The sequence below is a fragment of the Callithrix jacchus genome, chromosome 1 (assembly GCF_049354715.1).
Source record: "Callithrix jacchus isolate 240 chromosome 1, calJac240_pri, whole genome shotgun sequence".
NCBI lineage: Eukaryota > Metazoa > Chordata > Mammalia > Primates > Cebidae > Callithrix > Callithrix jacchus.
In genome coordinates this window covers 210,184,491-210,302,152 of record NC_133502.1, presented here as the reverse complement: position 1 = coordinate 210,302,152, position 117,662 = coordinate 210,184,491, and the positions used below count along the sequence as shown (strand labels likewise).

At 52.3% G+C, this 117,662-nt stretch overlaps 3 protein-coding genes and 1 long non-coding RNA gene across 8 annotated transcripts in view; 1 reads left to right on the top strand and 3 right to left on the bottom strand.

Annotated features, from left to right (window-relative positions):
* LOC103790438 (uncharacterized) overlaps nucleotides 1–5,260 on the bottom strand; it is a 5,432-nt gene extending 172 nt beyond the window's left edge. The window contains exons 1-2 of the long non-coding RNA XR_001909365.4: nucleotides 2,873–5,260; nucleotides 1–1,643 (exon numbers count right to left, since the gene is read on the bottom strand). The exon at nucleotides 1–1,643 is cut by the window's left edge and continues 172 nt beyond it. This is a non-coding gene — a long non-coding RNA (uncharacterized LOC103790438). The remainder of the gene's footprint in view (nucleotides 1,644–2,872) is intronic.
* An 11,815-nt stretch (nucleotides 5,261–17,075) lies between these two features.
* MGAT3 (beta-1,4-mannosyl-glycoprotein 4-beta-N-acetylglucosaminyltransferase) lies at nucleotides 17,076–56,166 on the bottom strand. Of its 5 annotated transcripts, XM_035268988.3 has the most exons (3): nucleotides 53,132–53,405; nucleotides 31,218–31,478; nucleotides 17,076–21,899 (listed from the first exon to the last, which is right to left on the bottom strand). In XM_035268988.3, the coding sequence occupies exon 3, from the start codon at nucleotides 21,896–21,898 to the stop codon at nucleotides 20,297–20,299; it is 1,602 nt and encodes a 533-aa protein (XP_035124879.2). In that variant the 5' UTR covers nucleotide 21,899; nucleotides 31,218–31,478; nucleotides 53,132–53,405; the 3' UTR covers nucleotides 17,076–20,296. The 5 variants fall into 5 exon arrangements, with proteins under 5 accessions (XP_035124879.2, XP_035124747.3, XP_035124820.2 ...); XM_035268856.3 differs by lacking the exons at nucleotides 31,218–31,478; nucleotides 53,132–53,405 and adding an exon at nucleotides 54,232–56,166; XM_035268929.3 differs by lacking the exon at nucleotides 31,218–31,478.
* LOC103790437 (uncharacterized) lies at nucleotides 35,408–40,949 on the top strand. Its single transcript, XM_078341223.1, has 4 exons — nucleotides 35,408–35,433; nucleotides 36,342–36,392; nucleotides 39,352–39,531; nucleotides 39,640–40,949. The coding sequence occupies exons 3-4, from the start codon at nucleotides 39,431–39,433 to the stop codon at nucleotides 40,382–40,384; spliced, it is 846 nt and encodes a 281-aa protein (XP_078197349.1). The 5' UTR covers nucleotides 35,408–35,433; nucleotides 36,342–36,392; nucleotides 39,352–39,430; the 3' UTR covers nucleotides 40,385–40,949.
* Nucleotides 56,167–72,533: 16,367 nt separating the features above from the next.
* Nucleotides 72,534–102,997, bottom strand: TAB1 (TGF-beta activated kinase 1 (MAP3K7) binding protein 1). The gene is made up of 11 exons (XM_002763495.6): nucleotides 102,951–102,997; nucleotides 88,070–88,206; nucleotides 87,535–87,688; nucleotides 86,314–86,400; nucleotides 85,638–85,776; nucleotides 84,577–84,690; nucleotides 83,777–83,888; nucleotides 81,565–81,709; nucleotides 78,032–78,254; nucleotides 76,463–76,625; nucleotides 72,534–74,359 (listed from the first exon to the last, which is right to left on the bottom strand). Exons 1-11 carry the CDS (start codon nucleotides 102,981–102,983, stop codon nucleotides 74,152–74,154), a joined length of 1,515 nt encoding a protein of 504 aa, XP_002763541.1. The 5' UTR covers nucleotides 102,984–102,997; the 3' UTR covers nucleotides 72,534–74,151.
* Nucleotides 102,998–117,662: the final 14,665 nt, after the last annotated feature.

Here is a 117,662-nt window from a genome sequence, read left to right as displayed (position 1 = left end):
CGATTCCCCTCACCACCAGCTTCTCACCAGGGGATGCTTCTGTAGATTGTGAGGTCTGGGAAGCTTTTGAAGATGTTATTTGAGTTGAGATATGAATGGTGAAGTATCTGTGTGCATTCCAGGTGGAAAAGCGTTGGCTTTGGGGTGGAAATGAGTTTAGTGTATTTGAGACAGTCAGTATGAAATGCTGGAATGTATCCAGAGAAGAAATAGTGGTAGATGAGGTTGGAGAGGTGGAAAGGGCCTTGATATTTTAGGGCAGAATAAGGAGTTAGGATGTCACTTTAATGATGGCAGCAAGTCTGTAGAGTGTTCTAGGTCTGGGGATTGAGGGCCTCATGACTGTGGCTACTGTGTAGTGATGACTGGTAGAGGCAGAAGAGGAAATGAGGACCTTTCAGAGCTGTTGTCTGGGCAAGAAGCCATAGGAGCTGTGTAGATGGAGCCTGGGCCAGCTTTGGCAATCTACTTTGCAGACAGAGCTAAGAACTTAAGTGTGGGTTCTATGTGGAAGGCAGGAGACGAGCAGTCAAGAGTTGATTTCTAGGTTTTAGTTGAGCAACTGAATGTGTGATGGTTCAATTACTAAGATGGGGAAAATTCGAGAAGTTGGTGGTGAGGGGAATCAGAAGATACCTTTGGCCACGATTGGTTTTAGATACTTATTAGATAGTCAAGAGAGGTGGTTTAGTGGGCCGTGGAATAAATGTCTGTGGTTCAGTGGGGAGGTCAAGATTAAAATGACAAAGGCAGGTGTCAGCAACACAGAGCTGACTTCAAAGCCGTGAGACTGAATAACTCCCTACAAGGGGAGGGGCTGAGTTCACTTCCTCAAATTGAGAAAGTTGGACAGGATGGTGTTGAAGGTCCCATCTTTTCCAAAAAGTTAAATGTTGATTGAATTTCAGAGAGTCTGTAAGAAACTTGAAGTGATGGAATTTTTTTTTGTAAAATGCTTTAGCTTCTTTTAAATAATGAAAAGGATGAGTGGGAAGAAATACAGATATTTAAGTATTTGAAATCTGTATTTATTCTGAAATTGCTTGTCCACAAGCATGGTATGTAACTGCGATCAGATATCCTTCTGAAAGTGAAAATAATCTCCTTCATTTTGTAAGGCTTCAGTTAAACCTGAATGGTGGTCAATGTGAACTTATATTTATCAAAAAAATTTTAACAGCTTTATTGAGGAGTCAAGTGACACCCAAGCTGCACATATTACAAGTGTAAAGTTAGATGTTTTCACATGGGTATTCAGCCATAGAGCTGGCACCACTAGAGATAATAGATGCACTTGTCATCCCAACAGTTTCCTTGTTCCCTTCAGTACTGTCTCCCTCCTGCCTCTGATCCACAGGGAACCACTGATAAGCTTTTTGTAACTGTAGATTAGTTTTCGTTTTCTAACTTATATAAATAGGATCATACAGTAGGTATTCTTTTTTTCTGGCTTTTTTCATTCAACGTGATTATTTTGAGATTCATCCATGGTGTTTTTTGTGTCAGTAGTTCTTTTCCTTTTACTTGCGTAGTAATATTCTATTGTATGGATATACCAGATGCATTTTTCAGTCATAATGAAGTTAGACTACCTTCTATTTCCCTTCAGCGGGTCTCCGGATTTGCTGGTATTATTTGTAACCCTGAAAATTTGAGACAAGTCTCAGTTAATTTAGAAAGTTTATTTTGCCAAGTTTGAGGATGCATGCTCCTGAGACAGCCTCAGGAAGTCCTGATGACATGCCCAGGGTGGTCGGGACACAGCTTAGTTTTATACATTTTAGGGAGACGTGAGACATCAGCCAATGTATGTAAGAAGTACAATGGTTGGCCGGGCGCGGTGACTCAAGCCTGTAATCCCAGCACTTTGGGAGGCCGAGACGGGTGGATCACGAGGTCAAGAGATCGAGACCATCCTGGTCAACATGGTGAAACCCCGTCTCTACTAAAAATACAAAAAATTAGCTGGGCATGGTGGCGTGTGCCTGTAATCCCAGCTACCCAGGAGGCTGAGGCAGGAGAATTGCCTGAACCCAGGAGGCGGAGGTTGCGGTGAGCCGAGATCGTGCCATTGCACTCCAGCCTGGGTAACAAGAGCGAAACTCTGTCTCAAAAAAAAAAAAAAAAAAGTACAATGGTTGTGTCCGGAAAGGCAGGACACCTTGAAGCAAAGACAAGAAGGAGGCTTGAAACTGGAAGGAGCTTCTGGGTCACAGGTAGGTGAGAGAGAGGAGTGCTTGCATTCTTTGAGTTTTTGATTAGCCTTTCCAAAGGAGGCCATTGGCTATGCATCTATCTCAGTGACAGGCAGGTTGTCCCTAAGCAGTTCCCAGCTTGGCTTTTCCCTTTAGGTTAGTGATTTAGGGGACCCAAGGTTTATTTTCCTTTCACACACCAAAGAGACTAAAAATGTGAGTACATATACACATAGAGACACACTCCAAACTCTCTTTATAGAAGGGCTTCCTTGTTCTTGTATCCATCCCCTTCCTCCTGTTCAGGGATGAGCTTCCTGGCTTTCATTTACCAGAGCAAGCTTGACAGTGCTGTGGATAGGAAGCAGACCCACCCTTTCTGTGTGTCTGTGTTCTGTGTGATCTTCTGGGGATGTGTGTATGTTGTTGAGCTTTTTTTTTTTATATCTAGATTGTGTTTATGTCAGGGGGTTGCCTGAGATAAAACTGAAGCTTCATAGTTTAGCCTTTAGTTGTGTTTCATAGTTTAGCAGTTATGGATTCCGTTAACCTAGTACCTCAGATTTCACAAGGGAGTATAGTAAATCTTTTCTCAGTTCATAGGAATTTTGCATAGTTGGTTAAGACAGAGATGAAAATGAGACAACCACTCATTCACGTGGTAAGTAGATGCTTACCTTTAATCTCTGTGGTGTCTTGATTAAATCACTTGCTTTCTGCTTCTGTTTCTGTGCATTTGGAAAAGTTCACTGCTTTCTGGTTCCTGTGGATGATCTGAGAACACACTTGGGGATTCATGAGTTAGTCACCCTCTGGCTGTTTTTAGCATCATGAGCTCACATGCAGTGTAAGGATGTCTGGGCTCTCTGTGCTGTTATCTGGGGTTGTCTGAGGAGGAAGAGAAGCAGATATGGTAGGATGATGAGACAGGTTAGCATGCAAGTGCAGTAAAGAATTCCATTTTGGATGCTCTTAGTTAGAGTTTTCTGCAGGATGTTCTGTTTTCTAGGTAATTTGTAGATTTTTACACTGCTTTATAAAAAGCTCTTTCCCCAATTGGTAGCTTTGAATTCTTCTTCAGTATTTATGGGAAGTCATATTCTTTTTTTTTTTGAGACCGAGTTTCGCTCTTGTTACCCAGGCTGGAGTGCAATGGTGCAATCTCGGCTCACCGCAACCTCTGCCTCCTGGGTTCAGGCAATTCTCCTCCCTCAGCCTCCTGAGTAGCTGGGACTATAGGTACACACCACCGTGCCCAGCTAATTTTTTGTATTTTGAGTAGAGATGGGGTTTCACCATGTTGACCAGGATGGTCTCGATCTCTTGACCTCGTGATCTACCCGCCTCGGCCTCCCAAAGTGCTGGGATTACAGGCTTGAGCCACCGCGCCCAGCCGGGAAGTCATATTCTTGAATTAGATGTTCTGCATTACCTTACCAAAGATGACTCTACCAGTAGTGAAGCCAACAAGCAAACAGATCTGCTGCTCTGGGTATGTAAAAGATCACTTCATCTTGGTCCTTACGGGACTGCCTCATTCTCTGTGATGGCTGCAGAGCATTCACTCCATCGACTAAATGTAACATGCTTTAGTTGTCCCCACCACTTTTCCTGTTACATCTGTGCTGAAGTACATAATACTTACATGTAAATACATCGTCTCCCACATTTCCAAATTGTTCTCCATTAACATTTTATTGGTATATACTTCCACCAACAAGGTTTTAGTGTGTCTGTTTCCTTATACACTCAACAGTACAGAGTGCTACTAGAGTTTATCCGATTGGTGAAAATGTTATTTTCTTCTTATTTTTAACTTACATATCTCTTATTACAGAGTTTGGGCATCTTTTCATGTGAATAAGTCATTTGTAATTCTTTTTCTGGGAGTTCACTCTTCATATATGCAACCTATTTCTCTATTATATGGTTACCGTCTTATTGAAATGTAGGAGCGTTAGATATATTAAGCAGATTAGCTCTTGGCGATATGACTTACACTGTTGCTTTTAAGTTTGTTGTTTGTCCTTTGATGTTGCTTACCGTGTTTGCCATGAGGGGATTTTTTTATACTGATGTAATGGAATTACATCTAATTTTAAAAATTGCTTTCAAATTTTGTGTTACACTCAAAACATTTCAGATATTACCTTTATCATATTCTGAATACCTGCCTTAGCCTCTCAAAGTGCTAGGATTACAGATCCAACAGTGGCTGGAGCCACTGCACCCAGCTACCCAAGGCAAATATTGAGCCAATGTACTTGGCCATCCAAGGTTCCACCCTGGGTAGGGGAGCTCTGGCGTCGGAGGGAGCGCAGCTTCTCGGCTGAACTCTGGGATAGACACATTTCCTGATGGGCAGAGCATTCCAAGGCTCCTCACTCACATCTTCTACAGCTCCAAGTCTTGGGATGCCTCAAACCCATACTCTACATGGGCCAGCCGTCATCGAGCAGCTAGTGTGGGACAGACAGGCCAGAGTGGGCATGCAAGAGGAAGGAGACCCAGACTTTGCCTCAAGGAGATCACATTCAAGCAGGGACAGAATTACTTCAGAGTATGGCAGATTAATGGACCAAAGCCTCTGATTTTCTTCCTTCCTTTATTTCTTTTCTTTCTCTCTCTCTCTCTCCCCCTCCCTCCCTCCCTCTCTTTCTTCTCTCTCATTCTCTCTCCCTTCCTCTCTTCGTCTTTCTTTCTTTCTTTCAAGATAGAGTTTCACTCTTGTTGTCCACACTGGTGTGCAGTGGCCTCAGGTGATCCACCCACCTAGGCCTCCCAAATGCTGGGATTATATGTGTGAGCCAGTGGATCTTGCCACCTCCAATTTTCACAGAAGCAGGCACAGAGAAGTTTGGCACCCAACAGAAATGAGTTCAAATATCAGTTTCCCTAGTTCTTGGCTCAAGCTTTTCTGGTTCTCAGTGACTTCCTATGAAAGGGAATGAGAGGGATCTGTGGTGACAAAATCATGGCAGGCAAGGTGACACTCACCTGTAATCTTAGCAACTCAGGAGGTTGAGGTGGGAGGATCGCTTGAGAGCCTACCTGGGAAACATAGGAAGACCCAAACTCAAAAAAAAAAAAAAAAAAAAAAATGCTGGGCATGGTGGCTCATGCCTGTAGTCCTAGCACTTTGGGAGCCCAAGGCAGGTGGATCACTGGAGGTCAGGAGTTCGAGACCATCCTGGCCAACATGGCGAAACCCCATCCCTACTAAAAATACAAAAATTAGCCAGGCGTGGTGGTGCATGCCTGTAGTCCCAGCTACTTGGGAGGTTGAGGCAGAAGAATCGCTTAAACCCAGGAGGTGGAGGTTGCAGGGAGCTGAGATCACACCACAGCCCTCCAGCCTGGGAGGCTCCACAGAGTGAGACTCCATCTCCAAAAAAAAAAAAGAGAGAGGAAGAGACATCAACAAACATTTGGTGATGAATGGGGTAGCAGTGCCACTGCCCAGCTAAAATATATATGTATGTATGTATGTACATGTATATATCTATATATATGCATATATTTGTATTTTTAGTAGAAACTAGGTTTCTTCATGTTGACTAGGCTGGTCTCAAACTCCTGACCTCAGGGGATCCACCCACTTAGGCCTTCCAAAGTACTGAGATTACAGGTGTGAGTCACCACACATGGCCCTCCTCCTTTTTTTTTTTGAGAGGGAGTTTCACTGTGTCTCCCAGGCTGGAGTGTAGTGGCAAAATCTCAGCTCACTTCAACCTCCCCCTCCCAGGTTCAGGCATTTCTCCAGCTCAGCCTTTCGAGTAGCTGGAATTACAGGAGTGTGCCACCACACCAGGCTAGGTTTGTATTTTTAGTAGAAACTAGGTTTCTTCATGTTGACTAGGCTGATCTCAGACCCCTGACCTCAGGTAATCCACCGGCGTTGGCCTTCCAAAGTGCTGGAATTACACACAGGAGCCCACCCCACCCCCATCCCAGTAAATTTCTTGATTGCACAGAATGTATGGTGATATTGGTGGACTTACGGACATCCTCTCCAGCACTGAGTGTTGTGTCTTGGGTGTGCTATGCTTTTTGTTTGTTTGTTTTTTTGAGACAGAACCTCACTCTGTTGCCAGGCTGGAGTGCAGTGGCATGATCTTGTCTCTCTGCAACCTTCACCTCCCAGGTTCAAGTGATTCTTCTGCCTCAACCTCCTGTGTAGCTGGGACTACAGGCGCATGCCACCATGCCCAGCTAATTTTTTTAAAAAGTATTTTTAGTAGAGACAGGGTTTCACCATGTTGGCCAGGATACTGTCAATATTTTGACCTCGTGATCCAACTGCCTCGGCCTCCCAAAGTGCTGGGATTACAGGCATGAGCCACTGTGCCTGGCATGTGCTCTGCTTTTAAACTCTTTTCTTTCTAATGTGGGGCAGATTGGAAAGCATGCCTTGTTTTCATGGCCCTCATGCAGCTTGTTTGGAACTGTTTTATGTTCACAGTTTGGGAATTTGAGGCAGTATTGCTGAGCTGTCCTGTCAACCTGAATTTGAGCTCTTTATCTGCCACTAACCTTGCCATGTGATTATGAGCAAGGTACCTAGCGTCTCTGTTCTTCAATTTCTTTAACTGTAAAATGCAGATTATGCCCAGCTCATAGCACTAGTGTGAGGAATAAATGAAGATATGTGTAGATCACTTTTACATGGTATGTGACACTTGGTAGGCACCAAATCATTATTGCTGGGAGCATCAGTACATTCTTGCTTGTCTACACACACACACACACACACACACACACAGAGAGAGAGATTGCAGAGATCATACAAAGAGTTCCCATGTACCTGTACCCAGCTTCCCCTATTATTAACATCTTACATTAGTATGGTGCATTTGTTAAAGTTAATGAACAAATACTGAGATGCTTTTAATAACCCGTCTCTACTTCATTCAGATTTCTTGGGGTTATTCCTAATGTCCTTTCCTGTTCCAGTGTCCTATCCCAGACACCACATTCCATCTCATCATCATTTCTCCTTAGGCACTCTCCCTGGCTGGGTCACTCGTTGAGTTTCTTTTGATTACATTGAAATTAAATTTTGGTGTGGACAATGAGATCTCTGTTACAGAATTCTTAGGTTAAAATTTAGTCACAATAGCTGGGTGCAGTGGCTCATGTCTGTAATTCCAACACTTTGGGAGGTCGAGGCGGACTGATCACTGAAGGCCAGGAGTTTGAGACCAGCTTGGGCAACATAGAGAGACCCTATCTCTACTAAAAATAAAAAAATGTTTGCCAGGCATGGTAACACACATCTGTAATCTCAGCTACTCTGGAGGCTGAGGCATGATAATTTCTTCTTTTTTTTTTTTTGAGACGGAGTTTCGCTCTTGTTACCCAGGCTGGAGTGCAATGGCAGGATCTCAGCTCACCACAGCCTCTGCCTCCTGGGTTCAGGCAATTTTCCTGCCTCAGCCTCCTGAGTAGCTGGGATTACAGGCACGCGCCACCATGCCCAGCTAATTTTTTGTATTTTTAGTAGAGACGGGGTTTCACCATGTTGACCAGGATGGTCTCGATCTCTTGACCTCGTGATCCACCCGCCTCGGCCTCCCAAAGTGCTGGGATTACCGGCATGAGCCACCACGCCCGGCCTCGAGAATTTCTTGAACTCAGGAGGCGGAGGTTTCAGTGAGCTGAGATTGTGCGACTGTACCCCAGCCTGGAAGTGAAGCCAGATTCTGTCTCAAAAAAAAAAAAATAATAATAATAATAAAAGGCAAACCTTACTCACAAAATTATTATAGGGCACCTGGTAGTAGTAGAGCTGGGTGTGTAGTAGACTCCCGAGATCTTAACCTAAAGTCTGCCCTCCTGTGGCGAAACCTGCTTGTGTGCCGGAAAGCAGACCCGAGCTGCCGAAAACCACCTGTACCATATCCTGCCCCATTTGTCCTCCCCCAACTTCTGGTAAATAATGTCCATTGAAAAATGCTGGTTGAGCCTACGTGGTGGCCTGAGTGATAACACATCTCAGGGATGTGTGGGGTCGTGGGGTAGGAAAAGGAGGCCACTGTGTTTTTTCTGACAGTCCGCTCAAAACTGCTGGTGGCCGGTAGCTGAGCTGTGTGGTTTCTCTGAATGTTAATAACTTTCACTGCTTTGGCTTGTGTTTCCTCCTTGATATCACCAACTGAAAACAGAAGTCAGAAGTTTTTGGTTTCTGGTGCCAAATCCAAGCTGGTTTATCGGCAAACACCCCTGCCAGACAATGGAGTCTGTGTGCTGGGGCAGAGCCGCTTTCCCTTTGACACTGGCTCTTTTCTAAGAACTGAAAATAAGCTGCAGAGGCTGTGACTTCACTTTTCTTGGAACTCCTTTACCTTACCCCCCAAAATGCAGAAAACCCTCATTTAGCAGCTTTTGGATTTCTGAGTTCTCTAATTCTTTCTGTTGCATATTCTTGTAATGCTCAAGTTTGACGGACAAATTCTTCTGCATCAGGCGAAGTGAGAGGGGGAAGGAATGACCGTGTGAAGGAACTGAGTGCTTTGTCACTTGGCCTGTTTTATCGTTGGTTTAATCGTTGATGAAAAAAAGCACCTACAAGAGACACTGTGTAGAATGGCTTCCAATTCCAAGGGTCACAACCCTGTGATCTGTTGGCCAGCAGTTGGCTAGGGCTGGGGCAGATGAACATCAGGCTACAGCCCAAACTTACAGAGCAGCTGCAAGGCCAAGTGGAAAATGCATTTTCAGCCATAATGACCTACATTTAGTAGATACTTTGGAGCTTGTGCAAAAGGACATCTTCAAGGGGCCTCTGCCTCCTTGTGAAAAGGGAGATAGTGATGTCAGCCAAACCTGGGGTCCGGTCTTGGTCCTGTTGGTTCCTTTTTGACTTTGGCCTTGAAAGTCAGTCTGTGAAGTGGAGACCTCTCTTCCTTTGAAGGGTGGTACCTGGTAGGTTCTTGGGAACTGAATTAATGTTCCCCTCCTAAGAGTGGGTCTCATAGACAGGCACATACGCTGTTCTGAAATCACCTGTTGCTATCTCTGTCTCTGTTGGAGGTGCTTCCAGTGATGTGTGATTGTGTCTTACTTATCTCAGTATCCCTGCCCAGCATGGGGTCTTACATAACATACATGGGCAGTCAGTCAGTGTTAGGACTGGCTGGGTTTTAGGCTGGAAGACAGTGGAAATATACAAGCAAGGGCAGTGTCTTGAATTTACACGTGGCCTGCAGCAGTTTTCAAATGAAAGGAGCCCCCTGCTTAGAAGGGCCTTTTGAATTGGGCCTCCTGTATAGTTTATAGTGAACCTGAGGGTGATGGCTAGACTGTTGGGGAGTGCTCTTTAAGTGCAGAGTGAAGACTTGGTAAAGCCATAAAAGCATGGAGGAAAAGGAGATAGCCAGCTGAGTCCAAAAAATTGATTCATGTGGTTTGAGCACAATCTGAAGTGAGAGGCCTTCGAGCTTGACTCTTGATAAAGAATGCAAATTCAGCTGGGTTCAGTGGCTCATGCCTGTAACCCCAGCACTTTGGGAAGCTGAGGCGGGCAGATCACCTGGGGTCAGGAGTTCAAGACCAGCCTGGCCAACATGGCAATACCACATCTCTATTAAAAATGCAAAAATTAGCCAGACATGGTGTGTGTGGGTGTGTGTGTGCCAGTAATCCCAGCTGCTCAGGAGGCTGATGCAGAAGAATCGCTTGAACCCAGGAGGCGGAGGTTGCAATGAGCTGAGACTGCGCCGCTGCACTCCAGCCTGTGCGACAGAGCAAAGCTCTGTCTCAAACAAAACAAAAAGAATGGAAGTTCAACAAAGAATGAAGTGCCAGGGACTGTGCGAGAAGCCGTCTCATAAGTTGCTTCATTTTACTGTCCCAGTACCCCTAGGAGGTGCATTTCCCCTGTCGCCTTTCACAGCTGTGAAAACTGCAGCCATGGAGATGAAGTCCTTTGTCCAGGGGCTCTCTCCAGCCACAGAGCCAGGTTATGAACCAGTTGGTGCCCCTCATGATTAAGGACACTTGTTGTGGGTGGTCAGGAGCAGGCCCTTCCCTATAGCAGCTCTTCCCCAGGGCAGCTCTGGGAGCTGAAGATCTCTGCACGGGCACTGGCACCCTCTGCTGGTCTGTGCTCGGGAAATGGGATGACAACCAGTCACCAGAAAGCAAAGGCACAGAATGAAGCAAGGAAACAAAATGGGGCCATGAGAAGCTTCACTCCTGTTTACCCAGGAGTTCTGCCCATTTTGGCCAGGCCGAGGTGGGGGTGGGGAGCTGCCAGATTTGTCAACCAAAAGGGTTCTGAAGGGCCTGCAGTGGGGCCAGCCCCACTGTTCATTCATTGGATAACACTGGGTGGGTTATTTCACTGCCCTTACTTCTGGTATCCATAGAAACGGGATGACAGCGGGTCAGAGACGTTAAATAATTCATGGCTGCTAGCTGGAATCCAGTGCTCAAATGTTCACTTTAGTGGCTAACGCCTGTAATCCCAGCACTTTGGGAGGCTGAGGCGGGCGGATCAGCTGAGGTCAGGAGTTCGAGACCAGCCTGGCTAACACGGTGAAACCCCATTTCTACGAAAAATACAAAACATTATCTGAGCGTGGTGGCGCATGCTACTCGGGAGGCTGAGACAGGAGAATCGCCTGAACCCGGGAGGCAGAGGTTGCAGTGAGCCGAGACTGCACCATTGCACTGCCGCTTGGGCAACAAGAGCAAAACTCCATCTCAAAAACAAAAAGAAACCCCAAAAGTTCACTTTATTGGCCTTTCTGTGGCCAAACGCCTGCTGGGTTCCAGGCTCTGTGGATACACGAGGTGAACGAGACTCATGGTTGCTCCCCGTGCGGCAATGGTGACTTCTCAGACCTCCCATTCCTCCTTATCATTCCTGTTTAAGCCTGAGAAAGTCCTGTGCTTTTAAGAGTGTGTGTGGTTAGATCGGGCTCACCTGGGTTTTCAGGCCAATCTCCCTGTCTCAAACTCCTTACTAATCCCACCTGCAAAGTCCCTTTTGCTACATAAGGTGACATATTCAGAGGTTCTCGGGATTAGGACATGGATATCATTGTGTGGGGAGGGACAGTCTGCCTGTCTAGTCAGCTCTCTAGACCCTGAAGATGTGTGTTCATCCCAAATACAAAATACATCCACCCTGCCCCAAGGCCTCATCCCATTATAACATCAGCTCAGGAGTCCAAAATCTGCTCTAAATCTCATCACTTAAATCACCTCCATCTGGCATGGGGGAGGCTCCTGGAACTCAGTAAACCAGTTACCTGGCCCTAAAGTGTAGTGAGCGGCCACCCAGAGGGGTGCAATCTAGTTCTGTCCCTGATCCAAGGGACCTGATATGTGATATGGACAAGAAAAGGAAGAAACAAAGAGGCTGTACACCCAGAAATACCAGACCACTAAGCCTCCTTTCCTCCTGGTCACAGAGGACAGGGAAAGAATTTCTCCAAAGGGTCTGTCAGCACCTCATTCCATGTCCTGTGAGCTTGGGAGAAGGCTGAGCTAGACACTTTCCTTCAAGGCACTGCTCATTTTAGAAAGTGAGTCAAGCCGGGTGCGGTGGCTCACATCTGTCATCCCAACACTTTGGGTGGCCAAGGCGGGCAGATATACTGAAGCCAGGAGTTCATGACCAGCCTGCCCAACATGGCAAAACCCTGTCACTACTAAAAATACAAAAATGAGCGAGGCACGGTGGTACACGCCTGTGGTCCCAGCTACTGTGGAGACTGAAGCAGGAGAATCACTTGAACCCAGGAGTGGGAGGTTCCAGTGAGCCAAGATCATGACCCTGCACTCCAGCTTGGGCCACAGAGTGAGACTCTCTCTCAGGAAAAAAAGAGAGAGTTTGAGTCAGCGCCTGCCCTGGGCTCTTCCATCGGACAGCTGTGCATTACTTGCAGGTGAAAATGTTCCCAGAGCACAGCTAAGCCTGGCTGTCCTGCTTGTAGGACTCCAGCATGTAGCTAATTATCAGCTCCCCCTGGGCTGTTTTTACCTGGTCCCTACTCATATCTTCAATTAGAATCCACGTGCTTTGGGCTCAAGAAAGTCTAAGCTTTAGAAAGCTCTCTGGCGACTCTCATCATCAACCAGGTTTGGCAGACACAGATCTACAGCTTTCTGGCCCAGAGACACCTGGGGCACAGGAGGGGTCAGAGCTGCCCGTGACGCTGGTTGTGAACTGGTGAAGGCTCCCTCGAGTGGGGCCCCTGGAGCCCAGGGGACCAGGACCAAGGGGTCCCTGCCTGCCCCAGGCTTCTGAGGAGGAGAAGAAAGGAGGGCTGGAAAAGCCCATGTTTAGGAATAGAGCTGCTCTACCTCCTGGAAGTCCAGGGCCATCCTTGATGCAGGGCCGTTGCAAGGTAGTGATATCAAGTTCCCTTTTTAAAAAGCCCTGTGACTGGGTGCAGTGGCTCACAACTGTAATCTCAGCACTTAGGAGGCCAAAGTGGGTGGATCACCTTAGGTCAGGTGTTCGAGACCAGCCTGGCCAACATGGCGAAACCCTGTCTCTACTAAAAATATAAAAATTAACCAGACGTGGTGTATGCCTGTATTCCCAGCTACTAGGGAGGCTGAGGCAGGAGAGTCGCTTGAACCCAGAAGGCATAGGTTGTAGTGAGCTGAGATCACTTCATGGCACTCCAGCCTGGGTGTCAGAGTGAGATTTCATCTCAAAAAAAAAAAAAAAAAAAAAAAAAGTGAGCCCTTTTACAGAAAACGATTAAGTAAACAATAGTACAGTGGTACCTGAGAGACTGATGAGTGGTTACTTGCTTTTCCGTGATGTTCTAGAGTAGAGCTGCGCTGTCTATGATTCTCAGCAGCCTCATGGATCTATGGAGTACTTGAAATGTGCTGGCATGACAGGCAGGGTTGCCAAGCTCAGTAAATAAAAGTTGAGGATGCCTCCTCCATCAGTGTGGGCTGTGCACAGTGACTTTCTTCCAGAGTGGAAAGGGGGATAAAAGAGTAACTTTACAGTGGCAAAACCTGACAGACTGCCCCAGCCAGCCAGCCGGGGTTAACGTCAAGTGATACACCACGTTAACAGCACACCTGGGGAAGACACCTGAGGCCCTAGGGGGCCAGGACTTAGAAGCTTCAAATTCCACAGCCACTCATGTGGCTCCTGCAGAGAGTAGTGACAGTGCCCTAAGGGGCCTCTAGGAGCCTGATGGGACCACAGGAGGTCTCTTGGAGGCCTGGAAAGGCATGTGAGGACAGGTGTGACAGCCGGGGCTGGTGCTTGAGATCTCCGGTCAGAGCTGGTAATGCTGTGTAATGAATTGCCACAAACTTAGGAGCTTAAAAAAACAAATGTATTGGCCGGATGCAGTGGCTCACACCTGTAATCCCAGCAGTTTGGGAGGCCAAGGCAGGCGGATCACCTGAGGTTGGGAGTTCCAGACCAGCCTGACCAACATGGAGAAATCCTGTCTTTACTAAAAATACAAAAAATTAGCCGGGTGCAGTGGTGCATGCCTATAATCCCAGCTGCTTAGGAGGCTGAGGAAGGAGAATCACTTGAACCTAGGAGGCAGAGGTTGCAGTGAGCCAATATCACACCACTGCCCTTCAGCCTGGGTGACAAAGCAAGACTCCATTGCAAAAAAGGAACAGCCTTGTTAAATTCCTCCCATGTGTTGACGCACTTGCTGTAATATTTATTCCTGCTATTATAAGTCACCTGCTCCCAGGGCTGCCCTGTCCATTGCGAGACCTCTTCTGTCTTCCCAAGTGTGAGACAGTGTTTTCCCTGCCTTTACCACATTGTCCACCTCTGGCTGGTGTCACACTCCTATAAGGAGAGTGAGCACATTGGCTGTGGGATCTTGGTCTCCCCAGTTTGGCAGCAGCAGGTCCCCGACTTGGCTTGAGAAATAAATGTCAGTGGGAAAATCTTTCCTTTTTTTGAGATGGAGTCTTGCTCTGTTGCCAGGCTGGAGTGCAATGACACAATCCCGGCTCACTGCAACTTCTGCCTTCCAGGTTGAAGCGATTCTCCTGCCTCAGCTTCCTGAGTAGCTGGGACTACAGGCATGTGCCACCATACCCAGCTAATTTTTGTATTTTTGAGTAGAGATGGGGTTTCACCATGTTGGCCAGGATGGCATTGCTCTATTGACCTTGTGACCTGCCCGACTCAGCCTCTTAAAGTGCTGGGATTACAGGCATTTTACTATATATGTGCATCTTTAAAAAGACATTTCCCTGGGCAGGAAAAGTCTTTTTAAAGATGTACGCATATAGTAAGATGCATGTCCTACACAAACGTCGTTGCCCCTGTTGATGTGTGTCTTAAGCCTGAGGTAGGGAAGTTTGGTAGGTGGAAGTTACTTTCCATCTCCTTTCTCATAGCATGGCACATGGAAGAGAAGATTTTGGCTTTAGGGCATTTCACTGTGAGCATCCTGTTTATTCCATGGTCATGGGCCTTACTACCAAATTTACTTGAAAACGTTGTGAAATTATTTATGCAGAAAGAATGAGGAATCTCGAGTAATGGGAAAGCAACTGGCCAGTTTTGGAAAACCTCCAACATGGGTGGTTTACAACTAATTGGAAAAACATGTCTCATTTCAGTTGAGTTAATGCTTTCTGCAGTGCTGGGCACCTTAAGTGTTCCCAGAAGGTTTAAGGAGCAGAATCAGCTCCCAAGGTGGCCAGCACAGTGACAAAAAAGGACAAAGGGCTCCGCCTGCACCTGAGGGTCCTTCAGTCATGGTCAGCTTTGTCTAGGGGAGCAAAGACCCTGTCTGTCCTCAGCCTTCCTGGCTATGGCAGGGGCATGGGGTTGGGAGAGCAGAGCATGGGCACTTGTTCTGGCTGGAAACTTAGCCTTCGAAACAAGGCTCCAGAGGCAGAGTTTGAGACCCAAACAGGAGAAGCAGATGGCCAATGTTGAGGCTCTCAGAGCTGAGGGTCCCAAACTGTCTGATTATAAGCGCAGTGTTGGGTCCTTATGTACTTCTACAAGGGTATTTTCAGAGACATGGAAGTCAGCAGTGCCCCACACCTACCTGGACCACCAGGGGAGGGCAGGCGCACCTGGCCCTGCAGACTCAGCATGTCAGCTTCCTGGGCACTGAAAACTTTGCATCCACCCTCACCCTTCCGTTCCAAGCTTGTGTTTCCTGTCTGTGCTCCCCAGGGACCCCAGTCCTCCTGAGAGCAGGGACTGTCCTCTCCCAGCGTCCCCTGACCCGGCACTGTGCCTGGCTGGGGTAGGGGCTTGAATGTTAGCACCACCACCACCCTCCTCTCCGCCTCCCCCCACTCCCTCACCTCTGCTCCCAGCTTCCTCCTCCTCCAGTGCACAATGATGGCTGGTGTGCAGTTTGGCAGATGAGAACTCGGCTTCCAGTGTGAGGAAAACTCTGAATCTGCATCCACCGCCTTATTTAAGGTGTCTAAGCCTCATTTTCCACTTTCCATGTCTGTAAAATGGGTATAAAAGGGTGGGAAATCTTTTTTGTTTTTTGAGACTCACTCCATTGCCCAGGTTGTAGCACAGTGGCGCGATCTTGGCTCACTGCAACCTCCACATCCCAGGTTTAAGCGATTCTCTTATTTCCCGAGTAGCTGGGATTACAGGCGCCCTCCACCACGCCCAGCTAATTTTTGTATTTTTAGTAGAGACGGGGCTTCACCATGTTGGCCAGACTGGTCCTGAATTCCTGATCTCAAATGATCCTCCTGCCTTGGCCTCCCAAAGTGCTGGGATTACAGGCGTGAGCCACCGTGCCCAGCCAGGGGAGAAATCTTTTAGCCCAGAGTTTGGCACAAAATAGGCACTTAATCAATAATGTCTGTAAATACTGATGATGATGATTCACCCTACGACAGGATTTAAGGGTTGTGAACTTGATTTTAAACGGGTCACTATCGCCCTCTTCTGGCTAGTTGGGATGTCTACATCTCCACTTCTCAATCCTGTGGAATTCAACCCCCACCCAATCCCCATTCCAAGTACGTGCAGCAGGTACCTTTTGGGCTTTGTGAGTGTAGCCGGAAGTCCAGGCAGTCGCAGCCCCCAGGTGTCAGACTGACGCAGGCGTGACACTTTGTGAGTGTTCAGGAAACACAGGCCCCTGCTCTGGCCACCAGGACTTCAGTCATGCCTCCTCCTAACTCTGGGCCTCTGTCTCCCTGTCTGACATGGAAGCTGCACATCTGACCCACAGGGGACCATGGAAGAGCTAAAAAAGTATCTGTTCCCACCACCTGAGACTGTCCTTAGGACACACACAGGGGACCCCCCAGGACAACTCCAGTGTCCACCTGACCCAGAGGAAGCTCCTCAGAAGCCCCCACATTCCAAGGCTCCAGGCACTGTCCAAAGCCAAGTCCAAGGTCAGCTCCTTGGGAGGGAGATGCCTGCTCCTGGGAGTCCAGAGGACCCGGTGCTGGGAGTCCAGGTCCAGAATCTGCATGGCTCTGATCTTGGAGGAGGCATTTAGAACCCGACGGGAAAAGCTATTGAGGCAGCAACTTGTTTTGATGCCCCAGAGTGGAATTATGGGAGAACCACTGCCTCTTTGCAGAGGCACCAAAATTTTCATTCAGATCCCCGAAAGGGTCCCTGCCAACTGCAGGGGGATGGGCACTCCTGGTCTCAGGAGCCACTGCTTCCTTCTGCCAGACCTCCGCCTGGCATCTTCCATTCCCCAGCTGCTTCCACTTGCCACTGGGGGACACTTCGTACCTAAGTGAAGGTGCTCCCTGCAGCCCCGTCTCCCCACTGGCCATCCAGTCCTCGGGAAGGTCTTGCACCCCACTGATCCAGTAGCAAGGGCGTCTTTAGCAAGACCAGAGCCACCTGCTCCCAGCCCTCCCTGCCCCAGGGCAACTATAAACCCACCACACAACGCACACAATTCAGACTTTGTAGCTGTTTTTATTATTAATATTATCTTCTCCTTTAAGCATCCCTTTAAGGGTGAAATGAAATCCAACCATTTACAGAGAAAATGATTTCAGAATGTACATATTGATTTTCCCTTACAAAAAAAATAATACTATTATTGATGTCCTTAAATTATACATTTCCCAGGGTCCTGCCATCTGCTTGGGCAAGTCTTTTCTCCCCACCTGGACTCTCCCTGTTGCCTCCAAAGCTCTCCCATGCTGCCCCTGGAAACCGACATGACCCATGGGTGGACAGGGCCAGCCATGCTTCCTGGATGCTTGGCACAGACAGGCCTCCTTGGGTCTCGGTCTTGGGGCCGGTTATTCCCGGGGGGATATGTAGACATGAGATGTGGCAGCAGTGTGCCAGTGGTCACATTCAGCTTGGTTTCCTTTCATATTGAGGGAGTGGCCCTGGGTTCCTCTGCCCCCCCCCCAAATTCCCAGTGTATGCTGTGATATATGTGAAACTCTTCTATCCCATGCCCTGGCCCCCCACCCCTCTGACAGCTGTCCTCGCCACCAATGGTGAGGCCTTCACTTCTACTGCTGCGAACAGGCCCTGCCCCACCAGGTCTGTGAGGAAGGTAGGGCCTGGCAGCTCTTCCTTCCCTTAGCCCTGAGCTGGTGCCCTGGAGGGACATCCCCACAGCAACTGAGGGTGTCAGGGGCATGGGGTAAGGAAGTTGCCAAGGAGGGAGGCCCCAGGCCAGGGCCCAGGCATGATCAGGAGCCCTGAGATTCCCTGTCCATGGGGTGCAGCCTTGCCTGGATTGACCCAGGGCCACAGAGATCCCCTGGCTTCTTGAGCTACCCCTCCGCCCCAAGAGGAAACAGAAAGGAAGGCTGCTGTGACTTCAAAGGAGGCGTTCCATGGGGGACAGTCCATAGATGGGAGCGAGAGTAGGTCGGAGCCCCTCAGCCCACTTCACACTGGCCTACCAACAGCTGCTCTGAGGCCAGGTCCCCACACCATGCCCTCACTGGGCACTTCACCCAGACAGAGCTGTGGCAAGGAGATACCCTCCTCTCCTGGCCCATCAGAAAACTCCCATCAATAAGACACAAGAGAAAGCCCGCTGGGGCAGGGGGAGGGGATGGGTGGGATGCTGTGGCTGGGGTCGAGAGGGGCTGGGGAGGTAGTGGGCTCTCAGCTGCACAGCCCTCAGGTCAGAATTGTCATTCCTCAGACTGAAAGACAGACAGACGGACAGACCCTGCATCCCCTTTAGCTTTGCTTTCTAGGCTCCCCAAGGGTTTTCTGCCTCAGTCATATTGGGGAGCTGCAGGAGGTGTGGCCACAGGCCTGAGGAAGAGGACACCTGGGCCTGGGCTCCCCCATCCACACACAAGCATGTATTTACAGGGACACAGCAATACAGACATGTACAAATACACACCAAGCATGCACCCATGCCCATAAATACACACACACACACACACACACACACACACACACGCATACGCACAAACATGAGCCATTCCACAGGCCAACTCTGCACACTGGCATCAGTGGGTAGTGTTTGAGGGGCCGAGGGGATGTTTCCCCTTCCCACAGAGTGCAGACTCCTCACTGCCCCTGGTCCTGGGCTACACAGTGAGGGGAACAGGAGCAAGCTGTTCCAGAAGCTCTAACAATGAGACCTGGATCCGATGACTGAGTTATTGCTGCCCCCTCCCCCTCTCCCAGAGATGCTACTGGTTCCCCATATCCATTCTCTTCTCCTCCATCAATAAGAGAACTACCAAGATGAGGCCAGGCACATGGTGGCCCCGCTGAAGACTACACTTCCCAGATTCCCTTGCAGCTGCTTGTGGCCATGTGACTGAGTCCCAGCCAATGAGAAGCCGGCAGAGGTGAGCCTGCCAATTCTGGCTCAGGCCTTTAGCAGGAAGCGGGTATGCCCCTCTTGCCTATTTCTGCTTCCCCCAGGCTTGGATACACACAGGAGTGGGCGCTGGAGCAGCCACTCTGTACCCAGAATTGGAAGGTGCGTATGAAGAAACGCACAGCTGCCCTACCAGCTCTGAGCCATCTCACTCTAGACTAATCAGAAACCAGCGTCAGTCTTGCTTAAACCATCTATTTCAGGGTCTCTTAATCACAGCAGCTTGGAGTCTACACCAACAAAGACACCTCCACCAAGGCCAGCTAGGAGGAACAGGAAGTGTATAACTGGCCTTATTGTCCCTTCTTGGGCCCAGGACAGCCTCATGGCCCCTTCCTGGCTCCCAGCCCTAAGGAGGGGCACAACAGTGATTGCACCTGGGACAGTGAACAGCTGGGACTGGGTATCAGAAGGAAGGCGTGATGGAGAGGGAGAGACAGATCCGTGCGGAGGCCTCATGTCAGTCTTCTCCCCACTTTCCCTGCAAGGCCCCACCTGCAACTGGACTGCTGGCCTTGCAAGGACTGGGTGCACAGTCCACAAGACAGCAATGTAAAAACGGGAGAAGGAGTGTCAAGGCCAGTTTGGAACTAAAAGGAAAGTTCCTCAGGGTTCTTCAGGCTCCTGTGTTGGCTCACGACAGCCCGAGGGGACAGAGACAGACTCAGGCACCAGCCCCCGAGGGCAGCCACGTCTTGTTCTTTGGGGCAGGGGATGGAGTTGTCTTCTGGCCCAGCACTTCTGACAACCCTGCAAAGCATCCCTCAGCACCTCCTCTTGGTGGGATGTGGTTTTTCATCCCCTCCCTCCCAGGTGCCCATGCTTCCTCCTGGACCCAAATGTATCTACTTACAGAGCCCTGGGTCCTCCTGGCAGGCCAGTCTCCCACTTCGAGCCCAAGACCCTGGGATGCCAAATGGTGGGCTTTTTCCCGGCCTGGCCACGCCCCAAAGGCTGCCCCATGAGATCCTGCAGACTCTCTTCCCCCACTCTGCTTGCCCTCCCCTGCTACCCAGGGACCACCAGCACACTCCAGTGGCACCTCCTGGCCACAGCAGTCTTGGCAGTCAGAAGGGCTACCCAGATGTCATGGTCTGCACCCTCTCCCAGCAGGAGAGATGTTTTCTGAGCTCAAAGGCCTGACCCTTGATTCACAAGGGCTTCAGTAGGGAAACCCTACCCCCATCTGTACTCCTTACCTATACCTGGTCCCCTCAAGAACCACGGAGCCGGCAGGAGGCAGGGAGATAGCGCTAGGGGGCCGCCACCCTTGCCCTGCCACGCGCCCTATCAGATCATGCAGCCCTAGCCTTCTGTCTCGTCCAGTTTGCCCCGGGCGGGCAGCCTTCCCTCGGGACCCCTGTGGCGCCGCCCACCTGCCGCCGTGCTCCTGGGCTCCTGGTAGGGGTTGTCCAGCAGGTAGCGGAACTGGTTGTAATTCTTGAGCAGGTACTTGGGCGCGTACATGTGCTCACTGGGGTCTGCGGGCGGGTACTCCTGCTGTGTGCCGTCGAACCAGCCCCCCGTGCGGATCAGGCCACGGATGTAGTTCAGGTCCCGCTTGTCCTCGTAGTCACCCCAGCGCGGGAAGTCGCCGTTCTGGGCGGACACAAGCTTGAAGTAGATGCCCTCAGGCGTGAAGCACCAAGAGCAGTGCCAGCCGGCGAAGTGCAGGGGGCTGCCCAGTGACCACTGCACCAGGATGTGGCCGGTGCGGTTCTCGTACTGCCTGAAGTTGGGCATGGTGTAGTACTGGCGGCGGCGCAGGCGGATGCCGTCCAGGCCGTACACGGCCTGCAGCATGTCCACTGTGCAGCCCGACACCACCTCCAGGGTGCCCGGCTGCTTCCAGAAGAAGCCGTAGAGCGACTTGCGCATGTGGAAGGCGAAGGGCTCGGTCCAGCCGTCGTAGAGCTTGAGGAAGAGGACGCCGTCGCGGGCCGGGATCTCGTCGGCGTCGTCGATGATGAAGACGTCGTCGGGCCGTAGGTTGCGCAGCCGCGAGACGCCGTCCTGGGTGAGGAAGGTGCGCAGGTAGTCATCGGCGATCCAGCCATCCTGCCGGCCTCCGGGTGGGAAGTGGTCCAGGAAGACGTACAGCACCTTGTGGCGGATGTACTCGAAGGTGCCGTTGGTCAGCATCTCCCGGAACTTCAGCGGCCGCGGCTCCCCGTAGGCGGTGAAGTTGGACTCGCACACCACGAAGGCGTCCACCACGTCGCCCAGCTCGTGGAAACGCACGTCCAGCAGGTCAAACTCGTGGTTGACATTGATGGCGTTGATGACGCGGCGCGGCACCTCCCTGGGCACCAGCCGCTCCTTGGTGGGCAGGTTGGAGTACTGCACCACGGTGGGCACGCCGCAGCTGGGTCCGTGCCAGCCGGGCAGGCACACGCACTCCACCCACTTGCGCCGCGCGCCCCGGCCCCCAGTGCGCTCCCGGGCGCTCAGCAGGTACCGGGGTGGACGCCGGGCAGAGGAGCCATTGGCCCGCTCTGGCTTCTCCTCTGGCCGTCCCGGGGGCGGCCTCTCCAGCATCTTGGTACCGGGTTTGAAGCAGACGCCGCCGGCCTTGGTGCGCACGAAATACTCCGTGGTGTCCTCGGGTAGCACGAAGGCCACCCGGTGGAGCTCCTCGGCTGCCTTGCTGGGCGGCAGCGGCTGCAGCAGAGGCGAGTGGGAGTAGAGCGGGGTGCGCAGCAGATCCGGGCCTCCTGGCTCGGGGCTGGCCTGGGGCGTGACCGGCGCATTGTTCCAGAAGAAGCTGGACACCAGGTTAGGGCTGAGGGAGGCCAGTTCTCGGGGGAAGGTGACATAGGACAGGGTCTTGAAGAAGTGCAGGAAGGAGATGAGGCACAGGCCAGCCATACAGAACATGAGAAAGAGCTTGTAGCGTCTCATTTTCATCCTGCGGGAGAGAGAGATGGCAGACCCGTCAGGGCAGGCCAGGCTCCTTTCCCAGGAAGGGGACCTAGGAGGCCTTTGCTGCTACCTTGCTGGGGAATGTCGTAGTCAGCAGCGCCTTGCCCCTGCATGGAGTGACCTCCTGCCCCCAAGAGTCAACTCGTGGTACTAAGGCCCCTGGAAGCCCCAGCATTGAGGACACCCGCATGCTCCGGCAGCCCTACCTCAAGACCCCCAGGCCGCCACCATGCTCCCTCTGCAGCCTGCTCCTTTGCCTGGCCCACCCCACCCTGACTGTAGGGGCTGCACTGCCAGGCTTGGCTGCAGGAGCAAAATACACCCTGGGAAAGGCTGAACCCGAAATGCAGGCCTTGACCCAGGACAGGAGTGGGAGAGCAGGCTGCAAGCTGCAGGCTGCCCTCATGGGTCCTGTTCCTCCCCTCCTATCTTCTTTCTTATGGACGTGCTTACAAACCTTTTGAATACTTTTTCACTGAAGAAAACTCACAGGTCTCAAGGGAAAACACTTAATTCTAACATATTTAAAGAATAAAATCAGGCCAGGTGCAGTGGCTCATGCCTGTAATCCCAACTTTCAGAGGCTGAGGTAGGAGGGTCGATTGAGCCCAGGAGTTTGACAGCTTGGGCAATGTAGTGAGACCCTGTCTCTACAGAAAATTTAAAAATTAGCCAGGTGTAGTGCCATGTGCCTGTGGCCCCAGCTACTCAGGAGGCTGGGGTGGGAGAATCACCTGAGCCCTCAAGGTTAAGGCAGCAGTGAGCCATGACTGCACCACTGCACTCAGCCTGGACCACAGACTGAGACCCCATCTCAAAAATAAAATTTCCCTTCATTATCCCATGCCCTTTAATCTCCAGGCATAAAAATTTGAGGTCGGCTGGGCGCGCTAGCTCACGCCTGTAATACCAGCACTTTGGGAGGCCAAGGTGGGCAGATCACTAGGTCAGGAGTTCAAGACCAGCCTGGCCAACATGGTAAAACCCTGTCCCTACTAAAAATATAAAAAAATTAGCCAGACATGGTGGCGCACATCTGTAATCCTAGTTACTTGAGGCAGGAGAATTACTTGAACCCAGGAGGTGGAGGTTGCATTGAGCTGATATGGCGCCATAGCACTTCAGCCTAGGCGACAAGAGCAAGATTCCATTAAAAAAAAAAAAAATGAAGTTTGTCTCTGGCTTTATATGCAATTTTTCTGTTCTTGGTTTAATATTTTTCATAAATATTACCATATCGGATGCGAAGTCTAACCAAGTTGTTTTCCTCAATCAATGATATATTTAAAAGATTTTGGGCCAGGCACAGTGGCTCACATGTGTAATCCCAGCACTTTGGAAGGCCAAGGCAGGCGAATCACAAGGTCAAGAGATCAAGACCATCCTGGCCAACATGATGAAACTATGTCTCTACTAAAAATACAAAAATCAGCTGGGCATGGTGGCGTGCGCCTGTAGTCCCAGCTACTCGGAGGGCTGAGGCAGGAGAATCGCTTGAACCAGGGAGGTGGAGGTTGCAGTGAGCTGAGATTATGCCACTGCACTCCAACCTGGTGACAGAGCAAGACTCTCCATCTCAAAAAAAAAAAAAAAAAAAAAAGATTTTGGTATCAGTAGAAATAAATGTACCAGTTCCTTTTAAATTCCACATATTACATGGTTATTGTGAATGAATCACTGTATTAATGAGTGACTCACAATGTAACCATTTATACAGTTTATCAGTTGGTTTATGGCTGTGGATTGGAGATGCTTGTATATTCTTATTCTCCAATTTAAATAAACTTTTTTTTTTTTTAAAGGCAGAGTCTTGCTCTGTCACCCAGGCTGAAGTGCAGTGGCACAATCTTAGCTCGCTGCAGCCTCTGCCTCCCAGGTTCAAGCAATTCTCCCCCGTCAGCCTCCGAAGTAGCTGGGATTATAGGCATACACCACCACACCCAGCTAGTTTTTATATTTTCAGTAGAGATGGGATTTTGCCATGTTGGCCAGGCTAGTCTTGAACTCCTGATCTCAGGTGATCCGCCCACCTTGGCCTCCCAAAGTGCTGAGATTACAGGCGTGAGCCACCATGCCTGGCCTAAATAAACTTTTAATTTTAGAATATTTGTAGATTCTCAGAAAAATTGCAAAGACAGCACAGAGCTCACACACTTTACCCCATTGCTCCCATTTTACACCACTAGGTACATTTGTCACAACTAGGAAACGGACATCAGCATGTCACCTGTAGCCAAACCCCACACTGGATTTGGTGCCTCATTTTATGAATGAGCTGTAGAGCCACAGGGCACCTCCGACTGCAGCCATCCAGCTCATTTCACTCTTGAGCCTAGGCAGGCAGGCAGGCCAGGAGTTTATATCCATTTGACCAATGAAAATGCTGGGTGGGGCCGAGTGGGACCAGTGTCCTGTCAGGGGGAACGAGTCACAGAAGAAGCTGAGACAAAAACCTTGCCTTTGGCATCTGGCACTGTGCTTCTACTTAGACGTTCTTTCCCTTAAAATGTTTTCATCTGTGGTTTCTCTTTATTTCTGGTTCTTTCTCTGGGTCATACTCTTCCCCCTCACTTTTTTGAGACAGAGTTTCACTCTGTTGCCCAGGCTGGAGTGCAGTGGCACCATCTCTGCTCACTGCAACCTCCATCTCTTGGGTTCAAGTGATTCTCCTGCCTCAGCCTCCCAAGCAGCTGGGATTACAGGCACCTGTCATCATGACCGGCTAATTTTTGTATTTTTAGTAGAGATGTGGTTTTACCACATCACAGCACTTTGGGAAGCTGAGGTGGGTGGATCACCTGAGGTCAGGAGTTTGAGACCAGCCTGCCTACCACGGTGAAACCCCGTCTCTAGTAGTGGCGGGCACCTATAATCCCAGCTACTCGGGAGGCTGAGACAGGAGAATCGATTGAACCTGGGAGGTGGAGGTTGCAGTGAGCTGAGATCACACCACTGTACTCTAACAAGGCTCCATCTCAACAAAAGAAAAGAGAAGAAAAGAAAGATAGGCACTTGGCTTCCAACAAGTCTCCTCATCATGCAGAACCTTAGTTTCTCCATCTGTGAAATGGTCACAGAGTTCCTGGCATGTAGCATGTGCTCAATAAGCTCTTGTTCCTTTCAATGCTCAAGACTAGATGCCCCCAATTTAATTTTCTCTAAGCCACATAGTCATAAGGCACAGAATCATTACATGATTGATCTAGAAATTTTAAGGACCATCTCCTCCAACTCTTTCATTTTATAGAGGCGGAAGCCAGAACCTAGGGGGCTCAGAGACCTGCCCAAAGTCACAACAGAGCTGGAGTGTGAAGTGGGCAGCTGTGTCCCTGCACCAGGTGCCCCTCGTGGCCTCACCTTGGCAGAGTCCTGAGTAGGCTGGTAAGGAGCTGCCAAGCTGCTGATCCCAACAGTCAGGGCAGCACTTGCCCTGTTCAAGCTCAGATATTCATCCTCCAGTAAACACCACTGCGCCTGGCCTGAGTGGGGTATTTTTCTCTACTTGGGACCTGCTTCTGTGGACCACACTCCAAGTTACACAACTGGTGTAAGGTATGTGGCGGGCATGGCCCGGGACTGCCGTTCAGACTCTAAATCCCCTCGCAGCACAAACAAAGGTTTTAGCAAAGCAAGGCAAGGGGAACCCAGAGAGGCAAGGAAACAGCCTGCTTGGCATAAAGGGCCTCCGTGGACCTGCTGAGGTCAGACTGACCCAGCTGCTCCTTGGCTGCCTTTCAGGATCTAGTTACTCGCAGCCAGCTGTGCCCTTCTGAACACGGACTCACCAGTGCTTGGGAGCTCCCCTCTGAGTCACTGGAGCCTTTAGGACAGGGCTGCTTGAAAAGGCCTCAGTCTGGCTTGCTGCTGAGAATCATGGATCTGAGCATGTTTCCCTCATCACTCAGGTTGCTAGGAGGCTCAGAAGCACACAGTGGTAGCCCAGAGCATGTCAACAGTGCCTCACAGACCATATTTTCTTAGACTCCTTCACCTGCAGCTGCCTGCATAGTTTCAATCCTTTTCAGCTCAATTCCCTTGTATCTTTTCATTTTTTGATTGAGACAGCATATAAATAAAATGAAATAAATAAGCACTGGCACTCAGGTCTCATTTAAGTCTCTTAACCACGCTGGTGGGTCATTTAAACTACACTGTTTTAACAGACGGAGAAAACGAGACTCAGAAAGATGGCAAGACTTTTCCTAAAGGACATTAAGGAGGTGGCTGAGTTAGGACTTGAATGTAAGTTCTGGTTCTCAAGCCAGCGCCTCTCTCCCTCACCACAGCTGAGACCACCAGATGCCTCCGTAGTGCAGGTGTCCCAGCTGTGGGCTAAAGCCACGGGCCCAAACTGGGCCCCAGTTGGTGGCATTTCTGCTTCCATTACAAAGCTTCATCAAAGCTGGGCACAGTGGCGCATGCCTGTGATCCCTGCACTTTGGGAGGACAAGGCAGGCAGATTGCTTGAGCCCAGGAGTTTGAGACCAGCCTGGGCAACATGGCTAAACCCTGTGTCTCTAAAAAAAAAAAAAAAAAATGAGCAGGGTGTGCTGGCCCGTGCCTGTGGTTCCATCTACTGGGGAAGCTGAGGTGGGAAGACTGCTTGAGCCCTGCACATCAAGGCTGCAGTGAGCTAAGATCGCAGTACTGCACTCCAGCCTGGGTGTGGGGTTGAGACCCTTATCTCAAAAGCAAAAACAACAGAGCATCGAAAAACCATCAGGTGTAGCAATAAAACCATCACTGAGGCTGACAGGGCCCCAGGACTGTAACATGTCCTAAGCATGTTACGCGTGTGACTACACGGAATCCTCCCAACACGAAGCAGATGCCCTTGTACAAGGAAACTGAGGTCAGGGAGGTGATGTTGCTCGAACAGCATTGCACAATAGAAGGATGACACTGGATCCTGTAGGGTCACTCATGGGCTTGTGTCCAGTGGTAAAGCTGTCCTGAGCCCCTTCCAGCTGCCAAATTCAACCCAAGTGGGGTGACAGGGCCCCTGAGGAGTCCACCTGTGACCAGTGAAGACAACCCAGTGGATGGTGCAGCCTCTGTGGCATCTGATCCACACAGCATGCCAGAGGGTGCCCACCCAACCCACGTCACTCATTCAGCACGAATCCTGCCGGAGCCCCCTGTGCGCCAGGCACCTCAGTGGGCACTGGGAATATGGGGGAGACAGGATGAACCAAAATCCCTGTCCTCAGGGAGCCTGCTGGGCACCCAGCAGGTAGGAGCCTGCGTATACTACAAACACAAGTCAGGTCGGAAAACTGCGCACCCAAAGTGGCCGTGCTCCGGAGAAAGACAAAGCAGGTAACGGGCAGGAGGGAGTGCGTCATGCATCCAGTGATGAATGGGGCGGGCAGGGCAGGCTCACTGGGGAGGCGACATGAGCAGAGACTCCACGCAGGAGAGGGTGCCAGGGAAGAATGTTCCAGGCAGAAGGCACAACCGGTGACCCGGCAGGAATGCGTGCGCACAAGTGAAGAACAGCAAGGCGGGTGGGATGGAGCAAGCGAAGGGATGAACCCAGGGAATGAACCCAGATTACACAGGGCCTGGAGCCATGGTTAGAAATGTGGCTTTCACTGGGGGATTCGAAGAAAAGAAGGCCATGGCCTGACCTTGGTGTGAACGGCTCACTTTGGCTGCTCTGCTGAGAATGGACGCACACTTCAAGGACAGGGCAGGGGAAGCCAGAAGGCCAAACTGAACTGCCCAAGCAAGTCAGGGCGGCTTCCCCCAGGGTGTAGGGAGTAAACTGTGCTCAGATTCTGCTGGGTTTGCTGAAGAGCTGGATGTGAGCAAGGCAGCACACCGGCTGGCTCCCAGTGTGGAAGACTCCATCAGCCCTTGACTGGGGTGGAGGAGGCCGGCCCTACCTGGCAGAGCTGGAGGTTATAGCCAGCATCGGTCTCTACAGGGCCTTGCCCTAACCACTACTTCTCCTGCAGACAACGCTGAGGCTGAGCATGAAGGACATGGCCAAGGTAGCACAGCTGTCTAGCAGTAGGTCCCGGGCTAACCTTGGTCTCTGGATCCAAACCTCAGATGCTTTCTGCAGCATGCTGTCTAGAGCTTCACCCTAGGAATGGGCGGGGTGGGAGATGCTTTATGTCTGTGGTCCCCCTGTGGCCTCCGGGAGTGGGAGCTGCAGTATGGGCATGGTTCAGCCCCCTGCCCCACTCCCACCCACTTCCCTGGATGTACGTGGCTTGAGGTCCTCCAGGAGGGTCACTGTGGTCAGGATCTGCCTGGAGAATAATGTTAGCTGAGTGAGAACTTGGGGCCTCCCCTGGGCTGGGCCATTGCCCTCTGTGGCCCAGGCAGGCAGTTCTCTGAGGACAAAACCCCTCTCCAGCTCCTTCCCACTGCCAAGGCTGATCTCTGTTAGCGCAGATGCCATACTCTGACCCTTACTCAGTTTGTTAAAATTCACCTAGTATTTCTTAGATGCCTGCTCTGTGCCAAGATTGGCCTCCCTGGAACCAAAGGGAGGCCACCCACCTCCACCCACCTCTGCCCCAAGCCAGAGCCCATCCCAGACTCTCTCGATCTCCCCCTGGCTCCTCACTGTCATCGATGTTCTTATACTCACTATGAACAGAGCAGGTCACCTGACCTGTCTCAGCCTCAACTCCTCCGTCTGTAAAATGGGTATCATTATCTCTGCCCAGTTATTTCAAGTAAGAATCAGAGAGACCTAACCACAGCCTCAGCCCCCGTCAACACTAAACTTATTTTCCCCTAGAAGTCTGTCTTCCCAGCTGGCATACAAGCTCCCTGGAGCAGGGAATGTACACAGCAGGTGCTCAATGAGACCACCCTGCACTGCCCTGGACCTCCACAACTCCGTCACCATCACTTCCTTGCACTTGGACTCCCCAGTTCAAATCCCAGCTCTGCCACTCCTATCGGTGTGGCCTTGTGCAGGTGAAACACTTCTGTACCTCTCTTTTCTCATCGATAGTGAGGGTTGAAAAAAGTCCACGAGATGCCTAGTGCACAGTAAGCACTCAGTGACAAGTGCTAGCTCTTCTTCTCCCTATTATTATTTCTCAGCCTGGCAGAGAAGAGAAACAGTGAGCTTTTGGGTGGGGGCACAGCAGAAGCAGAGTTTTGGAGGTGAGTCCCTGGCATGGTCTCAGCCCAGGAGGGTACTGTCCTGTCTCAGAGCAAAATGTAAACCTCCTGTGGGGAGGGAACACAGGCCAGGAAGCCATGCCTCCTGAATCTCCAGGAGAAGCGGGGCTTGATGCCCCACCCCCACCCCACTGCCAGACACCCTGTGAGTTGCACCCAGCTCCAGAGGCCTGTGCCTTTTAAAATTTTTTTTAGACAAGGTCCTGTCTTACTCTGTTGCCCAGGCAGGCCCAGTACAGTGGGGTGGTCATGGCTCACTGTAGCCTTGAACTCCCAGGTTCAAGTGATCCTCCCACCTCAGCCTCCTGAGTAGCTCGGACCACAGGCATGTGCCACCTCTTGGCTAATTATTTAAACATTTTTTTTTGTAGAGATGAGGTCTCCCTACGTTGCCAAGCTGGTCTCACTTCCTGGGCTCAAGTGATGCTCCCACCTTGGCCTCCCAGTGTTGGGATTGCAGTTGTGAGCCACCGCGTCTGGCCGGACCTGGGTCTGTCGGGTAAGTGGTAGAGCATGGGCCAGGTGCTTTCTGGCAGCCAGGTGATCCTGGACATGGGAGTCCGAGGCCGACATGGGATGGCAGCAGGCCTCAGGCAGTGGCTATGCCCTGGAGGGTCTGAGCTAGACAGACTTCTTTCCTTCCCTCCTTCTTCCCTCTTCTGCCGTTTTTCTTTGGGCTATGCTTGGAAGGCTGATGGGCTGAAGGAGGGAAGCCGATGAGCCCAAACTCCGTGCCCCAGCCATGACCTCACATTCAGAACTCAGGTGGAGCCCAGTCGGGGGCTTCTGGCCAAGGAGAAAGGAGGTGCTCCCTGGAGGCCACTGACTATGATGGGAGCTGGCCAGGCAGGCAGCAGCCTACCAGGGGCACTCACACTGACAGCTGTCACTTGGTGATGGGCGGCTCCCGTGGAGCTCTCCGTGGTCCTGAGCTCGCCTGCGCTGACCAGGGTCCTAGCTCAGCCCCCAGGGTGCCCTTGGCTGGCCGCACCCTGGCTCCTGCCAGCCTCCTCCGTGGTTCAGACAGTTCATGTCTTAATAGCCATTTCCCCTGTCTCCCACCTTCTGGCCCCTTCTCTGCCTGCCCCTCAACACCTGATCTCTGGTGTCTTCAGCTGGGGGACTCAACTCCTCCCGAAGAGGCCAACTGTCATGTGTGTCCAGCAATGGGCAGACCCAATACCCAGTGAGCACTCAGGGCATCCCTGGAATGTTCATGAGGGGCAATCTGGAGACTGCCAGGCACACCCTCAGCCTCCACTCCTGGACAGGAAGTAGCCCATCCACGGCCCCCAGCCCTGGTACACCTCAGGGTGGACCTGTACTACCTCTCCAGGAGTTAGTTCATCTGCTTGGAAGGGCTTTGCACTGAAGCCCATCTCCCTGTGCTCCTTCCACCCGGCCCAGTCCTTCCCCATGTGACCTGAGAGCTCAGCCCCCTCCAAAAGGAAGTCAGGAGGCACATCTTTGCAGCAACCCCAGCCATGTGCAGCAGCTCCTGGGGCACAGGGTAGGCCAGTGGCTGCAATGGCCAGATCCAAACACTGCTTTTGACCTTAGCAAGTCTCTGCCTCGTGCCTCCATTTCTCCCTCCATGATATGCAGGTATAACCATTTCTATCTCATAGGGTTGTTGTGAGTTGAGTGAATTAATCCCAGAAGAAAGCTAGGGAGCACCCTAAGCACACAATAGGTGCTCAGGACATGCTGGTTCCACTGTTACTGCAAGTCTGGAGGATTTGGTTTGAATCCCAGTGCCATGACTTACTTGCTGTGTGCCCTTTGGCAAGTTACTTAGCCTCTCTGGTCCTAAGTCTTCTCCGATGTAAAAGGAAGATGTCACCCTCTGTTTTGCAGTCCTGTGGGAGACCTGGCTGAGCCATGGTGTCAAAGCATTCTGCATGGGGCCTGGCCATTTGCAGAGGTTCTATAAATGCATGTTTTTCTTTCTTTCCTTCTATTTGGGTTTCCTGCTGGACAACCAAATGCAGATGAATCCCTGAATGTACCAGGCCTTGCTCCTGACTGGCTTTATTACCTTTAAGAAAGGTAACAAAGATGCCTTTATTGAGGTACAAAGGAAGCTGGGTCAACTGGGGGACTGCTTAACCCTGACTAGCACCCCCAGCCTGTGGGGCCTTTCTAAGTAACTCACCAGGCATTCAGGACCTAAGGCCAGACTCTGGGGAATCTGGAGCCCAGCCGAGGCTTGCAGACTCCTCTCCTTGGTCCAGAGGCCCGTGACTAAGAATTTGGTCCAAGCCTTCACTCAGGCCAGTGCCCCTGCAAGTGCACAGCTGGCCTCTGCATGTCCACTTCCAATGGCTGCCCATTCCAGTCCCTTTGACCTGCTAGAAATTCCTTCTTCTGTTGACCTTCATCAGTTTCCCTGGAGCTTCTGCTACTGGTTCCTTCCCTGGGGTAAAGCAGAGTGAGTCAGCATCTCAGGGGTCAGAAGACAGTAAGCACATCCCCTGGACTCTGAGACTAAATGCAGCATGAGCTTTCAGGATCCCACATGGGGAGACGGGCAGACGAGGTGGCTGCAGAACATGACCCATCTGGAGTCCCGGCGAGATGGAGAAACAGCTGCTGCTGTGTCCTCCCTGCTCATTGTCTGACTTGTTCCTGTAACTGACGCCCATCCACAAGGCAGGCTACACACCTGACTTGTTCCTGTGACTGACACCCATCCACAAGGCAGGCTACACACCTGGCTTGTTCCTGTGACTGACGCCCATCCACAAGGCAGGCTACACACCTGGCTTGTTCCTGTGACTGACGCCCATCCGCAAGGCAGGACTATACACCTGGCTTGTTCCTGTAACTGACGCCCATCCACAAGGCAGGCTACACACCTGGCTTGTTCCTGTGACTGACACCCATCCACAAGGCAGGCTACACACCTGGCTTGTTCCTGTGACTGACGCCCATCCGCAAGGCAGGCTACACACCTGGCTTGTTCCTGTGACTGACGCCCATCCGCAAGGCAGGACTATACACCTGGCTTGTTCCTGTAACTGACGCCCATCCACAAGGCAGGCTACACACCTGGCTTGTTCCTGTGACTGACGCCCATCCACAAGGCAGGCTACACACCTGGCTTGTTCCTGTGACTGACGCCCATCCACAAGGCAGGCTACACACCTGGCTTGTTCCTGTGACTGACACCCATCCACAAGGCAGGCTACACACCTGGCTTGTTCCTGTGACTGACACCCATCCACAAGGCAGGCTACACACCTGGCTTGTTCCTGTGACTGACGCCCATTTGCAAGGCAGGCCTACACACCTGGCTTGTTCCTGTAACTGATGCCCATCCACAAGGCAGGACTATACACCTGGCTTGTTCCTGTGACTGACGCCCATCCACAAGGCAGGCTACACACCTGGCTTGTTCCTGTGACTGACACCCATTTGCAAGGCAGGCCTACACACCTGACTTGTTCCTGTGACTGACGCCCATCCACAAGGCAGGCTACACACCTGGCTTGTTCCTGTGACTGACACCCATTTGCAAGGCAGGCTACACACCTGGCTTGTTCCTGTGACTGATGCCCATCCGCAAGGCAGGCCTACACAAAGTGGCCACTCTGCAATTGATGTCTTATCCCAGCTACTGGTGGACATCGGGGACGCAGCTATGTGTGCCTCCATTTTGCAGATGAGGACATGGAGGCCTCAAGAGATTAAGCGACTCACTCAGCCACACACAGCAGATAGGAATGAAACTGGCGGAAACTGAGACTCTCCACACGTCCTGCAGGTACTGACAGGTGGACTGCAGATCTGGGGATTCTTCTTCAGGCCAAAGACAAGTGGCCTGGATGAGGGAGGGCCTGGTGGACCATGACACCCAGCCCCCGGGAATTCTGCCTCCGTGGCAGGCTCAGAGGGAAGGAGTGTGCTTCGGGGCCAGGCCTGGCCAAAGACTCCATCTTCCCTGGATGACCAGAGTCAAATCCTTGCAAATCCCATTCACCATGGGGCAGGTGGGACAGCGTCTGCTGTGCCCACCCATGGACTAAGAAACTAGGTGGAGGGAGGAAAGACAGAACTACAAGGGGAGCAGTTCTTGGATTAGGCAGGCAGGGTTCAGGGAAGACAGGGTGCCCAGTCCACCAGAATACCCACGAGAGTCTCAGCTCCACAGAGTCAGCCCCACTCTCTGCTGGCTCAGCTCCAGGGTGGAGGGCTTGCCAAAGGCTCAGCCCAACACCCACCCCCAGGAGCCCTTTCCATGGCAGCCCCACCTCCAGCCCCTGTGCAGGTACCACTCTCTCCCCTCCAAACCCATCCCCTTCAGCTGATCCCAGCCCCCTGCAGGCTGCCTGAGGACTTTCCCACAGAGTGCCGGCAAGCGTCTGTTCCCAAAGCTGGGATCTACCCCTGCTTGGACTCTGCCCCTCCCACACTGGTCACTGGTCCACCCAGGGCAAGAGCTTCTCATCCCCAGAGGCCTGTTCCGTAATGTTTTCGTTTTTTAGAGATGAGACCTCACTGTTTCCCAGGTTGGATATGAACTCCTGGACTCAAGCAATCCTCCCACCTCAGCCTCTCGAGTAGCTGGGACTAGTCTAGCACTACCATACTTGGCTTAATTGAATTGAATTTGAATTTGAATAGCTGCATGCTCTAGTGGCGATTGCATTAGGTGGTGCAATCTAGACTGAATGGGGAGGGCAGGAGGCAGGGAGCCAACCGGGTCCACCACACCAGCACCCTGGACACTGCTGGGGAGAGCCAGGGAGCTGGAGCAAGGGAGCATCTCAGGCGCCCAGACTGGGAGACGGGCCGTGAAGAAAGGGCCAGGGACGGGGTGGTGGTGAGCTGATGCGGAGGTCCCAGCTGAGAGGGGCTCATAGAGCACTGGGTAACTATAGGAGGGAGGGATGCAGCTCTGGGGAGCAGCCTGACACTGGGGTGCAGGGGCATTAGGCAGGTGATTGGCAGGAGACCTTGGGAGGGGAGGTGGGCTAAAGGCAGGCCTCAGGGCCCAATATACGGATGTACAGGTGTATCCCATGGACCTGGTCCCGTGGGCACTGAGGACAGCTGTTTCCCAGACAGGTCCCTGGAACTCCCCTCCAGGTGCCCCAGGACCCAAGAGAGAGGTGGAGTGGAGAGAGAAAGGAAACAAAGCCCAGGGACCCGCCCCGCAAAACACAAGAAGATGCTCCCAGCTTTTCAATTTCAGACACAAGTTCCTTGCAAGATTTTGTTTGAAGGAAAACTTCTATAGTAAAAAAGTCTGACAAGGCCTGCTGTGAATCCATCCCTAACTCTACGAGCAGGGAGACGGAGGCCCTGAGGGGGGGTCACTTGGTGGAGGCTGCACCACAAGCAGAACCCAGGTCTCTCTGACTCCAGAGAGGCAGGGGCACTGGGCTGGGGCTTTTCCATCTTGGATCTTCAGCCCCCAGCCCAGGCAGGGAAGGGACCATATGGACATGGTGGGGGGGAGAGGGGGCAGAGGGCGGCTGTCCCTCTTGCGCTAGTGGTGCCTGTGCACATTTCATGAGGGCCCGAGGGCTCTGGCTGCCTCCTACACACAGAGCCTGGAATGGAGAGGTGTAAATTGCCCTAGGGGAACCAGGCCAGGCCAGAAGTGGGCAGTGGCTCCTGCCCCAAGCGTCCAGAGCAAACATTCAGTGAACGTTTGGGATTAGCCAGAGGAATGAGTACTGTAGGAGGCGTTTCAGGCACAGGGCTCTTTATCTCTCAGGGAGGGATCCGCCCTCATGAAGAGAGCCCCTCTGCAGGGCCAGGAGGCAGTGGGGCCTGGGCCAGGTGCAGGGAAGGTGCCCCCGGCTGTGAGAGGGTTGAGGGGATGTGAAGACTGGAGCGCTACTGGCCTCACTTCATTCCACCCCCATAGGCACACAGGGCCTCAGATTCACAGCAGCAGGTAACAGTAGCAGGTCCACACCCACCTGTAGCCTCAGGGCTTCTCAAAACTTCCGGGGCAAAGTCCAGGCTGCTGCCTTCAGCCTTGCCCAAGGCAAGGGCCCCTCTCACCCCCATTGCTATCAGGAGCCCATGGGCCTGGCATTTTCAGGTCACAGGGCTCTCCAGCTCTGGTGGATGACTAGATCAGCTGCCCAGGAGAGCTGCAGCTGCCCATCCTGCCAACCGCCTAAGCCCCTCTCAGCAGCCTGAAACCATGTGAGCACCCCGGTGGCACACTGCAAGGCCAGGCTGCAATTATGTTTCCCAGAGCCCAAAGTTTCTAGAAAGGCCAAGGGGACCCAGGGCAGCCCTTCCCACCGCTGCCCAATTCCAACAGGAACAGGTCACTGTGGACGGCGCTCCATGTCGGGGTCTCCTGCAGCTTGAAGAAGGCGCAAGGTCCAAAACGTCAGGAAACCAAGGTGAGGCCCAGACTCCAAGAGGCTCCGGAGGCCCTGGCTCCTGCCTGACACTGCAGACCCCACCCCGATCTACCCTGGAGCTGGCACTCCACATCCATCTGCCCCTGCCCACACCATGCTGGCCCATCTCCATCCAGGCTGCCCTCCTCGTCCACCTGCCCTCCTCCCCTGAACTCCCACCCCCTCACCCCCATTATTTTCGTCTAGCCTCGATCACCTGGAACTTGGGGACAAGCAAGGGCGGGTCCCATGCCGCCTGCACTGCCTACTTGGGGAGTTTGTTTGCTGCTGTCTGCCTGACCCTGGCCTCCAGCTAACCTGGCCTGGCCACAGACCCAGGGATGCCCAAGCCCCTGTGCCCACAGCTTCCCCTTGCCAGCCTGTAATTGTATAGGGGGCGCTATGTTCTGAAAACTGTGTCCCCCAGTGTTCATGGGTAGATTTAATCCCCAGTGTAGTTGTGTTGAGCGGTGCGGACCTGTGGACTTTAAGAGGTGATTAGGCCTTGAGGCCCCCCACCTCACGGAGGGATCTGTGCTGTTACTGCAGGAGTGGGTTAGTTATCGTGTTCCTGATAACATCATGGGCTCAGCCCTGCCCCTCTCCGTGTGTGGATGCTTCTGCCCTTCTGCCATGGGGTGATGCAGCAATGAGGGCACTCGCCAGATGCCAGCTCCTGGACCCTGGACTTCCCAGGCTCCAGATCTGTGAGACAGTTTTGCTGTTTACAAACTATCTGGTCTCAGGTATTCTTATGATAGCAGCACACACAGGACTAAGGGGGGGGGGGGAATGAGAGGACAGTACATCTGAGGCCTCCCCAAGAGCTGCCCTCTGACGGGCTGTACTCAGTGCCTTAGCTGTTTTCTAACCTCAGGTAAACATCCGCCTCCCACTGAATTTCACAGAGGAGAAAATCAACATTCAGAGAGTCAAAGTGACAAGCCCTGGCACTCCCTGTAAGTGACATGCATCTGACCCTACCCTGTGGCCCACACCAGCAAGACTCCAGCCTGTATTGCAGCTGCCGGACCCCTGCCGGGGCCCCTCCCAGCCATTGCCACCTCCCTCCCCTCACCTGGCCTGTACCTGCCTCGAGGCACAGTGTCTAGTCCCCTCTGCAGCCACCTGCTCCCAACTCTGCCGGACTTTTATGGCTCTAAGGCAGCAGTTTCCTCCTTAGAGGCTGAGCCCAGGTGTCAGTTAGGTGACCACGGGGGAGCTGACCTTGTCCCAACAGGTGCCGGCCCCGCCCTCCACCTGGGTGGTTTCCTGGCTCCACCTCTTCACAGTTAGGTCGCCTCACCTCTCCAGCCTCAGTCTCCTCCTTTGTAAAACACGTAACCAGGCAGCAGTGAGAGGCAGCCACACCTTCCCAGAGCCACTCCGAGATGCCAGGTGCTCGAGGAGGTAGGGGCACTGTGGTTTACAGGTGGAGAGCCTGTCAGGGCCAAGCGCTCAGTAAAATGCATGTCCATCTCTTGTGAGCCTTGCCTTGCTCCCTCTTGTGGTGGGAGGGTCCCCAAGAACTTTGCCCTGACTCCCAGAGGGGCTGCGGCACATTCTCAGTGGGATGAAGACAGGAAACCAGGGAACACGGTAAGTACGGAAGAGCTCAGAAATAAACTCTGCATGGCAGGCCGAGTCTCTGACAAAGTACCGGGCAGGGACAGGGCGGGGGCCAGGGAGCCTGAACCCCCTCGGCCTCCCCTGCAAGGGGCCCTAGCAGTCCACAGCCTTGGGGAGGAGTTAGGGTCTCCCTGGGAGTGGGGGCAGAGGCTGGATTCTGCCCAGAGGAGATGGCCAGACAGCTATTGTACTGCTGGCTCCAAGCCCAAGGGTCCACCCCTTAGCAAGGCATTCATTCCCCCAAGTGGAGAATGCCCCTCTTGAGGGTGAAGACATAAATCACGCCATACCCTGGAGGAGGCTAAGCCCAGAGCTTTGAGCATTCCTGCTGCTGGGGAACTTTGCACACAATGCCCTACCTTCAATGCCTCACCCGGCAGGGACTCCTCCCTCTCCCTAGCCCTTGCCTTCCCTGGGGAGCTTCCCTCAGCCCAGCCTGCTCAGGAGTTCCCCCACGCTGTCCCCTAAGCCTGAAGAGGAATTTCCTGTTTGCTTGTCTTGCTCCTAGTGGTGGCTGACGCGGCCCAATAGCATCCAGTGGAAGAATGAGTGAATGAGTGTCCTGTCGCTCTCCCCCTATGCCTCCTGTCTCTGTCTGTCAGATGGGGTGGTGCCTGCCTGGGAGGGCTGCTGAGAGGCTCTCATGCAAAGAATAGAACTGATGGCACGCAATGTTGTGCGCGCGCGCGCGCACATGTGTGTGTGTGTGTGTGTGTGTGTGTGTGTGTGTGTGTCAGGGACAGAGGGACTCCCAAGGACACAGGGGCCTTGCCATCTCTGCAGAGGAAGGCCAGCAGGGACTGATGGCTGGAGGGGTGGGGGTAGGAGTGGGGGCCAGGAGGGTGAAGGAAGGAGGAACAGAGAGGAGGTCAGAGTGGGGTGGGGGCTGCTCAAGCCTGTAATTATTAATTGGGCAGATGATTAATTGTTAACAGAGCTTTGGGTTAGAGGAAGAAACACAGCTTCTTCTTTTTTTTTTTTTTGAGACAGAGTTTTGCTCTTGTTACCCAGGCTGGAGTACAATGGTGCTGCTACCTCCGCCTCCTGGGTTCAGGCAATTCTCCTCCTCCTGAGTAGCTGGGACTACAGGCACGCGCCACCATGCCCAGCTAATTTTTTTGTATTTTTAGTAGAGATGGGGTTTCACCATGTTGGCCAGGATGGTCTCGATCTCTTGACCTCGTGATCCACCCGCCTCGGCCTCCCAAAGTGCTGGGATTACAGGCGTGAGCCACCGAGCCCGGCTCTACACACAGCTCCTTCTAATTCATCAGTAGGCCCGTGTTGCCAGCCCCTCTACAAAGGCTTAAGCTCCCGTCATTATGGGACTACTGAGGCCAGCAGGATAAATCCTCGAGACCCCCATACCTTGGGCTTTCAGCTCCCTCCCCACCTCCTAGTCCACTCCGCCTTACAGGCCCAAATAACCTGCCCTGCCCCAACTGAACAAGAGGAGGGAAGGTCGCCAGCTCTGCCCTGCCCTGGCTCCCAAGGTCAGAATGCCCCCATCCCCACACCCAGGGCTCCTGATGCCTGGGTGTCTCGCCTCCCAGGCCATTACCTTTGGTCTGAGTGGGGCGTGGCCATCACCAGATAACAAAGGAGGCCGAGGAAAAGCCAGGTGGGAGGGGGCTGGGCTAAGTGCTTCTGCCTCTGCCAGAGGGCTCTCTTGGACCTTGGGCTGTCCTGGGTGCCCAACCCCAATCTCTCAGGAGTCAGTGATGGGCAGGGGCTGCTTTGGGACCACAGCTCTCTGGAGTCTAGCCTCAAAAGGGGGTGGATTTAAATCCTGCCCCTTCCTAACCTCGCTGGGTGATCTTGGGCAGGTCACCGAATACCCTGGGCTTGATGCCCCTATCAGCAGTGTGAGGCCATCCAACCCCGAGGGGATTAGAAGAGATAACATCCAAAGAGCCTTGACACAGGCCAGTTCTCTGAGCTGGGTGCGGCCTCACCACCTGCCCAGCAGAGGAGCAGCAAGGCCTGCAGGCACCGTTCCCCCATGCTCCCAGGATGGACCTCACTCTGGCGTAGCCTCCTCTGACGCCCCAGGTCCTCACTGGCTTCCCTCCTGCCTCCACAGCAGCCAGGGGTACCGCCAATTCCCCATTAGGCCACACATCTCTCTATTCAAGCCCTCCGGTGGCCCCATCACCCTAAGAATAAAATCCCAACTCCTCTGCTCGCCATGGCCCTGCCCATCTGCCACCTGCACCTTTGCTGACTTCGCCTCCCTTGTCCCCCAGGCTCCAGCCACACTTCCACCTTTCTGTCTCCTACACTCTCCAGGTGTGGCCCCATTCCAGGGTCCTTGCACCAGCTGATTTCTCCACCTGGAACGCCCTTCCTCAGGTCTCTGCTTACTCTGATGCCACCAGTCAAGGTGGCCCTGAGCAGCTGGCTGAAGTGCTGCCCCTGCCCCCAAGGCCTCTCTCCAGGCCGTCCCTCGAAGCACTCATCCCTGTGGAGGTGATCCCGCTTCGTTGTTTATGTCTCCCCTGCCCTTACCCCGTTGGCTTGGCCACAGGAGAGCAGGGTCACCACAGGCCTTGGTCACCACTATTCCCCACCCCCCAGGACAAAGCCTGCCCCGGAGCAGGCCCTGCACAGACAGCTGCTGGATGACAACGGAAGAGTCCAAAGACGCAGGAGCCCAGATGAGATGCAGCGAAAGACTCAGAGGGACAAGTATCCTCTGGTTTGGGGGTGCAGGCCCAGCCTGAGAGTTCCCACGCCTGACAGGCACGCTCCCCTACCCAGTGGCCTCAGAGAAAGCCCCTGCCCTGCTGAGATCAGCGCCACCCTGCCCGGCAGCCCCGGCAGTGCCAGCCCCTCCCACCCAGGCTTGCCATCCTCTGGGGACAACATACAAAGGCCCACTTCAGTGCAGAGCCTCAGCTCCATCTCCAGTCTGGCAGGCGAGGCAGGGGGAATGGAGGGGAGGGTGCGTCCCACCCTTTCTCATCCTCTGGGGCCTTCTCTAGCATTGGGGACTTTGTCCCAGGTGTTGTACCCCGGGCGGCAGAGGAGGGGTTGTTGGCTGGCAGAGGCCCCCATGCACTGGGTGCAGGTGGAGGTCCGGTCCAACAGTCGTAGGCAGTGGGAGTGGGTGGTGCTCCCCCGGCACCCACACGTGTGTACAGGGCAGCAGGTGGTGGGCGCGCCTGCATGCTCAGGCGGCTGGGTGCCAGGTGGAGTGAGGGACAGCGAGGTGCAGACCCAGCGGGGACGATCCAGGCTGGGCAGCAAGGAGGGCAGTGTGCATGGTCTTTGGGCCACACCAGGCCTGGCTTTCTGGCCTGAGACCCTCTGTGGTAAATGAAATGCAACTCTCAAATGGCCATCCCAACAACCTGAGCTGGTAACTTGTAACTCAAGCCTGACACCTAGGGACTGATGCTGACAACTTCAGGATTCCCAGCGCTCCCCCTTCTGGGGCCCCTCCCCACCCATCACCAAGCCTTGCCCATCCCACTGCCCGAACTTCTCAAATCTCCCATTCCCGGGCCCACTGCTCACCAGAATGGCAGCCGCTTCCTCAGTAGGCCCTGGACACAGCCCCCATGAGCCAAGCAAAAGCCACATCTGACGCTGCCCCTCCCAGCTTGGAATGGCTCTGCCCTCAGGAGAAAGTCCAAGTCTCCCAAGGAGGCACAGAAGTTTCTGTGTAATCACCCCCTCCAATCCCCGTGCCTGTCCCTGGAGGGTTCGGCTGAGCTGCACTCCTTCAGGTCTCCCTGACCCCGGCCTACCCCCCAGAACCCCTCATCCACATGAGGGCTGTGGTGTCCAACACCCCTGAGTCCTCAGCTTCAAGACCTGAGGCCCACACAAAAGAGGTGCTCACCCTCAGTTTGTTGAATGAATAAATGACCACCCCAAATCCACACACCTACACAGTCCAGTCAATGCTGCAGGGCTCTCAGCCTGGTCTGGGGCTCACAAAAGTTCTAGTACTGGCCCACACAGTTCTAGTACTGCCCGCTTTGCCACCTTGGGCTTGTCACACCCCAGTGAGGAGGCTTAGTTACATGAATCCTAAGGGCCCCTTCCAATGGGGTGTGGTGGCGGAGGGGAGATGCAGGAATGAGCTGGGAGGAGTTATGGGGAGACAGTGGGAAAGGAAGAGTGGCCCCGCCAGCGTCCAAACCGCTGCCTCATGCCTGGCACTGCAGGTGCACTGCTGGGAGAGGGAGTGAGCTTGAACATGGCTCTGGCACTGTGGGGACCAGGGGAGGTGACAAGGCCACACCTGCCTGCAGTCTGCAGCTCCTGGGCAGGAGGGTGGCAGCACTGCCCCTGGGATCTGGGGACCTGAGCCTCACAATTAGCTTCCTGCTGGGGTGGTCCCGACAGAGCAAGCGCATAGCTGCCTGGGCTCTGGGCACCCAGGGAACTCGCCCTCGGCTGGGACACACCCTGTCTCTTCTCCTCTCCCAGTTACTCTCTGTCCAATTCTGCCTGCCTGGGGCATTCTGCCCTGATCCATGCCAGCTCCGAGCCAGGTCAGTGTCTAGACTCTAAGCCACCTGCGGGGCTATCTCTGTTTCGAGGTTTGGATTATGTCTCGGGGGGTGGTGACAGCACTGACGCTCCTACAGTGGCCGCCACGTCTTCCTCCCCACAGCATCCGCATTCAGCAAACACAACCCACTGAATTCGTCCCCTCTTTCAACCTCTTCTCATCCTTTCTGAATCCTGAGGGTGATGATGAAGGTCCGAGGCAATGGGGTGCCGTCTTGTTAGTGTTAGGAGGATGTTTACGGGCAGTGGTGAGGGCGAGGTGGCGGCCACCCTGCAGCAGGGAAAGGCCGTATTCCTCTGTGGCTCTTGTGTTAGGACCTGATAGTCTCCAGCAGGGACACTTTGCAGGCCCCACCCATGGTCAGGGGACATCACGCAGGGCTGCAGGCATTGGGCCCCCTGCCCAGTACTGTGAGACCATCGCCCATCTCTTCCTACCCATCCACTACCTAACTTTCCCACCTTGTGGAGCCAGAAACAGGCGCACAAGCGCTCAAAGCACTTCAACTTCGGGGAAAGAGAGAGAATGGAAACGGCAACAAAACCACCCCCAGCACAAGGTGAGAAGGCAGCTCTGGAGGTTGCATGGCTGGGAGCCGGGTCTCAGCAAGGCCACTGGCTTCCTGGAGATCCTGAGCTCCCAAATGATGTGCACTGTCTCATCTCATCCTCACAACCCACTTCCCAGATGAGCAAACTGAGGCTTGGAGAGGGGACGTGCCCAAGGTCAGGCACCCAGCAGGCTGTGCGGCTCAGCAGGGCCGCCTGTGTGCCCACTGCTGCTCGTCAAGCTCACGAACTCCCCACCTCCTACACTTCAGTTTCCCCACTGACCACTAAGGGTGGCGGCCTCCGAGTTCCATGTTCTGGAAGCCCCATATTCTAAGTTTGCTGCTTCAGGTTTCCTCCTCTAAGTTCCAGATTCCAGGTTCTCTGTCTGCATCTGGAGGTTCTGCTTCTTTTTTTTCTTTTCCTTCCTTCCTTCCTTCCTTCCTTCCTTCCTTCCTTCCTTCCTTCCTTCCTTCAAGCAGCTCTCCTGCCTCAGCCTCCTGAGTAGCTGGGATTATAGGTGCCTGCCATCATGACTGGCTAATTTTTGTATTTTTAGTAGAGATAGGGTTTTGCCATGTTGCCCAGGCTGGTCTCAAACTCCTGACCTCAAGGAATCCACCCACCTCGGCCTCCCAAAGTGCTGGGATTATAGGTGTGAACCACCACGCCCAGCCTGGAGATTCTACTCCTAGGTGCCGTGGCCTGTAGGCACTGTGTTCCATCTGCCAGTCCCTGAGCTCTCCTCTCCTAGAAAGCGCTGCATCAGGCCGGGTGCAGCACTTTGGGAAGCTGAGGCGGGCAGACCACCTGAGGTCAGGAGTTCAAAACCAGCCTGGCCAACATGACAAAACCCCATCTCTACTAAAAAAATACAAAAGTTAGCTGGGCATGGCAGCAGGAGCCTGTAATCCCAGCTACTCGGGAGGCAGAGGCAGGAGAATCACTTGAACCTAGGAGGCGGAGGATGCAGTGAGCCGAGATCACCATTGCACTCCAGCCAGGGCAACAGAGCAAGACTCCATCTCAAAAAAAAAAGAAAGAAAGAAAGAAAAAAAAAAAGAAAGCTCTGCATCACGGGTCCCATGTCCACACAGCTCCTCTTTGGGACACTGTATTTTGTATTCCCTTCTTGGTGCCCAGCAGCAGGGCTCCTGCCCACTCCTACCTTCTTAGCCTCATTACCCTTCAGGGCTTGGGAGCAGTGGAACCAAAGAGATAGGGCACTCCGAAATGCCCCATCTCCCAAATCGAGAAGGCCTAGCCCAGCTTTACCAGGCCTGGGATGCCCCTAGGGCCGCAGAGGGTTTCCCAAACACATCCCAGCCAGGCAGAAATGCTCTTCCCCACCCTGCTCCCATCTCTCCAGGGCTCTGCCCCAACACCTACCCTTTGCCCTCTGCACTGCAATGGCCCCATAAGAAAGGTGTTTCCCAAAGGCAACGACTTTAGGTCAGGGCCTGGCACCTGCTTGGTGACCACTCTGTCAGTTAATTAATTAACCAGGAATGCCCAAGGTACCTGTAAGGCTGCACAGCCTAAGAGACACTAGTTCATATGTGATGGAGATGTTCATACTGTGTGCATACACGTGTGGCGCGCACAAAACACATGCATGCAAACTGCACACAGTCACACCCCGATGTCAGCAGAGCTGTGCCCTGACACCTAGCTTAGTCACCGGTGCACAGTAGGCACCTAGGGAGAAATTGCTGCAAGAATGGATGGACGGATGAGTGCTCTGTACTGGGTAAAGAGTCAAGAGCTGGGAGGGAACAGAAACTCACCCCACCCAGGATGGAGGCTCAGACCAGATGACAACACTGCCACAAGGCACAACGTGACCCATGTGTAGGAGGATAGTGGGAAATGCACTTTGAGGCCAGGGTCAGCAATGACATCGGCCACAGGGAAGACCATGCCTACTGGGCCCCAGCATGGAGGTGGAACAAGCAGCCCTGGTTCCTGCTCTGGGGGCCACCTGTGTCTAGGAGGGGCAGGAGGGCTTCCTAAGGAGGGGGTCTCTGGCAGCAGCTGGGCTGGAGAGGGCAGGCTCTCCAGGGGTGCAGAGTGTCGGTACCAGCAAAAGCCAGGAGGTAGGAAGGTCAGGGCCACATGTGGAATATGGCAATTGCCCAAGAGGCTGAAGCATGGGGGACAGGGCAGAAGAAAGAACTGGAGCATGGGGGACAGGGCGGAAGAAAGAACTGGAGCATGGGGGACGCAGGGGAAGAAAGAGGCTGCACTGGCCCCGGAGGAAGGAGGTCAGAGGTGTTTGGACAAAGTTCTCAGAGCATTGCATTCCGGGAGCCCCAGGCCTGGGCTCCCATGACCCAATTTCCAGGAATAAGAGCAACACAGGCCTCCTGCCGCAGGTTTGCCTGCCCTGGGGAATGTGTCTGGTGCTAGGCAAGCCCCGCCGTGAGACCCCACAGCTGGTCACTGCTCACCAGTGGTGGCCCCAGAATCAGACAAAGCGGGAGCCGGCTGTCTCCAGGGCTCCTTTTCGTCCGTCTCACTGTTAGAATACAACTTCATTTTTCTGGTTCTAAAGGTTTCTAACCCACTCTAGAACACCAGGAAAGCACAGAAAGAAGCAGGGCAGTGTCCCCGTCTCCTGCCATCCTGGCCGTGGCTGGCGTCTGGCCAGACCTTCCTCGTAGGCCTTTCTCTTCCCCATGACCCTTTTGCTAGAACCAACGTCAGCATGGGTTTCCTGCCACCTTCGGGCACATTCTGCTCTACGAGGCTTTCCTTTCGAAACGAAGTTTCGCTCTTGTTGCCCATGCTGAGGCACAAAGGCACAACCTTGGCTCACTGCAACCTCTGCCTCCTGAGTTCAAGTGATTCTCCCGCCTCAGCCTCCCTAGTAACTGGGATTACAGGCGCCCTCCACCATGCTCCACTAATTTTTGTATATTTATTTATTTTTTGAGACGGAGTTTCACTCTTGTTACCCAGGCTGGAGTGCAATGGCATGACCTCGGCTCACCGCAACTTCTGCCTCCTGAGTTCAGGCAATTCTTCTGCCTCGGCCTCCTGAGTAGCTGGGATTACAGGCACGCACCACCATGCCCAGCTAATTTTTTGTATTTTTAGGAGAGACGGGGTTTCACCATGTTGACCAGGATGGTCTTGATCTCTTGACCTCGTGATCCACCTGCCTCGGCCTCCCAAAGTGCTGAGATTACAGGCTTGAGCCACCGTGCCCGGCCAATTTTTGTATATTTAGTAGAGAAGGGGTTTCACCCTGTTGGCCAGGCTGGTCTCGAACTCCTGACCTCAGGTGATCCACTGTCTCAGCCTCCCAAAGTGCTTCTGCTCATCTACACCCACAGCTAACCTTGTTCCTGCTCAGAAATGCTCTGGCCTGGGGACAGGGGAAGAGGGTGGGGTGCAGTCTCATGTGGGCCTGGTGTCTCCTCCTCACACCTCACAGGGGACCCTCAGCTCTCTGAGGCACTCTGGGCAAGTTTCCCAGGGCCCCAGACCTTAAGGCTCCCATTGCAAAATGGGTGGGTTTGGCTGGCCACGTGTGTCCTCTCTTTGCTGATCCCCTAAGCTCAGCTGCAGGCCTCGGAAGGTTTTCTGGGATATGGGCACATGTGAAAAATAGAGCCATACCTTCCAACCCACTGTGGGCATTCAATGAAACCACGTGTGTAAGATGCTTTGTTAGTTGTAGAGCGCCACACAAACTCATCGGGCCCCTCGCCCATCGGGCAGGCTCTGTACGGCAGACATTAGACACGAGCAAGTCACCTCCCTGTCTAGCACTCAATTTCCATACAGTGAAACGCAGATTATTTTGGCATCCTGGCCCATGGTTCTTGAGATATGAAAATGAAAATGAAATCACGCAAGAAAACTCCAGCACCTCTTTCCCATTCATGCCACAAATATGAGTTAGAAATGTAACATGTACAGTCCTGGGCCATGGTGGGGGAGGTACCTTCTCTATCTCTCACCTGAACCAGCCAGTCGGCACTGTTTCTGGAAGTGGCCCTCACTGCCACTCTTGCAATCCCCGTTCAACAAATATTTAAGAAATATGTATCAGGCTGGGTGCAGTGGCTCACACCTGTAATCCCAGCACTTTGGGATTACACTTGAGGATCACTTGAGGTCAGGAGTTTGAGAACAGCCTAGGCAACATGGTGAAACTCCATCTCTACTAAAATACTAAAATTAGCCAGGTGTGGTGGCACGCACCTGTAATCCCAACTACTCAGGAGGCTAAGGCAGGAGAATCGCTTGAACCCGGGAGGCAGAGACTGCAGTAAGCTGAAATTGTGCCACTGCACTCCAGCCTGGGTGACAGACTGAGACTCTGTCTCAAAAAAAAAAAAGAAAAGAAATATGTATCAAATGCCTTCTATGTGCCAGGCACAGAGCCAGGCCCTAGTGCATGCCTGGTGCCAGCCTGGGAGCCCAACCCATCCCAGTCACCTGCAGCTCTTCCTGTGCCCCTCTCCCGAGGCAGCCACCATCACTCACCCACCATGATTCAGCCCAACCAAGTGCCAGGCCCCAGGTAGCAAGAGGAGGATGCCCCACAAGAGATTTGCCCAGTGCCTTAGGCAAGCTCTGGGCATCACACCCCATCTGGGACTTGCTTCCAGGAAGAGGCCGAGGCAGCAAGTGTTAGGATGACATTGTGGGGGCAGTGGGGCAGGGGCGAGCATGGTGTATGAAGAGCTAGGGGGGCAGAGGCTGCGAACACAGGGTGGGGCTGGGTCACAGGATCTGGGTCACAAGGGTTGGGGATCTTGAAATCTAGTAGCCACTACAGATGCCATGGGGCTGGGAAATGGCTTGTAGAGTGCATAGGCCTCTGTATCCCCAGGGCAGCGTTTATTTTAGAGACAGGGTCTTGCTCTGTCACTCAGGCTGGAGTACAGTGGCGCAATCTCAGCTCACTGCAGCCTTGACCTCCCAGGCTCAAGTGATCTTCCCCCTCAACCTTCCAAGTAGCCGAGGCTACAGGCGTGTGCCACCAAACCTGGCTAATTTTTAAATTTTCTGTAGAGACAGGTTCCCACTTTGTTGCCCAGGCTGGTCTCAAACTCCTGGACTCAATAAATTCTCCTACTTTGGCCTCTGAAAGTATTGGGAGTGCTTTGGGAGTCCAAGTCAGCATTTTTTAAACTGTGGGTTTCCAGCCCTCCCGTGGCGAGAGGCTGACTCAGCAGGGCTGGCTAGGGCCTGGGAAAAAGCTACTTTAATCAGGCCGCCCAGGTGACACTGAGCAGGCCTTCCAGAGACAGGGCCCAGGACAGTGGTGGGAGGAAGGCCTTGAAGAGGAGTCCTGGAACCCAAGAGACTAAGTGGTGGCTGTCTCAGGCTCTAAGCCTCAGAGAGCAGGCCCTGATGGGAGCCCATGGGAGAGAAGGAGCAGGTCTGCGTGACCAAGAGAACCTGCTCTCTGAGGGTCCGACAGGCTAGACACAATCCCAGCCCTTCCACTTCCCGGCTGTGGGCCCCTGACTCTGGCCACCGTCAAAATGCCCAACAGGGATGGTAATAGCGCTTGCCTCTCAGAAAGTTACGAGACATCTCTGGGAAACACCTGGGAGAATGCATACAAAGTGGTTGGTTGGCCCTGGGCCCAGCACATAGTAAGTGCTTGATAAAGAGCAGTAAATTATGATGACCAGGAGGCCAAGGTGGGGAGGACAACCGTGGGAGCCATCCATCATGAGGCCTGCCAGCCAGAGTCCCAGTACCCACTGGGGCCAGCCTCCCTTGCTCAGAACCCTGTCTGTCTGGGCTGTTCCTTCTGGGAAGTGTCTGGCCTACCCAGAGGGGGCAGCTGGAGGGCAGGTTCTGAGGAGGTCCTGGTGTCTGCACAGGTTCTGTCTCCCTAGCCTGGCCCTCACGCACCCCTCCCAAAGGATTCGGTAAGAACCAAAGTTTCGAGCAAAATAAGCTTCAAAAAGTAAGTTCCAATTTTGTTTTTATAGAAAAGATGAAAATAAGTGAGTCAAAAGGGGAAATTCCACTTCAGGCAGCACAAGGAGAAGTACATGAAGACTCGGTTAACTTCCTGACTTATGGGCAAGGCCTTGGGTCCCCTTGTCAGCTCCATGCTGGACTGTGAGAGGGGGTTCCCAGCCTGCTTCCAGCCTGTGGGCAGCTCCGCCCCTTCCCGGAGCCTCACTGTCCCCTTTCTGGTGGTGGGGACAGTAGCCCCTCCCAAGGGTACAGGTCTCTGTACCCTTCCTCTGTAGTGTGAGGCTGCCCTCTGGAGGTTCAGTCCCTTCCATCAGTGATGAAGGAGGAATAATGAGCAGGACAGCCAGGCTGCTCACCTGGGCTGAGATTCATTCATTCATTCATTCATCCTCACATTTAACTGAGGGCCTCCTCAGTACCTGTGTCACTGAAAGTCTATCAGGAGCACCTAACAAACACGCCAAAGACACAGGCAGGGTGCTCTGGGAGCTGATAGCAAGGACACCAGGAAGCATGTGGGCTTCCCCAAGCCAGCCACACTGCAGCTAAGATATAAAGAGTGGGTCAGCCCAAACAAGAGAGTGCACCTCAAATTCCCCATCTGCAGAGGGGGTTATCCTGGCACCTCTATCATGGGCTGCCGTAGGAACACAATACCTGACGGCTACTGATATTTTTGTGGGCAGAAACGTGCACATGGGAGGGGCTGTGGCGCTGGGGGAAGAGCCAAAGGGGAGATGGTTCTGGCTGACTTGGGTTGCAGGGCAGTGTCACAGAGGAAGGGGCTCATGAGGAGGCTTTTGATGGGCCACAGAGTTCCAGGGGACAGCGGAATGGAACGGGAATTCCAGTCGAGGGAACAGCACAGTGAGGGAATAGAACGTGAGGTCCGGGACCTGCTTGGGCCACATCTCGGCGCTCACTGGCTTAAGCTCGGGGTCCACTCTGTGCAGAACCCCAAGGCCAGGCCAAGGTGGAGAGGACCCCTGGAAGGAAGCGCTAGAGCAAGTGTGCAGCAGCGTCAGGGGTGTGGAGGGTGTCAGGATGGGGAGGACACCAGGACCTCCCCATTCCCTCAAGCCTCACCCCAGGGCTGGCACAGGGTGGCCCCTCACCTCCAGCCCCCAGGCCTCCCAAGCCTACCCCTGCAAGCCCTTCTCACTGACCAGCGGCTCCCAAATCTAGCTGACCGACACTCTCTGCATCCTTTCTTCCTCATTCAACCATCGTTTATTAAGCACCCACTGAATGCCTGGGGTCTAAAGCTGGCACGTACCAGCCCTCCTTATGACAGTCTTGTTAGGCCATCACTGGCTTAAAGTTGGCCACACAGGGAGGATTTACACCACGGCGATCAGCCAACTCATCAGGGTTTTGTTTCACAGAAAGCCAGTTGCCAGCCTACTATTGCCACCAGTTGGAGCAATGGATCTGGAAAGGCAGGCCCCTGGCCAGGAGAACTTAGTCGGAAAAGGAAGACATCAATCACGTACGTAAACAACACATCTCCAAGGGCATGTGGTATAGTCTCCAAAGAGGCGGGAATCGGGAAACTCATTCTGGAACGGAGCAGTAAACTATGGAAACTACCGTTCTGTTGCCCAGGCTGGAATGCAGTGGCGTGATCTCGACTCACTGCAGCCTCTGCCTCGGGGTTCAAGTGATTCTCCTGCCTCAGCTTCCCAAGTAGCTGGGATTACTGGTGCCTGCCTGGCTATTTTTTTTGAGTCGGAGTTTCCATCTTGCTGCCCAAGCTGGAGTACAATGACACAATCTCAGCTCACTGCAACCTCCACCTTCTGGGTTCGAGCAATTCTCCTGCCTCAGTCTCCCAAGTAGCTTCGAATACAGGCGTGCGCCACCATGCCCGGCTAATTTTGTACTTTTAGTAGAGGCAGGGTTTCTCCATGTTGGTCAGGCTGGTCTCAAACTTCCGACCTCAGGTGATCCACCTGCCTCGGCCTCCCAAAGTGCTGGGATTACAGGCATGAGCCACTGCGCCTGGCCTAATTTTTGTATTTTCAGTAGAGGTTTCACCATGTTGGCCAGGCTGCTCTTGAACTCCTGACCTCAGGTGATCCGTCCACCTCAGCTTCCCAAAGTGCTGGGATTACAGGCGTGAGCCACCGCACCCGGCAGCACCCCTATTTTAGACACGAGAAAACTGAGGAACAGAGATGCAGAGTCACTAGCCCACAGTCATACTGAGAGGGGGCAGAGCTGTGATTTGAACCTGGCCACTAGATCTGGAATTCCTACTTTTAGTGACTCTTTCCTTGCCCCCAAACAGCCAGCACAGGACTAGGCAGACCATCAGTGCACATGGGTATCTGCTCCCCAGTAGGATTCTAATCTCCTCAGGGCTTGCAAGGCCTGTGTCCTCTCTCTCCAGCACAGTAAATTATTACCCCTATCTGAGGACATCATGTTCGGAGACCTGGTCCCCACACAGAGGGCTGGAGGTGGCTGAGACAAGGGGCCGCATTAATGCATTCCGGGAAGCAAAGAGGCTCTGGCCTTGGGGAGCACTGCAGGACACCCTGAATGCCTTGGGATGGGCAAGTGGGGCTATGTTTGCAGGCCACCCTGCCTCTGGCCACTCCTCATTACTTATCTAGTCTCCTCCCAGAATTGAATGACAACCATGCAGTTCCCTCACCTTCGGCTCTCTGCTGTTCATGTCCAGCCCAGCCCTCTCATGATTCTCATGGCCGCTGCCCAGTGAAGCTGGCCTGGGCCGCCAGCTGGCATCGGTGTCCTCGTTTTCCAGGTAATAATATCAACGCTGCAGCCAGCAATCTCCCGAGTGCTGCTTAGGTGCCAGGCACCCCGTGTGCATCCTCTCATTCAATCCTCTCTGCAACTCATCCCACAATCAAATTCTCTGGAATCCCAGTACTTTGGGAGGCAGAGGCAGGAGGATCACTTGAGCCCAGAAGTTCAAGACCAGCCTGGCCAACATAGCAAGACCCCCATCTCTATTTAAAAAAAATTTTTTTTTAATTAGCTGGGTGTGGTGGCTCACACCTATAGTCCTAGCTACCCAGGAGGTTGAGGCAGAAGGAGCTCAGAAGGTCAAGGCTGCAGTGGGCTATGATCACACCACCTCCAGCTTGGATGACAGAGTAAGACCCTGTGTCAAAACAAAAACAAAAACAAAACCTCCCTATTTGACAGATGTGGGAACCAAAGGCTCAGAAAGCTGACTTCCTGAAGTGGTCCAGTTATTAGAGAAAAAGAGATCATCAGGGCTGGGCAAAGTGGCTCACACCTGTAATCCCAGCACTTTGGGAGGCCGAGGTGGATGGATCACTTGAGGATAGGAGTTCAAGACCAGCTTGACCAACCTGGTGAAACCCTGTCACTACTAAAAATACAAAAATTAGCCGGCTGTGGTGTCCGGCACTTGTAGTCCTAGCTGAGGCTAGGATTACAGAGGCTGAGGGAGAATCGCTCCTGTGTGGGAAACCCAGGAGGTGGAGGTTGCAGTGAGCTGCAATGGCGCCACTGAACTCCAGCCTGGGCAACAGAGTGAGACTCCACCTCAAAAAAAATAGAAAAGAAAAAGGAATCATCAGTGTGCCCCAAGCAGCCCTGGCCACACCAAAGGCACCAGGCAGACCCTCAGAAGGGGTGGCTGAGCCAGCAGCATCCCCCCAGCCAGGTCTTGGCTCCCTGCTGTCCTCAGGACCAAACACTAGCTCCCTGCTCTGCCCTCCCACCTCAACTCCACCTGGCCTCCCTGCCCAGCCTCTCCCCTGTCTTCATCTCACTTCTCCCAGGGGGCACTCACAGTGCCTGAATGTCTCCACTGCCACCTCTCAACACACACCAGGCACTCACCCCTCTAGGCCTTTGCTCAGGCCATTCCCTCGCCCCAGAACGCCCTTCCCACCTTTCTCTACCCAGAGAACTCTGCCAGCTTCCTGTCATCATCTCTTCCAGTAAGTTCTCTCTTCCTCTTGGGCTGGGACCCCTCTTTCAAACTTTCCTAGGAGCCTGAGCAGATCCCCTTAGCACTCCACAGCCTGAAACACCCCTCAGAGCTGCAGCTCCTGGGGTGAGGGCTTTCCCCTCCATCCTTCCGCCTGGCTCCATATCTGATCTTTCATAACTGCGCCCCCAGCCCAAGTGACACGCTAGTGCCCAAAACTCCCCCATCAAGGCGAATCTAAACTGGCGTGTCCCAGGAATGAAGCGGGAGACCGGGGAGGAATCCCACTGGGGTAGTGTGTCTGCCTACACCCCATCAGGGGCCTTCAGTGGCATCTTCCGGGGCTGGGAGTCATCCGACCTCAGACCACTAGGTCTGGCCGAATGCGGCATCCCTTCCTGCTGCACCCCTGCTCGGGCACCTCACCACACACACACACCCAGGCGCACTCCCCTCCCCACCCCCGGTTCCAGAACTCACTATTTGCAGATATTTATAGCGCCCTCACTCAGCCAGGTTCCCTCCCCCTTCCTGGGCAGTGAAGTGCAAGGAGCTGGGGGCCCTCAACACGGCAAAAGGCCGGGGACCCTCTCCACACTCGCCCCTGCCTTGTCCCCAAGGGTAGCTACGGCCGCAGCCCCCGCACCCGCCCAGCACCTCGACTGCGCCTGGGCCTCTTCTGACGCCGCCGCAGCACGGGGTCGGGGGTGGGGAAGGCGGGCGCGAAGGCCTCCAGCCCCAGCCCCGCGCTGCGCCGGAGGTTGGGGGCGCCGCGCACAAAGCAGGGCTCGAGCCCCGCGCCTCGGAGACGTCTCCCGCCCGGCCGGGAGCGGCGATCGGGCGCCGCGGCTCTGCCCTCCGGGACCCGGCGAGCTCCGAAGAGCGGCGAGTGGGGGGAGGGGGCCCGCGCCGAGCGGCTTTCGCGGCATCCCGCCCCCACCGCGGCCCCAGGGCCCCCAGCCCCAGCGCGCCCGCGGCCGCCCCCTAAGGTCACGCTCGGGGAGGGAACCGTGAGCTGGGCGGGGGGCGCCGAACGCAGCAAGGGAGGGCCGGCAGCGCGGGGATGGAGGGGCCGCGGCGCCCCCCAGGACGCCGGGGTCAACTCACCCATCGCCCACTGGGTCTCAGCAGCGGCGGCAGCAGCAGCAGCGGCGGCGGCGGCTCCGCGGCCCCCGGGGTCCCCGGCGGGGAGATGCTGGCGTCCGCCGCAGCCTCTCGCCCCATCCCGGGCTCAGGCGGCGGCGGCTGCGGCGGGCGCCCGGCATCGCAGGCGGCGCGGCCCCGGCCCGGCCCCGATCCCCGCCCCCCACCCCCACCTCCACCCCGTGCCGCGGGCCCAGTGCGGCGGCTCTGCTGCACCCTGGGGCGGCGGCGGGGTCCCGGCGAGCGGACGGGCGCGGAGGAGGGATCGCGGCGGGCGCGCGGGGGGCGCGGAGGCGAGGCCGAGCGCGGCGCGCAGGGGTGCCCGCTCCCGCCGGCTCTGGAGGCTCCGGCCCCCACCCCGCCCCCACCGCAGACCCCTCCCCTCCCCCCGCCAGCCGAGCTCCGCTGCCGCGCCGGGCCGGGGGCGCCTTGCACCGCAGACTCCGGCCGCCGCCGCCCCAAGCCGCCCGCGCGTGCTGGATCAAGTGTGTGCGTGTGCGAGCGAGTGTGTGAGTGCGAGTGTGCGCGCGCCCCTCCTGTGACCGTGCGTGCACCGGCCCACGGCCGGGGGCGGCCTGCGCGGGGGTGTGTGGGGGACGCGGGTGGCTCGGGGTGCAGGCCTGGTGTGCACGCGGGGCAGCGAGTCCCGTTCTGTGTGTGCGTGGTCGGTGGGTTCCGCAGCGTGCCCAGGTCGGTGTGACTCTGTGTGGCGGGGTCTGTGCCTGTGTGTGCGTGGAGTGCAGACCCGTGTTGCGGTGCGTGCGTGGATCCGGCTGAGCCCGCGTGAACCTGGGCCAGGATTGCCTGCAGGCATCCGTGACCGTGTGCAAAGGCCTGGGCTTGTGATATGTGCACCGGGCCAGCCGGGCCTGTTACTGTGTCTACACAGTCTGTGTGTCTGCTTGGGGCGTTGGTGACCGCTGCACACCGACCTGCGTCCTTCCGACACTCTCCATCCACTCACAGGCCCGAAGCAACCTGAGCACTCTTGGGGTAACTGGGGGTGATAACCCCTCCCCCGACCACCCTAGGCCTGGCTGGCCCTGCCCACAACTTGAACCTACCCTCCTGCCACTTGTCCACCAGCGGTTCTCCGAGGGCCCACCATGTTGTGCACTGTCTCCTCGAGGTCTTGCCATCGGCCAGTCCTCTCAGGGTTCTGGGGCGTCCGTTCCCCACGTGTTTCCCGCCGCCTTTCAAGTGGTTCCTTTCTGGCGCCCTGCAGAGCAGCCACTTCCGGTCGCGGGTGCAAGGCGCGAGGCATCATGGGTCCGCAGCAGATTTCTCTGTGCCGCCATCGCTACCATCGGTGAGGGTGCAGGGATGCCCCTCCAATGCTAGATCCCAGCGAAAGTGCTGCAGGGTGGTCCCAGAGGCCTTTGCTGAGCCACCTGGGCTGCCTGGGGCTGGTCTTCCTGCTCCAGGTGCCTCCGTGCCCAGCTTCATCCCCTTGCTGAGCAGGAAGAGTGACCCTACTCCAAGGTTTACCTGAGCAGGTCACTCTCCTGCCTGAACCTCAATGGCTTTCACTTGCACTCAGCTTAAGTTCAGTGCCTGGGCAAGGCACAAGGAGCCCCTGGTAACCTAACCTTCCCCTCTTCTTCAGCATCACCCCAGCTGCTCTCCTCTTCCTGAGGCTCTCACTAACCAAGGGTGAGCAAACCATTTGCTGTAAGAGCCTGATTGTAAATATTTTAGGCTTTGCCAGCCATATGGTCTCTGTCCCAACTACTCAACTCTGCCATGGTAGCATAAAATCAACCATAGACAATATGCAAAAGAATGAGAATGGCTGTGTTCCAATAAAACTTTATTTATGGACACAAAAAAATCTGAATTTCATATCATTTTCACGTGTCCAGAAACATTTTTTGATGTTTTCCCGACCACTTGAATGTGTAAGATACATTCCCATCACTAAGCACATCATGTTACTCATGCCTGTAATCCTAGCACTTTGGGGGGCCGTGTTGGGCAGGTCACGAGATCAGGAGTTCAAGACCAGCCTGATCGACATGGTGAAACCCCGTCTCTACTAAACATACAAAAATTAGCCGGGCGTGGCGTGGTGGCCAACACCTGTAATTCCAGCTATGCAGGAGGCTGAGGCAGGAGAATGGCTTGAACCCAGTAGGCGGACGTTGCAGTGAGCCGAGATCGTGCCACTGCACTCCAGCCTGGGTGACAGAGCGAGACTCCATCTCAAAAAAAACAAACAACAGCCAAAAAAAAAAAAATCTCCATAATATCTGCGTAGGGTAACTGTCGCTCTCCCAAAAGCCAGTCTATTCTGGGCGAGGGAGCAAGACTCCATCTCAAAAACACATCTCCATGACATCTGCCTAAGGTAGCTGTCATTCCCCCAAAATCCAGTCTATTCTGCCTTGCAAAAATGTTGGCCTCCTCTCCCCAGCCTGGCTCTCCAGCCCCCAAAGAACCCTCAATTTTGCTTACATGTGTCTCCCTCCCCCAATTCCCCATGCCACAGCTCTCCCTGCCTGTGACTTTTGCCTCTCTGAAAGGGGCCACCTCACAGACTCTTTCCTTCCCCAGAAAAACCTTCTCTCCCTCCCCAGGCCTTTGGCAGCAACTCTGGGCATCCCTCAGCTCATAAGAGAAGGGCTGCTTCTCCGTTGGACTTGTTCTGGGCATCCAGAAAACCTTGACACTGGCCGCAAAGCACCAAAATCTCACATTCCTCCATTTCCATTGCTCCTGGCAAAGGGGAGGAGGACCTGCCCAAGTCCCAGCCCTTGCCCTTGCAGGGTAAGGACAGGCCCCACTCCCCAGAGAAGCTGCCCTGCACAGAGCTGGCCAGGGTCAGGGGACTCACTCTCTATCCTCCCCCGACTGAGTCTTTGTTCTCCTGACCTTTCCAGATTCCCAAGCTTCTTGGGAGGCCTAAGTGGAGTCAGCCTTGTTGGGTCCAGTCCATACCAAAGTCCGCCTCCATGTCCTCAATGTGGCTCTCAGTGTGTTGGGGGCTGTGTGGCAAGTACATCTTCCCCACCCCCAGCCCATCAGAGATAAGCGACTTGCTTGATCACATGCAGCCAGACTCAGGGAGAGCCAGGCACACCAGGCCCCACCCTCCACCCTCCCAGCTCAGGCCCTGTGGCGCCAGGAGCCTCCCTCCGAGAGAGCTAGCCAGAAGGGGAAACAGCCCCCAATTCCTTCCTCCCACATGGCTCCTGTCACTCTTTCCTCCTCCCAAATTCACAAAGGCCTGGCACACAGTAGGCACGGAGGTGCTCAGCAGGTGGAGAAGCTGAATCCCCGGGTGTTTCAGACCTGGGTTCTTTGCCAACTCACCAAATGTTCCAGTCATTTCAATTCCTAAGCGTCAGTTTCCTCATCTGCAGAATAGTGCAAATGACTACTCCGACACTGCATTGACATCAGAGTAATCTGGGTCTCTCCATCCTCTTCTAGTCCCACCTCCCAGCAGTCCTCCAAGATGTGGGGGAGGCTGGCCTCCAAGCCCCATGATGATGTGAGTGGGTGGTTGGTGGCCCTCCTGCCCCACCGCTCCTCTAAGGGCTGAGCTGCCTGATAAGCAGGCTGTGGGAACTGGAGGTGGGAAAAGCCCAGATACAAGATTAGCCAACCCCTGGTGGTGTCCCCTTACAGCTCTGCTGTCCCCTTTCACCCTGGGCCGTTTGACTCTGGGAACAATTGCTAGGTCTGTTAACCTTTCAGCTGCTGCTGCCTGGCCCATGGGAGCCACATTCTGCACTCCCTGGGTCATCTCACTCCTGGCCCTGGGTCTCCAGGTGGGGAGGCTCCTTGCCCATGCCACAAAAAGCAAGCCCTAGGCCAGGCTCAGTGGCTTACGCCTGTAATCTCAGCACTTTGGGAGGCCGAGGTTGGAAGATCACTTGAGGCCAGGAGTTTCAGACCATGGCAACACCCTGTCTCTACTAAAAACACAAAAATTAGCTGGGTGTGGTGGCGCATGCCTGTAGTCCTAGCTACTCAGGAGGCTGAGGCAGGAGAATCACTTGAACTGGGGAGGTGGAGGTTGCAACGAGCTGGCATAGTGCCATTACACTCCAGCCTGAGCAACAGATCGAGACCCTATCTCAAAAAAAAAAAAAAAAAAAGAAAAGAAAATGGGGGGGTGCAGGCGTGATGGCTCAGACCTGTAATCCCAGCACTTTGGGAGGCCGAGGCAGGTGGATCATGTCAGGATTGAGGCCCTCCTGGCTAACACAGTGAAACCCCATCTCTACTAAAAATACAAAAATATTAGCCGGACATGGTGGCGCATACCTGTAGTCCCAGCTACTTGGGAGGCTGAAGCAAAAGAATCATTTAAACCCGGGAGGTAGAGGTGGCGGTGAGCCAAGATCCCGACACTTTACTCCAGCCTCGGTGACAGAGGGAGACTCCATCTCGAAAAGAAAACCAAGCCAACAAGACCCAGCCCTGCCAAGGCTCTAGGTGGTCAGGGAGCACAGCAGTGCAGTGGGCAGAGTGAGCCGGCTCTGGTCTGGGTCCTCTGAGCTGGGCCAGGGCTCCACACTCAAAGCCTAGGCCTGCTGGTCTGCAGGGTGGGCATAAAGATGGTCACCTGACAGCGTGCGGGGAGGGTGAGGGAGGTGGGATGTGTGACAGGATAGTGCTGGGCAGCACCGAAAGTATTTGATAAAGGGTTCTTTGAGAAATTAAAATGAAATACCAAGCCTCCCAACAGACTGAAAGGACCCCCTCTTGGCCAAGGGGACCCCAGAGAAACTTTGAAAGCTGAGTTCTTGGCCACAACAGAATGGGAGGTCAGACACTCCTCGATACACGCCCTCCTGAGCCCCTTCCTTAGGGAAGAAAGCCTGCTGGCAGCTAGGGCTAGCCAGAAACCAGACCTTTTGAAAGATTTCACTGCTGATACCAACCAACTGTCTGATGCTGATACCATCTGATGCTGTCCATCTTTGGCAGTTTTGACACAATAAGCAACCATCATCCCTTCCTGATAAGAAACCATTGACCAGAGAGGCAGAGAGGGTCTAGCCAGTCCAGAGTGGATGTCCAGTGAAGATATTCAGGTTTTGGCCTTTGAAGATATTCAGGTCTTCACCTTTTGGCATCAGAGGGCTGAAAAACACCCTATGATCACGCTAATGCCACCATTTTTTTGCACATGACTCATGAAGGGGCATGAAGCTCAATTGCACAGATTCCCGTTTCTCCTTTCATGAATACTCATGGCTCCTCCTATAGCTTATTAAGTATGTATATTCAGCCACCCTGCTCAACATAAATTCCTGTTCTCTTTGCTCCTCCCTTGAAGCGCCTGTTCCTGGCTTCTGGCGAGAAGCTTCGTTTCCCAGCCTGTTAGAATGCCTGCCCTGCAGGCTGCAACCCTTTATGAGAAATAAAACTCTCCTTTCCAAATTTGTGAACCTGGTTGTACTTCTGTTAACGACTTCCTTCCCTATCACTTGCCAGGTGAAGTCAGACCTGTCCCCTTCCCACCCTCCCCCACGGGCACGTCCTTCATTCTTTTATTCATTCATTACTGAGCCTGTCCTGTTCACAGGCAGCCCTCTCAAATGCTTGCAATTTCTCTACCTTTTTAAAATCTCTGTACCTGGGATATCTGTGTCCTTTCTAGAAAAACTCCTACTCATCCTTAAAAACCCAGCCCAGGTGTCTCTTCCCCTTGAAGGCCCCTGAAGGGCTTCCGGTTCCAGGAGCCCTGCTTGCCTCCCTTTGGAGAGTTCTCACTTCAAGGCCTTTGCTGCTACTGGGCTCTGCCTGGAGTCCCCATTCCCAGCCCAGCCCAAAGGGCACTGCTCAAATGCCACCTCTCCAGAGACTCCTCTCACTCCCCCTCTTAGGACCTGAGCACTTCCTGTCTGCTGTCCTGGGCTCCCCACCTGGCCTTGCTGTGAGCTCTTGGGGAACTAGGATAAAAGAAGTTTCCCCTGGCCCCTAGCTGGTGCTGGGGACAGAGGGCCCTAAGGCAGGGGTCCCTGCTGGTCCAGGTAGGGTGTCTGGGCCAAGTCTTGCTGGTCAAGCTTTCTAGGCCTGTGTGGCCTTGAACAAGTCCCTTCCTCTCTACAAGCCTTACTTTCTCCATTTGCAAGTAGGACCAATAGCTTAAAAAGGGATCCATTACCTGGGGGAGTCGAGGGGTCCAGTGATCTAAAATTCCCAGTAGCATGGTGTATGTGACTGTGAGCCTGTGTGAGTGTGTGCATGTGAACACAGGTGAGTGTGGAAGTGTGTCCATGTGTGTGAACATGGGTTGCATGTACACATGTGGAAGTGTGTACATGAGTGTGAACACAGGTGCATGTATGCACGTGCAGAAGTGTGTGCCCTGCCCATATGTGTATGTGTATGAGTGCATGTGTGCATGCGTGTTTTGGGGGGAGAGTCCATGACTGTTATCAGATTCTCAAAGGGATCTGGCCCCTGGTGGGGAATCCTGGCATGGCCCACAGGAGAGACGGCTGTGGGCGCCAAGATCACCCTTCCACTTTCCGCTTCACTGCCCTTGCCTGGCCTGTGTTCTTGCAGCCACTTCCCCATTTGTGAGCAGAGTCAGCTAGCTCAGCTCCCTGTTCTGCAGAGACCCTGCAGTGGCTGCCGCCTCCATTCAGAGGGAGGCCAGAGACCTGTCGGCCAGGTGCCTCCCTGGCCTCCTCCACTCTACTCTCACCCACTGGCACGCTGGCTTCATTGGTGCTGGCCATCCCCTCTGCCTGAACGAGGCAGCCCCAGATATCCACAGCTCCTCCTCCTTCCAGCCTGGGGTCTGATCTGAGCCTTTGGGACCACCCCAACTCAAGGATCCCCCATCCCTTCTTTGCCCTTCTTTCTTCCGTGTCACATTTCACTTTCCAGCATACTAGATCATTGACTCATGGATTCAATTCCTTGTGTATGTTGTCCATCTCCTCAACTAGAACACCACCGCCACGCGGGCAGGATCTTTGTCCATCCTGTCTCCTGCTGCTGTCTCCCTGGCATCAGGCCCAGCCTGGCTGGAGGGAACACAGGTCGTGGGGTGGGGGGGTGAAGATACACTTAAGGGAGGGGCTAGGCACAGCCAGAAAGTGCTGGGGTGGTTGTGAAGAATGAGGTTGAAGCCAAGGACGCCTCTAAGCTGCCCGAATGTCCCAGACGCTGAGAGTCAGACTGAGAGATCTGGCGAAGCCGAGCAGGTGAAGCCCCTGTAGCCTGGGGTCTGCCCAGGAAGGTGGCCTGCCAGAGTGAGATTTGGAGGCTAGAGGCCTCAGGGGGACATGCTGAGTCACACCAGTGTCACCAGCTGGCTTCTCCTTGCTCCAAGCACTTGAGAGAAGCAGACATGTCCACACATGTGTGCACAGGACTGGCACATGGCCACCCACGCCCGCCATGTACACAGAGCAAGTCCCCATCTGCCTGCATGTCCCCCCACTGGAGGCTCCACACCCTGGTGTCACATACACACCTGCACTCTCACGCAGGGTACATTCCCCCTGAACCCACAAGCCCTGCAGGGCACTCCCCACAAACTCACAGGACAACATTCCACAGGGCCACTGAAGGGAGGGCATGGCTGGGAACCATGAGGCCCAGACCGGCGTGGTGTCAGGCCATACAGAGCCCTCCTCCTGACTCGAGCACACCCTCCCACTCCTCTCCACACCCAGCACCTGCTTTGGTGAAGCTGCCCTAAAACTTGGAGGTGGGGGCGTAGGCCTAGCCACGCTGACTCCTGGCCAGTCCATTCTACAGCAACTTCGGGTTCCCAAGCCTGTCAGAGAGGTTCAGCCTCTGTCTTCACGGCCACTGGACTGCTGAGTCCTCACTCAGCAGCCACACAGCCACAGGAAGGGGTGCGGGGGCTGGGCCTGCAAGGGGACCTTGGGAACATCCAGTCTATTTGTGATTGTCTGAACCCAAAACCACAGGCCCCAGGTGTCTGGCTAGAGGCCAGTAGTTCCTCTGGCCACCCCCGCTTTTTTTTGAGGTGGAGTTTTGCTCTTGTCGCCCAGGCTGGAGTGTGGTGGTGTGATCTTGGCTTACTGCAACCTCCACCACCTAGGTTCAAGTGATTCTCCTGCCTCAGCCTCCTAAGTAGCCGGGATTACAGATGCCGCTACCATACCCGGCTAATTTTTGTATTTGTAGTAGAGACGGGGTTTCACCATGTTGGCCAGGCTGGTCTTGAACTCCTGACCTCAGGTGCCTCGGCCTCCCAAAGCACTGGGATTACAGGCATGAGCCACTGCGCCTGGCCATTCCTCTGGTCCTTTTGCTGACTTGAAACTTAAATAAACCAGGATGCTGCTAGGAGCCCTGCTCAGGGGTCCAGTTTGTCCAGCTGGAGCTGGGGCGCTGGGTAGAACTGGAAGAGACAAATTCACCCAGGAAATCTGGGATTGGCCACAGGGTCTCCACCTAGGGGCCTGAGCTGGCGGTAGGAGGCTCAGCCACTGACCTTTAGCTCATGCATGCTCTGAGGCTGGGGAACTGCCCAAATGTGGCTCCACTGGGCCTCACACCTGTGACCTGGTTGGGGAAGGCAGCGTCAAGGTCATCTCTTCTGGCCCCAGTCCCATGCCACTGCTTACACTCGTCCTGTGACGTGGCACTCCCTCTCTCACTGTCTTTATTCTGTGACAGCTTTGGCTGTTAGATACCCTAGAACCCACTGCCTGGCACTGGGCAGAGTAAGCCAGCTTCTTCATTGGCACGGTGGACCTCTAGACATTTGTCAAGGGTCCCTCCAGCACTTCTCCTCCCAGGTTCTTTTTTTTTTTTTTTTTTTTTTTTGAGACAGAGTCTCACTCTGTCGCCCAGGCTGGAGTGCAGTGATATGATCTGACCTCACTGCAACCTCCACCTCCTGGGTTCAAGCGATTCTCCTGCCTCAGCCTCCCGTGTAGCTGGGACTACAGGCGTGCGCCACCATGCCCAGCTAATTTTTGTATTTTTAGTAGAGATGAGGTTTCATTGTGTTAGCCAGGATGGTCTGGAACTCCTGACCTCATGATCCACCGGCCTCAGCCTCCCAAAGTGCTGGGATTACAGGCGTTAGCCACCGCGCCTGACCCTCCCAGGTTCTTCAACGTCTCCTCCTAAGACGCGGTTTCCAGACTTTCCACCCCAGTTACTCTCCATTTGCCCTCCCCCGACATGCTCGGACTTGCACAGACACACACCGAGGGCGTCTCACCTGCCTTGGCTGCCCTGCGCTCCATGAACAAGGCCTGCATCTGCGGCGAGAGCTCCGGCTGCCACACACACTTCCTGCCAGCTGCTTTTCGAGGCACAAGGAGCTGCCCCTGAAAAGTTCAGGGGCTCAAACTAATTCTGGTTTAAGACAACCTCGGCTGCACTATGGTATAGAAACGGGAAGGAATAAGGAGGAGGAGCGCAGGCACCGGGGGCGCAGGTGCAGTGCAGGCTCCGGAAAGAGGACAGCGGTGCTAACCACAGAAGCAAACCCCACATCACTGACCACGGGCTGGGAGCATCCTGCATTGCCACGCAAGCCAGTGACGTTGGGCACAGCAGCTAATGAGACAGACTTGGGTTGCCTGGGCCCAGCTCCGAGATTCACTGACTCACTGTGTGACCTCAGGCAAGTTGCTTGCCCTCTCTGTGCCTTCATTCCCTCATCTGTAAAGTGAGGAGTGTAATAACAGACCCCGCCTCACAGGGCTGTTGGGAGGCTTGCATGACTTGCTAGATGCAAAGTGCAGAGAGAGGGGCCTGGCACAGAGCAATCACATCTGCCCTTCCTTTCTCCCCATTTTTTCAGATAAGGAAACTGAGGCACAAAGCAGTGGAGTTAACTTTCCCAAGATCAGGCAGATAATGAGTGGCCGCACCTGTGTTGGGAGGTCACTGAGAGGTTCAGGAGGCCTCTAGGGAGTGCAGGAGGGGAGGGATACTCCCAGGTTCCCCCACCCAGTGAACATCATTGTCTGGGGACATTTGGTGAGAACCTGTGAGGCCGAGGCAGGGCCAGGGAGCAGCCACTTTGCTGCGCCCTCCAGAAAGCCTAGGCAGGGCCGAGTGTTGTCACCTGTAGGAGGAATAGGCTGGCTCATTCCCATTCCCTGCCGGGCCCTGGGAAAACACTCTCAGGGGCGGGGACAGAGCCAGGGCCTCTGGAGGAAAACGCTCTGGTGCATTTGGTTCCCCTGGGGCCTGTCCAGAGTCAGGGTATCCTCCTCTAGTTTCTCCACCCCACCCAGCTGGGCTGTGAGCCTCCCAGGCTTCTTCCGCCTGGGGATCGCTCAGCATACGCTCTCCCGCCCTGCCCCACCAGAGGCTGCCAGCAGTTAAGGACGGCTCTGAGGCTCGAGGTCCTTGGGTGGGAGGTATCCACCAAAAAACGGCTGCAGGGTCCCCTCCCTCCCTACGCCGGCCGTGTGTCCACCATTTCTCCCTCCCTGAAATCTGGGCAGCCCTGTGACTTGCTGTGGCCACTAGGATGAGATGGAAGGGACCAGGAAATATCCAGGCTAGGCCTCAAGTGGCCTTGCAGCGTCCTTTTCCTCCAGTTTAGACGCCAGTGGCTATGGAGGTAAATCCGACAGGAGAGCGGCCCTGGAGATCACAAGGGAGGAGAGAAGCCACCTGCCCCAGGTTTTCCAGCCACCCGTGCTGGGCACAGGGCCTGGGAGGGAGGCCAGGGAGGCTGCCCCAGCCAGCCAACACCGCGGAGACAGTGACATGGCAGGCAGACCAGGCGCAAGGCCTGTTCCCGCTGGAGGTCTGGGTGAGTCACATCATCTCTCCTAGATTTGGTTCCCCCAAAGAGGGGCAGCAAAAGCACCAGCATGGTCTGCAGTGACAGTGCAGAGTCAGCGAGCCTTGTGAGTGGCACTCAGGCTCGCCCAGGGACTGTGGTGAGAAACACGAGCCGATTTCACTACTCTTAGAAGCTTGGAGATGCAGCTGAATCCAGGTGGACCCTCCCCAGCTGGACAAAGCCTCCAGGGAACCAAGCAGCTGGATTCTAACAAGGGCTGCTGTTGTGGGGACATTTTCCGTGGTCATGTCTGAGCATGAACCATGTCAGTTTTGAGCCTTCACTGTCTCATGAGGGTATGACGCAGCCCCCACTGACTGCAGTGGCAGGAGAGGGGCTATTTCTTTTCTTTTCTTTTTTTTGAGACAGAGTCTCACTCTGTCACCCAGACTGGTGTGCAGTGGCACAATCTTGGCTCACTGCAACCTCCACCTCCCTGGTTCAAGCAATTCTCCTGCCTCAGCCTCCTGAGTAGCTGAAACTACAGACGTGTGTCACCACGCCCGGCTCATTTTTGTATTTTTAGTAAGGATGGAGTTTCACCATGTTGGCAAGGCTGGTCTTGAACTCCTGACCTCAGGTGATCCACACGCCTCAGGCTCCCAAAGTGCTGAGATGATAGGCGTGAGCCACCATGCCAGGCTGGGCAGGGCCTTTGTTTGGTTCCTAATCAGAGCTGAGCATATACTAGGTACTCAGTGCACATTCTCTGGAAGAATGGGTAGATGTTACATCTGAGATGGGTCAGATAGGGCAAGACTGGCACTGGGGAGACCGGCAGAGGCACTGGGAAACAGGCGAGGTAATGGTGTCTGGGGTGGAGATGAGGGGCTGGCAAGAGGAGATGAGACCCCCAGGACCAGGTGTTGTCTGGTATGTGGTGTGGGGAGGGAGTTGACACCCACGGGTCTGATGGGGAAGGCTGCCCACCCCTGACAGCTGGGCTTAGAGGCTGGGCTCCAGGTGTGACATCACTGAGCAGAAGCCCTCAACACCCTTCAGGCCGGGGCTGGTGCTTCACCCAGAAATGTCCATCTCACCCCATCTCCTATTCCTCAAACTCCTGCTCCCACTTCTGGGTCCAAGATGCAGGGGCCTCTTCCTGGAAGACTTCCCTGATTCTCCTGCTCCTTCTGCACCCTGCCCCCCATGATTTCTCCTTCCGCTAGCTCTTCATTCATTCATCCATTCACTTCATTGCTCACTCAGGAAACCATTTGGAGACTGGCCCTGTGTCCCCATGGGGACACAGAAATGACCCTGCTTCAAGAGAGACAGACTCAGAAGCCAAACCACAGCATGAGTCACATCTCAACGCTCTTTGAAAGAAAAAATTTCTCACGAATCCTGGGGTTGTTGTCAATCATTTTTATTATAGTGTTTCTTAAATATGCACAGACACTGAGCTAGGCGTAAAGCTCCTGTGCTTATGACTGCCTCCAACACTAAAACCAAAGCAAGGCCGGCTGTGGTGGCTCATGCCTGTGATCCCAGCACTTTGGGAAGCCAAGTGGGGTGGATCACCGGAGGCCAGGAGTTCAAGACCAGCCTGGCCAACATGGCGAAACCTCGTGTCTACTGAAAAATACAAAAATTAGCCTGCTGCGGTGGTGGGCGCCTATAATCCCAGCACTTTGGGAGGCTGAGGTGGGTTGGGAGGCTGAGGTGGGTGGATCAATTGAGGTCAGGAGTTCGAGACCAGCCTGGCCAACATAGTGAAACTCCGTCTCTACTAAAATGACAAAAATTGGCTGGGCGTGGTGGTGGGCGCCTGTACTCCCACCTACTGGGGAGGCTGAGGGAAGAGAATCGCTTGAACTTTGGAGGTGGAGGTTGCAGTGAGCCCAGATTGTGCCACTGCACTCCAGCCTGGGCCACAGTGAGACCCTGTCTCAAAAAAAAGAAAAAAAAAAGTTCTAGACGCACATTGCCAGAGTCCACTGGCCTCTAAGGTGTAAGGACAGATTCTTGATTTCACAGAAGGGAGGTGGCGGGTACTTGTTAGGGACCCCCCCCATGTCAGTATTTTCAGGACTTTGTTGTGAGTGGGTCAGATTCTCCCGTGAGGAGCCTCAATGTCCTGCCTGGAGTGTGAAGACCGCGTTGTGTGCTGGAAGCCGGCCAGGGGACGTGGGCGCCCGGCATCCAGGAGCACCTGGCACACAGCTCCGCTTCCAGTGCTGTGGCAGTGCCACTATCTCTGGGTGGAGTGGGGCTCCCTGCCGGTCAGGTGGAGGAGGGGACTGTCTGGCCATTCTGGGTGGGCATCTGGGGACCTGACCGTGCCTTGTTCTGCCTAACTGGGATTGCTGGCTCAGACTGAGCTTTTGGTGGTTTTCAGGGTAAACCACACTGGTGCTCAGCTGCCATCGCATGGGACGTAACTTCTGTGTCCAAGTCACTTGCCACTCTACATCAACTTTCCAGCTTCAAAACCTGTGTGGATGTTCTCTATTCTGCCTGCCGCAACCTTGTGGGTTTATACCTGGAAGGGAGGGAGGGAGGGAGGAAGGGAGGGAAGAAGGGAAAGAAAAAGGGAGGGAGGAAGGGAGGGAAAGGGATGGAGGAGGGAAGGAGGAAGGAGGAAGGAGACAGGGAAGGAGAAAGGAGGGAGGGGAGGGAGGGGAGGGAGGGAGGCAGGGAGAAGGGAGGGAAGGAGGGAGGAGGGAGGGAAGGAAGGGAGAGAGGAAGGAGGAAGGGAGAAAGGGAGGGAAGGAGGAAGGAGGGAGGGGAGGAAGGGAGAGAGGAAGGAGGAAGGGAGAAAGGGAGGGAAGGGGGAGGGAGGGAAGAGGGAAGAGAGAGAGGGAAAGAGGGAGGGAAGAAGAGAGGGAGGAAGGAGGGAAGAGAGGAGGGAGGAAGGAGGGGGAGGGGGAAGGAGGGAGAGAAGGAGGAAGGAGAGGGGGAGGAGGAAGGAAGGAGGGAAGGAAGGGAGGGAAGGGAGGAGGGAGGGAAGGTAGGGAGGGAAGGCACCGCCAGCCTCCAGATGAGGTCCAGCAGGCATGAATCCTTGGGCCCACCATCCTTTCAGGGGCCTGTGGAAATATTTTACTTTTAAAACAGAAGAAAATGAACTTTTACTCAAAGAGAAATTTTAATATACTAATGTATTTTTCTACCAGTCGTCAAGTATAATTTTAAATTTTTTGGCAGAAGAGGCCCATGAAAGTCGCAATGCATCCATGCCTCATGCCCAGAGCCACCCACATCTCCGGCCACTCTTTTTTTTTTTTTTTTTTTGAGACGGAGTCTTGCACTGTCATCCAGGCTGTAGTGCAGTGGCATAATCTCGGCTCACTGTAATCTCCACCTGCTAGGTTCAAGCAGTTCTGCCTCAGCCTCCTGAGTAGCTGGGACTACAGGCATGTGCCACCATGCCCAGCTAATTATTTTTGTATTTTTGGTAGAGATGGGGTTTCACCATGTTGGCCAGGATGGTCTCAATCTCCTGACCTTGTGATCTGTCTGCCTTGGCCTCCCAAGGTACTAGGATTACATGGGTAAGCCACCATGCCCGGCAACTGAGGCCACTCTTAATGAAGGTTGGACTCCTTCCCTCCAAAGAGATCGGCCCACCTCCACTCGTTGTCACCAACACTGCCCCATGCAGGGGGCTGGGACCTAGAGATGAACTGTGCATGGATCCTAACCAGGAACCCCAGGGTCACTGCAGAGCAAGTTCCAGGTGCCCTGAGCTCACCGGAGCAGAGGACAGCCTTGCTGGGGGAGTCTCTGGAGAGGAAATGAGAGTGAGCTGGGTCCTGAGGGACACACCATTTCAGGTGAGGGAAGCCTCAGCAGACAACAGATGCATGAGGGCTGGGGTCTGCCCAGTCCCAGGAGGGCGTGGGGCCTGGTCTGGCAGGAGCAGATCCCAGTACACAAGTCAGACCAGGTGACAAAACCCCAGGATGATCTCAGCTCCCACAGGGCCCCTTGGTGTGAGAGCTTCCTTCCTACCCTGGGGCCAGGATGCCCAGCAGGTTTAATTGGCACAGAGGGATGGCAATCTGCTCTCAGGAATGGAAGGGAAAAACAGGAGGAAACTTCATGGTACACAGAGAAAAGTCCAGAGTTTAAATATTTGCTCCTGCGTGAGCTTGGGCAAGTTGCTAAACCCCTCTGAGGCCTGGTTTCCTCATCTCTATAATGGGATCACAGATACCAACTCTTTGCCAGGTCATTAACTGTTAAATGAGGAATTACATGTCAGCTACATGCCTGGAACATAGTTAGAACACCCCCCCCCTGCCACACACACACCTTTTTTTTTGAGATGGAGTCTCTGTCACCCAGGCTAGAGTGCAGTGGCATAATCTCGGCTCACGGCAACCTCCACCTCCCAGGCGAAAGTGATTCTCCTGCCTCAGGCTCCTGGGTAGGTGGGGTTACAGGCATGCACAACCACATCCAGCTCATTTTTGTTGTTAGTAGACACAGGGTTTTACCACGTTGGCCAGGCTGGTCTCGAACCACCGACCCCAGCCAGAACTCACTAGTTTTTTTTTTTTTGTTGTTGTTTTAAATAAAAAGCTGAGCTGTAAACCTTGTTTGGAGATGGGGATCAGAGAGATTTATGGGCCAAGATCGCTCAGGGGCACCCAGGAGGTGGGACTTACAGAAGCACCAGGTCAGGAAAGGTCACTGTGGTCTTGGGGGCAGGAACAAAGGTGGGAGGCTTCCAGCCCCACCCTGACCCCCACCCCCATCAAGCCCCTGCAGCAGCACTTCAGGTTCCAGACTGGCTGGCTTCCCTCTGGAAGTCCCAATTTGTGAATCTAGAGTGAAGCCAAGGACTCCGTATCATTTTTTTTTTTTTTTTGAGACGGAGTTTCGCTCTTGTTACCCAGGCTGGAGTGCAGTGGCACGATCTCAGCTCACCGCAACCTCTGCCTCCTGGGTTCAAGCAATTCTCCCGCCTCAGCCTCCCAAGTAGTTGGGACTACAGGCCTGTGCCAACAGGCCCAGCTAATTTTTGTATTTTTAGTAGAGACGGGGTTTCACCATGTTGACCAGGATGGTCTCCCATCTCTTGACCTCGTGATCACCCGCCTCGGCCTCCCAAAGTGCTGGGATTATAGGCGTGAAGCACCACGCCCGGCCTGGACTCCTTATCTTTACCACCACCCCCTTCATGGCCAAAGGACTGCTGTAGAGCCAGGCTCCCCAGCCCATCTGATGCCATGTGTGTGTGGTGGCTGCTTGGCTGTTCACACCTGTGATGACAGGGCTGGGGGGAGGGTCCCCACCTCCCACAGGTACACTTGCTTAGAGTCCTTTCTGATAACGGAGCTGAAGTGCCTCCCAGTCACTATACCCAAGCTCCTTAACTGGCCTGTGCCTGCTTTTCCACATCTGTAAAATGGGTGCCAGCAGTAGGACCCAGAGAACCTTCAGACACAAATTGCTGCCCTTCAGGGACTGGGCAAGGGCCACGGGAGTGAAGGCTTTGCAAGTTCCCAGCAGGGCACCTGGCCCTGAGCAGTGCAGTTTCATCAGGATCACCTGGACCCTGCACGGGGGGTGGGGGACCTGCTGAGGTTCCCTGTGAAGCCTGAGTCTATAAACCTGCAGGACTGACACAGCTCTTTTAGAAGCAGCAATTTACTTGATGATGAGTAATTTCAAAATGTTACGTTTGAAAAGATGCTATTTTTGTACTAAAATGGAACACAAGGATTGACTGCAAAATTCACCTGTTCAAAATAAGTGAGACATGTAATTTCTTACAAACCCCAAAACTCAGGGGTCCTAGGGTGGGGGTAGTTTTATGCAGGGTGACGACATCTCCTGCATGAAGTCCCAGAAGCCCTGCTCTGGACTGCCAGTCTATTTGCCCACTCACATTCTTAGACAGGTCTCAGGGGCTGGCCCGGGGCTACCGGGATGACTGGAGGGGCATCCAGGGCTAGGGGGAGGGGGTGACTCCCACATAGCAGGTGCCCGAAGGCAGGAGGCTGGACCTGTGGAAGGTTCTGGTGTCAGCACCGTCTGGACCACAAGATGGCTTGGCTGAAATGCTGAGTGCAGATTAATCATGGTGCATGGGAAACTAGCCATGGGCTGAGGCCCACTCCTGCCCTGGCCTGGCCCCTCTGTGATGGGAGAACCAGGGCAACAAGGGGCTGGATCCGGTGATGGTCACACATCCTGGGGTCCTTTTGCCTCTCTGGGGGTCTCTGAAGGCAGGAATGGAGTGCGTGAACTAGTGTCAGTATGTCTCAAAGCCTGCTGTCACTGTGTTTGTGCCTGACGTGGCTGCCCAGGCTCATGGAAATGCCAAGCGCCTGTCTCTGCTCCGGGCTGACATCACCTCTGCGTGGGAACAGAGCCTGTGCTCATGCCGAGCTCATCGGGATTGGCAGAGATCTGCATCCCTGTTTGGTTTCAAAACAGGGGGCCCAGAAGGCAGATTCATGAAAGATGCTGTTGTCGGAGGAAATTTCAGGAGCTTGGCCCGAAGCCCGTCTGCACTTCGGCTGTGAAGAGGCAAGAACCAGGCCTGCTGCCCTAGAGCTGGGCTCTGATGAGGCTGCAGGTAGCGCCAACTCAGCACCTGCTTCCAGCAGGGTCCAGGCCAAGCCCTCATGGCATAAGGGTGGCCACAGGCATGTGGTGGATGGGTGGACATCTTGGTTAACGCTCCTGTCACCTGTCCCTGTCTCCCCATCAGTAGGGCAGGGGCAGCTCTCACTTCTCACAGCTATGGCCACTCCATGTATTCGGCAGTCTGACTGGGCTGTCACTTCATTTTGTATATGAAAAAACAGCCCAAGTAAGTGCCCAAGGTCACAATGTCCCTTTCTCCCTGACTCATGTCATTTCCTCTGTCCGTTCCTCCCTGACTCATGCCTGTGTGAGGGGTTGCTGCGTGTCTGGCAGTGACGCTGGGGCTGGAAGCTAGTGGAATAAGAGACAAAGACCTTGCTCCCATGGAACAGGTGAGAGGCAACACCGACAGAGGCAGAGCGAGTGTTCCACGGAGGGAACAGAACAGGGAGATGGGAAGCGGGTGGTGGGGCGGGGAGGTGAGGGAAGGGCTCTCTGAAAGAGGCATCTGTGCTAAGACCTGAGGGACAAAAAGGAACTAGCCTCATAAACAGCACTCCAATGCTTTCCCTTTGATGTCAGGGCAGCCTGGAGTCGCTCCAGACAGGCCCCGCTACCCAAATGGCCACTAGCAGGGGACACTCTGACACAGGCTTTGTGGGGAGCCTGCTCTGCAGCTCTGCTGCCAGCTCCTGGCTCATGAGAGAATGAGAGGACCAGACCAGGACGGAACAAGCCCTAGTGAAGATGGCTTGTGGGGGCTGCGGTGCGCCCATCCCACCTGCCCTGGCCCTGGGACAAGCAGATGTCCGAGGGCCAGCACCTCCATCAAGCCAGCAACCTAGCTGGGTTTTGGAAGGGACTGATGTCTTCAAGGAGCAAGTGGGCAGGGGCAGTGAGTGCTCTCTGGTTCTATCTGGCCCTGCCTCACTGCTTTCCCCACGGAGGCTATGGGAGGCAGACAGGCTGGAGATGTCTGTGTCAGATGCCACCTGGGTACATGGACAGTGGCAGCGACCTGCCCAGGGCTGCACAGCTCTACCTGGCTGTGCTGTTCACTTTCTTTGCCTTGACTTCGGACCCTTTAAGTCCTCAAACTGATTCACGAGCTTCCCCTCTTGCCTTCATTTCCCTCCAGGAGAGAAGCTCAAATGCAGCTAAACGACACAAAGGCAACAGCCCAGTGCCCTGGCCCCACATGCTTAGGGCAGAGCAGGTGCTGGGAGAGGCCTGGGGCCGAGAGTTGCATGGTGGCCGCTTGTGACCAAGACTCCTGTCTGAACCTGTCTGTGCCACAGTTACTCACCATGCTTCTCTCTCTCTGCTGGTAGCGCTGACACCACAGCTCCAGGGGTGTTCAGGGACCACGGTGGTCATCAGGACCCCCGGTGGCTCGGCTGGGAAAGCTGAGAAGGACAGATCCTGGAAGGAAGCTCCACAGGCACAGCCCCTACCCAGCAGAGAGGGGAGGGGACATCCGGGACCCTCTGGCCACACCAGACAGAGAGTGGCTTTGTTCCTAGGCAGATGCACTGATTCCGTTTCTGTTGCAGAGGCTCTTCTTAGAGAGATGAGTTCTTAAGTCGCAGAAAGCAGGATGAGGTGCTCTATGGACTGATATTTATAGAATATCCTTCCCTAAACCCAGTAAAGCAAACTAGCTGGCAAGAGGGCAAGGCCTCTGCCCTGGTGACCTGAGCACTGGGTGCCCACAGCACCACTCACACCCCAAGACCCTGGACTCCGGCTCAGGAAGAGTAGAGTTGGCACCACAGCCCTGCCACTGCCCAGAGGCTACAGTACAGGGCTTGGCCTATACCAGGGAAAGCTCTGTCACCCCCTCCAGATGTGTATGAACATCTGAGAGTGGGCCTGGGAGGTACCAGGCAGGCCGCGTTTGCCCTGGGCTGTGGGGGCAGCAGCGTGGAATGCAGCCAGAGGCCTGGGAATCCCAGCCCTGCTACTTAGCAGCCTAGTGAGTGGTGTTCTTGAACCTCCAGGGGAGGCGTCCACCTCCCAGGGCTCCTGGAGTGACAAGAGGCATGAACAACAGCACTATTAATATCACAAAGCGTAATGTCACCATTTATTACCTCCTTACTGCATTAAAAAAGTGACCCCGTTTCTAGAGACCCAACAGTATCACCCAGGCTTTCTTGGAAGAGAATTTCTTTTGTTCCCACGCCTTTGTGACTGACTTTAAATCCTCTCACCTGCGGAACAGAGATGGCTTCAAAGTAGGGGGTGGGGGAGTGAGTGAGAGCCCTGGGTTGAGACCTGTTTTTCTTCCATTTCTGCTGTGGCTTCCCACCTCTCCCTGGTTCCACACCAGGACCTGCTCTGCCGCAGGAAAATGGATGCCTGGGCCACGGAGCCATCAAGCCTTTGACTTTGCAGGAACAAGAGCCCTAGAGGCTCTGCGACAGTGGCCAGTCCCTGGTCGGCCAGTCTGGAGAATGAGCAGCAGGGAGGCTGAGAGCTGGGGAAGGTGTGGGGAATCCAGGGGGCCCTGGATACTGATGAAATGGCTCAGGTCTGAGCTCTGGCTGCCCCACTGATTGTGTGGCTTGCCCAAGGTGCAAATCTCTTGGCCTGCTTCCTCCTCTGAAACAGGAGGGGCAATCCTGGTCAACAGCCCTGGTGGTACCCCCCTACCCACTGAAGGCAGAGAACATGTGTGAAACAGTCTAACTCAGGCCCTGGGCCAGGCTGGCCCGACCCTTCCCTATGCCTCCCAGGGACTGTGTCTCAAATAACCTCTTCCCTCCTGGAACCACTGTCCACTCTTCTCTCTTTCAAATGTCCCCCAGCCTGACTCACAACCCCTGCTTCCTATTCTCAGCCGGGAGAGGCCCCTCATCAGTGGTAAAGATGGTTCATCTCAGTCGCCTCCCAGCCTATGGTTTTCACAGCGCCAGAAGGAAAATGCAAGGCAGGCACTGGCTCACCCTGGCTCAGGCCTGAGGAGAGCAGCCCCTGCCTCAGCCCGCCGCGGCCGTCCTCACCTCTCCCACACGCCCACCTCTGGCAGCTCCAGGTCTCTTAGACCACTTCTCCCTGGTCCTTTCTACCTGACCTGCCTCCTCTGTGGCCATGTCAGGCCTCGGATGCCTCCCTGGTCCTCCTGAATGTTTACCACAGATGACACAACCAGGGCAGGTCCAGGGATGGGGCCCAGCCAGGGACAAAGGCAGTCACCAGCCTAGGTTCCACTCTGGATGTGGGAGCACAGGGCCTTGAGGCCAGAGAAGCAGGGGACTACTGCCCCAAGGTGAGGGGAGGGGCTGGTGAGAAGAAGAGTGGCCTTGGGAGAGAAGGGTCTGCTGGGCCTGCGACACTCAGGGTCCACAGGGCCTCTTCCTGCTCTGCAGGAGGCTGCTGGGGAGGCTGGGGCGGCTTGCAGGCCCACTTCGGCTTTCACACCTGGTCCTCTGCTGAGAAAGGGCGATGGTCCTGGCTGAGGCCCCTTAGAAGGAAGTGGCCTTCAGCTTCCCGTGTGGTGACAAGATGTGAACCACAGGTCCACTCTGCACTCATACCCTCCACTGCCCCGAGAGCCATGGGAGAGAGTCTGGTGCAGGCTGAGGACAGGGTGCCTGCTGGCCGCTGTGGCACAGGCAGATGTTAGGAAAAGGCTGGACGCCAGGCGCTGCTCGGGCTGCACTCCCTGGCTGCCCTACGGTGCCGTCACCACGCTCTGCTCGCCATGGTCCACACTCCAGAGGCGGTAAAACTCAGCAAAGTCCACATAGGGCTCAACGCGGCCGTCCTCGCCAGGTGGGAGTGAGTGGGCAGGCCGGGAGCGGAAGAGGCCCCCGTCGGAGCTGGAGCTGCTGCTCTGCGTGTGCGTGTTGGTGGACTGCAGGGTTAAGGTGGGGCTTTGGCTGCGGGACAACAGGGGAGGGAGTCAGTCAAGAGCAGTTGGGTCAAGGGGGCCTTGGCTTCCAGCCTGGGAACAGAGAGGCCCCTGCATTTATCAGCCCCTCAGGACAGAGGCCTTTCTAGCAGAGGCGACCATAAGAGCTGCTCCAGCAAGATGTTCTTAGGAACAGATAAAAAGTCAAATCTAAAAGCATCAGCTGCATGTGGCTACTTTAATGAACGAAAGGTAAAGAAAATGGGGCCAGGCGCGGTGGCTCAGGCCTGTAATCCCAGCACTTTGGGAGGCCGAGGTGGGTGGATCACCTGAGGTCAGGAGTTTGAGACCAGTCTCACAAACACAGTAAAACCTCGACTCTACTAAAAACACAAAAAAATTTAGCTGGGTGTGGTGGTGTGCACCTGTAGTCCCAGCTACTTGGGAGGCTGAGGCATGAGAATTGCTTAGACCTGGGAGGTGGAGGTTGCAGTGAGCCAAGATCATGCCGTTCATTGCACTCCAACCTGGGTGACAAGAGCAAAACCCCATCTCAAAATAAAAAAAAGAGAAAGAAAATGGAACCCTTGGTTCAAATGCCTAATAGCCACAAGTGTCTGGTGACGCTGTGCTGGGACAGCACCGACACGAGCCCTGCCCCCATCACAGGAAGTCCCACCAGGTGGTGCTGGGCTACAGACTGTACTAGACCCATTCCAATCCATGCCCCACTCAGAGTGCGGGCAAGGGGTCTTCCAGAAAATCTTTCTTCACCCCCTCCCCTTCACTCCCTTCTCATCAGCTGGGTGGGGACAGGTACCCACCTTCTGTCACAGCGGAACTGTGTGTTAGTGCTGCCCAGCACCAGCACAGGACCGGCCCAAGTACAGACCAACTATGGCTCCGGTGCTGAGGGGAGTGAGGGACACAGGAGGAAGGCTCCTCCAGGCATCCTGGCAAAGGTGCTGGAGAGGCCACCCCTACTTCACTTGGGATGCCCACAGAACTTGGCCTGGCAGGCATTTCTAGCCCTGTGGCAGTGGTGGCAGCACCCAAAACCCAGAGGCAGAGGGAAAGGCAGGCCCCCTGATGAGGCAGAGGCAAACAGGCCACCCACCCGCTTCCAGGCCTCTTCTAATTGGCCACATCCTGTGCACTCCATCCTCAGAGTGGGCTGGGTGTGGCATCTCTATTATACAATGCAGGGCTGGAATGTGGAAACCAGATCCGGGTCCCCTGGTGTGGGGAGTACACATTCCACGGAAGTGAAGGGGGTGGGGTATACTCCAGACCTGTTAGACAGGTCTGCAGCTAGAGGGGGCCTGTTGGCAACACCTTCAGGCTGCTGCCTCCACCTCGCCCCCTGCCCTCAAAACCAGAGAACTTACTTCAAAGCTAAAATCGGGCACATCAGCCAGAAAGCATGGGATCTGCAAGCCAGTACAGGCCAGACAATGTCCCCAAGCAAGGACACCACAGGAAGCTGCCCCACATCATGCCCAGGTGGAGAATGAAAGAGAACCTTCAAGGCTGGGTGCAGTGGCTCACGTCTATAATCCCAGCACTTTGGGAGGCCAAGGTGGGCAGATCACCTGAGGTCGGGAGTTCGAAACCAGCCTGACCAACATGGAGAAGCCCCATCTCTACTAAAAATACAAGAAAAATTAGCCAGGCCTGGTGGCGCATGCCTGTAATCCCAACTACTCAGGAGACTGAGGCGGGAGAATTGCTTGAACCCGGGAAGCAGAGGTTGCGGTGAGCCAAGATCTTGCCATTATACTCTGGCCTGGGCAACAAAAGTGAAACCGTCTCAAAAAAAAAAAAAAAAAAAAAAAGAGAGAGAACCTTTCACTGAATGAAACCAGCAGATGGGGCTCACAAGAAAATCTAAGAAGTAGGCTGGCACCATCAGCTACCTGACCCGAAACCCCAGCTGGCCCAGCAAAAGCTGCCTCTTCCTTCTGCCTCAGTTCCTAGGGAGACCTACCTCACCAGGCACGGAGCTGGGAAATTTGAGACCTCAGGGCATCTCATCCACAAGACTTGGCCCCATGGTCATTTCTGTACCAGTGCCACAGGACACACATGGGGGTGACAGGACTGGGGGTGGCTAAATTGGGGAGGGACTTACTTGGTGAGGGTGGGGGTGGCTTCATCCAGGGTGGAAGCGCTGTGAGCCCCGTTGACCATCTGGCCCTGGGAGGGCATGACAAGGGAGAGGGTCACGCTGGTCTTGCTGGTGCTCTGGGCACTGGAGTATGGCACAGACACAGGGTACACTCGTCCCCCTGCAGCTTTGGGAGGAAGAGAGTGGGGGCCTCAGGCAGCGGCTGAGGAGGAACCCAGGGTAGTGGGGGTAGAGCTGCTCCATGGCCTGATGGGGTGGTGCCTGAGGGCTGAGTGTGGGCAGCAGCCACACCTGGCTCCCCAAGCCCAGCAAGGCACCCTGCCCCTTGGGACAGCTTAGGAGGAGTTTCCTTTGGCAGAAACTCTTCCAGGCCAGGCTGGGAACTCATAGCAGTAAAGCCTGCTTGTGCTTGAGGTGCCTCAAGGAAAGGGTTACTGTCTAACTTTCCAAGGCTGCTTTAATCCAGAGGATAAGTTCGCTCCCAGTTGAGCCTGACCCAATAAAAATATGGTTGCAATAACAACAGGCCAAAGGAACTCTAATAACCCTGGTGTCCATGGGAGAACAAATCTGTCTGTGGATGCCTAAGCTTTACCTAAGGTTTGCTTGTTTAAAACAAAGAAAAAACAAAGCAGCCCTCAGGAACTGAAGGTCTTAGCACTGAGCAGCTCTCGGGGAGCCCAGCAGAGAGCAGCCACCTCTTTTTCTCAGAACTTGGTTGAAGAATTACAAAGGCAGGGGCCAGCCACAGTGGCTCATGCCTGTAATCCCAGCATTTTGGGAGGCCGAGGCAGGCAGATCATGAGGTCAGGAGTTTGAGACCAGCCTGGCCAACATGGTGAAACCCCGTTCTTACTAAAAATACAAAAATTAGCTGGGCATGGTGGTGTGCACCTGTAATCCCAGCTACTTGGGAGGCTGAGGCAAGAGAATCACTTGAACCAGGGAGGCAGAGGTTGCAGTAAGCTGCAATCGTGCCATTGCACACCAGCCTGGGCAACAAGAGCAAGACTCTATCTCAGAAAAAAAAAAAAAAAAGAATTACAAAAGCAAAAAGCAAAATGTCCTTCTTCCTGCCCTGCTCCAGTGCAGCCCTGGGACAGACAGGCTTTGGGGCCTGACCATCTGTCCACATGCCTAATCTCTTTGAGGTCCCGTCATTCTTAGCCTCAGTTTCTCCCTCTGGAAAACAGGGGTACCACCTGTTTTTAGGGTTGCCAATGAGGACTGAAGGAAATAATGCAGGTCGTGCTCCTGGCACACCGGAGGCGCTCAACCAGTGGTGGCCATCATCTCTACTATGCGGCTTCACAGCTCTGTGAATTGCTGGCTGGTGCACTCAGGTTCTGGGAGGTTGCCAGGACAGGTGGTATTATCCTCATTTTACAGACAAAAAAGCAAAAATCAACACACAGCACAGAGAGGCTGAAAGTCAAGAGAACCTGGGTTAGAGCCACTCAGAGCCAGGCCTCCTAACTCCATCTCCGTTTTAATCAGCCTTGGCTGTTCTGCACCCACCTCTGGTCCCCAGATGGCATCCCCAGGCACTGCCTGTCTGCACAGCACACGTACCTGGGGCTGAGCTCGTTGTGGGCTGGCTCATTTCGCCCAGTGGGTAGCCAAAGTTCCTCACCAGCAGGGTCATGTCCTCGTGCCGGGGGCAGAACCTGGCACGTTCCCCACCACTGGCAAAGGTGTCGCTGTGGATGCGCTTCACCCGGTCCACCACCGCCTGGGCTACTGCGTCGAGCGAGGTCTGCTTGGCGAACTCAGTGTCAATCATTGCGGCAATCTCCTGGGGCGGGGGCAGGGGGAGTAAGAACCTGGTAAGGAACTGGGGGCGGCCGGGGGGACATGGGCCATAATCTCAGAGCCCCAAATCAGGAGATTTAGTGGTCAATAGCCCAACAGGTGAAGGAAGTGCCTGCCAGCCAAGCTTGCAATCTGAGCCTTTCAAGGTATTCAGGATAATCCTTCTGGAACTTTCTCATTAGGAAGTGTGTGCCCTTGTGATCTCTATAACTGCTGGGTGCACACCTCCAGGAGTGGGGAGAACATCCGCCCCACTAGGTGATTGTGAGGATTAACTAACAATGGTGTGAGAGTGCTCTGGCGGCCACTAAAAAGCCCAGTACAAAGTGTCATTTTTATGAAACACTTTCCTGGAACAAACTTGTTGTAGGTGATGTTATTATCCGTGCTAGGATTTTGTCAGGGGATACAAAATGAAAACGGGGTCCCTGACATCAGAGAAGTCCCTGTCCAGTATACAGACGTTCCTCAATTTAGGATGGGGCTATGTCCTGGGAAACCCAATGTAAGCTGAAAATATTGTAAGCTGAAAAAGCATTGAATGTACCCAACCTACTGACATCATCACTTAGCCTAGCCTATCGTAAATGTGCTCCTAACACTTCCATTAGCCTACAGCTGGGCACAGTCATCTAGCACAAAGTCTATTTTATTCATATATAAGAAAATATCGAATCTCATGTGATTTTTTTTATTTTTTTGAGACAGAGTCTCACTCTGTTGCCCAGGCTGGAGCACAGTGGCACGATCTTGGCTCACCACAACTTCCGCCTCCTAGGTTCAAGCAATTCTTCTGCCTCAGCCTCTCCAGTAGCTGGGATTACAGGCATGGGTCACTAAGCACCAGGTAACTTTTTTTATTGTATTTTTAATAGAGAAGGGGTTTCACCACGTGGCCAGGCTGGTCTCAAACTCCTGACCTCAAGTGATCTGCCCGCCTCGGCCTCTCGGAGTACTGGGATTACAGGCATGAGCCACCATGCCTGGCTGGATCTCGTGTAATTTATTGAGTACTGTATTGACAGTGAAAATCAGAATGGTTGTGGGGTACTTGGAGCACGGTTCCCACTGAATGTGTTTCACTTTCGTACCATCGTAAACTTTCTCTTGGGCGGGGGTAGGAGGGTAGGGCAGGTAATAGGAAATGACCTGGCACCAGTCCTGGTAGGTTTGATTTCATCACTAGGCAGCAATGTCACCTCTGGGAAGACCTTGAACTCCCAAAATGGGCCCGAAATTCCCTACTGTATGTGTAAGTAAGCCCCTGTCCCTCTATGTTATAAAGCTACCGGAAGGAATGGTAAGCTGTAAGAGGTGAAGAAATCAGAACACAGGCTGGTGGGGTGGTTCCAGCCTGTAATGCCTAGAACTTTGCGAGTCTGAGGCGGGCGGATCACCTGAGGTCATGAGTTTGAGATCAGCCTGGCCAACATGGTGAATGAAACCCCATCTCTACTAAAAATACAAGAATTAGCCAGGCATGGTGGTGGTACATGCCTGTAGTCCTGGCTATTAGGTAGGCTGAGGCAGGAGAATTGCATGAACCCAGGAGGCGGAGGTTTCAGTGAGCTGAGATGCGCCACTGCACTCCAGACTGGGAAACAGAACAAGACTCTGTCTCAAAAAAAAAAAAAAAAAAGAAAGAAAGAAATCAGAACACAGGAAATGGGATAGTTAGACACTTGAGTAGTAGTAGATCTGCCATTCAATCCAGCATCTACCCAAAAAGAAAATAAGTCATTATATGAAAAAGATACTTGTGTACAACATACGTTTATAGCAGCACAAGTCTCAATTGCAAAGATGTGGAAGCAGCGTAAGTGTCCACTGACTAAAGAGCAGATAAAGAAAATGTGTCTGTGAACTATGGAATACTACTCAGCCGTTCCAAGGAAAGAATGTCTTTTGCAGCAACTCGGATGGAGATGGAGGCCATGATTCTAAGTGAAGTAACACAGGAGTAAAAACCACAAATTGTATGTTGTCTCTCGTAAGTGGAAGCTAAATTATGAGTACGCACAGGGATACAGAGTGATTTAATGGACTTTAGAGATTCAGAGCAGGAAAGTGGCAGTGCTAGGGATTATTTACAACACTACCCGGAAAACTGGTGCGCTAAAATCTGAGAATTCACCACTACGTCATTCATCGCTGTAACAAAAAAACACTGGTACCTCAAAAGCCACTGAAATAAAAATTTACAAATTTTAAAGAAGGCTTTTTCCTCATTATTTTTAATTAAAAAGGACAAGGCAAGCTCGGCATGGTGGCTCATGCCTGTAATCCCAGCATTTTGGGAGGCCAAGGCAGGAGGATTGCTTGAGACCAGGAGTTTGAGATTAACCTGGGCAATACAGTGAGACCCCTCCTCTACCAAACCAAACCAAACAAACAAGCAAAATTAGCCCAGGTGTGCTGACACACACCTATATTTCTAGCTACGCAGGAGGCTAAGGCTGGAGGATCACTTGAAGCCAGGTCGAGGGTGAAGTGAGCCGTGATCACGCCACTGCACTCCAGTATGGGTGACACAGCGAGACCCTGTCTCTTTAAAAAATAAAAATAAAAAGACAAAGCATACAATGTTATCTTCCTACAAGAATCACAACAGGAGGAGGAACACAAACTGAATTTATCTTAGCCAGTCAGCAATGCAAGGTCAGAGAAAGGCAGCTTTCCTTTGAGATCATCCCTAACATGACCGTCTTAAAGTCACGCTTTGGTGACTCTAAGGTATAGGAAAAATAAGCAGCCCCCCACCCCTTCCGGCTGTGGGCCTATGTACCATGCCTGACCTCACTGCAATCCCACAAAGGTAGATGTTACCATCACCACTATAGAAATGAGAAGCGAACTGTAAATTATCTGCCACTCAGGGAGGGCAGTGAAGCCCCCAGGCCCTTGGCAGGAAGTGATGGGGTGCAGGAGGGACTCTTCAGCCACAGCTCTGTGGAGCAGGCCTTATCTCTTTCTCAGCTCTCCTCTTGCCCTGGCCCCTTCCTGGCTGTCCCAGAGCAATGCCGTGCCCACGGCAATTCACATCCATCTCCCCCTCTTCCCTTTAGGCCTTTCTCAGGCCTTGGGGACTGATACTGCTTCAAGCTCAAAATGAGTCAAGTTTTTTTTGGTAGGATGGTGTTTTTAGAGCTCTGGGATTCTCCTTCCCCCAGCTTTGAACTCAGGGGTGTCTGGTGACGGCATCTGAGAATCACAGCTCTAGAAGGCAGCGTGAGCATGCTGCTGCATGGACCAGCCACACTCGCCAGCCGTGGGCTTGGCTGGGCCCAACTCACCTGGTTGGCCTGCCCAGGCCCATGGGCTGCCTCCAGGGCCTTGTACAGCCCCTCTGACATCAGCACCAGGAAGCCAGTCACCCCATCCAGTGGCTGTGCCCCATGAATTTCTGGCTCTGCGATGATTGGTTTGGACTTGGCAGCGCTATGGAGAGTGGAGGGAAGAGCTTTGCTTGGAACAGCCCCCAGGTGGATGCGGTTCTGCTGAGGGGAGGAATCTATACCCAGAATGTAAAATAAAACACATAACCCGACAAGAGGAAAAGAAAGAGAGAAATAGATGGCCAGAAAAACAGACCCATCTTCTTACGGCAGCTGCTAAAATAAAACTTGGAGGACCAGAAAACCTGGCAGGCAGCTGAGTCAGGATGGCAAAGGTTGAATGCCTGATTCTGGCCCATTCCATACAACCTGTCTACAGCGCCTGGTGGTGGCAGGGTGGGGGTGGGACAGCATGAGGGCTAGGTTATCCCTGGGAGCCCACTCCTCTAAGAGGGCAGAGTTATCCTAGGGGCCCAGTCTTTAAGAGGGCAGGGTTATCCCTGGGAGCCCACTCCTCTTGCTATCACTTGAGCTCCTCCAAAACAGGTGACTGGGACCCCAAATACTCTCCATGTGCACAGGGATCCTTTAGTGACTGGGTCAGAGTCATTACACATCAGCACATGTGTGTGCACATGGAGGTAAGTATCCGAAGAGGTGCTGGCAACACCAGCCAGAAGAGTGGAGTCTAGGAACTTCCTGAGGGTCCATCACCTAGGGCTCGGTCCTGGCAGCTGTTATTACATGGAATGGTGCCAGTCTAACTGGCATCATTCAGGTGTGCAGAATGAAAGGGATGGGCACCTTCAGTGACAGCAGTGAGGGGTGTGTAAATGTATCTCCAAACTCATCAAGTTAAATGCATGAAACATGCACAGTCTGTGTAGGTCAATTACACCTTAAGGTTTAAAAAAAAAAATAAGAAAAGACGGAAGGACACATGGTAGGATACGCCAGAACCCGGGTGTTCTGAAAAGGATGCTGGCTCCTCGGCCCCATGACACACACACACACACACACACCCATGTGTGTATATGCACATGTACACAGAGATTTGGTAGCAGGATACACAAGAAACTAGCAGCCTCTGGGGAGGAAGCGAGTCCTAGAGCTTGGAGTAGGAAGACTTCCTTTCCCTGTATAGACCCCAGCACTGTCTGAAGTGTTTCAAGAATGGATGTACTTTCCATTAAGGAAACAGAACCCGACAAATGAGGGACAAACATTCCAAACTCAATTGCCTAGATGGCGTGAGGGCCTGGAGTTTTAACATGCACTTTCTAGGTCGTGAGGCCTGGCTTCTGCTGATAGGAACTCTGGCTTTGGGAACAGCCCTGGCCACGACAATAAATGCCGTGATTGGCATCACACGAGTGAACGCACCTATCTCCCCAAGCAACACTTCACATACAGGTTAGCCGGGGGTTAAAGACACATTTTCCAAATTCAGGCTGCCTGAGTTCAAGCCCCATGACCAGGGTGGGCTGCCTGATGTCTTCATGCCTCTGTTTCTTCTTACGAAATGCCTCTGGGGTGATGGTAGTGCCCATCTCAGGGGGCCGAGTAGGGAGTACATAAAAGCAGATATGTCCCGAGCTCTGCACGGGCTTGGCACAACAAAGCCTCCTCATCATGACATCTCATTTTGCTGCCATGAGCACTGGGGTGACGGTGAGAGGAGGTGTCTTCAGAGGGAAACACACAATTCATCTCACACGTCTGCTGCAGCCATGGGTAGCACCAACCAACAGGCCTGGTCTGTCCATCTCATGCCAACTCTGGCTTCCCCTGTCTCCCCTGTGGAACTGGTTGCTGCCCTCAGCTTTGGCCCAGCTCCCCAACTCTACCCCTTGTCTCTACAAGACCCAACTCCTGGCCTGCTGGGCCTAACCTGCCCCAAAGCAGCCTCTCTGGAGGAAGAAAGTTTGCTTGGGCTCTGAACTACTTTGACTGCATGTCTGTTGCTGGGGCCTATAGTCTGCATCTGGCCTAGGCCTTCTGGTGTCTTTTTTTTTGAAACAGCGTCTTGCTCTGCTGCCCAGGCTGGAGTGCAGTGGCATGATCATGGCTCACTGTAGCCTCAACCTCCTGGCACAATCAATTCTCCCACCTTGGCCTCCCTAGTAGCTTCTGGTCGTTCAAGCACAGGGGGCAGTTGGGCTGGACCTACCTGAGAAGGTCAATGTCCGTGTAGCCATATTTGACCTTGTAATCCCCGATGCGCCGGGTGCTTTCCTGGCCACAGATGATCCCCACCTGCTTGATCTTCCCGGCGTCCAAGCCTACAGAGGGAAACAATGCAACAATCTGCTCCTTGTTCACAAACAGGAACAAAAAGAGGGGGACAGAGACACGGCTGTGGGAAGAAGGCAATAAAGACCCACTGAATAGAAAATGAAGACAACGCCAGGATGCCTGGGAGAGCAGCTGACCCAAAGCCCCTGGTGTCCTCAGTCCCCATGCCCATTAGAACACGCCTCACTCAGAGGCCCTCCTCCAGGCACTGACCGGCATGGAGCAGCTTACCTGCATCTCCCTGCCTATCCTATGTGCCCACGTCTGCCTGGAGCTCCCTGGGAAGGGAAGGGGCAGCTCCACAGCAGCCGGGCTCCCCTAGACTTCTCTGGCCTCTTTCCGTCTCCACAATAAGTATGTGTCTCCTGTGTGCCAGGCGCTGCAGGAAGCATTTCCCTTCACTAACTCTGAACCCTCCTAGTACCCTGAGGTAGGTTATTATTGTCCTTATTACACAGGGTGGAAACTGAAGCACAGAAAACTTAAGTAAGTTCCAACTGCCAACCAGAAAGCAGCAGAGCTGGGATTGAACCCAGGCAGGCTGGCCCGGGAGCCCAAGGTCAGTCCCTTTACTACATGCCTTGCTACCCCACCACCAGAGGGAGATGAAAGGCGAGCCCACGGGATCAGCTCCTGCTCCCACTGACCCCTTGGCCAGGCATTCTCCCCACTCACCCAGCTGTGAAAGGCGGAAGAGCTCGTCCTCATTCTCCGTGGTGTGGTCCACGTTCAGCTGTGTCACCTGCAACCCATCCACTGTCGATTTGCATAAAAGTGCACGGTTTGTACCTGCGGCAGAACGTGAACAGTTAAGCAAAGACCAAGCACAGAGAGAAACAAGACATGCTGGGAAGACAGAGAAAGAAGAGGTAGACATCTCACACGTGGAAATACCTAAAAAGGGAAAAACAGGCTCAGACCAACAGGGTGAGTCATCAGTTAGGGACAGTTGATGATATGAAGGAATTGGGTTTAACTTTTTCAGTGTAATCACAGGATTATGATCTTAATCAAACAGTGAGCCGAGATCACGCCACCGCACTCCAGCCTGGGCAACAGAGTGAGACTCCGTCTCTAAAAAAACCAAACAAACCAGACCTCTTCTCTAGAGATACAGACTGAAATATTTAAAGATAACATGACACAATGTCTAGCGTTTGCTTCAAAATAATGAATGTGAGGACAAAATGCCACAGATAAAAGAAGGCTGGCCACAGTTGATAACTGCTAAGGTTGGGGATGGGCACATGAACGTTCATTAAGTATCAGTCACTCTATTGTTTTACATTGTGGAAAATTTTCCATTAGAGTATTAAAAAAATGGCAGCATCATCAGAAGGGTCTCTACAGAGTTCTTCCTACTGTAACCTGCACCTGTCCAGCCTTCTCACAAACTCCAATGTCCCTGTCACCTAGCCCCATTCGCAGCTGTTTCATGGCCAGGTAACCTCTTCCGGATGCAGTGGCCAAGGCCACCCAGATGGGATGTGACTCACCCAGAACGACTTAGAGGCAGAAGAGGGACTAAAGGCCAGGACGCCTGCCTCCCATCCCGTCCCTTCTCCCTTCCAGCTGGGACTGAGGTGTCACTATGGAGAGGGACGTACAAATGGCCTCAGGAAATCCTAGGTCTAAAGTGTGTGAAGCATCTGGAAAGCAGATTGTCAGATCATGCATTGACCCCTGCAGCTGGCCTCTCTCCAGCCCTCCCCACCCTGGGACAGGAGGGGGCTCACCGACATTGGCGACGTAGAGCTTGTTGTTGAGAAGGACCGCCACAACAGCCATGGCCCCTCCCGAAATTTCCCTCTCCAATGTCTTGAGTCTCTCCAGGATCTTCTGATACTGAGGAGGCAGCTGGTGCTGAGGGACCCCCTACAACCGTCAACAGAGGGGTCAGGGCAGGAAAGAACCATCTGGACCATCTTCCCAGCCCTCTCCCTCCCTTTGCTCTTAAGGGCAAAGATCTGAGGGCCTGGAGGACAGATAGACAGACAGTCCATGGCACAGCCAGGATGAAGCCAGCGCTGCAACTCCATCCAGGGAAAGTTCTTCCAGGAAAGCCGGAGATGACCTGACTCACAGCACAGAGGTCAGCGCTACAGATGCCAGTGGGCGGGCGATGTGAGCAGGTGGGTGACAAGGGTGGGGACCCATTCAGGTCAAAGGACTGCGAAAAGCTTTCCTCATGCCCACCACTGCCCAGCCAATGCTGAGCTTTAGTGTGCAGCTGCCCATAGCAGGGTGGTAAGGTCCCTCACCTGTGGCCACCCACCAGTGTTCCCCATGAGAAACTGCTCCCTAACTCCTGCTGCTCTGGCCCAGTAATGTCAAGACAAAGTAGCTAAGTCCATGCTTCTTGCAAAGCTGGGCCTGGACTTGACTCCCCTGGGTGTGGGCTGGGGAAATTACCTCTGGCAGTTGCGACTGGAGGCTTGCCTTCTCAGCCAAGGCATCGTCAATGGACTCCAGGAAGCTCCTCTCTACCACATCGAAGGCCTGGAGGGACACAGGACAGGGCAAAGACTGGTTCAAAACACCACTGTCACTGGTGCTAAAATGCCCCCTATGAAGAACAGCAACAGCTTCACTGTATTCACTGCAGGTCCTCCTGTGATGGGGCTTTCCGCATGTCGGTTTTGCCTCCAGCCCGGCACTGCAAGGCACTGGCTGCTTCTTGCAGATCCGTGTCTTTGACAAAGCCCTTCAGCCCCATAGGGGTGCGTAGCCAACAGAGGCGGCACTCAGAGGGCTTGGAGGCAGCAGACAGTGCGGAGGCTAAGAGCAAAGGCTTGGAGTAGGCCCAGCTGGTGTGACCTCTGGACACCTCAGTCTCACACAACAGAGGTTAAGTGTTGTTCCGAGGGTAAGTCCAGCCTGGCACTCAGCATGGCACCTGCTCAGAGAAACTGCCAGGACTATGACAGCTCCCATGATTACTACGACTTCTTCCTGGGAGGCTTCTGTCAAACTCTGCTGGCCCTGGGACACTGGTGACACTGACAACTCCCCCTGGGTGTGAGATCTGCTGACAATCACTGGCCATGGAGCCTGAGGCCATGAAGGGGAGGAAAAGGCTGGCACCACTGTTCTCTGGGAACAGAAGCCCATCTTCTCATCTAAAATGGGCCTGAGACATGCTCCTGAAAGGAGATGCCAGGAGGAAAATTCCCAACAGTGCAAGCAGAAAGGTGGAACCAGCGAATGATGGCAGCACCCCATCAAAAAGGGGAGGCAAGGTCTTCCCTGAATGCCCAGATATGCTTCCTGCACCTGGAGGCTGAGCACCTGGCTACATGAGAAAGAAATGGGTAGCTCCGAATGACCCCATTCCGACCAGGCCTTGCCCTGCTCCTACTTGACACCTCTCTCCATGCTCACATCCCTAAATCCCCCCGTCTCCAGCAGTACCTCCCCTGTCAGCTCTGCTAGCCACTGAAGGCCTGCTGCTTGCTGGCTGGTCCTGGACTCCTAGAGAAGGGGCCCCTATGCCGGGAGCTGCTTCTCTATCACGGTGAAGGGGCCGGCAGGATCTTTACACCAACCCTGGCAACGTGCTAGACGTGCAGGGCCCAGGCCCTGGGGGTGGGGGACACGATGGAGCCAGGTTACTGCCAGCCCCAGCACCATTACCTGCAGCAGCACGCGCCGCACGTCGGCCTCAGCATGCTCAACATTCAGCTGGCCCAGGAGGAGCTCCGCGGACAGCCGCTGGGCCACGAAGTTGGTCACCCGGTTGCCATCGTAGCCGTTGAAGACCCCATACAGGAAGCAGTTGTTCTCACTCCTGGCAGTGGGAGAGGGCAGAGGGAGGACTAAGACCAGGGTCTCACACGGAGGTGGAAGGAGAAAGGGAAAGGAATTGGGGGAGGCTAAAGCTACAGCGGCTGCAGCTTCAGGCACCGACCTGGGTCCCCCTGCTTTGGGCATCATTTCACTCTGGTGGCTATGACCTTCTGGGATACCCTCCTCCCCATGCTCACACTACCCCATCAGAGGAAACCCTTGGCTGGTCTAAAGTCCAGCAGTATAAAGGGCAGCAGCAGAGGCCACCTCCCACAGGCCACATCTCACTGGCAAGCTCATATGAGAAAGCTGCAAAGTCAATGTCTTTCCTTGCAAACTCACCAACTCCCTGGGTCCAGGACCAAAATGCTGGCACACACACCTGAACTTGAGCCAGCTGTCCTCTGGCGGGTGGCTCTCAGTGCCCTTGCCATCAGCAGAGTAGCTTCGGTTGGAGGCTGAGCCAACCCCAGAGAGGTGGCAGAGCGGAAGGTCGTCTGTCCAGCTTGGCTGCTGCTCCTGGGGAAGGACACCAGGAAGCCGTGAGGCACCACTGCTTCTGCAGCGTAGATCCCACTTCATCTTTTTCTTCTGCAACAAAAACCTAGCAGGCCGGCAGCCCTACACAGAGGGTTCCACTTCCCTTGGGAAAACAAAGATGTTTGTATGAACAGACACCTGCAGAAGGGTTTGCTGTTTTTATGGCTAGTCTACAAACTAGTTCCCCAGGAAAACGGAAAGACTCCAGCATTCCAAAGGCAAGGTGCAGCAATGGCCTCCAGGAGTGAGCTGTTATGAAACCTAGTGAAACACATACAAAGGTCTCAAACTCTTGACAGGAAACTCTTTGGGGCCTGCACCTCTTACTGCACTGGCTCCAAATGCACACTGCAAAGGAATCCCTTGGGCACTGGTTGAAACTGCAGGCTGCAGGCCCCACCCTCAGAATGACTGATCTGGGCAGGACCCAGGACATCTGAAGTACAGGCCGCTCCCCACGAGTGATGCTTTCAGGTGACCTAAGACTCACCCTAGAGAAACTCTGACTTGTCACTCTCTCTGACACTGGGGCCTCCAAGTGCCAGGGAGAGTGACTGAGACTGGCTTATAAGTCGGAGTTTATGAGCTAGTTTGTAAGACATCCTCAGGCCACCCCGACATCCCCTCCCATCTCCCCTGCCACATCCTTCTCCCCCAGTCCCAAATGCCTGCAGGCCTGTCCATCCCCTGCTCTTTGCCTCCACGTGAACACCCTCCTCCTTGCCTCACAATTCTCCAGGTCCTTCGGGACTCTCTGGCTCAGGAGTCACCACCTCCAGGTGGTCTTCCTTCAGGATGACCCTCCCCAGGACTGGCTGATGGCCCTCTCATGTACCCCGACTGTACCCTGATTACAGCACCCTAGTCTGTTTGCAACACCCACTCCACCGTAGAGGATCTCAAACCAGGCTGTTCAGCATAATCAATGCACAGCTTTAAACACACTCACAGGGTCCAGGCCCCGACCCCGGCCCAAACACAAATGCTGAATTTCCCAATCTCCCTACGGTACACCCTGAGCATCTGTATTTTTTTAAGGCCCAGGAACAACTTTGATGCAAGGCCCAGGTGCCATTTCTTGCCCTAGATCTGGCCTCCCACCTGAGAAGTGTGCCCTGTTTACAAGGGCACTCCCAAGACCATCATGCGGAACTAGAGCAAACTGGAATAACTGGGAGAACCACAGCAATTTCAAGGAAGATAAAATTTGTATTGGCTGGGTGCAGTGGCTCACACCTGCAACCCCGGCACTTTGGGAAGCTGAGGAGGGGAGACCATTTGGTGTCAGGAATTTGAGACCAGCCTGGCCAACTTGGTGAAATCCCATCTGTCTCTACTAAAAACAAAAAAAAAGCCAGGCGTGGTGGCAAATGCCTGTAATCCCAGCTACTGGGGAGGCTGAGGCAGGAAAACTGCTTGAACCCAGGAGTCAGAGGTTGCAGTGAGCTGAGATCATGCCATTGCACTCCAGTCTGGGCAACAAGAGTGAGAGTCCGTCTCAAAAAAAAAAATAATAATAATAATAAAACTGTATTGAAAGCTTTATTGAAACATTAAACAAACACAAGCTACAGCAATCAGATAAGAGAAAGAAACCAAGGGCAACCACACTGGCAAGGAAGATGTTAAATGATCCTTATTTGCAGGTGACATAATCTTGTATTTGGAAAAACCTAGACTCCACCAAAAAACGATTAGAATCGATAAAACAAATTCAGTAAAGTTGCAGGATATGGAATCAACATACAAAAATCAGTAGCGTTTCTATATGCTGACAGTGAAGAATATGAAGAAGAAATCAAACACGCACGGATACTGGCGGCACCTTCTTACAAGTTATTGTTAACCGTCTTCCAGAAACGATGCGGAAACTGCTCCAACAGGCTTTTGCAATTAAACAAAAAAAGCCTGTGGTTAGCTTTTGTGGCAAACTGTGGCTTCTGTTAGTCATATACTGATAGGAGTGACTTCACTTTTTTCATTTTAATTGCTTTTATTCTGCGTTTATCTATTTTGGTGCTTTAGTTCTACATTTTGCACCCTGGAGCAACTTCTGCAGGGTGTGGGAGTTTGTTTTATTTTTAAATTAACATGGAGTAAAACTGGCTTTTGGGACACGCACATCTATGAATGCTGACACATGCACAGATGTAACTACCACACTCTCAGGATACAGGGCAGCTCCAGCACTCCCTTCCCTAATCCCTAGCAACCTGTTTCCCACTGCTCTGGCTTTGTCTCTAAAGCATGTCACATTAAAGGCCAGGTGCAGTGGCCCACGCCTGTAATCCCAGCACTTTGGGAGGCCAAGGGGGGTTGATCACTTGAGGTCAGGGCTTTGAGACCAAGCTGGCCATTGTGGTGAAACCCTGTCTCTACTAAAAATACAAAAATTGGCTGGGTGTGGTGGTTGCACACCTATAATTCCAGCTACTTGAGAGGCTGAGGCATGAGAATCACTTGAACCAGAGAGGCGGAGGTTGCCATGAGATGAGATCGCACACCACTGCATTCCAGCCTGGGTGACGGTGTGACACTCTGTCTCCAAAAACAAAAAAAGAATGTCACATAAATGAAATGATACAGTAAACATAACCTCCTGAGACTGGCTTCTTTCACTCAACATTATGTCTCTAAGAATCATCCAAGTTGCTGGCTTGTGTACACCAATAGTCTGTTTCTCTCTTTTGCCGAGTAATATATAACATTGTTCGTATGTACAATAGTTTGTATATCCATTCATCTACTGAATGACACTTGGGCTGTTATGTTTTTTATAACACGAAGAGATGTGCTATAAACATTCATGTACAGGTTTTTGTGTGAACGTAACTTCATTTCTCCTGGTAAATACCTAGGAGTGAGATTGCTGGGTCCTACGGCAAGCATATGTTTAACTTTGCAAGAACCTGTCAAACCGTTTTCCAGAGCAGCTGACCCATTTGCATTTCCAGTGTTGAGTTCCCGTTGCTCCACATCCTCGCCACCGCGTGGTACTGTCTCTTCCTTTTTCTTAATTTAGAAATTCTAAGAGGCAGTAGTGGTATCTCATCATGGCTTTAATCTGCACTTCCTAACGGCTAACAATGCTGAGCATCCTTCATGTGCTTACCTGGCATCTACTCACCCTCTCTGGTAAATCACTTGTTTCAGTTTTTTGCCCATTTTTAAATTAGGTTATTTTCTCAACTATTGTGTTCCGAGAGTTCTTTCTATTTGTAGCTTAGCATTTCATTCACATAGTAGTGTCTTTTGCAGAGCAAAAGGTTTTAGTTTAGATGAAGTCCATTTAATGATTTTTTTTCTCTTTCATGGTTCATGCTTTTGGAGTCATGTTCAGCCCCAGGTCACAAGAAGCTCCTATGTTTTCTTCTATAAGTTTTATAGTTTTATATTTTACATTTAGATCTGTGATCCATTTTGAATTAATTTCTGTATAAGGTAGGATGGAGGTTTAGGTCCATTTTTTTTTCATTCTGATATCTAATCATTCTAGCACCCTTTGTTGAAAAGACTAGCTTTCCTGCATTGAATTGTGTGGGTTTTCTTCTAGACTCTATTCTGTTCCTGTGATCAGCATGTCTTCCCCTCCGCCAATACTACATTCTTCATTACTATAGCTTTAGTATAGTAAGTTTTTAAAAATTGGCTAGTGTGATTCTTCTAGCTTTATTGCTCTTTTTCAAAATTGTTTTGTCTGTTTGAGTTTCTTTGCCTTTTCATATAAATTTTAGAATTAGCTTGCTTATATCCACAAGGCTTGTTGGGATATTTATTGGAACTGTTTTAAATCTACAGATCAATCTGGGGAGAGCAGACATTGTCCCTATGTTGAGTCCTCCAATTCATTAACATGGTGTGTCTCTACACTTATTTATGTCTTCATTAGATGACTTTTATTTTTATTAACACAATTTTACAAGGTTGGAAAAGCTACTAATGCCTTCTAATAGCCACCCATCCTGGGTGACAGAGCAAGACTCTGTCTCAAATAAAGAAAAAGAAAAACGGCTTCACAGCAACACAAAATTGGGTCTAGTTCTAATCTTAAACTGTCTCATTTTAAAGCAAAATAAATACACGTTTCTCTTAACATAAACAGGAACTTAGTCTTTGGGACCCACATATGACATTATGTGATTATAGTACATTATATCACTACAGACATTCTTTCAACAAATATCTGCTGAGCATTTCCAACAGTCTGGCAGTATTCTGGGTACTGGGGACACAGACGAGAAAACAGAGAGGTTCCTTATTTGAAGCGTCCCTTCCAGGGAGAGAGAGAATTCAAACACATAATACGACAATAAACAAGGCAATCTCAGACAGGGCTACGTGCTAGGGAGAAAACACACCATAGTAAGGGACACAGTGTGGCGGGGGTGGGGACACAGTGTGGCTCTTTTAGATGAAGTGGTCAGAAAAGCAGACCTCTGTGAGGAGGTGACCTCTGAGCCAGACCTGAATGACTATGGGTGGTGATCTTCCAGAAGGCAGAGAAGGAGCCTTCCGGGCAGAGGGAACAGCATGCGCAAAGACCCCAAGATGGAAAAAAGCATGTTAGGTTTACAGAAGCATGAAAAGGCTGGTGTGGCCTCTGCTGAGCACAGGGGAATAAGACTCGACACCGTGTTTGTAAATACATGTGCACGGACGTGCCTGGGTAGGAGGGCTTTGCAAGGCCTCTGGGCCATGGCAGTGAGTTAATAATCAGGGAATTAATTATTTTTCAGGTAACTGATATGTGGCCAAATATTCCCTATGTCTTAGATCTGCTTAGCACATTTCCATTTCCAGCGAGCTCACAAAAGTCTCCTATAACTGGGCAAATATACTTCCAAAGGTAGCTCTTTTTCTAGTCTGTCTCCCGTCACCAGCTGGAATGAAATTAAATGAGGTGAAGCAGAAGCACAAAAGCATGTCCCCAGTCAAGAGTATCCCATGTCTTCCTCCTGAAAAGATGGGCAAATAAGTCAATATTTAGCACCCCAAAGTGCCACAGGTGTTTTAAAGCATAGGAGGAAAAGACATTTATATTTTCTAGAGATCTGTGATTAAAAATGAGATTAAGATGGATTGAACTTATCCTCTGACACGAGATGAACAGTATGAACACAAATGTGTTGCCCACATCGTACAACCTGCCATGGATGCTGCAATCACAGTACCTCCTCTGCCAGTATCTAACTCCTGTAAGGGACAGACACAGGCTTCCAAGGACTTGGTCTTTCTAACAAATCCATACTTTCTGGCAAAAAGTAAGTATCACCCAAGCAACTTAGGGACTTGTTCCACATTAGACATACACTATTAAAAAGGTCACTGAAATTGTCTTCCACAAGAAAAGAAACAAGCTCGAACAGGCCACTGAGGCACTCTCCATGCTGGTGTGGCGTGGCACAAGAACAATTCATCTAAGAGCGTTTCACAGCAGGAAACCAGGAGTAAGCTGATGATACCGACCACTGTATGCTGCACCTTATTTGGCTGATGTGGAAACAAAAGGCTTTCCCAAACCGGCAAACCCGTGTGTCTGACAGCGGTCAATCTACTGAGCACGCGCCTTGTTCATTAAGTACTTGTGAATAGTGTCTAGATACTTCAACTAAGTGCTTTTTTAGGAAATCTGATTTTCATAATGTTGAGGCAGTAATATTTTGGGAATTTATTATTTTATAAACTGGCCAATGGTGTTTGAGTTACCAGGTATAGACACTAGAGCTATTGTTGATCTAAGGAGTCTTGGTCCATTCTTGGTAAAAAAAAAAAAAAACAACACTCCGGAAAAGAGAAACTGATGGCTCCTTTCTGAACATGCTACTCTATGTATGCTTCAGTCCTAATGCCGGCCTCTTACTCGGTGGGGAATGCCTGACTAAGATCAGGGCCATAACAAGGCTGCCCACTCTCTCCATGACTTCACACAGAACTGGAGGTGTTCGATCAGGCAGTTAGACAGAGGAAAGAATGAGAGCATGAGAACTGCAAAAGAATCAGGTCATTTCTATTTGCAGTTGATATGACAGTACACCTGGCAACCCTAAAGAGTCAATGAAAAACTAATGCAAACAGTAAAAGAAATCAGTTAGGTGGCAGAATAGAAAATCAAAGTATGCAAATCAACAGCTTTCAGATACCTCAGAAAAGATGAGCATGCAGCCTTGATGTGAAGTAACAAGGTCCTTTTCCTGTGAGTTTCTATCATGTCTGTCTCCTCCAACCAAACTACTATAGAAGATTGTTTTAAATCTAAGTTTATATCAGTCGGGCCAGGTGATGTGGCTCACGCCTGTAATCCCAGCATTTTGGGAGGCCGAGGAGGGCGGATCACAAGGTCAGGAGATTGAGACCAGCCTGGCCAACAAGGTGAAACCCTGTCTCTACTAAAATTACAAAAATTAGCTGGGCGTGTGGTAGGCACCTGTAATCCCAGCTACTTGGGAGGCTGAGGCAGGAGAATTGCTTGAACCCAGGCGGTGGAGGTTGCAGTGAGCTGAGATAGTTCCATTGCACTCCAGCCTGGGTGACAAGAGCAAGACTCTGTCTCAAAAAAAAAAAAAAAAAAATTATCAGTTGAATTATATCTTAATGCATTCATCCCAGCCTTCTAGACTGTGGACAGTTTTGAATTTTGCCCTTCATGGCCTTCTACACTGTTCCAAATGATCTCTAAAAAACTGTGACCAGAACAAAAAGCATGAGAAGCTAACCCACCACTGGCAGGAGGTGTCCACACTAAACAAAGAAGGGAAGGAACACCTCCACCAAACATCTGACCTACTTGAAAAGCCAAATAAATGTATTTTTGGGGCCTCAAACGAGAAAGCTGTTGACCCCAGAGGCAAAGTCACAGAGACAAGCACACACTGTAAAACAAACCAACTAGGCCGGGCGCGGTGGCTCACACCTATAATCCCAGCACTTTGGGAGGCTGAGGCGGGTGGATCACAAGGTCAAGAGATCGAGACCATCCTGGTCAACAAGGTGAAACCCCGTCTCTATTAAAAATACAAAAATTAGCTGGGCATGGTGGTGCGTGCGCCTGTAGTCCCAGCTACTCAGGAGGCTGAGGCAGGAGAATTGCTTGAACCCAGGAGGCAGAGGTTGTAGTGAGCCGAGATCGCACTACTGCACTCCAGCCTGGGTAACAACAGCAAAACTCCATCTCAACAACAAAACAAACAAAAAAACCCCAACTATTTCTATATATGCACCTTGTTATTTTACCTTGATCAAAGTTCTATTTATTGGCTGTGCGTGGTGGCTCACGCCTGTAATCCCAGCACTTCGGGAGGCTAAGGTAGGTGAATCATTTGAAGTCAGGAGTTCAAGACCAGCCTGGCCAACATGGTGAAATCCCACATCTACTAAAAATACAAAAATTAGCCGGGAATGGTGGTGGGTGCCTGTAGTCCCAATTCCTCAGGAGGCTGAGATAGAAGAACCTCTTGAACCTGGGAGGCGGAGATTGCAGTGAGCCGAGATCATGCCACTGCACTCCAGCCTGGGCAACAGAGTGAGACTCTATCTCAAAAACAAACAAACAAAGTTCTATTTATTTCACTTTGGTACTCTTTAAACATTAAGTTCCTAGTCAATCTGTCATGGCCTTCTATTAAAATAAAGAAAGAGGGCCGGGTGGGGTGGCTCATGCCTATAATCTCAGCACTTTGGGAGGCCAAGGCGGGTGGATCATGGGGTCAAGAGATCGAGACCATCCTGGCCAATGTGGTGAAACCCTGTCTCTACTAAAAATACAAAAAATTAGCTGGGTGTGGTGGTGGGCGCCTGTAGTCCCAGCTACTTAGGAGGCTAAGGCAGGAGAATCGCTTGAACCTCAGAGGCGGAGGTTGCAGTAAGCCAAGATCACATCAGTGCACTCCGGCCTGGCAAAATAGCGAGATTCCATCTCAAAAAATTTTAAAATAAAATAAAGAATAAGAAAAAAATTATCCAAAGAAAATATGGAAAAGTACTCATGGTAAGGCAAAGCCTGCCCTTTTCTGTCTTTTTAAGTCCTCTCTACCTTTAAGGTCCTGCTCAAATCGAAATGGTGCCAGAGGCCCATGATTCCCAAACCTCAATCATCCACTCAGCATCTTCAAGAAATTATCATTCACTCTAATGATTTTTTTTTTTTTTTAAGAGACATGGTCTTGCTCTGTCTCTCAGGCTGGAGTATCGTGGCACAATCATGGAAATGCAGCCTTGAAATCCTAGACGTCAGCTATCCTCCTGTCTCAGCCTCTCAAGCAGCTGGGACTACAGGTATATCACCGCACCCAGCTGATTTCATTTTGAATGTAAACTTTTCCAGTATCATAGGTGGAAAACCAGTATTACTTGCCACATCCTGGACGATAATAAAAAACAATACAAAGTTATTCACTTTGAGCTGAACCTAGTGCTGACTACATTGCTGGAGCCCTGTTCTCTGTTTAAAAGTGGGTCTGGAGTTGGATCAGCAAGTATCAGAAAGATGTTAAGGACATACTAGAATCAAACCAAGGTTTCTTTTTCTTGGTATCACTAGAAAGCCTGAGAGAGAACGGAAAAGTACATAGCCCTCTTAGTTTGTAGATTAGTTTTGTTCGCTACATCAAACCACCTCACTGTGACTGAGACACCGGGAAAACACTGCCCCAAACCATGGGGCCCTCCCCTGAGAAACCCATCCCAGTGGCCGCACTGTGCCTGCCGGCCACCCCACTCTCTGGCCATTCACCAAGTGGCCCTGTGGCCACCCTCGTGCTGTAGCCTGGTATTGTTAATTAGATTACCTCATTCCACTGATTTGAAGACCAACATTTCCACATGCTAACATCTCTGGAATTGGTATAAGTAAATTAGCAGTGAGTTCTCTTTCTGAGTGATATACAAAACAGAGATGTGTCCTTAAAATATTAGTGTCTTAGACCCTATGACACATAGGCAGCTTCTCATGTAATTCGGGAACTCGCTAGACACTGATTCACTAAAGTGGCCGGAGAACCTTAGGAGGTTCTCACAGTGTAGGAGTGAGAGTATCTGGTCCTCTCTGTGTTCCCCAGTGGACTCACGCCGCCACGGCTGAGTGGGTTTGGATCGTGTTCTCCCGTCTCTTTCCATCTCCAGGGATTAGCCATACCGAGCATCCATTACTGATTCCATTAAAGCCTACAGGACTGCCAAGTCTCTCGCTTCCTTCCTCCACATTTCTGAACAATTTTCAGAAAGGTCATGTACTTTCTATTCACACAAACCACCCACCCCTCCACCCCTGCACACACTGATGCATACTTTCTCCCACGCCCCCAAATGCCAGGCCTGCCAGCTCCAGCCTCGAGTGGCACTGGAGCGCAGGGAGCAGGAGTCTGCGAGAAGCTGAGAAGGGGGCGTCTCTCACGCAGCCTCATCGTGGAGTCACTGCGGCACACAACACTGAACACAGGGCTTAACTCTTCCTTGTCTGAGAAATGAACTGCTCACAAGAAATTTCACAAAAATACAGTAGGAAGCCTGTTTCGAAAGACCTAATTTCGACTTGATTTTGCGAAGGAGTTTCCAAAATTCATGTTTTGGTATGAAAAGCTTCTTTTTTTTTTTTTTTTTTTTTTTTTTTTGAGATGGAGTTTCGCTCTTGTTACCCAGGCTGGAGTGCAATGGCGCGATCTCGGCTCACCGCAACCTCCGCCTCCTGGGTTCAGGCAATTCTCCTGCCTCAGCCTCCCGAGTAGCTGGGATTACAGGCACGCGCCACCATGCCCAGCTAATTTTTTGTATTTTTAATAGAGATGGGGTTTCACCATGTTGACCAGGATGGTCTCGATCTCTTGACCTCGTGATCCACCCACCTCGGCCTCCCAAAGTGCTGGGATTACAGGCTTGAGCCACCGCGCCCGGCCCGAAAAGCTTCTACAGTGATCCAACAGTATTTAACCCATCAAGGCCTTTACAGACACCCTGTGCGTGATGCAAGCATTCGCTCCTCATGTACATATGCGTACATGTCACATAATAGTTCATAAAGTCCGCATACAGACTCGTCTCCAACTCCTGGGCAGCAGAAATGGACAGAGAATGGTTCCAAGCTCAGGCCACAGCTTGAATATCAAATTATGGTATGAAAAGGGCAAGTGTTTTTGTGATGAAAGCACCCAAATTCCTTAGGGGCAAAAAGGAAGCTCAGAAAGGGAGACTCACATCCCCAGGAAGAGGGCTCAGGGCAGGGGAGTGGCAGATCTTTCTCTCCAAAAAGCTTTTGAGGCCCCAAAGCCCCCACCACCTCTAAGCATCGGGATGACCTACTTCTCAGAGACCAGCTGCACTCCTGGCCCCCACTTCTTCCACTATGGTTTTCATGGAGTTCTCCATGTCATCATCCTAAAGAGCTCCTCATTCATTCTTAAAGGGGCTAATAATAATTGTGGCCACTTCCTGTGTGCTAGGGCAGCAGCTGGGTGTGCACAATGGGGACAGGTGGTGTGCTAATAGATCTTTTTATTTTAGTGGTTATGTATTTATTCTAACATACTTGAGATAAGTTACACAGCTAGCACCTGTGATTTCAGATATAATTGCTCAGGACATGTTTAAGTTTAAAAAATTGATTTTAAGCTTACTTACTTTTTTTTTTTTGAAACAGGGTCTTGCTGCGCCACCCAGCCTGGAGTGCAGTGAGGGGAACGAGCTTCTGGGCTGGGGCAATCACCCCATTCAGTCTCCCAAGTACTACAGGCACATGCCACCACGCCCTGCTAATTTTTTTTTTTTTTAGAGATGAGATCTCATTATGTTGCCCAAGCTGGTCTGGAACTCCTGGCCTCAAGTGATCCTCCCGCCTCAACCTCCCAAAGTGCTAGGATTCCACACATGAGCCACCATGCCTGGCCTGATTTCCTTTTTTATGATTAAGTAACAGTACAGGCAAAATCAAACTCTTGATTCTCCCTGCTCCAGGGTGCCCTTCTTCCAGGGCTCCCTCACCCAGTAAATGGCATGAGTGTTGTTAAAACCAAAACCTTAGAGTCCTTTTTGACTCTTCCTCCTCTGTCACGCACCCCACATTCAATCTATCAGCAAATCATGGCAGCTCCTCCTCCTCGAAAACACAACTAGAATCTGATACTTGCCACCATTCCTCTGCCATGCCATGGCCAAGCCACCGGCTCACACCTGGATGACTCTAGGAGTCTCTTAGGAGGTCCCAGGCTTCCACTCTCAGCACTCAAATGCAAAAGAGGGATTTTTCTCCAATCATACATCACATCACATCAGGCCCCTACTCCACGTGCTCCCCATGAAAGCTTCACATCACATGAAAAGTGGAATCTAGAGGCCACATCAGGACCTGTGAAGCCCGGCGTGGGCCCCAGCTTCCTCAGACCTCAGCTACTCCCATGCTCCCCCAAGGCACTCGACCCAGCTGCACCAGCACCCCTGAGGCTCCTGAAACAGCAGCCCTTGCACCTCCTGCTTCCTTGTGCAGGATTGCTCCTCCCATTCCCCCTTTTCATTTCATCAAATGTAGAGAAGCCTTCCCCTACCACCCCGTCTAAAATGACCCCCCACCAGCACTGTGTATGAATCCAGACTGTTCCTCATAGCACCACCTGATGTTGTAGTTTAGATATTACGAAATCACAGATAATCTGTATCTGTTCACTGCTCAGTGTCTGTCCCCCTTCCTAGACCATCAGCTCCACAAAGGCAGTGTCTCCTGCACCTACAGGGTGCCTACCATATAGCGAGTGCTCAGCGATGAACAGCAGACATTCACTCAGGGCAGCACTGAAGGTAATAATTTATGGTCAGCGTGCAACCAAGCCAGGCTAGGAGGGGAACCTGTCAGTTCCTTTAATACCAACAATACTCCCAGGAGTCCTCTTGGTTTGGAGAAACTAAGGCTCAGGGATGTAAAGTGATTTGCCGAAAGCCAGTATGAGACTGTTTTATCAGGCTGAAAGGTCTGGGTCCTTTTGAACACATCAAGCTTTCTTTAGAAGCTCTTGGCAGCTGTGCACAGTGGCTCACACCTGTAATCCTAGCACTTTGGGAGGCCGAGGCAGACAGATTGCTTGAGGCCGGGAGTTCAAGACCAGCCTAGGCAATGTGGCGAAACGCTGTCTCGACTAAAACTACAAAAATTAGCTGGGCATCGTGATGCACACCTGTAATCCCAGCTACTTGGGAGGCTGAGGCACAAGCATCACTTGAACCCAGGAAGCAGAAGTTGCAGTGAGCTGAGATCGCACCATTTCACTCTAGTCTGAGTGACAGAGTAAGATCCGGTCTCCCCCACAACCCCCACAAAAAGTCTTTTGCTTCAAAAGATCTCTCAAGGTGCCACACTGCCTGTGATAATGCTCCACCTAGCGCTCTACCAAGTGGCCCCAGCACACCATTCCAAGTGCCATTCCTGCGAGCCCCCCCCACTGACCCAGACAAATCAGGCCACTCTGCAGCCCCTTGACACATACACTTGTAGTACTAATTGTATTTAACTTGTGAAAAGCTTAATGAACACATGCACACATATTTAAACACCTGTCCTTGGCTGGGTGTGGTGGCTTATGCCTATAATCCCAGCACTTTGGGAGGCCAAGGCAGGACAACTGCTTGAACCCAGGATTCGAGACCAGCTGGGCAACATGGCAAAACCCCATTTCTGGGAAGAAAAACAAAAAGAAAATCACACATCAAGAAAACACACACACACACACACACACACACACACACACCCTCCTGGAATGGGCCTCCTCTCCTCTGCTTGGCAAACTCCTATCATCTTTTAAAGCCTCTAAAATTCTCTGCTGCTTGCCCCAGGGCTCTTGACACAGGTCTACAATGACACAACTGTGCCTCAGGTATTGTACCAGTGGCATATGCTCCTTCTCCCAAGCTGGTCTGTTAACACAGTGATGGTGGGCACCACGCCTCATTCATCTTTGCCCAGTAGCCACAGACCAGCAGCTCTCACAGCCACCTCTGAATGCAGGTGTCTGAGCTAAGCTGCTCTCCCCAGACTTGAGACAGTGGAGGTGACATCAGCAAGCCCCACACCTCACCAGGAGATACGTACACCGGGTGAGAAGGGACATCCTGATCGTCATGAGGGTGGAGGGGCCTTTGAAGGACATCCCTGCCATCCCTTTACCTTGCACCAAGATGCAATGTGTTTAGAGCTAACTATTCTTTCTTTAAAAGAGGCCACCACTGCCCGAAGAAACACTCTGGGACTGGTAGAGCTGGCCCTCTCTCTAACACATTTCCTTTGGTTCCATCACATCTAGGAGGGAGGGAATCTGGCAGCCACCTGCTCTACATGACCCAGGTGGCTGCTCTCTCTCAGTAAGCCAACTCAGCCTGTACCATTTACCACTTTACATCCACTTTTCCTCTCAGTGTCACAATCCAGCCAGCGTTTCCCAAATGCTAACTACAGTGGGGACATTTATACAGGGACCTTGCCTTCTGGGAGCTTAAAAACCAGAGGGCCAGCCCTCTAAAGTCAAGGCCAACTCAGTAACCAGACAGACCTGCCTGGCAGTAATAAAATAAAAGGGCAGCAAGGCTGTGGAGGGGAAGAAAGCAATCACCACTGGGGAGACCTGGGAACTGTGCTCCTGGAAGAGTAATTTCAAGGCTCTGCTTCCAGGTTATCCTTGAACCAACGTCTGCTCACCTCTGTGAAGCCAAGGCCTAGCACTGGCTTGGCTACAAACGTTTACTCATTCTTTCACAAATATTTATTGAGTGCCCAGCACGTGGTGGTAGGTGTTAGGGACACAGCGGTAAACAAGAGATCACAGGTCCCTGTCTTCAAAGAGTTTACTTTCTAGTACAGGAGACAGACAAGTCCACAGGCAATTCCAACAGAGTGCCATGAACAGCGAGGACCCAGGAGGCTGGCATCCTACCCTGGTAGGTCAGAGTAGGCCATGGTGCCAACATGTGTGTCCATCTATGTGCATATGCGTGTCAGAGGACGCAGGGCATGGAAGACAGCGCCAAACCCATGAGAGTCCAGACTGGGGGTAGGGATGAGCCTGAAGAGTATCCTTCCACTCAGCGCTCTCACCTTAGGAGAAGGAAACTGAGGCTGAGGGAGACACAGTCAGAGCCATGACCAGAACCCAGTGACCGCCGCCACTGGTCATTCCTCTAGCCCAGGGGTAAGGGGATTTCTGGAATCACACTGCCTGATTTTAGCCCTGCCTCTGATACTTACCAGTTGTGTGGCCTTAGGCTAACGACCACCTCTGTGTCTGTTTGTCAAATAGGAATAGCACGGTAGCACCTAGCTCATGGGGCTGCTTTGAAAATTAAACTGACAAATGTAAAGCAATTAGCACATCGCCGGGGATGCAGTCAGCGGTACACAGAGGATGCTGCTGTTATTATCACTGCACGGCTGCTCGGTGCCACAGTGGGCTCCAGACTCGGGTGGCTCTGCCGCCGCGCGCCGTGTTCCCTTCTGGCTCCAGGAAGCTCCCGCCCTCCACAACCGGCAGCAGCAACCCACAGCCCTGGCGCCCTTGACCCGGGGGGCCGGGCCCGCCGCGCGCACGCGCCCCGGCCTTGGGAAAGAGGGGGCCAGCCCGAGGAGAGGAGAGGGTGGCGGACACATCCCACCACGGAGAGGGCGGCTGTCCAAAAGCGGAGAAGGAGCCGTTCCTGCACCCGACAGTCCCCCCGCCAGGCTCCCAACCCCAAGCCCGGAGAGCGGACCGGTTCCTCACACTCTGCAGCAGGCTCCTCCTCTGCGCCGCCATCTTGGAGGAACCCCGGCGGGCGCGCCCGCCTCCCCGCAGAGCAGCGAGTGGGGCGGCTAGAGCGGCTCGAAGAAGGCGAGTATGACCGCGCTGCCGGGGAGCATGCGCCCAGCGCCACCCCACGGCGGAAGAGGGATGGGGCCGTAGTGGAGCGTGTGCGCAGGCGCGCTTTTGGACTTTTTGTTGTTTTTTTCCCGGGCCGATCGCTCCTCGCCCATCTTTATTTTTTATTTTGAAGACTGGGTCTCACTCTGTCACCCAGGCTGGAGTGCAGTGGCGCGATCACAGCTGCCTGCAACCTCTGCCTCCCGGCCTCAAAGGATTCTCCTGCCTCTGCCTCCCGAGTAGCTGGGATTACAGGCATGACGCCCTGCTGATTTTTGTATTTTTAATAGAGACGAGTCTTGAACTCTTTCATCATGATGGCCAGGCTGGTCTTGAACTCTTGACCTCAGGCGATCCACCCACCTTGGCCTCCCAAAGTGCTGGGATTAGAGGTGTGAGCCGCTGTGCCCGGCCATCTACTAAAATTATAAAAAGAACTTAGCTGGGCATGGTAGCCAGGCCTGTAATCCTAGCTAGTCGGGAGGCTGAGGCAGGAGAATCGCTTGAAAACCTGGGAGGTGACCTCCACCTCCCAGGTTTTCAAGCGATTCTCCTGTGAGCTGAGATCACTGCACTGCACTCCAGCCTGGGTAACACAGAGACACTCTGTCTCAAAAAAAAAAAAAAAAAAAATACACACCTGTCACGGGAACTCACTGTGGCTTGCACAGAGATGGAGAAGGAGCGAGATGAAGGGGCTGCAGGGACCGGATCTGACCAAGGAGTATATTCATCTGGAGGACAGAGGGAAGTTGCTGCCTTCTAAGCAAGCCATTGACAGGGTCCCATTGGTAGAGAGATGTTTGACGACTTTCATAGAAAGACTTTGACTACCGTGTTCAACACAGATTTTTAGGGGGCATTGGAGTGGAGACAGGAAGACCAATTAAGGAACTGTTATAACAGTTCTAAGCAAATGTGACTGAGAATAGCGGGTGGATTTTATTTAGGAAATGAAATCGTCAGGGCTTGATCATGGTTTGGTTGTGGGTGGTGATGGGAAGAGATGTATCCAAGATTCTCCCAGATTTCTGGCAAGAACAGCTAGGTTTGCAGATAGGGAGATGGGAATGACCCTGAGTTCAGTTTGGACACGTTGAGTTTGAGGTGTTTTTGAGACGTGCAAGAAGAATGGTCAAGTTGTCCATTAGATAGAGGGGACTGGAGCTCAGGGCAGAGGCTGAACCTGCAAAGACAACCAAGAAGGAGTGGCATGTGAGGCAACAGGAGCACAAGGCAGCACAGAATCCTCATTCGGAGTGGCTAAGGTGGGCCTGGGCAAAGTGAAATGCTTTTTTTTTTTTTTTGAGACGGAGTCTCGCTCTGTCTCCAGGCTGGAGTGCAGTGGTGCAATCTTGGCTCACTGCAACCTCCGCCTCCCAAGTTCAAGTGATTCTTCTGCCTCAGCCTCCCAAATAGCTGGGATTACAGGTGGCACGCCACCATGCCTGGCTAATTTTTGCATTTTTAGTAGAGATGGGGTTTCACTATGTTGGCCAAGCTAGTCTCGAACTCCTGACCGTGTGATCTGATCACCTCAGCCTCCCAAAGTGCTGGGATAACAGGCATGAGCCACCACGCCCAGTCAAGTGAGATGCTTTTGAGAGATCCTGAAGATAACTGAAGAGGCCAGGCATGGTGACTTGAGTCCTATAATCCCAGCACTTTGGGAGGCCCAGGTGGGCGGATCACCTGAGGTGAGGAGTTCAAGACAAGCATGGCCAACATGTGTCGCCCAGGCTGGAGTGTGGTGGCATGATCACAGCTCATTGCAGCCTCAAGCTTCTGGGCTCAAGTGATTCTCCCACCTCAGCCTCCCAAGTAGCTGGGACTACAGTGTGTGCCACCACACCTGGCTAATTTTTGTATTTTTTGTAGAGACAGGCTATCACCATGTTTCCCAGGCCGGTGTCCAACTCCCGAGCATCAAAGATCCTCCCTGCTTGGCCTCCTAAAGTGCTGGGATTACGGGTGTGAGCCACCACACCTGGCTCTCCCTTCCCTTTTAAGGAGACCTTCAGAGGTTCCATATGACACTTGTACTTATATTTCACTGGCTATAAGCAAGCCCTGCATCCACATCTAGCTGTAAGGGAGGTCTGAAAATGGGTCGGTTTTAGGCTGAGCTTCCGTGTGCCCAACTATAAATGGGTTTTGTTGCTAAAGGATAGGAAAATGGATTGCAGGGGGCTATAAGCGGACTCTGCTTTGAAGGGGCTGGGGCTGACGAGGGGCTGCTGGTTTGTCTGTTGAGGCCAAATGTGCAGAGTCAGGACTGGGAGCCCAACCACTTTCACTCTAATCCCAGCTCTAGGCCCTGTCACCTGTGTGACCTTGGACATGCCACCTCCCCTCCCTGAGCCTCATCATCTTCCTCTGTAAAATGGGAATGACAAGCTGCCTAGCAGAACTGCTGCAAGGATTACATGAGGTGCCGTGGGACGACCGGGCTGTGCTGGGCGCTGGCGTTTGTTACATTCAGCTCAGAACTTGATTTTTCTTCAAGATAATGAATACACACAAGCACCTGGTGTATATCTGGCACTTGCTAGATGTTTTTTCATTCATACACTTTTGTATTTCTTTTTCTTTTTTTGAGATGAGTCTCACTCTGTCACCCAGGCTGGAGTGCAGTGGCATGATCTTGGCTCTCTGCAGACTCCACCTCTGGGGTTCAAGTGATTCTCCTGCCTCAGCCTCTTGAGTAGCTGGGATTATAGGTCCACACCACCATGTCCAGCTAATATTTGTATTTTTAGTAGAGACGGGGTCTCATCGTGTTGGCCAAGCTGGTCTTTAACTCCTGACATCAAAGGATCCACCCACATTGGCCTCCAAAAGTGCTGGGATTACAGACATGAGCCACCACGCTCAGCCACACTTACGTATTTCTTTTTTTTTCTTTTGAGACAGAGTCTCACTCTGTTGCCCAGGCCAGAGTGAAGTGGTGTGATCTTGGCTCACTGCAACCTCTGCCTCCTGGGTTCAAGCGATTCTCCTGCCTCAGCCTCCTGAGTAGCTAGGATTATAGGCGTCCACCACCATGCCTGGCGAATTTTTGTATATACATACTTTTTTGTATAGGTTTATGCTGGCAGGTTAATAATTTTTGTATTTTTAGTAGAGACAGAGTTTTACCATCTTGGCCAGGCTGGTCTTGAACTCCTGACCTCAGGTGATCCGCCCACCTTGGCCTCCCGAAGTGCTGGGATTACAGGTGTGAGCCACTGTGCCCAGCCACACTTATGTATTTCTAACTTCCCCCTGGGGGGGGGGTAGGTGTAATACTAATTCTTTTTTTTTTTTTAATTGAGGGAATCTGTGGGGATCGCTCCTGCGTGAGGCCCCTGGGAAATGGGCCTCACCATACAGTGAGCTTGAGCCTGGACACAGATCCCCGGTTGGGGGAGTCGAGCTGAGGGAAAGCAGGAACCAAGAGAGGGACTATGTTATTCTACATAATTAACAGACATTACTTTATGGATATGAGGACTTGGGAGGCATTGTGTCTACTTTATTGCTTGATTGTGTTCATTTTGGACCTGTGTTACTTACCGTAACTTACAGGGCGTAACTGTAACTTACTTACCATAGCTTACAGGGCGTGACTGTAATCTACTTACCTTGACCTATTGGGTGTAACCTACTTACTGGAAGTAACCTGCTTACTGGGCTTAACTTACTTACTGGGTGTAACTTGCTTACGTTAATCTGGTGTAAACAACTTTAACTTCAGAAAAGTATATAATGAAACACATTGCAAAAATAAAATTGCTGCATGAGCATAGCGCATGTAGCCCTCCAGACCTCGCCTTTTCTATCTCCTTTCTTTCCGGCGCGCGCTCTCTTCCAGGTTTGGGACCCTCTCGCTGGACGAGATTCCCGGGCTCGCGTTCAGTTCACAACATTTAATAAAACAAGAAATCCTAATTCAGTGAGTCACCCCGTACATAGATGTCAGGATTTGAACCCAAGTCTTCTGACTCCAAGCCTTTCCTGGCACCCTCCAGGACCCTTCACAGCTCAGCCTCTGAGTAACTACTTGCGGTTTCCCAAACAGCCACACAGTGTCCTGCCTCTACCTTTGGACAAGCTGTTCTCTCTGCCCGGAAGCCTTTCTCATACTTGACTACCCAGTGAAATGCTCAGTCTTCAAGGCTCTAATAAAACCCTGTGTCAGAAATTTTTCTGGATTCCCACTCCTTGGTCATCTTTCATTATTTAAAATCAGAGGTAAGATGTGTGGCCAACTCCCCAAGGGTAGGAACTAGGGCATTTCAGCTCTGGGCTTCCTCACAGGCTCTAGAGAAGCTGCTCAGCAAATGTCTGCAGCATCATATTAGTTCAAGAGTCAGACACATTGGTGGACACAAGTCATTCCAAGGTCCCTGGTGACTTAGAGAGAAGCTGGGACTACGGCTTGGGGCTTCTGCTTTCCCTTCACCCTGCTTCCCATACTTAATTCCCCAAACAATGCACCATGGCTGGCTCTCCCTCCACAATTCCCCGGGTCTGGTTTTCCAGGTAACAAGAGGACACTGGGTTCAGCACGGTATTTGGGAGAATAAGCATGAAGTCACTACCTTCAGTTTACAGGGCCCTGAGCTCCTTTAGGGTGGGGGATGGATACAAGAAAGTCTGCTGTGGACAGCAGCCCTGGTAGCCAAGCTGGAAAATGGATCCTGTTTTCCCCAGGACGTTTGTATGTGTCACACTGGGTCTTGCTTTTGCCAGAAGAACAAAAATGCCACAGCGACTGGCCTTGATAACCATTGAAACAGCCAGAGCAATCTTGCAGGCCTATCATGGATGCCCAGGTGGGCAGGCCGCTTGGCATGGGCAAGGGTCCCTGGTGCACTGTGAAAAGCACACATGACCCAGAATGTCAGATCCACTTTTATTGTGGTTATTTTTTTGTTTTCTTGTTTGTTTTTGTTTTGAGACAGGTTCTTTCTCTGTCACCCAGGCTGGAGTGCAGTGGCATGATCTCGGTTCACTACAGTCTCAAACTCTTAGGCACAAGTGATCCCTCCCAAGTAGCTGGACTGCAGAGTGTGTGCCACCATGCCTGGCTGATTTTTGTATTTTTTGTAGAGACAGGGTTTTGCCATGTTGCCCAGGCTGGTTTAATGTGGTTTTATGTCTTATAAAAATAATATGTTTAATGCAGAAAATGAAAAGAGCAGAGAAAAAATATTAAATCATTCATAAGCCTACTACCTAGAGGTAACTATTATTAAAAATGTAGTCCATATCCTTATATACATAATACATGTGATATAGGCCAGACCTCGTGGCTCATGCATGTAACCCCAGCACTCTGGGAGCTCAGGTTGTCTCTGGGAGAATTTAATCTGCATTTCTCTGATTGCTAGGGAAATCGAACGTTTTTGGATACATATATTAGCCCATTTATTTTTCTTCCTATGTAAATTGTCTGTTTCCATGAAAGGCCTATATTTCTGTCTGCTAACATGTCGGAAATATTTTTCCTGTATTGAAATGTTCACTATTTATTTATTTATTTATTTATTTAGAGACAGAGTCTTGCTCTACCGCCCAGGCTGGAGTGCGGTGGCACATCTCAGCTCATTGCAACCTCTGCTTCCCGGGTTCAAGCGATTCTCTGGCCTCAGCCTCCTGAGAAACAGATTACAGGCGCACGTTACCACACCCGGCTAATTTTTGTACTTTTAGTAGGGACAGAGTTTCACTATGTTGGTCAGGCTGGTCTCCTTGACCTTGTGATCCGTCTGCCTTGGCCTCCCAAAGTGCTGGGATTACAGGCGTGAGTCACCATGCCCCGCCTATTTTTTGACATAATAAACATTTACAGGTTGGACACGGCGGCTCACTCTTGTAATCCCAGCACTCTGGGAGGTCGAGGTGGGCGGATCACCTGAGGTTGGGAGTTCGAGACCAGCCTGGCCAACTTGGTGAAACCCTGCCTCTACTAAAAATACAAAAATTAGCCAGGTTTGGTGACACATACCTGTAATCCCAGCTACTTGGGGGGCTGAGGCATGAGAATTGCTTGAACCCAGGAGGCAGAGGCTGCAGTGAGCTGAGATGGCACCAGTGTACTCCAGCTTGGGTGAAAGAGTGAAACGCTGTCTCAAAGAAAAAAAAAAACTTACATTTTTCCATTATCAACTCTCTTGGCATTTTCCTTTATGGCCTTCTATGTTATGCTGAGAAATTTCTTCCCTACCCCAAATTCATATAAATATTCACGCCAGGCAGGGTGTGGTGGCTCATGCCTATAATCCCAGTACTTCGGGAGGCTGAGGCTGGCGGATCACTTGAGGTCAGGAGCTCGAGACCAGCCTGGCCAACATGGTGAAACCCCTGTCTCTACTAAAAATGTAAAAATTAGCAGGGCGTGGTGGTGCACTTCACATGCCTGTGGTCCCAGCTACTCCAGAAGCCGAGGCACGAGAATCGCTCAAACCCGGGAGGCGGGGGTTGCAGTGAGCCAAGATCGTGCCACTGCACTCCAGCCTGGGCAACCAAGTGAGACTCTGTCTCAAAAAATCCCAAAAACAAAAACAAACAAACATACACACACACACACACACACACACACACACACACACACACACACATTTCACTCCAATGATCTTTACTCCATTTGATATTTTCATGCAGTGTAAAGAATCCAGCTTTGTTTCCATATACATAGCCAATCCCATATCAAATCCGTTTGTTGAATAATCTTTTCTTTCCCCCATGCTGTGAAATGTTACCTTCATTGAGTTTGTAAATCTTACACACCAGCGTCTTTGTTTTTAAAACCCCTACCTCCCAGGGATGTTGTGAGGGTCAGATAAAGCTACATCTTCCAAGCCTTTAGCACAGGGACAGAATCTGCTCCAAATATGTGGCTCCTCTTCCCTTTCCCAGACCCATTTCCGCATGCTCATGCCATATGCTTCTACCATTTCACCTTGGGATGCTGGCAACAGTTCCAAAAACACAGAAGGTGTTTCTGAAGGCCTCGCCATTAGGCGCCCCAACTGCTTTTCGGCCAGTTATCACCTTCGCCAAGATATCCTTGCTCATCAGGCCCAGGACAAACTGAATGGAGCCAGAAGCCCAAGGGAGGGGGCAGTTAATTCTGCTGGGGGAGTCAGGGAAGACTTCATAGGAGAAGTGGCCTTCCAGCTGGGTTTCAGAGGGCAGAGGGATTGAGCAGGCAGAGAAGACAGAAAGGGCATTTCAGGCCAAGGGGATAGCATGGTCAAAATGTCGGGGGAAGCTGGGCACGGTGGCTCACACCTGTAATCCCAGCACTTTGGGAGCCGAGGCGGGCAGATCACCTGAGGTCGGGAATTCGAGACCAGCCTGACCAACATGGAGAAACTCTGTCTCTACTAAAAACACAAAATTAGCTGGGTGTGGTGGCACATGCCTGTAATCCCAGCTACTCGGGAGGTTGAGACAGGAGAATCGCTTAATTCCAGGAGGCGGAGGTTGTGGTGAGCTGAGATTGTGACATTGCACTCCAGCCTGGGCAACGAGAGCAAAACTTGGTCTCAAAAACAAAACAAGAACAACAACAAAACAAATGAGGGGGGATCTGGCAAAGGCAAAAAATCCACTGTGGCTGAAACTGAGGAGGATAAATCGGGGAGGGATACAGGTACACCAGAAGCACCTTTATCTTGTAAGGGTAGGGACTCATTTCGGGGGAGAGTCACACGATCATATTTGGGTTTCACAGGGATCCCACTGAGTCAGACAGGAGGCAGGGAGCCCAGTGTTAGGAGCCTGCTGAGATAACCCAGATAAGAGAAGGAGGTGGCCTGGACTAGGGTGGTGGCCCTGAGGATAAAAGAAAATGGACAATTTTTCAAAATATCCAAATAGGTCAAGCAGAATGACTGGCAGTGGATTGGAAGCAGAAGAATGGGGAGCGGAGGATGACTCCCAGGCTTCTGGCGCAGGCTGCCGGCCCAGTGGTGGAGGATCTGCCAAGACAGGGCCACTAGAGGAGGACCAGGTCTGGGCCTGGCGGGTAGACAGAGAGGGCGGGGCAGAGAGGACACCAAAACATCCACAGTGTGCAAAGCAGCATGCTACTTTCATTCGAGGCATCTGCTGTGGAAGGGGAGAATTGAGGCAGCGACAGAAGGCGTGGTCTGAAAAATATTTAGGATGTTAAGTCACCAGATCTGGCGTATGCTTGGGTTTTTGAAGAGAGGGACAAATCTGGGATAATACCCAGGGGGGTGGCGGGGAGACGGTGTTGCCTTTTACTTAGAGGATAAGCACAGAGGAAGGAGGAGGTTTGGTAGGAAGATTCATGCATTAATTTGACAATCCTCAACAGAGCACTCAGTACATGGCAGGTAGCTAAGCAGTGACGAGAGCCCTGCCCTTAGGAGACTTACATATTCAGTGAGGAGAGTTAGGTAATAAATAGAGAAGAAAATATGTCAGCGGTGACACGTGCTGTGGAGGAAAACAAAGTGGAGGTAGGCTGCCTTTTGGTTTTTTTGAGGAGTTTTGCTCTTGTCATCGGGGCTGGAGCGCAATGGCATGATCTTGGCTCACTGTAACCTCTGACTCCTGGGTTCAAGCGATTCTCCTGCCTCAGCATCTTGAGTAGCTGGGATTACAGGTGTCCGCCACTATGCCCGGCTAATGTTTGTATTTTTAGTAGAGATGGTGTTTCGCCATGTTGACGAGGCTGGTCTTGAACTCCTGTCCTCAGGTGATCCACCCGCCTCAGCCTCCCAAAGTTCTGGGATTACAGGCGTGAGCCACTGCGCCTGGCCCGTTTTTTGTTTTGTTGTTGTTGTTGTTTTTTGAGACAGGGTCTCACTCTGTCACCCAGGTTGGAGTGTAGTGGTGCGACCACAGCTGAAGCCTTGACTTCCCAGGCTCAGGTGATTCTCCCACTTCACCCTCCTGAGTAGCTGGGACTACTGATGTGTGCTACCATGCCTGGCTAATTTTTGTATTTTGTTTTTTGTAGAGACAGGGTTTCACCATGTTGTCCAGGCTGGTCTCAAACTCCTGGGTTCCACTGATCTGACGGCCTCAGCCTCCCAAAGTGCTAGAATTACAAATATGAACCACTGTGCCTGGCCAGGGTTGCCTTTTTGAAAGGCATGACCAGGGATGATCCCATTGCAGAGGTCGCAGATCTTCCCCAGAGAACTGAGGTAGAGCAAGGAGAGCATTTCAGACAGAGGCGACAGCAATTGCAAAGGCCCTGAGGCAAGAATGTGCCCGGTGTGTTCTTGAAACAGCAAGGAGGCCAGTGTAGCTGAAGCACGGGAGAGGGTGGCAGGCTATGGGATGAGAGAAGTAGCAAGGCAGGCTGGGCGTGGTGGCTCATGCCTATAATTCCAGCACTTTGGGAGGCTGAGGCGGGTGGATCACAAGGTCAGGAGTTCAAGACCAGCCTGGCCAACATGGTAAAACCCCATCTCTACTAAAAATACAAAAAAAAAAAAAAAAATTAGCTGGGCATGGTGGCGGGCACCTGTGATCCCAGCTACTTGGGAGGTTGAGGCAGGAGAATTGCTTGAACCAGACCCAGGAGGCAGAGGTTTGCAGTGAGCCGAGATCATGCCACTGCATTCCAGCCTGGGTGATAGAGCAAAACTCCATGTCAAAAAAAAAAAAAAGAGAGAGAGAGAGAGAGAAGTAGCAAGGCAGACCCTGGGGGTCTTCACGGGAGATGTCAACCAGGTACCTCAGAGTAAAGCCAGTTGGATGTACAAGTAGCCGACCTGGGGGTGTCGACTTGAGAGAGGTCAGAATACAGCAAACATTTAAAGCTGTGAGACCAGCTGGCCTATTAAGGAAGCAAGTGTGGATGAAGATGGGCCCAGGAGTCCTCCACATTGACACTGAAGCCTCAATCCCTGCTACTGTTCAATTGATGTAATTTTTTTTTTTTTTGAGACAGGGTCTCACTCTGTCACCCAGGCTGGAGTGCAGCTGTGTGATCTTGGTTGCCTGCAAGCTCTGCCTCCTGAGTTCAGGCGATCTGCCCATCACACCCTCCCAAAGTGCTGGAATTACAGAAGTCAGCCATTGTGTCCAGCGATGTAACTTTTGAAAAGCCTTGAGGAAAAGCGCATTCAATTTTGTATGAGATCTCTCAAACATTTGAAGTCACATTTCTAGGTCACATAATGGGGACAGGGTTTGGGAAGACCCCTGTGATGGATAAGCGCAGAGAACAGATGGGTAACCAAAGCTGAAGCCTTTGCTGATCCAGAAGCATGCACAGCTGCGGGAATTTTCACATCAAAAACAGCCTTTAAGGATATGTGAGTTACCACAAATGTATAAAAATAGTTTAATAAAAGATGGCAAAGAGGCTAAGACCATGGGTTTTTTTTTTTTTTTTTAGACAGTCTCACTCTGTAGCCCAAGCTGGAGTGCCGCAGCGTGATCTCTGCCCACTGCAACCTCCGCCTCCCAGGTTCAAGCAATTCTCTGCCTCAGTCTCCCAAGTAGCTGGGATTATAGGCGCCTGCTACCATGCCTGGCCAGTTTCTGTATTTTCAGTAGAGACGGGGTTTCACCATCTTGGCCAGGTCTTGAACTCCTGACCTCATGATCCTCCTGCCTCGGCATCCCAAAGTGCTGGGATTACAGGTGAGAGCCACTGAGCCCAGCCCAGACCATGGGTTTTAAAGCTGGACACACTACTGGTCAAGTCAGGCCCTGCCCAGGTATAACTGTGCTGAGCCATTTCTCCTCTCTGGCTCAGCTCCTCATCTGTAAAGTGGAAGCATCTTAGTGCCCCTATCACAGGTGTTGAAAAAAGGGAACAAAGCCAGGTGAGGTGGCTCATGCCTGTAATTCCAAAACATTGGGAGGTTGACGGGGACAGATCACCTGAGGTCTCAAAATAACAACAACAACAATAAAATACAGCCGGGTGTGGCAGCTCACATCTGTAATTCCAGCACTTTGAGAGGCAGAGGCAGGAGGATCACGAAGTCAGGAGATCGAGACCATGCTGGCCAACATGGTGAAACCCCGTCTCTACTAAAAGTACAAAAAATAGCTGGGTGTGGTGGTGCATGCCTGTACTCCTAGTTACTTGGGAGGCTGAGGCAGGAGAATTGCTTGAACCTGGGAGGTGGAAGTTGCAATGAGCTGAGGTCATGCCACTGCACTCTAGCCTTGCGACAGAGTGAGACTCCATCTCAAACAAAAAAAAGAGAGAGAGAAAGAAAGAAGTGAACTAGACAATGCTTTGCAAAGTACTCAGCATAGCTCGGACCCATAGTCAAGTGTAGCTATCTAATAGACAAGGAGACTAGAAGAAGAAGGGAAAAGATACAGAATAAAACAAAGGAAAGATGGAGAGGGGCCAGGATCAGTGTGCTGAGCCGGGCTGCACTCATGGGCGTGGGACTCATGTAGTCACACAGGGCCCTGCTCTTGGAATAGGCCTAGCATTTGGTTTAATGCTCTGCATTAATTTCTGTTTTCATTTCGCCACCTTGAAATTCTTCATCATTTTATTTTGGAACTTGTGTTTTATAAAGGAAGTCCAGTGGGACAAAGAGGCATCTGCGTGAGCAGGCTCAGACCGGCAAGGATGACAGGCGGTGGGCCGTGGAGTTGCCTAGCAATTGGCCTGGCCACCCTCTGTGCACCCACATGGCTGGGCAGTTTGCGACACTGTGGGGCTGTGTGGGGACAGCGGGGGCCAGGATCTGTGCCCAGATTGGTGGTGGCAGCAGAAGAAACTGGTGGGGGTGTCACGGCTCCATGCCATCACTGACTCGGTGGTGGGAGAAGAGACTCCACGTGGAACAGCCTGTCCCTGTAGCATCTGCACAAATATAGCTCGCCAGCCTAAATGCCGGGACAGGTCCTGCCAGCAGTCAGGCAGTAAGCCTTGTCAGAAAGTTATTACAACATGGAAACACACACGTGGGTGCTGGAATAGAGCGTCTCAGGGAGCCATGAGGATTCTTCAAAGAGTTTGGAATTTTGGTTTTCTCCCTGGCATCCATGGGGATGTTAGGGAAAAGAAAAAGAATCTCTGGTTTTGAAAGTTGATATAGGCCAGGCACAGTGGCTCATGCTTGTAATCCTAGTACTTGGGAGGCTGAGGCATGAGAATCGCTTAAACCTGGGAGGGGGAGGTTGCAGTGAGCCGAGATCACGCCACTTCACTCTAGCCTGGACAACAGTCTCAACAAACAAAAGCAAACAACAAAGCCTGCTGTAATATTGCAAATGTCCAGTCTTAGAAATTAAATGCATAGATCATCACATTCTACAGAAAATAATTCTATTTTATGTGAAGCTTATTCACTATGAAGGCAATTTTAAAACTAAATTTTCCTTGTAATAGAAGACCCAGCAATCAAATGCATAAACAGATCATTAAAATTATATAGAAATCATGAGGTCACTTTCAGTTTCTTGTACAACCTTCACAAGTTATAGAAAATGTCAAAGAAAACATTAAAACATTGTATAAGTTTACATTTAAAATTAAATCAGACATATGAGACTGATTTATATGAAGAGTTAAGTCTTTTTTTTTTTTTTTTTTTTTGAGATGGAGTCTCACTCTATCATCCCCTGGAGTCACACTGGAGTGCAGTGGCACGATCTTGGCTCACTGCAACCTCTGCCTCCTGGGTTCAAGCGATTCTCTTGCCTCAGTCTCCTGAGTAACTGGGATTACAGGCATGTACCACCACACCCAGGTAATTTTTGTATTTTTAGTAGAGAAGGATCTGCCATGTTGGCAAGGCTGGTCTTGAACTCCTGACCTCAGGTCCACCCACCTCGGCCTCCCAAAATGCTGGGATTACAGGTGTGAGCCGCTGTGCCTGGCCAATATGAAGAGTTCCATATTTTTTATTGAGTTAAATCTTTTTAAAAATTCTTTAAAATCATGAATTTCTCCTAATGTGACAGCATATAAAATACTCCTAGCACCTACAGTAACCATTGCCTTGGCAGGAAGAAGAAGCCTTTTCAAAATAAAAAGTACAAAAAATTATTTGTAATCTTGCCTTTGCCAAAAGTGGCTATTGTAGTTTTTAATGGAAAATGAAGTTGTCACAAGTATAAATTTTAAAACCTAATAAATGAACTTGCAAAAAAAAAAAGAGCCAAAAAATCATATGACCAATCAAGAAATCGTATTCGTAAGGCATTATTATTTTTGTCTTATATTAAATGACACCAAGGCTGGGCGCGGTGGCTCACGCCTATAATCCCAGCACTTTGGGAGGCCGAGGTGGATGGATCACGAGGTCAAGAGTTCGAGACCATCCTGGTCAACATGGTGAAACCCCGTCTCTACTAAAAATACAAAAATTAGCTGGGCATGGTGGTGCACACGCCTGTAGTCCCAGCTACTTGGGAGGCTGAGGCAGGAGAATTACTTGAACCCAGGAGGCGGAGATTGCGGTGAGCTGAGATTGAGCCATTGCACTCCAGCCTGGGTAACAACAGCAAAACTCTGTCTCAGAAAAAAAAAAAAAGACACCAAAATATTATTATTATTATTATTATTTTTGAGAGGGAGTCTTGCTCTTGTCACCCAGGCTGGAATGCAATGGCGATTTCGGCTCACTGCCACCTCCACCTCCCAGGTTTAAGTGATTCTCCTGCCTCAGCCTCCCAAGTAGCTGGGATTACAGGTGCCCACCACCACACCTGGCTATTTTTTGTATTTTTAGTAGAAACAGAGTTTCACCATTTTGGCCAGGCTGGTCATGAACTCCAGACCTCAGGTGATCCACCCACCTTAGTCTCCCAAAGTGCTGGGATTACAGGCATGAGCCACTGCACCAGGCCCCAAAATATTATTTTTTATAATCTTAAATTTATGATATTACTCATGTGTTACTCTTACTCTGATTACATTTTATATGTACTATTTTGAAAGTAAAATGCTTTATATTTTAGTACTTATTTATTTATTTATTATTATTTTTTGGGACGGAGTCTCTCTCTGTTGCCCAGGCTGGAGTGCAGTGGTGTGATCTTGGCTCACTGCAACTTCCATCTCCTGGGTCCAAGCTATACTCCTGCCTCAGCCTCCCGAGTAGCTGGAAATACAGGAATGTGCCACCATGCCCTACTACATTTTTAAAATATTTTAAGTGGAGATGGGGTTTCGCCATGTTGGCCATGCTGTTCTCAAATTCTGGGTCTCAAGCAATCTGCCCGCCTCGGCCTCCCAAAGTGCTGGGATTACAGGCCTGAGCCACCATGCCTGGCCAACATTTATTTATTTATTTATTTATTTTGAGACAGGATCTCACTCAGTCACCCAGGCTGGATCACAGCTCACTGCAGCCTCCACTTCCTGGTCTCAAGAGATCTTCTCCACTTGGCCTCCCAAGTAGCTGGGACTGCAGGCTCGGGCCACCATGCCTAGCTAATTTTTGTATTTTTAGTAGAGACGCTGTTCTCGAAATTCTGGACTCCTGTGATCTACCTGCCTCCCAAAGTGCTGGGATTACAGGCGTCCGCAACCATGCCCAGCTAATTTTTTTGTATTTTTAGTTGAGACGGGGTTTTAACCATGTTGGCCAGGCTGGCCTCGAACTCCTGACCTAAGGT

Bases quoted from the DNA above. Each gene is read 5' to 3' on its own strand.
- LOC103790437 (XM_078341223.1), top strand. From the start codon at position 39,431: ATGCCACCAGTCAAGGTGGCCCTGAGCAGCTGGCTGAAGTGCTGCCCC. The intron at 39,532-39,639 runs GTGATCCCGCTT...CCCACCCCCCAG, and splicing joins AAGCACTCATCCCTGTGGAG to GACAAAGCCTGCCCCGGAGC.
- MGAT3 (XM_035268856.3), bottom strand. From the start codon at position 54,434: ATGATGCCTCGCGCCTTGCACCCGCGACCGGAAGTGGCTGCTCTGCAG. The intron at 21,900-54,231 runs GTAGGTTCAAGT...TCTCTCCCGCAG, and splicing joins GGTGGACAAGTGGCAGGAGG to GATGAAAATGAGACGCTACA.
- TAB1 (XM_002763495.6), bottom strand. From the start codon at position 102,983: ATGGCGGCGCAGAGGAGGAGCCTGCTGCAGAGT. The intron at 85,777-86,313 runs GTAATTTCCCCA...TGACGGTTGTAG, and splicing joins TCCAGTCGCAACTGCCAGAG to GGGGTCCCTCAGCACCAGCT. The intron at 83,889-84,576 runs GTGAGTGGGGAG...TTCCCTCTGTAG, and splicing joins CTTCCGCCTTTCACAGCTGG to GCTTGGACGCCGGGAAGATC.